This window comes from Pieris rapae, chromosome 21 (assembly GCF_905147795.1).
Source record: "Pieris rapae chromosome 21, ilPieRapa1.1, whole genome shotgun sequence".
In the NCBI taxonomy this organism is placed as follows: Eukaryota; Metazoa; Arthropoda; class Insecta; order Lepidoptera; family Pieridae; genus Pieris; species Pieris rapae.
In genome coordinates, this window is record NC_059529.1 from 6,646,304 (window position 1) to 6,773,122 (window position 126,819).

Below are 126,819 nucleotides of genomic sequence, written 5' to 3' on the forward strand. Positions count from 1 at the left end.
GGTACACTCTTTTTCGGAATCTGTTTCATGATCATTTTTAAATCTAATAGGCAAGTAGGTGGTCAGCCTCCTTTGCCTGACACACGTCGACTTTTTGGTTCTAAGACATGTCGGTTTCCTCACGATGTTTTCCTTCACCGTTCAAGCAAATGTTAAATGCGCACATAGAAAGAAATTCCATTGGTGCACAGCCGGGGATCGAACCTACGGCCTCAGGTATGAGAGTCGCACGCTGAAGCCACTAGGCCAACACTACACCATAATATAATAATTATAGTAAGCCTTTATTTATGTATCCACATTTTATTACTTAATACATAAGTATACTATAATTATTTGAAGTAAACATAATAGTAAGCTTTTATTTATCCACATTTAGTAGTGATCGTCTTAAACATAATTATGTTTGAGAGTTCACGGGAATATGTTTTTTTAATTTTAACAAAAATACTAAAAATTTCTTAACGCCATAATTTTTCTATAATTCGTATGTTTAAGTAAATCTTTAACAGATACACTTTATTAACTTTTATTAAAGTGTGTGGCATAGGAAAGACAATAATATTGATTATTGAATCATAGTTATGGCGTCCGTCAAACAATATTGTATACGATATATTTGTATGAACGACGGTTATATCAAACGCCTTCAAACATTATTTTGTATATTACTAGCGACCCGCTCCGGCTTCGCACGGGTGCAATGCTGATACTAAATACACTACAGAAAAGCTGTGAACGTTGTATATAAAAGCATAATCAGATAAAAGCATTCGCTGTTGTTGGGATGAACCACGTAGACTCTGCCAAGAGCATCCGTTTTTTTTACTCCGGGGAAACCATCAACTGCAGTATCTTGTTTTCGCCGTTGAAGAGTATGTAATTATTTACGACATCACATTAGAAACCTCAAAAATAACAGTACTTCTCCACTATTTAATGGATGTTACTATTCATGTAAACCTTCCTCTTGAATCACTCTATCTATTAAAACAAACCGCTTCAAAATCCGTTGCGTAGTTTTAAAGATTTAAGCATACAAAGGGACATAGGGACAGAGAAAGCGACGTTTTATACTATGTAGTGATAGTGAATTTTAACTTTAACCTATCAGCATCGAAATTTTCTCATATTATTTTAGCACGGTCATGAATTTATCGACGATCTAAAAAATAAAACTGCTCCAGCCTCAATAATCAAGTTTCACCGCGATTCGATTTGACTGCGTTGCTGAAGTTAGGGAAAATGTAATAAAACTGATAAAATACGAAATATCTTCTAGTAGAAATATTTTTGTCATTATGCTTTCAATATATTTGACAAATCTCGTAGCTTCTAAAGATCACATTGTTGGTTTTGGTAGTTTCTCCTGGATTCGAACTCTTGCTCTCTTTGGTGTACGCTACTAAGGCAAAGAAGATGTAGAATTCTCAATTAGCTACCAGCAATTTAGGCGGAATAGTGTAAACTTTGTTACTCATATTAAAGTTCTATCATTTTATCTAAGAGCAGTATGATTCTTTAATTATATAATTCTGCCCTAAGCTTGTGCGAAAGATGGTTGGAATATTTTTTCTTTGTTTTAGTATACATACAAACTGTAAACGAAACTTAAACAATATTATTTTTGTTGCTACATATTGCCACATGATACGATTTTATAAATTTTCCGTTTTCCAACCTCTTTTGCCTTTTGCCTCTTTTGTTAGCATCAATATAGGCATTTTTGGTCTAGGTACTCTCTATCTCTCTTTTTTGACATTTTCCATTTGTAGAACGAGTAGTATGTCCCGCCCATTTGAACTGCATATTTCTCAGGAAAAAAATTATGTTGATCTATGAATATCTTTGCTCTGTAATGGATAGAGTAGTTAGTTTAATGAATAATACATTCAATACCGCCTTATCACGTACTGAAGTATTTTTTTAAGTGATAGAAATCTCATACAACATTCACCGATAACTACGATTTTATCCTTATCACTAGTATAACTACAATTAAATAGCACATAAAACCAATTAAAGTTTCGTGTTTAACCGCCGTTAAAAATATATTAAAAACAGTGGTTAACCGTAACCGAAGCTTAATTGAAATTCATAATGAGCGAGCTTTTGATTGCTAACTAAATTGTAACTTTTATAAGACTAGTTGTGAAGGTAGCTATTTTAATACAGTAATTTTCCTATGTAAAAATACGTATTAGAATCATAATATCGTAATCGTAATATCGTATTTCTATGGAATGTAAAATATTAAAGAAATCGCGTATTATCGTCTAGATAGACCTAGCTACCACTGACCTCCGGAGACAGAGTGAAAGACCAAACAGTTGCGTATACCACTTGCTTGTGACATGATATGTAATTTTATTAGATCCGTTTTTCCTATTACAATCAAACTCAACATTTCGTCTTGTGTCTCTTATTTTGTAACCATTCGTATACCATAAGTACCGTCAAAATATTCTGGTGATGATAGCTAGAACATAGCGTTTCACAATTTCCTTGCCTAGAGATTCTTTTTTCCCTTGCTGGCCTAAGACAGTCACGGTATGCCGGTGTTTTAGGTGGTTATATAGCGCAGGAGAGAGGGAAGATTTAGACCATAAGTTTTACAACAATTATAATTAACTGTACACATTATTCTGACATCAATAAAACTATTTGCATGCCTATTTTTGTAGGGCAGATTGTGCGGTTTTTATAATAAATCCAATAAAGATTTATTATTATTAAACAATGTATAGACAAAACTAAAGTGTGTGTTAAGAGAGCGTCACCTTCATCAAGAAAATTAGTGGGTGCGGTTAATCTCGATATTCGAGAAGTATATTATTGTTTGTCCATTACTCCAATTGTCTGATCAATTCGGCTATCGTGTTACAAATTCTATAAAGAAATCATAATTGCGTCATCGACGTCTACATATAAAATAATCTACTCATTTGCAATTAAAGCAGACTACGATTTTTGGTTACTTTCTAAAGTGTTTTTTTCTTTATAATCTGCCCTAATTACTGCTACATAAATAATTGATGACGCACGTTTAGCAGTGGCCTAATAGACTAACGCAACCCTCTTAGCTGACGTCGTGTGAATCACGGGTGTGTATCGATTCCTCTTTGTGCGTACTTAAAACATGCTCGTAAAATGAACTTTTCCTTACGACGTTTCCACGAATATCCAGCATATTACGCGTTAAAGAAATTTCAAACATATGTAATCTGACGTCAATATACATACGCTGTAACACCGCTAGATTATAAAGATTAAAACCTGTTTAACTAATAACAAATTCATTACATTGACAAGACGTTTCCAGTGGTTTTTATCAGACACTATAGAAAATATTACGTATAGTGTTACATGATTCTTATCGCAAGTGAAATGGTGTAGATATAAATCCTATATAACGACAATGACTTAAACTATTAGTAGCCAGCTGTTTTAATTTCACCTTCACTATCACTTCGCCTTCGGTGAAATGTGTGGATATAAGCCCTAACTAGCTGCATAAAATTTCTCTTAATCAATTTTACTGCACCATAAGAATGTTTAGGCAGTTTAGTCAACTTTTATTTCGTTTTTAATTTAATAATGTAACATTATACAGACTTATATCTTATGTTTGTATATGATTATAATTATTATCTGTAGTTATAAGCGCTCATTTGATTTCCGTTTCTACTTGTTGATCTATGAATAATGTTATCCTACAATTACCATTCAAATCAATCTAAAGATACGTAGGCTAAAAATATCTACCAACGTCTAGATCCCTCGAGATATGAAGTTTTCTAAAGACGATAAAACATATATTTTATTACAATATAAATCATATAAAGAAACTGTCTCGCGGGAATTTTTCCGATAGCGTTGTAACATCTTAACGTTTTGTATATAAAATCGGGCATCTGCATAGTTTGTTTCAATAATCTTTATAACGAAAATAAAAAAAATGTGTTATTTGAAACTGTTTTATTTAGGAGAAGAAAACCCGGTAGTAAGTTGCACCTCAATGATGTGAGTCGCACGTTGAAGCCCTGAAATAAACGTGAATTTGTTACATTATTTACAAAAATCGAAGTTTTTAGTGTCATTTAGCGGGCATTGTAATTGTAAAAGAATTTTAGACTCTTCGCTCCTTAGCTTTCGACTAACATACAAAAATATAGATATAGACATATTATTACAAACCAAACACACACACATAAACACACAAAAAAACAATAATCAAAGAGAAAAAATTAAATAAAAGATATAATGAGAGGTGTATTTTTTTTTCCTTTTCCCATTCGGTTCATCGCAAGCATGCAATGCGTGTGTGCTGTGTCTGTAAATGGCCCTGGCTCAGCATTATGCTGAGGAGCAGAGTGTTCCACAGCGCTGGTCATTCTGCCAGAGACCACATCAGCAGTCGCAAAAAAACAATATCTAACACTTAGTAGGAAATGATAATAATAATATCAGTGAAAGTTAGCTATATCGGTAATGAAGTCGTTTTCAATATGGTGTGAAGTAAATAAAATAAAATTAAGGGTAAATGTATAACTTATATTTTTATTATTAATCACAAAAGTAACGTACCTATTATATTCAGCGAATTCCTACGATTTAAACTTATTAAGAAATATCCGATTTTACAAGTTTAATTAAAATGAACTGTAATCTATTTTCCTAACTGATTTATTGCTTTATAAGATTAATTACTCAGTTTAATACTAAGTTTGTTAAACTTAACATTTTGTTAACAAAGATTAAGAGGATCGTATCCGAGGCCGAAAAAGGCTTAAAAGCCTGTAACGGCAACTAGCATGGATGCCTGCGGGCTGCTAAAGCTGCCTTTTAATAGGCCTTCAACGCACTTGGTAGAGTTGTGAGTGTGTGTCGGTATGTCAATATTTAAGTATGCTGTCCGTTTGCCTCTGGCCTATATATAAAAAAAAACACCTAAAGCGATCTACATTTAAGGTAGTTTGTACTTTAAAAAAAAATTGGAAGCCAACCAAGATACCAAGATTTTTATTACACTGAATTTACCAGCGACAATTTTCTTCATATAGTAATTTAAAAATGCTTTTAATATAACAAAGAACTTGCATCATTAAAAGCGTTGTTCATTATTTCCTGATAAAACTGTGCTGTGTTATAATTTTGTCACGATTTCCTTACAATTAAACGTTTTGCATTATATGTATATATCCCAGTAATTGAGCTGTTGACAGCTGTCATTATAATTATGTATTACAATGCTAATAAATTTGCAACCTCAGAGTCAAATTAATTTAAAACCGTTAACACTTGCGGTTTATTCGATTTGCTAATATTACTAGATCAACAAGCTAACGACTATTTGATAGTCCATAGTGATAGTGATTCTACAGTCATTATTATTTGTAAAAGTAATTTATTATGTCGAAGCTATTACGTCACTGTCAGATGTCATTACGTCACTCAGGTCATAAATTAACAATATCAAATTCATATTATTATTTTTTGCTATTGTTATTATAAATATTTTGTTAATAATAAATATTAATTTTGCTTTTTATTATTTAGCTTTGAATGTAATTGCGTGTTCCTATTTCACCATGCCTCCTGCTGATAGAGGATGTTTGAAAATTTGAGACAAGTCTTTGTTTTTAATTTATTTTATTATTATTAATTACTTAAGATGTCATGTGGAGCATGGTGTAATGATTGCAGGTCCTTACAAACGTTGAGTAAAACAAAAAATGTATATTTGTTTTTTTGCCGTTCATAACTGTTACCTATAGGTAATAAATGATTTTTCACTTTCACTTTGACAGTCAAATTAATTTAAAACCGTTAACAGTTGTGGAATATAATCTTTATCTATAGTAAAGATAATCTATATTTATATAATATATTAAAGACTATTTGATCGTACCCTAGATCTCCGTAGTCTCACAGATACACTTGTTGGTGCTGTAAAAATAAGCGTCAGGTATATTATTCGATAAATACATTTATTTTAGCAGTTTTGGTGTAGTGGCTTCAGCGTTCGACTCTCATTCCTGAGGTCGTAGGTTCGATCCCCGGCTATGCACCAATGGACATTCTTTCTATGTGCGTATAGCCATTGGCTCGAGCAGTGAAGGAAAACATAATGAGGAAACCGACATGTCTTAGACACAAAAAGTCGAAGGCATATATATATCAGCAACTGGAAACTTATCACGTACTTGCCAATTCGATTTAAAAATAAGATTATGAAACAGTTTAGAAATCGGAGCTCTGGGTCTAAAGATGTTGCGTTGATTTTAAAATACATTTATTATTTAAACAGCAAATATAGCATAAAATCTTTTTTAACTTCATTAGATTTTGTGCAAAGCAATCAAAAGTGTATGAAATTTCGGCTTTTCAATTCTGTTACTTATTTCATTTCGAAACGGATATTTGATGTAAATAAGTTTCAGACGTTCTTCAAATGATTTTTAGGCAATCTTTTTAGGAGCCTGTTAAACGCCTGGCCTTGGGCATAATTGAAAATCCAGGTGGCAGGTAATCCAGCAATAGTAAAAATCACTCTATAAAGAAAGTATTTTTACAGTTAATGTTACGCAAAAAGTCGTCACGATAATCCATACAATTTTAGAACTGGGGGCTGGGGCCTCATCTGATGTTAAGTTATATCATATGGAAACTGCCACTGACAGACAAGCTGCCGAAAAAAGAATACAGAACAAGATCTGATTGATTTGGCTTAATATGAGGGAATTGTTCCTCATACTTTTTAAAGTACAAAGTAATAAAAAAAATAAATGTTTCATTCTACAATAATTTAAAATTTTTAATAATGTTTTTATAATTATACGTTTTGTATCATTGAGAGGTGGCGCAACCAAATAAATGTTGAATATAGTAGCTGGTTGTAAACAAGGGAGTGGGGGTAATTTTTGAGCATCATCGCAGCGCGGGACACCTACGTCAACTGATTTACCAACGCCACGTGATCGACATGACACTCTCCTTTCTCCCCTCAAATAAAAAAAACAAAATCTCTTCTGCGCATTGTTCAAGAAGTTTGCCGGCTACTATACGCGGGCGCATGTGTCAGACGTGTCTCAATCTAAACTGTACTACATTAACAAAATGCGATTTATATTTAAAAAAATGTGTGTGTACTTATGTAGACGCGTTAGATATTACACTTCTTTGGCGTAAGAAGATAAAAATCTTTTCATAAACTTTACCTTTCGCGTTTGTAAAAAAACGATGTAACATAAGAAAAAACTAAACTAACTAACTTCAGGGTGTCAGGTTTTCGTGTCGGTGTGCGCGCATCCTAAAAAAATACTCTTATATTTTTTCCCATACGCGCAATTTAATAAAAATAAATTAGTGGCCACACATTTCTGTATCTGATTCATGATCATTTATCAATCTAATCAGTGATCAGCCTCCTGTGCCTGACACACGCCGTCGACTTTTTGGGCCTTAGCCAAGATGGTTTGCTTACGATGTTTTTCTTCAGCGAATGCTAAATGCACACATAGACAGAGAGTACATTATAGCAGAGCAAGAGATTGAACTTCCGACCTCAGCGAGTCGAACGCTCTCTCAAGATAACTGGGTAAGGGGCAAATAATAAACAAATAAAGTCGATTAATAACATTTAAATAGCACTGTTGTCAGCACTTAGAATGTATTTCCTGAATATTTTATTAACCAATAAAGTTATGGTGTCAGTTTTATGGAAACAAGAATATCGTCAGTAATAAAATAATATAGGAGTCCCTTTATTTACGGCATAGTAAAGTTTCGATATAACTGATTACTTATATACAATGCCAAAAGACAAAGAGAATTTCTGTAATATGAAAGGTTTCCTGTCACTCATACTAAACAAAATAATATAATGAAACAAAATGTGTGCGTGTACTCAGTACACACGTAAGAAGTGAAATTTCTGTATAACCTTTTTTTTAATGATCCAGTACTTTTACTTTATCTAACTACTAAGATTATTACAGTCTTTCATTAATTGTAATAGAATTATTACTATCATTATTATCGTTATAATATATTTTTAAAATGTTTATTTACTTTGAATGGTAGCAAATTAAAACAAACTTAAAATAAACAATATTTTATTCATACTCATTTATTTAACTACTCTACTTTTTAAAATAAAATTTAAATATTTATATTATTTACAATTATCGTCGCAGTTATAATGCAATACAATTATACAGGTAGGTAATGTAAGAAAAATCACTAGTGGATTGTCATAAATAATCTTTCAACCATTAAATTGAGTTTTTACGGAATTTCATTAATTGTAAAAGAATTATTACTATAAATTTTTTCGTTATTAAGTATTTTGGTTATTAATGGCTTCGAATCAACCGTGGTAGGGACAAGAAAAAGATGGCACGTAACCTAAAAATGTGACGCGTAACTAATGTGACAATAATTTTTTTCCAACGCCGATTAAGAAGTTTCAATTAAAAAATCTTTAAAAAAGGTATTTCATATAGGTAGATATCGCTTGATCTTAGACACCTCACATGAAAATTATCTGAATATTAAATTTATCCATTTATCAAACTTGGTGACCCTCTTCTTTATTCAAATTATGCTAATCCGAGCTTGTCAGAGTGTTATTAATTTATTCCGGTGATGTGCAGAACTTTCTATATCGAATCCCATGACAACAGGTATCTTTAAGTGGACAAGTCCCTCTTCAGGAAGACGTACGGGAAAATGCAATATGTTCTTCTCGTAATACAGAAGTCAATTGTGAACAGATTTATGGAGGTTATTCCCTTTTAGTTCTGAAGAGCACAATCTCAGTCCGGAACGGCCGGTTCAAACTTTAGCTATATCGTTAAGGATTTAAAACTTTATTATGGAAGGGATATTTAAAAGTTTCGCCTGTTAGCAAATTTCAGCTTAGCGATATACTCGTAGTCCGACTCCCGTTCATCTTTTAGTTTCAATTTGACTTAAAGTCCTTCAAGAAAAGAGCGTACCAATTCTTGAAATCCCGGCAACGCATTTGCGAGCCTTCTGAAAATGTGAATGTCCATGGGCGGCGGTATGTTAACATCAGTGGAGTCTCCTGCCCGATTGCCTCATATTACGTTAAAAAATCTAAGAGCTTGTAACACTAAGTTCTCAGTAATCAGTTTAAATTACGATTTAAATGAAAGTGCAGTGTATATTTTGTTTAGAATGTTATAATGAAATGATGCTTAAATATAAAACAATCATATAATCTCGAAACATATTACACTAAGACTATTTCTGAAGTAAGACCTTTTTTTTTAAATACTCATAGATACTCAAAAATCATTATACAAAAATATACACTGCACTTTAGGCGGCTAACTTCACGCCCATCAGAATGTGTGAACTATAAAATTAGTGCTAGTAGTTTCAAAGTGATGTAGAATTTGTATTAAGAACTAGACGGAAGCAAGAATCCTTCGAATATGATGGCTATATATTGTATGGAATTTCAATACACACTAGCTTTAAAAATTACCTTATACAAATAATTGACAAAACCTCTATTATGTTCCTGCTACAGCTTCCATTATCTATAATGTAATTTGATTTACTATATGTAATTTAATATAATAACTAGGAATTTTAGGAATCTCATCTTGAACCTCGTAACCACAGCAACTCTAGACAGAATGTTGAAATTCTATTTGACACTAATTGTGTCTATGTTTATCATTAACCAAAACGACAAGATTAGGCAGAAAATTTGGGTATACATTGTACAAAGCGTAAAGAAGTAATTTGTCTTGCGAGAAGTCGAAGTCATGTTATTTCTACAAATGAAGTGTATGTTTTAATATTTATTTATTAACACTACATTGCATTTACATAATAAAAATTGAACATAATTAAATTAATAAGAAGATAACTGGCAGCCTTACCACTTTCGATCGATCTCTTCCAGGCAGCCACTGTGTAAATGTATTAAATTAGATAAGGTAAGCAAGAAGTGCAAAATCATAATACATATAGTTATTGGGACTAAACTAAACTTGGAAAGGGTATATACAAAATAAAAAGTGTACATAAATCACGATAATTTTTGATTAGTCTTTTTTAAAATTGTGGATGAGAAACTTGGGTATGAGATATGATTTAATGTAGTTATTTAGTATGAAAACTAATATTTACCATTAAGGTTTTCTATTTTATTAAATTAGCCACTTAAGATTTCCACATGATCTCAGCAGTAATCAAAATCGTCCCATTTTTTTTTATAGAACAGGAGGCAAACGGGCAGGAGGCTCACCTGATGTTAAGTAATACCGCCGCCCATGGACACTCTCGATGCCAGAGGGCTCGCGAGTACGTTGCTATGCCCATGACCCCGCGCCACATCCTTAATGCGTATTAAGGAACGGAACTCATCGATGGATCGTTTTTAGAAAGATAGGTAGGCCCCCAGTATAGTTTAATTTCGTTAGATTACATACAGAAAATGTAAAATGTTATAATTATAAATTAATATATCAGTGGCGCCTCAACAGACCTTTCTAGGATTGGGTCTCAGCTTTCAGTATCTGTTTCATGATCATTTGTCAAACTAATAGGCGAGTAGGTGTCGCCATTTTGGGTCTGATATAAGCCGGTATCCTAACGATTTTCCTTCAGCGTTCGAGCAAATGTTAAATGCACACTTAGAAGGAAAGTCCAAAGTTGGTGCTGAGCCGGGGATCGAACCTACGGCTTCAGGGATGAAAGTCGCACACTGCAGCCCCTAAGAGAAGAATACTCTCAAAAATATTAAATAAAAATAAATCAGTGGCGCTACAACCTCTTTTAGGTCTTGGCCTCAGATTTCTGAATCTGTTTCATGACCATTTTTAAATCTTCAGTGCCTGACACACGTCGTCGACTTTTTGTGTCTAAGATATGTCGGTTTCCTCACGATGTTTTCCTTCACAGTACAAGCAAATGGTTAATGCGCACATAGAAAGTCCATTGGTGCACAGCCGGGGATCGAACCTGCGACCTGAGGTATCAGAGTCGCACGCTGAAGCCACTAGGCCAACACTGCTAAAAAAATATTATATACATAATATTAAACAAATTATAAGAAGAAGCGTTCTTATTGTGAGGCATATAAGGGAAAATTCAACAAGTATTTCACATCAGTCAAAAAAAGCGTTCAACTTTTCCCCTCAATCAATATCAAATGATAATATTAATTATTGCAATATATTTTTACGGACATCAAATACAATTTTGTTTATTAACTTTTATATGATAAGTAGATTAGAATTAATTACATAAAAAGTTTAAAGCCAAGTGTTTATGTTAACGTTAGAACTCGTCTCTAGCTAATAACTACTTTAAAATCGTTGACGACCAATCTCTCTCCAAGCGGCTTGATCCTTTGGCGTTGCGTAGATATGTGTGTCACTTTGCATCTTCTACCGCATTTACCATGGAGAGTTTTCAGAGGAGTTGTTTGGAATAATACCTGCAGCTGAGTTTCATCATCGGACGTCGTGGCAGAATACGAAATTCCACCTGTTTTCAAGGCAGTTTTTGCCGCGCACCACCACTTTGTGGAACTAGCTGCCCACTGAATATTTCCGAACCAACTCGACTTAGGGTCCTTCAAGAAAAGAGCTTACTAATTCTTAAAAGGCCGGCAACGCACTGTCGAGCACTCTGGCATTGAGTGTGTCCATGAGCCGCCGCCCATGGACTTATCTAGACTATCACTTAACATCAGGTGAGCCTCCTGCCGCCTGTTCTATAAAAAAAGACCTCTAAACGGTAAATTACTTGTATATAAATGTGTAGTAAATACTAAATATTTTTTTTTGTGTTTTTGCCAGTTTAACGTCAAGATTGAAGGGGAGAAACCCCTTTGATCTCCTCAGGAACAGTCAGATATTTTAAACATTGAGTCAGAAAATGTTTTCATTGAAAACAAAATTTTTCATTTTATGTAAATCATGGTAACTTCGTGCCGTGAAAATTTCAAATTCTTTGCCTCATATGGAAATATATAACGACAAAACGAGAATTTTAAAGATTTTTTTCATTATATTCTACATGCGCAATATCTTTATGTACCAGAGAGACTCTTATATTATAAATTCATTGTTATTATAAAAAAGATTATCTCATCTATAGTGAAATTTATCAAAAATATAAATTTGTAGCCAAATCCAAGTTGACAAATCGAAATTTTTGTAGGTCCAATTTTCTCGAATCCCGTTTATAAGATCGGCCATTTCAGATTACTTCTATATAGTTCGACGGACAAAAATGAAATTGCTTTAGAAATTTTACCTTGAGACTGCGAACGTTGCGTTAATAACTTATGTTTTATTAATGAATAAAAATTAAGTAAGTTAATAGAAATATTTACAACTTAATTCATTTCAATAAATAAATCAATAAAATAACCGTAAACTTATAACAACACTAAGCAAATTATGAACGACAAAGGCATTATATTTCAAAAGTAATGTTCAATCCAAGTCGAAGATTCATATAACATAATCTTCGTTTATCTTCTATTCAAAGATATATTGTGATCGTGATACTGTATTTTTAAATGTCTAAAAGATAAAACTAAGTCTAAAATCACAGACATTAGCTCGATGGATAACAATTTGAGTGCTATTCTAGTATTAAAATAAATAAAAATTCGCGGGAAGATCTCTATCAGTAAACAATAATCGTTTGAATATCGAAATTCTCCCGTAAAATATGGCGCTTCAAAAGAATCCCAAACTGTTAGTCATGTAACCTATTTATCAGCACCTATTATCTATAAAAGCTATTGTGCCTGCGAAAATTATCGCAGGGTGAGAAGAAAATGATATCTTAATAATGCAGAGAGCTCTTGAGATTTTTCCGCTACGTTATATGCCACTTTCAGTGGTGTAAAGCTTCGATGGCCCACAGTCGGTTCCTAGCTACCGCAGGTGAAAGGCGGGGCGCGTATCGCGGGAACGTTACGATTTAAATTTCGAATTAGTAATGCATAGATAACAAACTATTTGGTGTATTTGAAACTTTTTGATATAATATTGTGTTGTGAATAACTTTTGTGGCACTTGTGAAAGTTTCGGGGTAAGTTTCGCTTTGGAATCAAAGTAACAAATAATATCGCTAAATTATTACTTTATAAGAAATTTCCCTCGTAATTGAATTATCGTTTTTACTATTTTATAGATAAAGTCATTAAAAAACTCCGAAACTGTCGTGGCTGAAGTAAAACAAATGATAAAGAACTATGAGTTTCCATTCTAACGAAACCTTAACTAGTTCTTCCTTATAAATACATAATATAGTATTATTTATAAATACTTTTGAAGGTTTGATTCAGATTGTAAACATAAACTTCCGTAACCTTTCTTAAATTTTAACTGAACTTAAAAGCTATGAAAGCTTTATAAACTTTAAGTAATAAATATATCAAATGTCTAATTACACAAGGCTTAAAACGATTTACCTAATAAAATGCCTTGTCTGATGTCATATAAAATCTCTAAATAGCGTCACGAATTTCTTCAATTAATTATTTTTATTTATTTATTTTGACACTAACACAACTGACTAGTACGGAATATACAGGGTTTATTTATTCATTTTATCGAAGATTAAATAAAAATGATTCAGTTCGGTGTTTCCATTGTTTATAGAACAGTGGGCTAATGGCCAGAAGAATGCTGCGTCAGCAGTCTTTTAGGAACGCTAACACTTTTTGTACAATCTTTTCTTGAATTCTCTCGTTTATTTCTACCAATATGTAACCCTTATTAGATATTATATTTATCGAATAAAAGGGATAGCGGGGAAGGAACGGAAAATCGTGGCGAGGATGAGAGAAGTGGAAGAATTTGAAAGGAAGCGTTCTGTTCGTATGAGTCGTGTACTAATGTTTAACATAATGACATGGACCTAATGTTATCCTAAATATGTTGAATATAGTCTAATTATAGTTTTATATATTTTGTGTTCTTATCGAATTTATGGAAAATGTAACGTGCATTTGCCAAAGTATATAATTATCAACCACAATACACAACATAAATAGGTCTACTCTGTTTTCCTTGAGTTTTCATAAAAATGGTCATTCTGCATAAGAATCACTTTAATTAAAAAAAAATCGTATAATTTAAAGCAATAATTAACGGCCTTTAGATGACTCTTCAATCTTGACCTTGCAAACTGCAGTCATCAACGCTGCTCTATTTAATGTGTTTAATTTTCTACCGTATTGTACATAGTCCATTGTATATTCAGTTGGAGTTAGGTAAATACACAAAAATACAGTTTTACAATATTCTTAACCTTTATAGTAATAATCATAGTTAAACATTGACAATAAATAATTAATTTTAAGAGTTTGGTCCCTGTGGCACCAACACATGTGGCATTTAACACATTTAAAATAGAAATTATTTTAAAATATTGAAAAAAACAAAGTGTTTATGTTAATTATTTTTTTTTTACATTTTAGTTTATCAATTAATATGCGTGGATATTTTTTGATTATGGGATAGAAGACAAGCAAAAAGGTCACATAGAGTGAAGTCCCATGGACACGGACGCCAGGTTTGCAAGTCCGTTGCCAGGAATTACGGTAGTGTCCCTTATGTCCACGTCCCTTCCTTGACAGCCTATGCCCAGTAATGTGGTGTTTATAAGAACTGCCATATGTTTTTGTGTTTCAATAAATTTTATATATATTAGCTACAACTGTGTGGTCGCATAATTTAATTATATTAATAAAAACATGAATCTGCTTACCACTCTAAGATCAAAAAGTTTTATACAGATTTAACGTGAAAATATCAATCTCAGCCTAGTATAGTTTTTCGTATATCTTTTAATTTTCATAATTTCACTCAGTGGTAAATACAGAACACGTTTTTCGTTGACCAGACTGTGTTTTTATTTTATTTACGAGTCAAAATCAATTTAATTCTTCTAACAGTAGAGTTATTCAGATTAATACGTACAGCTGAGTTTAATCATTGTAAGTCAAGGCAGAAAGCGAAATTCCACCCGTATGACGTCATCTGTCGTTCCACAAGTGGGCGTTTTTCAGGCAGTTTTTACCAGCTCTACCACTATGTGGAACCGGCTGAAGTATTTCCTAACTTATATCTTAACATCAGGTGAGCTTCCTGCCCGTTTGCCCCGTTTGCCGTTTGTATAAAAAAAAACTATTTAACTAAGGGCCCTTCAAAAGTACGTACCAATTCGAAAACGGCCGGCAACGCACTCGTGAGCACAGTTCCGGCGGTATGAATAAGGATCGGAAATCCTCCTGTCTGTTAGCCCTCCGTTACATATTCAAAGAAATTAAGCGTAAAGTTGTCGGGTCGCATTATGGTTTTGATCTTCGACAGCCCATGTTAGTTATTTCGACCATGTATTTGCGTAGTTCCCACGAGAATATAAGTGCGTGCTCTTGCTGATAGAGGACAAATCTTTATTTTTAATGTATTTAATTATTATTTATTACTTAAGATGTCATGTGGAACATGGTGTAATGGTTGCAGCTCCTTACAAACATTGTATTAAAAAATACTTGGCGATTAAAAAGGGTGGCGGAGACATAATTGCCAGTTCTTCTCTTCCGTCTTGATTTGAGAACTGGCAGTAAATGTAAAATTTGTTATTAATTATATTTTTTGACGTTCATCAGTGTACCTACATAGTGTTATCTATATAAATAATTGATTTTGAGTTTTGAATTTTTAAGACATTTATAAAATACATTAAAAAGCTTACATTATAGAATAAATGAATATTCAAGTAACATCTTAAAAAGGTCACAGCCATCTTTCTGCTCCTTTCCTGACACCCTAATCTTTGGAGTTATTCATCCCAGGCGGAAACGTCTTCGTGTCATTAGAAGCAATCCCTCGAGTAATACTCGTTGGATTTACAAAAAGCTACATATTTATTTATTTTCCATATTTTTTTTAGTAAATTTATACTAATAAATGAAAGATTTTAATAGAAACATTAAACTTATAGAAATCGTTTTTATAGTATTGTCTTTTATTAACATAGCTTCTACATATTTAAAGAAAACACTTTACCGGATTGAAGCTATGTATTATTAAACTTATATAACATAATTTTAAATTTTTCGATGTATCGCGTGTTTTACAGCGTGCGTGACTGAAGACAAAAGGTGTTGAATGTCAAAAAGTATCACAGCTGTAGAAAAAGTTGTATTTATTTCACCGGAGTTGATATCGACTAAAGAATGAAGGATTTTTGCAGAAATTCCTCACGGTGTCCGCCATTTTCGCGGATTGTTTGTTTTCAGATTTTAATTATAAATTTTAATAATACATAGCTTCCAGCCGGTAGTTTAGTTGTTATATAAAGTTTTTTCTTTAACTTTTTTATAACTTCCTATAAATAATGCAATTCTTGTGGATTCAGCCAGTGCGCAACTAAATGGTGCTTCTCTGAGTAAAGCACCAATTACTCGTAAATTATAATATTTAGTAATATTAGTTATTTAGTATTATTATAAAGATATTTTTAGTAATTTAGTAGCCAATAATTTAAGAATTCTGTGTTTGTTTGATTCATAATCATAAGATCTTTGCCAATAATTTATTCTTGAAAAAAAATGCGACAATATTTTTACAATTGGCCCATGTACCGTACGAACACGAATTATCTGCGTAATTCGCCAATGTATTGGGATTTTAGCTAACGACACAATTTATGAAGACGTAGATATTTTCCGCCTTACCAAAGAGGGTGTGAGGAAATATTTGAGAAAGTGAAATTTGACTCTACTTATCAGTAGTAAGACTTTCTTTTCTCCTTAAAATATTAAATTGTGGTTGATAATGTTAATTTCAGATTCCTTTATTTTTTATTAATGTCGTTAATTGACTTATGCTTCGTATATTTTGTTTGACAATCTAGTCTGTTTGACTTTGTAAATTATCTAAGTTCTTTGTCTTTTATAATATGCACATAATAATATGTAGTATGTAATATGTGAATAATATATTTTAGTTTTTAAAGTCAAGAATTCTGTTGATCGTAACCGAACACCAAATATAATTTTCTACTGTTTAATGTATGACGTTACACATGCAATAACGTAAGTTATTTAAATTAATAAAAATAAGATAAAAATAAATCAGTGGCGCTACCTTTCTAAGGTCCGACAGACATTCTTAAGGTCAGGGCCTCAGATTTCTGTGTATGTTTTAGCAGCCTTCTGTGTGTGACACATGCCGTCGACTGTTTGGGTCTAAGGCATGCCGGCTTCCTCACAATATTTTCTTTCTAACGAATGTTAATAGAGCACATGGAAAGAAAGCTCATTTGTGCACAGCCGGGGATCGAACCTACGACCAGGCATGAGGATCACGCACGAAAGCCACTAGGCCAAGACTGCTACTGAAGTGAGACTAAAAATATATAGTAAACACAAAAATTTAATATAATAATTTATTATATTATAATAAATAAATTATTAGTTATAGCAAAGTATCAAGAAGCAAATTACGTTTTAGAAAACATTTTTCAATCAGATTAATAAGTCTCACCGAAGATCTTAGCGAAAATTATTCAAACTTGTAATCGTTCTTAAAAATTCAGCTTATATTCAAAGCTATAGGGCAATATAGGCTATCCGAAAGATTAATGGACTTTTGAATGAATTTTATCTATGCAAATATTAAGAGAATATAAATGAAAAGTCGAAGTTTTTTGCCCTAATATTTCTTAAAAGTTACTATTGAAATTTATTCTGATAACTAATTTTTATATTAGTTTTATAATATTAAACAAATGAATAGCAGTATTTTGTGATTGGAGTCGTTGAAAGACTGATTTTTTTATATATAATAGGGGGAGCAAACGAGCCTGAGGCACGCCCAAAAAGACAGTTGTCGCAGCCCATAGACCCATTCTTAGTGGGTGAGTTGCCGGCCTTTAAGGGAGGAGTACGCTCGAATTTTGAATTTTTGGAGGTCGTCAAGGTCAGGGAAGATTCCCGCCGGTAGTCGATTCCACAGTTTGATAGTTCGCAAAAGAAAATGCCTCGTGAAACGAACCGTGGAAGATTTCCAGCCATCAAGCCGATGTTGGTGAAATTCAGCATTCATGCGGCTTGTATGATGCTGATTGAGCCGTGTTTGTCATTGTGCCAATGTTGACCAAGCTACCATGGTCTTTTGTTTTACACCAGAACGAGGTAGCTGGTAGGATTCTAAGGTTTCGAGAGTGATCCAGAACATTTTACGAACGTTCTAATCTGATTGATGATTGATAGTTTTAAGTGTATTTTATTTTAAGTTTGGTAAGTCGGCGATCACCGTCATCCCGACGCCGAATAACAACTAATATGTAACTTGTGTTTTGTGTAATGTAAAGATGTTTATTAAATTAATAATAGTGGAGCTGCAAATAATAGTAATACTATATATGTGGAAGACTTTGTTTGTTTCATTTGAATATAGAATTTTATTTAAGAAAGAAATCATTTCACAGGCTTAAACATAAGCCGACAAATATTTAAAAAATGGAATGGAAAATTATAGTCGACGAAAAACTATGCAAATACATAGAGTGAAAGGATTAAACGGAAGTGTGGTTTTTGAGCGTTTAGTGCTTTAAAATTGAGGGTTTTATTTGGTATATGTGTGTTTAATGTTATTACTATGTAATAAATGAAAAAATGTATGTTGTAAATCTTTTGCTAGTCGCATTACTACAACGTCACAACAAAACGCTCTTTGCTCCATTGGGTTAGAATAATCTAAATTATTGACAATTGGGTGTATGCTACGAACACAATTATAATATCCAAATGTTCTCACTGATATGTAACAATTCTTACCCCTATACATACAAAGTATTTTGTCCCTTTCTATCGAATATCGTTTACGCTATTATCAAAAAAGATGTTTTACTTAAAACGGTGTGATAAAACAGATTATTATTTAGTCAAAAAGCGGTTTAATATTTACGATATGATGAGCCTTAACAACATAAACCTGTTTACGAAGACTAAATATATTTAAATGGACGTATGAAATACGAGGAGGTAAGCCTTGCTAAACAAGGTTTCAGCGGTACTGGTAATCAGTCGCTTCTCACAATTTAATTTTAATTTTGTGCGATCGAAAGCTGTTGAGCGTCATGCTCCCACCCTGTTGTTTCAGATTACGACAAAGTAGCTTCCATGTCTGAAGATCTCCGGCTTGATTGTTAGTTGGTGTCAGATTTTTTTTCATTGATTGGTCTTTCGTATTTATTTGTGTCCTATTTTCTTCCATTTTGCCGGTCCAACGATTTTACGCAGAAGGTTTTTAATAGGGTTTTTTTATGTAAAAATCAATGGATTATTCAAATAAAATTATTCATGCGCATACAGACAGAGACAGGACTCCATTTTGGAGGATTCGTTGTTCAATATTGTGGTTTGTGTGTTACCTACTATAAGGTCTAAATGGATGTCAAACTAACAAACAATAGTTCGACGGATGTAGGGACAAAGACGTCACTCTGAGGTCAATTAGGCCTTTGTTGGTATCTAAGGAAGTTCCTAATTTGGATCTAAGTCTAGACTTTGTGTTGTGAACTCAAATACCGATGTCAGTATGAGCCGATCGACAAAGCTACTTCCTTTAATATCTCACTCCTAGATATTAAAACGATTGTTGTATGCATGAAAATCATTTAGATATTATTAAATATTTTAAACACAATAATAGCGTATCTGTTTTCTATATAAGTATATAAAAATACTACGGTAAATAATGCTTCTAGTATCATAATCTATCTAAAGGTGCTATCTTTTTTTTTATAATAAAAGGGTTTATTTAGCCATCTATACACTAATTGAGGCTACTCACTGTTTTTTTTTTCATTTTCTCTCAATAGATTTTGCATAGGTCGATAAAAAATATTTTATTAATGAATTGTAATATAAAACAGCCATCTTGTCCTTGCTTCTTAATCCTTCTGAGTAACATTATGGTTTATTATATAAGCTGATCCAAAACACAAACACCACTTTAAATAAAAAAAACATAATAGTAAAAAACGTAAGAGATTTTTCACTTCAGACACCATTTTATCTGTTCTCTGCGCCATCATGTTTTTTTTTATAATTGATATTTTTATTAAGATATCTCTAATCGAAGTATTATATTAATGAGTTATACTTAAGTAATAAAAAGTAACTAAAAACATTCGTTTATTATTCAAATAAATTTGAGTTTTAATGCGTTTGCAGCTTTTTATCGATTAATTCACTTTCAAAAGTGTTTAATCTTTGTATGTAGTAAAAATACACGCATAATAACAGAGACATGCATTATGCACTATATACAATATATATATATAATTTATAAGATTTATATGTTTATATATATTGGGTGTCCATGGGCTGCGAGGACTGCTTTTTTGGCGTCCCACTGACTCGTTTGCCCCCCTATTATATATAAAAAAGACCTTCAAATAAAAATATAGTACCTATTGAGGTAATATATCTTTAAATAATTTACAAGTACTTAAACATGTGGTTACTAAAGGTTGTCTGGGTACATTAAGGCTTTGTGGTAGAATAATCTTGAAGGAAATTGCGAATAAACAGCATTAGCGACCCTTGCGTAGATCCTCAGATGTATTTGAAAAGGATCACTCGAAAATTATCATGTACATAAGAAAAATCCTCTTTTTAATGTAGCCCTGTATAAAAATAGAGTACTGAGAGTTTTTTACGCCGGCTTTTTCTCTCGGCCTACACCCTCTGTCTTCTTTGCCGATGAGTAGGGGTCTGGTTCGAATTTAATGACGTGACATAAGTGATACCTTGATGATCTTATGTTCCAAAATAAACGTATTTTATTTTTTATTTATATTTAAGAACAACAACAAGTGTTTCCCAACCTTTTTTGTGTTATACCCCTTAGCCAACCTAGGATTGACTTAAGAAATTTAAATCATAGGATTTAGGAAGAAATCACTAGAAAATTGTTAACGAACAATAAGTCAATTTTTAAAACATAATGAAATAGTGAAAATTAAAATTCCAAACAATTTTTAATAAAAAAAAATCGCATTTTTTTATTATTTTTATTCAGTGAGATCCTTGCGCTTGATGCTTGTTGCACAGTTTTATTAGATTGCATTTTGGTTAGCTGCAGTCTTATCTCTCCACGTTGTGTTATAACCAGCTGGTTTCAATTGTCCCCTTAACAAAGAAATTTCCACTCAAAAAAACACGTCACATTACAGCCATTTCAAGTTTCCTTAAAAATCTAAAACTCCAAATATATAAAAAAAGTCTTTTTAATCTATACCCGGACAGATAAGGAGATTTCTAGTACGTATGTGTAATGATATTTTTTTCTAAGTAATGAAGTTTTGCAAATAATAGGTTATATATTGTTGACATTTAGATATTATTTAATATCTTAAAAACAATACCAACACGTATCTGTTTTACGCCAACAAATAAATAACTGCAGTACTGTATAATGCATTTATACTTTAATAAATAAAATAAATCAGTATTGTGTATGTGTATTGATTATCTATCTGCTTCATGATCATTTTTCGATCAAGTAGGCAAGAAGCTGATCAACCTGTACCTGATACTTTCGGTTTAATGTAAGCCGGTTTCCTCACGATGTCTACAGTTTGAGCGAATCTTAAATGCACATAGAGAGTCCATTGGTGCACAGCCGAGGACAGAACCTACGACCTAAGACTTGAGAGTCCAACGCTGAAGGGCCAACACTGCTTTAAAGTGACATGTAAATCACATAAGGAAAAGTAAGAGAACGTTCCATGATTCAAAAGCCGTTACAAATTATATGAATCATAGTCTTATATACTTTATGTTAAATACGAAGCACTTAATATCACCCAAAAGCTGTAGATTTAACACGAAATGGTAGCGTCAATTTAACGGACGTTTTAAAATAAGAATCTTTAAAGGCCAGTTAATTAAAACCCTCATAAAGGAACGCAAGTCCATGACAATATTGGACCGAGTCAGCGCAACTGAAATTTAATTCACTTGAAGATATTATACCAACCTTTCGTTTGTAATTTTGACGTGGACAGGATAAACGATTTGTTTTATACAAAACAAACTTTATAATGAGCGTATAAAATCACTGGATCTTTGGCAATTAGACAGTTTAAGAAGCAAATATCCGCAAATACGCGCATCAGCATTGATAATAATTTAATATACACAATATAATATAATAAGTGTAATCTTCATAAATTATTTAAGCGTTATGAGAATAATATTTATGAAAAAAAAAAATATTATAAACAGTATTTTAGATAAACAATATGTTTGAAGGAAGGAAGAAAACCGACACTGAAGTTAGCTACAGTCAATATTTATATTTTGTGTGATATTTAAATAAACTTTATTTAAATAGATAATACGCTATAATAAAACATTCACTGTATTAATAAATACCTTTTTTCTACTGTTAGTGTACTTTTTCTACAAACGTGGTATAAATTTTTTGAAATGTTTTGAAACGCGTGTACATAAGTTTTTTAATCGATCCATTCCTTCAGGAGTGACAGTGATAGACATCTCCCCCTTGTGTTTGCGTTGGGGCTTAAGACATTTTCTTTAAAGATTATATATTATATGCCTAGTAAAATTCAGATTAAGGCCTCTGTAGAACGTCAAAGACAGAACAGGGAGCTTCGCTTTATTTTTAATAAACATGTTTTAATTAAGAGTGTTTCGTGTACATGTTACAGTTTTGTTTTTAAATATAGTAATATAATTTACTTAACATAACTTACTTACTCAGATAATTAATTTAAAAATATAAAGATAATATTAGAATCACAAGTATTGCAAAACAATAAATATTGTACCTTTCCTCAGACAGTGTTATATTTTTCTATGATCAAACTGAATGGGGTGTCTAAGTCGATAGCAAAACGATGCGACCTATTTCTAGTTCTATAACAAAATATAACTTTTAGAGTATAGAGGGTTACCATAAAATGAATCATAAAGATTACAAATCGTCTAAGAATAAAAGTTTGATTGTATTCTCGCTATACAATGAAACCGCAATCTTCCTAAAGAGGTATTTGAATTGCTTTTTACTCCGAGATAGAATAATTTTACTATTCAGCCCGATTAGTATTGAGCTTGTATTAGCAGTGTAGATATATATACCCTACATTTATTATTCAAGTAGAACCTACATTTTACTGATTAAATCGTTCTTGATACAGTTTTACAAGTCCTAAGTTTTACAAATGACAAACTATTGATCCTACAAATAGAAAGTCATAAGTATTTTGTTAATAGCATCTGTATTCGTACCGATTAACCTTTATTGTATAGAAAATAATGTAATGGTGAAGTTTTTAGAGTTGAATTTTTGCGTTTATTCGTTACAAAGGGATATAATATCATAATTCATTGAGCTTAAAAGCTTCTACTTTTGTACGAAGATTTTACTTCCTGTTTTAATATAATTTTAAAGCATATTTTGGTAAATAAATTATATTTCGGCCGGCAACGCACTCGCGAGCCCTCTGGCATTGGATGTCCGGCGGCGGTATCACTTAACATCAGGTGAGCATGTTGCTCATTTGCCCACTGTTCTATAAAAAAAAGTGCAGACATTAAATGTGCCTAAGAGTAGATTACCTCCATAAACGGACAATGGATAGGTTTTCAGAGTGATCAAATATTGTTCATGGGACTTGCCCGTTAAAGCAACTGTTGAAGAATCGTTCTTGGCAGATATCTTGCGTAATATTTTCTATCAATAAGTAGGTAACTTCTTTGTCCAACATATTTGGATCTCTGGATTCTAACTTTAGTCGTCCCAAAGATTCTTTTGTTCGTAGGTCTATCTCTCTCTGAAGCTCATTTAAATCAATATCGGCTATAACAAAGTTATTAATTCCATCACTTTACACGTACCATACGTAATTATTATAATTTCAACAGGAACTGGATCATGTCAAAGAAAAAAGTCATTGAAGATTAAAAAGTTACAAAGGCTTCTCTTTTAGTTATTTTGAAGTCGGTTACAAATAACTTAAAGTTACTGTAATTAAATGTAGCTAAAAACCAAATGATTTTGAGTTTACGTACATTTTGTAAGAAAGAAAGTTCGTACCCATTAAATTGAGTTACATCGCTAAACTTGTTGAATTATTTCTCTATTATAGATAAGTATATTTATTTTTAGGTACTTCAAAACTGCCTACAAGAGACAATACTAATTGCGGAAATATTGAATTTATATCACGATAAATTTGCAACGCATTTATACCAAACATTTGGAAAACTAAACTATTTGAAATCAAAAGCTTGAAAAGGCATCGAACAATACCGCTTGGTACAAAGCATTATTGGTTTTTCATTTATATATGTTGTAGAATGCAAAAGCCAAACCTATTATGTAGTCCTTTAACAGATTTTTGTTTAATGAGATTTAATATTAAGACTGTTTTATTATTTTGTTTATCACTTATATTCCTTTTTGTTAACATGTACCTTGTACCACGGAAGAGATCAGATATTTTCTTATGAATAAGGTTTATAATTATTATTTAGAGAATTTCATCCCTTTTTGGACACTCGCACGGATATTTGAAATCTGAAACCTATACCTAGGTCGCGTTTCAAGGATAACGTAAGCACTATAGGGGGAAATGGGGGGGACTTTAATTTTCTTAATTAGTAATTACGGCAGCAGCACTAGTCTTTATATAATAATAATTGATTTGCAAGAATATGGTTGACAAGTTATGGTGATAAAATCTAAAGTTCGCATATTCTTCCACACATAAAGGCGTGCAAATTTGTCTAAAAAGGAGTTTTACATAGAAGTTACATACATAATGAGTCATATAATTAGTCCAACGACATTGCCTAACCTGTGGACTACACGTAAAATTATTAAAAAATGTATTTAACGTGAAGTTATTTTAAACTGAATTACAATTTACACGTAAAAGGCTTTTCTGTGAAGGACGTGTGCTGGCGCGGCATTATTCATGTCAAGTGGCCGCGAATGTTATCTAAAAGTATGTTAGACCATTGTACAATTTAACTGAAAACGTTGGTTTGTTAGAGTAATCTTAATATATATAAATTACGTGTTTTAATTATCAAAAAGGTTAGTCGACATCACAGGAGAACGAAGAGCTGGCAGCTACCTCGCACAAAGAATTAGTCTAGCTATTCAAAGGGGGAACGCTGCCAGTATCTTCGGAACCTTGCCCTAAGGGTCTACTTTTAATAATTACATTTTAAAGTTAGTTATTAGGTATATTTTTATGTATTATGTTGTTTGTATTGAAAGTTATTTATTTAATTATTTAATTATTAAGTGCTTATTAATTACGTGTCACGTTGTTTGTCCGCTATGGACTCCTAAACTACCAAACTGTTATCAATCAAATTTGAACACCGTGTGCAGTTTGATCTAACTTAAGAAATAGTATAGTTACATCTCAATTTAAACTCGCAATATTATTTTATTGCAAATATTTGTTTATTATTTGATACAATTCTAAAATTATTTGAAAATATTTTTTTGTATACAACACACCAATGAAAACTTTATATATATAGTAGGCACTGATTATTTTTATATATTTATATATATTATTATTATTATTTTATATATTGAGGTATATAATACAAATAATTTCCGTTACTAATTATTTATTTATAATTTTGTATTCAAGTTCTTCTGGCAATGAACTCACATTTGATTGCCAGGTGTACGATTTGGTAACTTTCCAAAATATAACAAAACAAGCATCGTTCAAGTTAACTCTTAACCTAATTTAATTTTTTTTAATTAGTGCTAAAGTTAAGGTTGTTTGGCAAATTAAGTAAATATAAATATATATTATTTCTTTATTTCCTTTCGCTTTTATCAGATTTTTTACTTAGCCTTTTTTTAATTTTTATCTTTTTAGTGCCTACATTCCAATATAAGGATCATTTGTTGCTTTGAAGTTGCGTTCACAATGACAGGTTTTTAGGTATTTGGTTTTCCGTGCAATTTTTCTCCTCATAAAAAAAATCTCTAGGTTCTATAGTCAAGTTTAATCATTTTTAAAATAATGTAAATGAAAAAACGCTTAATAGTTCATTGTTAAAAATACATATTCTCTTTCCTAAAAGTATTCATCGGCTATTTAATACATTGGTAGAAATAAGCTTTATACAAAGATAATAAACTAAACTTAAAATGATAATCGTGATAGAAATTCCTTCGATAATTTCGTGAAATTTTGAATATATTCAATCATAAGTAAAAAAAAAACAGTGACGCATAACTTTTTGGGCTACGGATTCTGCATATTATAAAAACACATGAATAATCATGAAACATCATGATTATTCATGTTTTTTTACAGGCACATATGTATGTAAACCGCTGTATGTGTCTGTCATACTCATTAAACCATTGCAGCATAGCCGGAGATCGAACCTCAGTCCTCAGGGCAGTCGCATGCTAAATCCTCCAAGGCAAAGCTGATCATTTTTCGACTTATATTTGTTTTATTTATACAAGATTCAACTCTTGTAAGTTATAACTCTGCCCTTCAACTGTCAGCTTTCTTGACGTTTGCTACGAGGTCACGCTACAAGCATGCTACGAGGAAATGCTACGCGATAATACATCATCACGCTACGCGGTTTACGGCATCAGACCTTTAACTTATTTCTCCCGCAAATTCAGATGTTTTCTAGAAATCAGTCTATAAGAACTACACCGAAATTTATTTACTCATAATCATTCATACAGTACTTAACCAATACTATATGTTGAAAGTAAAAAAACCAGATATAATATTAAATACACAATATCGCTTCAAAACCGAGCAGGTAAGCTCTCAATTCTCAACTGTGTTTACCCATGTTCTCTATATATAGTAATAATATCTCTATATATAATTATGTAATAATAAGTTAGTACAAAAAAAACTATTTCAGCATACTATTTACTGTAAGTATAATTATTAGAGGCTTTATATATACTGTTGCTGTTATATTTACTTATGGCATAACCTAAATTCCTGGCAAAAAAAATATTCAAAAAATTGCACGAAAATAATTGCTACTTAAATACTTGTACAAAGTTGTGGAAAATCTCCACATTTCTGTAATCAAGTTAGAGCTATCTGAGAGGATTCTACACAATCTGAGCTGCGATGAAATTTGAAACCACTTACATAAATAGTTCGAATACCACGTATTATAATGTGATTTAGTTATTCAAGAACATATTAAGGAATAGTTTAACGTTTATTATCTACGATTTTGGTATATAAAACACATTTTAATACCTTTACTTTTCTACCATTTTAATTTTTACCAAAATAATATACCAAAAAAACGACAAGTAATATACTTCACTACTTGCTTGTGTGGACTGTGAACACATTAGCCACTTCATCTTCCCTCAGACAATCATAAAAGCTGTTGAGGCTGTAGGCTAATAAACGACTTTAATATAGAGTCATTGCAACAACTGATTTTGTTCTCTTTGAAGTAGAGTCTCTTGGGCCGTGGTATTCACGTGCACAGGCGCCAATTAAATATTTAAATTAGCATCTGGTAGATAGATAGTGTTTTCCCAGCATAACGAGTAAGTATCGCGATACAGCGAGAAAGTGCCAGCATTAAAAGGTACACTGCCACAGAGATTAAATTATTTTTAATTGTTTTTATTTTAGTTGTATCTGTGTAGATTATATTTCAAACTAAAAGTTTAAAAAACTTATAATAAATGATTTAAGATTGTTGGCCCTGTAAGTCATGGCCGTCATTCACAGTTTCGACTGTTATTATGGTATCAATTTTTAATTATTATTGTATTTTACGAATATTATAGTTTGTAAAAATATTCACTATGGACTTTAAATACCACTAATTAACAAAGATCAAACGTTTTAGTAAGATATAACTATAGTAATATGTTATAATTTATAGATTATATTATTATTATTCAATAATAATATAATATAACTCTTTCATTAATATATCACAAATGTAAATCTAACTAACTACAAGGTTTTATTGGCCTAGATTTAAAACGTGTTTAACTTCGGTATTTGCTATTCCTTAAAGAGAAAATGACCTTCGGAGCATCATTTTGCAGAATGACTTTCATTAATATTTAATTTGGCGTGTGGGCGGAGATGGTTAACTTACTAGTAAGTTTTATACACATATATATGTCTGGAGAGATCGATCTTTAAGGGTATAGCATAGAGACTTATATAAGAGCCGTCTGTGGGTATGTGGTGGTGGCCTTTGGGATAGACTTGACTTGTATATAAATATAATATAAACAGGAACTATAAATTGTTTTTTATTATTGTTATTTATTACTTAAGATGTCCTGTGGAACAAGGTGTACTGGTTGCATCTTCTTACAAACGTTATTTAAAACAAATAAAAAAAACCTGGCGATTAAAAAGAACGATGTAAGTAAGTTTGTTCTTTCTTCCTTCCTCTTCTGCCAGTTCTTCTCTTCTACGCCCTTGATTAGAGAACTAGCAGTGAATATAAAATGAGAAGCATGACGTTGACTTTGAGATGCACTTAGCACAATGTGTTAAGTGCACCGCATAAATGATTTTTGACTTTTTATTAAAATATTCGTGCTAATAATAATGGTGAAGTGTTTTTTTGTTTTGTTTAATATTTGTATGATCTCTTTGTGTATGTCATGTAATTGCCTATAAGTGCCATAAAATACCACATTAATGGTATTTTGTGGTTCTTTTACCAATGTGCCTAGCGTTGGAGAGCTTCTATCAATAAATACAAAAACAGATTATTACATTCTACCTTTTAACGCAAAAGTTATCTACCATCCAAAAAGGAAATTCAAGTGACAAACAAATTAAGTTTTAAATCAAATATTTTTAAACTTAATGATTGTTAAAATATAATATAATAACTAGCAACGACCCATGGTTTCACTCGCGCAGATACCGATCTCGTGGTAAGGTTATTAAGTGGGACTATGGATATATTTTTTATCATAAAGGTTTTATTTTATTATAATTATTACTTTCAAACTATTACATACACAATAATGTAATAAATATACAGGTTTTACTTGGCAACGAATATACATCAAATAAATTTTCAAATTCGAAATTCCATTTACGTACAATGTCCGAGATTATTAAATTTCAAAATATTCTACAGATATTAAATTCCTGATTTCAAATAGGTAATGTAATAATTTTTTATCAGTCCAGGAATTTTTGGCTTGATTATTATGAATTGTTAATAACAAAAACGAAAATTCAAAATGGAAAACATTCTTATATAATATTAGAAAAGTTATTTTTAAAAGAGCCTTACAACTTCCTTATACACAACATTTGATGTAAGTAGTTTTGTTTTGTAACAAAATAATTTCATCGTTTGGAGTTCCGACTCAGGATAGGCTATCATACAATTACCCATGCGTAAAACTTTTTTTGTAGATTGATACATTCTATTCTATCTATTCTACAACTTAAAATGTTGTACAGTATGTACAATATTTTTAGTTCTATCATCAATAGTGTCCACAGCGCAAGCGATGACAGATTATTTATGGATATTTTTTTTTACATCTTAGGTTATTATTGCAATTTTGTTAGAAATTCCGTTTTTTTAATACAGTACCCATAGGTTATGTTAGTCAATGAAGATGCAGCGTTCTAATTTGTAAAGTTTAGTATTTTAGTAATTTTGGGTGAAAACATTACATACATATAAAAACCTGAATGTTTCCTCCTTATAATATTAATATAGTTTAAATCGATATTATATCCAACATTTCTCATTAGAGCGAGTATTGTAACATCTGGCCCCAACTGGGAATAGTCAAATTGCAATGTCTAATTAGCATAGTCTTGCCAGTTTACTGCATAATACACAAACTCATTTGGCTTACTTCCACTCTTAAAGTAGTAAAAAATATTTAAATTTTAATCTAAACTTAAATATTTATATCTGCATCTTCTACCGCATTTACCATGGATGGTGTTCAGAGGAGTTGTCCGGAATAATACCTGCAGCTGAGTTTCATCATCGGACGTCAGTATTTTTTTTTCTTTGACATTAATACAATCTATCTGTAGTAGTCTGCCTCGTGTCTAACGCGTCCCGCCCGCGCTTACGTTACGTTAACGTTACCGATCTCGCCAGGTAGATGTGACACGCAGTATGCGTTCTGTCCTGCTCTAATGCATATTGGGCGCAGCTTTATTACGTCATAGTGTGTTAGGTTATTTTCGTTACGGAATTTCTTAATTCGGTCGCCGCGCTCAATGCCTGCGATTAAATCTTTGCAATAGCTTAAAAGAAACAGACGAATCGTCGTTTTAAGGTTTTATTAAACTATCCATAAAATAGATCTAGAATTTAGCCGTATTCACACAAAAATGCCATCTGAGTGAACCTGCCTTATCGTATTAGTGGCGGTCGAATGGCTTGGTCTCCGAAATCTTATTCCGTTTTATCATTTGCTCTCAATTGGGGACGGTTGCCAACACGGTGATTTTTTGTAACCCAGATGTTTAATGAAACGTTTAAATGTTTAGAATGTATTGTTAAGCTTTAAGCTTGGTTGGATTTGGTAATAACAAGCGGCAACACATAATATTTATGAGGATAACTTAAGCGAGTGGAGAGATAATGCCTCTCTCTATCGCACTTAAAGAAAAGTGTTTTCTAGAAAGACGGGCTCTTTACATACGGAGCCGAAACCAACAACGTTTTCTCGTTTCAACAACACATATTGAATGGAGAACAATGGAGTTTGTTGCCAGTTCTTCTCTTCCGTTCTACGCCATTTATTTGAGAACTGGCAGTTAATCTAAAATTAGAAGCATTTAATGTATATTTCTTTTTTAACGTTCATAAGTGTACATTATGTTACCTACATGAATAAATAATTTCTGAAAAACCGCGCAGGCGCCCATCTACTAGGGGACTGACGACATCGTCAAGGAAGCCGGCTCCCAGTGGATGTAGAAAAGCCAGTGCAGAGTGTACTGGAGGAAGATATCTCCTACGTCAGAAATGCTTATATATTTTCTTTAAATGTGTAAAAGTTATCTTAATAAAAGTCTAAAATACTATGTAAAACAATCACTTTATATTATAAGTACCTTATAAAAGTAAATATTTAACAAAACAAAACACCAGCTCTTGCCACTTGTGATGTTGGTGTCAACTGTGATGAATCACAGTCAAGTGACATATTTAGTCATGCAGTGTTATAACCGACTCCTAAAAGAAGAATGCTTGTACAAATGTTGTTCATGCCTCAATTTCCTTCCATTTAATTTCTATATCACTTTACATTATTTTTTATTTAAATACAGTTTGAATCTTACTTTTTTCTGTCCAATACTTGATAATATATATTGAGTAAATAGATTTCCGTAAGTAATTCTATAAACTTATAACTTATTGACGCAACACTAATGTAGCATAAGATTATCCGGCTTAGTGATTTCGTATGTACATACGCCATAACATAAATTATTTTATATTAATAATTCTGTTGTAGGAGCAGTCTTGGCCTAGTAGCTTCAGCGTGCGACTCTCATACCTGAGGTCATAGGTTCGATCCCCGGCTGTGCTCCAATGGACTTTCTTCCTGTGTGCGCATTCATTTACTCGAACATCGTGAAGAAACCGACATGTCTTAGACGAAAAAAGGTCGACGACTTGTGTCAGGCACTGGAGGCTGATCATCTACTTGCCTATTAGTTTTAAAAACGATCATGAAACAGATTCAGAAATCTGAGGCCAAGACCTAAAGAAGTTGTAGTGCCCCTGATTATTATTATAATTCTGTTGTAGGTATGTAATGTATTTTTTATTATAATCCGTATTTTTAGAGTTGCGTATTTTGCTCACAATTATTTACTTAGTTTTATAAGCATGGTGATTAACTATATCGTCAGAATAACGCCCTGAAAGCCAGACGCATTGTCATCAGTTTTCTAAGCATATTTCATATCACTAATAGCATATAATTATTTAGTTAGTGATAAGAAATAAGGTACTTTAATTTATAATTTTACCGCTGAATTCAGTTACTTAAATGAAATTTAATTCTTTGACGTTGTCTGTATATCTATAAATTGAATTGAATTCTAGGTTTTTTTTTTTTTAATTTTTCATACATCTTTTTTATGGTTATCTGACCATTTTTAAGGACGACAATGGTCGCTTTGATTGCCTGCTTTCGAATTCAGACCTAGGTAACATTAATATATATAAATCATTTGCGGTTCGATGGCCTAACTAAAACTACGAGAATGGCTGGACCGATTTCGCAAATGTTGATCTTTTCAAGATTGTGGAAGTTCAGGGAAAGTTCAAATGGGAAACATAAATAATAAGTAAATAAATACCCTAATAATGTGGAACGAGCTGCCCACTGAAGTGACCAGGCAAAAAGGTTTGTAATGTGTCAAAAAATGATAGCTGTCAGAATTCTACGGAAATCGAAATTGAGGTTGTCAATTGTCTTAGATTTATGCCTTCACAAATTATTATATAGTTTCATAGCTTTCATAGTTTAAAAAAATGTATTAAGTTATGACACAAATATATTATGTAGGTGATACGATGTTTTTTTTTATAGAACAGGGGGTAAACGGGCAGGAGGCTCACCTGATGTTAAGTGATACCGCCGCCCATGGACACTCTCAATGCCAGAGGACTCGCGAGTGCGTTGCCGGCCTTTTAATAATTGGTACGCACTTTTCTTGAAGAAAAGAGCGTACCAATTATTATTAATATTATATTATCTTTTATTTGTTCTAGGAATAAATAAAAGATAATATAAACTCTTTACTAAAAGTCTGTTAAGGTGACAAATTAACTGTACTTATATAAAATGAGTCCTTTTCTCCTTGAACACGTTTCTTTACAGGTGAAATACGAAAACAAATGTATCAGACACTCTTTATTCAACGTGACAGTGAGAAATACAGCTTTTAGCTGATGAAGTATTCTAAACAGGTTAAAGTTCGAATAAGGGTCGAACCCAATAATATTGTTTTTGGTTTGTGCGAGTCGGTGATTCATTACAAGATTGACATAACACGACATCTCGTGATCTTTTCGTTCACAGATAACGATTTGATACGATTTTGTGATTGTGAATGTGATTAAAATATTAATATATGTTTCCAACAAAAATATACATTATCTTACATCACAATATTCTTATTCTACATAGTAATAATAATAAAATAAAAAAAGTGATAAGTAGAAAATTAAAATATCAATAAATATAATTATATTTTTTTACACAACTAAAATATTTAAAGTACGACTCGCCAAAATCATATATATTTAGAGCCTTGTTTGAAATCTCTGGCGTATTTATATTTAGTTATAAAACGCAAACATAGACGAAAAATCCACATATTTGTAAAATGTACATCGTAAAATCTATATTCGCTAGAAAATTTGTTCAGTAAGAAAAACTTCGAAACTCAAATGGACATTGGTAATTAAAAACAAACTTTGCGGAGTCCTTTGGAACTGATTTTCACAGTAATTTATTTATTAAGTATATACTGTTACCATTTTAATTAAATCAAATGCCAACATTTAATATATCAATGTAACTTTTCGTCAACAATTGGCTTTTATTTATAATGTGCAATATATTTTATTGTATTATTTATTTTAGTCCTACAGTGAATGTACATATACCTAATTATTATGCAAAAAAAAGTATTTAAGGCTTTTCAAAGTTCATAGAAGTTGTTCAGACTAATACCTGCAACTGAGTTTCTTTATTAAAACAAAATAAAAATTACCACCCGTATCACCTTGACGTTAGTCGATCCACAGCTGCCCACTGAAGTATATCCCAACAAATTCGACTTAGGGTCTTTCAAAAAACGAGCGTACCAATTATTAAAAAGCAGGCAACGCACTTGCGAGCCTTCGGGCAATGTGAGTATCCATGAGTAGCACTAAGCATCTGGTGAGCCATTTGCTAGCTATTCAAGTTCAAACACCACCTAAGATAAAGCGACCATTAACTTTTTTTCTCTGCTTGGGATTGATATTGTGTGGAAATTGAATTCGTGTATGCGGTGATAGTAATTATTTATACTACGTATTTGGGTGTTGTTCTCACGAGTATGTAAGTGCGTGCTCCTATATCACCATGCCTCCTGCTGAAATAGGAAAAATCTTTGTTTTTATTTTTTTTTTGTTATTCTTTATACTCAAGATGCCTTACGGTGTAAAAAAAAATTGGCGATTAAAAAGAGTGGCGGAGAGTTTATTGCCAGTTCTTCACTTCCCTTCGTCGTTCTATGCCCTTGATTTGAGAACTGGCAGTAAATGTAAAATTAGAATCATTTAATGTTTTTTTTTGACGTTCATAAGTGTACATTATGTTACCTTTATCAATAAATGATTTTTGATTTGATTTGATAATATACCTATTGTCATTACTAAATAAGGTAGTTAACAATAGTATCTATATAAAAGACGATAATAGACTAGGAGGGTGCTGTGGTCTTTTTGCAATTATCCTTTGAATCGACAAATTGTTGGGTACCGGAAAGATCTTTAACTAAAGTCGTCCATTTCGCACTAATTGAGACTCCTTGGAAATGCCAAATAATTGACGAAATTTTTCAACGAAATCAATTATACTAAAAGCTCGCAAACCCTTTTTTAAGTCAGAATTATTTATTTATACCCCAATTTGTGCCTATATAATTTTTTTTTAAAGAACAGGAGGCAAACGGGCGGGAGGCTCACCTGATATTAAGCGATACCGCCACCCATGGACACTCTCAATGCCAGAGGGCTCGCAGGTGCGTTGCCGGCCTATTACTAATTGGTAAGCTCTTTTCTTGAAGGACCCTAAGTCGGCCGTGGGAGTCTTCCTCCGTGTGTTTTTGTTAATAGGATCAATTCTGGTCAAGCTTTTTTTTCTTAACGAGCTTATTTCGTGGGCACATAGAATAAATTCTATTGGGGCACATTTTCGAGCTTTTAACACACAACTGTCTCCGCAATTACGTGTAAATTAAAAACTCAATTGTCTGACATTCAACTGATTATGACTATGAATTGTGATCTAAATGTTCAATTGTATGAATAAAGCTATATACGAATTGTGTTGGAATCTGGCCTGACAAATCTAGATAACAATTCGTGTGTTATATTTCAGCTGGCTATCGACGATATTTTTTTTGTCTTGCCAGTTAAATATTTAAAAAAATGAGACCACTTTCATGAACATGTGCTATATTTTGAAAATGTATCTTTGTCCGTTTGTTTTAATCGTGTACATTCAAAGTAAAGAGTTCTTCCAAATTCAAAAAGTGGGTATTCCAAATTTAAATAAAAAAAGAGTGTGTGTACTTATGTATACACGTTAGAAGTTTTACTTCTTTGGCGTATGGAAAAATAACTAAAATGCAGTAATGATTAACGAGAAATAATAAAATTAATCTTTAAGAATATAATCTCTTGATATAATATCTTTAATAATCTTTTTAAGAATTTGTACGCTCTTTCTTTTCTTGAAGGACCGTAAGTCGAATTGTAATTGTTTTTGTATATGTACCAGTTGTCTCTTGTCATCTTTTTTATTCCGAGAACATAATAAAAGAGAAGTTAAATACCTGTTTCAGTAAATCTCTTTTAGCTCAAAATATTCACTTTATAATGGCGATAAACGAGTGTTTTAGTGCGGTCAATAAAACTGAGTTTATTTTGTCTAAGGAATAAATCACATCAAACTAACATTTGGGCCAACACATAAAATCTGAGCCTAATTATACCTTACGTGTTAAAATTATAGCTTATATTTTTTTATTTATTCATGTAACATAATGTACAATTATGAACGTCAAAAAAAGGAATATACTGTAATAATATTTACTGACAGTTCTCAAATCAAGGGGGTAGAACGGAAGAGAAGAACTGGCAATAAACTCTCTGCCACTATTTATATATAACCTCGTCAATATCAAACCTTAAACAAAAAGACTCTTGGAAATGGCGGACTGCGTGTTAAGGCTGAGAAAGGTGAGACTCGTTACTTAATAGTTTGCAAGTTACAGAGAGAAAATCTTGTCGTTTAAAAGCCAAAAGGCTGATTGCAGATGGTTAAACAAAAAAAAACAGTGGCGCTTATAAGCTATTGGGTCTGGGCTGCAGATTTGTGTATCTTGTGCGTACAGTATTAATATAAAAGTATCGATGATTTAATATAGATTATAGAATTTATCAACGCTCATATTAACACATTGAATGTATCGGCGCAAATTTATATATTGTTACGAAAAATATTAATAATGTTTGGGATTCATATTTTATGATAGTCTGTAGTAATTTTATATTCTTTATTATTTATGTTACAGCAATGGCGTGTTAGTGTCAGCTGCCACTGTCATTATCATTTAATGACATCGAAGTCAAATCTCTTTAAAACCGTTAATATGACTAGTTCATTTAACTTGTCAATGTTGCTAGATCTTATAATTAATCACTATTCAATGATCGATAATAATTCTGACTCCATAGTCATAATTATTATTATGGAAAGTTATTTATCATAATTTTAAATATTGGAGACTAGATAACAATAAATATTAAAGTAATCTTTGACACTCGTTCTTATGACTCTGTTTGACTCTGTTGTCTATTCGGGTTCGGTCGTGGAACGAGTACCCGAAATGTTACGAAGCTTGTTTATTACAAATTCTGGTTGTTATAAATATAGGAACTGATTGGTGCGGCCCTCAGTTCGATTGAGCGGTCGAACCAAGCAGAAGCCTTTAAAGTGTAGACTCTAATGTCGAAATTAAATGGCAGATGCCAACAAACTAATCTATGACACCAGTATTACTGACGTCATTATCTTCAATAATTTAATGACAGCTTTAATTAATCTGGATTCGTTATTTACAGGCGCTTCGCGCCGACAGCAGCGGTGGGATCACACATCTCCAAGAGACTTCGGGAGAGCTGATCCATACGTAAGTGACGTGTAGAGTTTCGGTACTCGATTGACGTGCCGAAATGGCGCAACTACACTTCGGACCAAGCGAGCCGTTACGCAGAGTATGCTACAATGGCACGGACGTTTTTTAAGAGGATTCGACCATATGCTACCGACGCCGACGCCGAGGTAATGGTTGCGGTGATCACAGGTATTTACCCTGAGTTTTTTCGATCTGAGTAACTGAGAATTACCTCCGATTCACTAAATAAATTCTTATCAGTTCTTATAATATTTCGTAGGCGTAAAATCGAAAGTAGAGTAAATATAATGATATAACAAAGATCCCGTGTTATGGTATCTTCAAAATATCAATTCGTTCGTTTCACTTTCTTAAACCGGGTCGTTTGTCGTTGTCGTGTTACCGGGACTGCAAAGTGAGAAATTCGTCTAAGCATAACGTTATTTCGTCATAATTCAGTAACAACAATACCGGTTTTCATGGCACAGTTTATTAAATGAGATTTCTGCCGTTGTGTGGGTCATCTAGAGTAAAATTGCTACTACCGTCAAAATGACGAATGTAACTCGCTAAATTAAACTATTAAGTATTGTTCATTTATTAAACTTACTACAACAAAATATGTAATTAATTGTTCAAAGAAAGGTATAAGACTTTTTAAAACTATTAAAATTGTCAATTAATTCGAGAAAGTCATAATAAGATATGAATTTTATGAATCGAGAAAAAGAACGGGACGGACCAACTTTGCGTTGATTTTTGCGTGTTGAATTCAAGTGCGGTTAGAGATATTAGCAGACCAAATTTAGAGATTAGGCAGAGCCCGATATTACAGATGCTTAGATATAGCATCTGGCTTTCACGGAATTCCCTAATCAGATGACACTATTAAAAAAAACAGCTTTTGTGTTTAATATTTACGTATGTCTTTCGGTAAATTTATGTATTTTTACTTTTCGTCATCGCTGAAAGTGAAAAGAGAATTTTATATCGGTCATTATAAACATTCTCTAATATTTTGCACATATGGCAAAGTAAAATCCAAATCAAAGTTGTAAATATAAACTTGAACATTCAAATATTTGGAGACGTTAACTGCTCACAAAAAAAAAAATTATTAAATTTGATTTGAGTGGTTTAGTTACTAATTCTTTTTGGGAAAAGTTATTCTCTTCTTTAATATAAAATCCCAGATGCTCTTGTATCTCTGTCTTTTAATAAATTTGGGAAATGTATTAAATAGGAGCTGTGTAAAAAGGCTTACTATAAAGTTAGCGATTGTCTAGTTGATGAAAGGGCCTAGGACTAGTGCTGGGCAAGCTACTTCTAATTAATTTGCTATGAGCGTTGTAGTATTGTTTGATGACTTATTTTATTTTAAAAGAGTACCAAGAATTTTTTACGTCGGCTTTTTCTCTCGGCCTACACCCTGTCTTCTTTGCCAATGAGTAGGGATGCCTACGGGATCGAATTTGGTGACGTGGAAAATGTGATACCTTGACGATCTTATGTTCCAAAATAAACGTGTTTTATTTTAATTTTATTCATAGTTGTCATGACAAATATCAACTTTGTATGAATACTCAATCCAAAACGCTTTCTCTTCAGCTCAGTTACATTCTACACATCAAAATGCAGTGATTTTTGTCTACCGTACGTTGCGTATTCGTTCTACCCACTTTTCGTTCTTATTCTATTTTGCTGGGTTTGGCCCATTACTAAAAACTTAAGTGTGCATTTTATATCAACCATCATAAGCGAAACATTCCATACGTTACAGATATGAGTAATTAAGATTTGAATTTAAGTTGTAAATGTAACTGTAAAAGTAATTGTAAAATTAAACCTTCTAATATTTTTGACGAACATCAGGTGCATGAATGTAATTTGATGTGAATAACTAATGTGATAATAGTGTGATGACAAAAAAAAATATATCAAGTATTTTGTGATACCATTTTACTGTGGGTTTTAATTTTTAATATATCTTTTTTTTAAAGAGAACGGGTATCGGTATATTCTGTCATTAGACTGCTTTTGAGAAGAACTGCTTTATAATTCTTAGTCTAGATGTCAGCAGGCCGAGGCGGTTTACATGTTGTGGTTGGTTGAGTAACCAATTGGAGCAATTCTTTGAACGCCATGAGTTTATACTTCAGTCGAATTGACCGTATCGGCGGAAGATTTGTCGGAGAGTTTTATGTGAGGAGGCCTCGACCTCTTCTACTGACGTTTTTGGATCTAGGTAATTGCATTGAATTACTGAATAACTAATCTAATTAAAGGTAATAATTATTTTATGTATATGCATTGACATGTTTATGAAAAAATAAAAATGTGTTTTACCTATCCAATATCCTTCCTAAAACGCTGGCTGGCCACCATGCGTATCCTTGATCCTGGTCTTGTTGGCTGAACCCAGGATGGGTGATGCCTTGTGTGGGCTAGATCTCTAAATGAGTGATGCCTTGTGTGTGGGCTAGATCTCTAAATGAGTGATGCCTTGTGTGTGGGCTAGATCTCGTAATGAGTGATGCCTTGTGTGTGGGCTAGATCTCGTAATGAGTGATGCCTTGTGTGTGGGCTAGATCTCGTAATGAGTGATGCCTTGTGTGTGGGCTAGATCTCGTAATGAGTGATGCCTTGTGTGTGGGCTAGATCTCGTAATGAGTGATGCCTTTTGTTTTCCTATCCAATAACCTTCCTAAAACGCTGGCTGGCCACCATGCGTATCCTTGATCCTGGTCTTGTTGGCTGAACCCAGGATGGGTGATGCGTTACGTGTTGGCTAGATCTCGTCATGAGTGATGCCTTGTTTAAAGTTGTTGCAATGTAAAGCAGCGCAAGGGACGCGCTGGAGTCAGTATGGCCGTATCGGCGCAAATTTATATATTGTTACGAAAAATATTAATAATGTTTGGGATTCATATTTTATGATAGTCTGTAGTAATTTTATATTCTTTATTATTTATGTTACAGCAATGGCGTGTTAGTGTCAGCTGCCACTGTCATTATCATTTAATGACATCGAAGTCAAATCTCTTTAAAACCGTTAATATGACTAGTTCATTTAACTTGTCAATGTTGCTAGATCTTATAATTAATCACTATTCAATGATCGATAATAATTCTGACTCCATAGTCATAATTATTATTATGGAAAGTTATTTATCATAATTTTAAATATTGGAGACTAGATAACAATAAATATTAAAGTAATCTTTGACACTCGTTCTTATGACTCTGTTTGACTCTGTTGTCTATTCGGGTTCGGTCGTGGAACGAGTACCCGAAATGTTACGAAGCTTGTTTATTACAAATTCTGGTTGTTATAAATATAGGAACTGATTGGTGCGGCCCTCAGTTCGATTGAGCGGTCGAACCAAGCAGAAGCCTTTAAAGTGTAGACTCTAATGTCGAAATTAAATGGCAGATGCCAACAAACTAATCTATGACACCAGTATTACTGACGTCATTATCTTCAATAATTTAATGACAGCTTTAATTAATCTGGATTCGTTATTTACAGGCGCTTCGCGCCGACAAATGCTTAAACATTAGTTAGTAATAAAATCAAAACTTTTCATGGCGAAGTTAATTTGAATGTTTGAAAATATCAATCAATGTATATTATAAAATATAAAAAAATGCATTTATATATGTATCATTTTCCACGTCATTAAATTTGAACCTGTAGGCATCCCTAAAAAATATTATTCGGATTAGAGTGGTCAGCATGCAGCACATGGGGTGCCGATTACTCGGATCTGAGAACTAAGGACTGCAATGGTTCTGAAGAGCTTTGTTTCAATAATAATAAAAATAGTATAAGTAACTATCTGATTCGTGATCATATTTGTCTTAATAGGCAAGTAAACATGCATTCGATTTTTGCGTTCGTCTAACGGGCATTATATTTCTGCCATATACAGGCAAATCTATAATACAGCCGGGATTCGAACGCTCGACCTAAACGTGTGACGAGCGCTTAAGCCATTACATAAGTAGCTCATTGTAAAAAAAAACTATGACTTTCATATTATATAGTATTTACTTGAATTACAACTCCTTCCTAAAACTATTTTCTAATAAACTTATCGAACCCGACCATAAACAACTCGTGAAACAAATTTTCAGATATTAAATTTGTCCGTAAATCAAAGAGTCAAAAGTATTAACTGTCAGCAAGATATTTCAAATTAATTGCCGAAAGATTCGATAGAAATTCCCAATTAGCAGAATACTTTTCGCGACGTCATCAATCAATTGATTGATCGAGTTCTCGAACCCTGATTTTTCGACCACAATTCGTAGGATACGAAAGGTAACTTTTTGTATCAAAATACTTATTTCATGTTAAAAATACGATAGCTATTATATGGCGAAGGAGGGTAAATCTAGGCATAATACATTAATTTTATGAATGATTGAATGAATTTCTTCAAACTTAGTATTGTCGATGATTAATCAAACGATGATTAAGGTACTTTCCCTCCATGTCCCATAACGTTGTCACACCCTATATATAAAACAACATGTGAAACTTTTAAAAGACATTTTTTTAAGACACATAGACAATACTTATATTTTGGAATCGATATGAAAATGTATTTGCAATAACGTATTTAATTTCATTGTAAGCGCTGGTCCACAGCATAATGCTGAGTCAGGGCTAATTGCAACCACACACACATTACACACTTAAAATGTACCTAATTATTTTTTTTTTCTTTCCAGAATTTTTTAATTTTTTTTTCTAAAGACGTTCTAAATAAATTGTTTGAAGAGATGTTATCTAGTAGTATCTAGTATCCTTATATGATTCATCTACTGTATCTCTCGTCTAACCAGAGTAGACAAATTAGTAGACGATTAAAATATTAATGTTATAATGTCTACGCTAAACACAATGTATTGTGATTGTACGAAGGTTAACCTTACAATCACAATAAATTGCATATTTAATTTCAAAATACCAGGGTACACTGTAAGTGCCAACAGACATTCTAGACTACATGAAGTGAAAAACTTCACTTAAACAAGTCTAGTGGTACAAAACCGCAATATGACCTCGCCTTCGCTATCAATATTGGAAGTTATAGTATACGGTCGCGAATTTCAATATTGATAATGCAAATCTTAGAAAAGAGATTTTCCGTAGCATATCTGAAACCTATCTCTAGTCTACTCTCTCATTTAATCCGCTAACCTAACCACACTAATTTCCCAACAAATTGGTTGAGTATACCAGGAGACCAGCTTATCTAGAAGCTTTTCGTATTAGCAACCAGCTACGAGGGATAACAGGCATTTACGCCACCACACACGCCGTTTTAGATCCTAACTGCATACGTTTAGGGTGCATTTTAATTATTATGCTAAAAAGGAATAGGAGATAAAAAAGTCTGGTACAAAAATGTAATTACAAATTTGTTTCTAGTCTAATTGTGTTAATGATATTGATAAAGATTTATGTTTCAATCACTATTACCTAAAGAAATAATTTAAGATATTTTTTATTTACCTTTGGTTTATATAAACTAGGCAGACTCGGCCAAGCGTTCCTGTGGCTAAGGTTTTTGTTATATTACATAGTAAACTATTGAAGGGAAACGGTAGGAAAACTTATGTGAAACGTTGGTACTTTTAACATAGCGCCGAATCTGAATGTCATCTGCTAGGATTGTACCAAATGATAAACAAATATTTGCAATAAAATAATATTACGGGTATAAATTGAGGTGTAAGCTATCCTATCTTTTAAGTTACATCAAACTGCACACGGTGTGCAAATTTGATTAATATTGGTTCGGTAGTTTAGTTTAGCGGACAAACAATGTGACACGTAATTTTTATATATTAAGATGAATATTTTGTTTGTTCATATGAACACAAGTTACGATAGTTCTTGTAAAATAGAAATATATTTAGAAAAAATCAAATGAAATTAATTAAACAATATTACAAATCAAAATATTTATTCATGTAACTAAACAAAACAATCAAATATACAGTATTAACAATTTCCTTCTATTTTTTTTTTATTTATGAAACTGATCGATAAGGAAACTCTCTGCACACAAACCTGTTTAACAAGCATGATTTCCTCCTGGGCATAAAACCCTGCATTAGCATTGAGAATGTCCATGGGCGGTAGTATGACTTAACATCAGATGAGACTCCTAAAGTTTGACAATCAACAAACGTTTTACATATAAAAAATATTACTATTCTAATAACGCTATTACAAAAGGGATATTGATGGTTCATAAAAAATAAACATATTTCAGGTGGGCTACCCTTTCAACTAAAGGTTTTAAAAAACTTCTTCGAGCAACATTCGGTCATACTGATTCCAATGAGTTTGGTTACAATCGCTGTGACTTGAAAATTTATATATATAAGCCTGAAATTATAATAATTAATATTGGAAATTACAGAGTAACCCACCCTGTAATTTCCAATATCAATACCGACAGATATCCGTATCTCAATAATGAATTCCGCGCGATTCCAATTTTCCGACATCAGTGCTATCGAACTTCGTCATAGGAATCGGAATCACTGTCGCTATTGGAAGTTACAGGGTAAGCACTAAGCTTTAGTAAGACATCTCCAAATTGCATTTATAGGTTAATTGGCAATTAGTAGTAATATTAATGCTGTTTCATCCGCATCTATTCTCTAATGGGTATAATCACGGGTATAAATCTACTTCCGGTACAAATGGTTTCAATTCTCCTCGAGTGCCTTCTGAATATTCTGGATTTTTCATCCTGACTCCACATCAGTCTTCGGGTAGTCACTCAAGAGCTTCACAACGAATAAATTGAGATAAGACTCCGGACATTTTTATCCGTCTATTTGCGTATTTATAATTGTCGTAATGGTCAGGTTAGAATGCTTATTATCTTTTTCAGTTTTGGGAAGTTGATTATGGAATAAGAGAGGCTATTTATTTATTAAAGACCACAACAAATATAAACTAAAAATATAAAACATAGTCGTGTTAGTTACACTACTTATAACTCAAAATCAACAATGGATGTTAGTTATCTCTTTTTTGATGGATACTTCTCCGCTCTGAATAGCAGAATAAGTAATAAAATATCGGATAAGTTGTCGAATAACAATAAATACATTAATTAATTTTACCAATGCCACCAAGTGCCATCTGTTCACAAACTACGCATCATTTTACATCGAAATTCCGATCTTCAGGTGAATAAGGAGATGCATAATCATTGCTTTTGATCGAAGACATGTGTTAAATGCTGTATAGCAGAAAGTGCTTTAACATGCAGTATTGCAATATTGGCGATAGACAGAAGAGGGCTAATGTGTAAAATTGGCATTTTGGGAAGAGGCAAGCAATAAAACATTTCTGTACTGCAAAAAAAAGTTGTATTAATGTTGTTACCTTAATGAAATCCTAAATTAAGTTAAATTAAAGGTAACATAATATTATTAGACTGTTAGGCGGAATTAAGTTAGCCGACTCTAGTACAATATACAGTATATGTTACAAAAATTCAAATACAATAAAAACTTCTAGTTTTTGATTTTATTAGTATTTTTTTGATAAACTAACTAGCAAAGCAGTGTTTAGGTACTAAACAGGTACTTAACAATGCTTTTTTTAGTGCAAATTTGATTGATATCGTTTCTTTACTTTAGGAGTCCATAGCGGACAAACAACGTGACATTTAAATTTATATATATTATTAAGATATAAAATTATTAGGTACTTGTAGAATTTCAGTAGAGGTGGTAAAATAAAAGCCGACACGCAGCTTATATGATAGAGCAGTATATGTTCAACACGATTATTGTGTTGAAAAACAAAAATAATAATAATTCAACGAATAATAATTCATTTTTATATTAAAGATTTGGCCTGCATCCCTAGTTGTGGTATAAATCACCATTTGCATATGTTAATTTGTATGCACGTGTTGAAATTTAATTATGAAACATTACAATGCTGACTAAATGTTATTATGGGCCCCAGAGATCTATTTCATAATATGTCAATTAAATAGGCAAGCAGGCAGTAGATCTCTGCCTGACACTAGCCGTCGACTATTTGGGTCTAAACCGATTTCCTCACAATGTTTTCTTTCAACGAGCCAATGTTAAATGCGCACATAGAAAGACCTTTGGTGCACAGCCGGGAATCGAACCTAAGACCACAGTGTCAGAGACGCACGGTGAACATGCATATTCAGGTCCATAGTAACTTAAATTTTTGTTTTATAGGACAGATTTAGTTTGCAAAAGGTTTTGTAAACTTCACTTTTGACATTTCAAAGCGATATTCGTAACCACTTGTATTCAACTCTCATACAACCTATTTTTAGATATCACGAAGGTCTTTCACACTGGAAATATGATATAACATCAATTTTATTGGCGTTTCAAGAATTGTACTCGTTCTTATAATATTCGTATACTTTTTGTTCAATTATTATACTAAAACTTTTAATTCGATTCAAGATTTGTCAATTTCAGTGTTGTAACGTTATGAAAAGTAATAAATAGTGACGTTTCGAAATTATTCGATACGGAAATGGAATATTTTCGGATCGATTCCTCTGGTTTATATAATATACTAGTATATCTAAACAACTACTACTTTAATAGAAACTATTAGATTTTTATTTTTTATAGAACAGGCAGTTTTTTAGGTAGTTTTTTATAGCAAACGGGCAGGAGGCTCACCTCATGTTAAGAGATACCGCCGCCCATGGACACTCTCAATGCCAGAGGGCTCGCGAGTGCGTTGCCGGCCTTTTAAGAATTGGTACGCTCTTTTCTATATTCTTTATTTTATTAAGGAATTATTAAGGAACTTTTTCAGTAATAAAAAACAAAAATATTAACTTTTTATACAATAAAATAGCGATTACTAATTAATAAATAATTATTGTGAATAATTATGTATTTATTTAAATAAAAATCAATAATTTAGTCTTTAATTGGAACACCAATATTAAATAAACACGAATCGCGATTGCTTATCAATTTTTGTGTACATCACTACACAATTATGTGTGGTATCATTATATTACAAAATGACAGTAGCTTATGTCAAATATGGAATCGAAATAAAAGTAGTGATATAGTCACTTTGTCTTAAATGTCACGTATTCTGACGTTGATTAATACGCCTCTACACACCTGACTAGATAATAAATGTTTTATTTGTCACTTTCGCGAATCGTATAATTAACTATTTCTCGTTAATTATATCTCGTAATAAAATTAATTACCAGATCGTAAGTCTCGTAACTGGGTTAGTTCTATTGTATTATACGTAATTAAAAATGAAATACGTCAAATTGACAATTGACTTCCAGTTTTTTTAATACATAGTATGACAGGCTCACCTGGTGTTAAGTGGTACCGCCGCCCATGGACAGTCAATACCAGACGGTTCGCAACTGCGTTGCCGGCATTTTAAAAATTGGTATGCTCCTTTCTTGAGCGATTAGTCCAATTGATTCGGTTACTTCAAATATTTTATGTCATAAGTATAAGTAAACTTAAATCTATATACTATATTATTATTAGATTATGAAATATGATTCTATATTATTAGAATCATATTTCATAATCTCGATTTCTGAAAATATTTTTATTTCAATTGAGTAATTACTTCTTTAGTCGTAGTTTTCAATATTTACTTGCTACATTTAAAAAAATTTTGAATTCCGATATTACTAGATATAAAACAGTGAAACTTAAAAAATCGTCTCTAAAATCTTCGTAGCACAAATGGTGCATTGTACAAATGGCAGATGTTTTTCAATATCGCTAAAAACGTTAAGGTGAAAATTAAATAACTGACAATATAAATACCCCTAATTACCAGTGAAATATCCAAACTTTTTATTCGACGAAAACATAATTACGCGCTTAAAATAGAAGAAAATCACGGGTGCGTGACTGTCCGTCTCGCGGGAGTCGCAATTAATGTTCAGTAAATTTGTTTACTTGCTCGTTCGATGTTCACAAATTGTTCGTTTAAAATTCGACACGAATTTGTGTTTAACATGGATTGAATTACTGACACAAATCTTCACAAGACATATTCGACTTGGATATGTTTTACTAAAATTGAAATAGAAGTTAAGGCTTTCGAATATTTCTATTCTATTTCTCTCTGCAGTCGTTCATATCTGAGCGTCGTGGTAGGAAACATCTGCAGTGCACAATCCATTTCCATTGGTTTCTAGCGCCCCTCTTATAACAGTGTAAATTTTTCAGGACGACGAGTTTTCCACTTGATCAGTCTTTCTCTTTGGTATTTGTGATCTGATATTTATATTGTTAGTCTTTTATCTTCTGTGTTTCCAACCAAAATCAATTTCTCCAAGTTCTCATCGCCTCTGCGAATAGTATGGCCAAAAGATATAGTTCAGATGACAGAGAGGTGAGTCAGGATCGATGTATTAGTGCTCTTCTATCCTTATTATCAAAATGTTACTAAGATTCCAAAAACAATATATATTTTCTTCTATTTTGTATTGAATCAGAAGAAACTCTGATTCAACCATAAAAAAATAATTGTCGGCGATTTTACAATAAAGTTTTTAATTGTCTATCGCGTGCTGGATTTACTCACACAAATAAATGCTTCAATTCTGCACTTCTTCTTTTTCTACTTACCAATAACCTAGTTAAATGACTCGGAAAGTTTGCCAGATGTTAAGTGATACCACCGGCCATAGACACTCACATTTTCTAGAAGCCACGTAAGAGTGTTGCTGGTCAATTTAAGAATTGGTACGCCTTCTCGAAGATTCCTAAGTCGAGTTGTAAATATACGTTGTAATAGGTAATACTTCTATATAGTGGTGGTACGCGGCACAAACTGCCATTAGAAACGCTCAGCTGTGGAACGACGGACGTCGAGATGATACGGATGGTACTTTGAATTCTGCCTAGACGTAAATGTAACTGGCAGGTTACAGAAAAAAAAGAATTCATGACTTTTGTTTTTATGTGATATTTTTTGATTGCTAGTTGTAGTTGACTCATGTATGATTTTATCTCAAGAACTTCCGGTAGCCGTGATAAGGCGAAATCAAGTACTCTTGTGATGCAACTGAAACTGAACTTCAAATAACATTAATTCTCACGTAGTATGTAAATCTTAGTCTTGGCGCACATGTTAACCCGTAGCTAGATTTGAGTAATAAATCAAGTTGGAAATAATTTATTCTCTATATAGATTTTAGATTTGAAACGCTGTGTGAATAATTCAGATTGGCAACATTGTTTTGTAAATGGAGTTTTGTTATATATGTTCCATGTCACGCATCAGAGCAGTGTTAGTTTCAGCGTTAGACTCTCATCCCTGAAGTCGTAGGTTCGGTACCCATTATGCACCAATGGACTCTCATTCTATGAGCGCATTTCGCTAAAACGGTGAAGGAAAACATCGTGAGGAAACCAGCTTGCCTTAAACCCAGAAAGACGACGGCGTGTATCAGGTACAGGCTGATTACCTACTCGCCTATTAGATTGACCATGAAACAAATATATAAACCTGAGACCCAGACCTAAAAAGGTGGTAGTGCCACTTATTTTACTTGTATTTACGAACTGTTGTTTCAGCCCTTCGTTGACATCCCAGTGTTGCAGCAAAGTAAATAAATCAGAGAGTGAATTGAATATCTAGACAGTTAATTAAATATCGATATTCAATCAAGTCGCTAGCATTATGATTTAAATAAAGAAACATCGAGGATGTTTAACTATTTGTCTTACCGAAAGCCAGCTATTGATTAATAATGTAAAACAAGATGGCGGTCACGACAAGAGCTGATTACTTTTAGAGTGTTTTTTTTTGGCTAAGTGATTTTTTGTTACAAATTGTGGTCTTTGATGAAATTGTAAACATGTTTTCGACTCCGCCATGATAATTGCATTCGTTATTTTTATTTCGGTGCAATCGTGAAGAACTGAGAGCTTGGAAATTTCATGTTTTGTTTTATTGTTAATGGTTAGGATAGTTTAGCAACGGTGCGACGGAATTTTAGCTACTTGATTGAATATCGATCTTTAATTAACAGTCTATAGATTCAATTAACTCTTTTATTTACTGTGAGACTAGCACTGCACGATTCAGGACGTCGTTTCTTGTAAAAATAGCAAAGTAGTGGAAGTCTTTGCACCATTCCATTTTCCCTAGACAGTTTATTATGTTAGGTTTATTCAAGCGGCATCACCTGGCGTGGAATGCGCTGGACGTGCGAACTGAATCGCTTGGTATTCGTGACATAAATACATATATGATTTCTAGATTTTACTGAGGTTAATAAAACTATTTTCGAACGCACAACTATACCAATTTAGGCTAAAAATAATCAGTGAACCGCTGCGTAATATTCTGGTTAGATAGTTGACACGCCAATTAATTTTCATACAAAATGAAGATTGTCTTGAAATTATAAATAGGATCTATAGGATCATATTCAATCCGTACTCGTATTAATGTCTATTTAGTTTATATAAACAAAAGTGATCAGTTTGTAGACAATGCTATCTTTCATAATTAAACAAAAACTCAAATCGTTGTAAATGTGATCCAAATATAATATTTAAGTCAAATGTCAGTTTTGTGAAGTTATACGACCAAAGAGTTCCCATTTTTATTACAATCACCACTATAGTCTGTGCTCCATAGATAAATCATATTCCATTTTTGGCGCCATTTGGTTATACATATCGATTTATTTAGGTCATTTCATGAAATTAGATAATCTATTTATTTACATTTATTATTTAATGTTAATTTAACTATTCGATTAATGTTTTACTATGTGACAAACTCTCTTGATGATCCATAAAAAAATGTTTGATATGCCTAATTAGAAGAAAGTAACCATTTACCTTTGTATTTACCATATTACAGACAATGATTTCTTGCTGATATTAAATAACGTGTTAGGAAAAAATATGGTAGTCATAATAAAATATATAAATATTTTTCTCGTAATGTTTTATCTGCAGATTATTTCTTGCCTCATTACATTATGGCGCCTTTACGAGGCAGCCATCAACACACACGTTAAATCGTCAAAGCGTAAAAATGTAATCATTCTCAAGTAATGTTGGATATAACGCGTTATGGCACTTTCATTAACATTCCCAAAATATACAGAAGATTTACATAGTATACGAAAAAGTCACATCACTGTGTATATTATTAAACATAAAAAGATCTTACTGCAAGAGTTTTTAACTTTTGGTATAATGTATTATTTTATACATAAATAATTATTTGCGGGAAACATTATAATTAATATTAAATTAATAACATAATTGTATAAATTAATAATATGATTACAATAATTTATATTGAAAGTGATGAATTGATATACTTACTACTACTAAAATCGGTCTTGGCTTCAGATTTCTGAATCTGTTTCATGATCATTTATAAAATCTAATAGGCAAGTAGGTGATCAGCCTCCAGTGGCTGACAAACGTCGTCGACTTTTTGGGTCTAAGACATGTCAGTTTCCTCACGATGTTTTCCTTCACCGTTCGAGCAAATGTTAAATGCGCACATCGAAAGAAAGTAGTGTTGCCCAAATGCAAGACCAAGACGAGACTTAGACCAGTCTTGGTATTGGTCTTGCGTCAATACACCTGGTCTTGATCTTGGTATTGGTATTGCGCTCTCAGTCTTGGTCTTGGTCTTGATCTTGCAGCAAGAGTCTCGCAAGTCTCGCAAGACTTGTAAATACCTATTAGTCTATTGCTATTTATTCGTCACTCATGTCAAATTGTAAACATTCACTCCATTCTAGCTAGGTAAATGGGCGAGAATAATAAATAAGATAGACTCGAAGCGAAACTCAATTAGAAATGACTGAAATTGAAATAAAAACTCATATTTATAAGCACACAAGCCGAAGACCGACAAAGAAAAATGCGGCATTCTTTGATAGATAGAATAAATCTTTGAAAGATTAAAAAGCAGAAGTATCAGAATCAAAATCAAATAGGTTTTGTGCCTACGCAAAAATAAAGTGTGTTCCTTTTTTATTGGAACTATACGTTGCCTGCTGTTTTTATGGAGGTTACTAGCTACTAGAGTAGATACGATAGAAGTTGATAAACCGACACTGCAAATCTCGATTTTTGGAAATGTGTGATTTTAAAACCAAATGCGTAAAGCAATATGACGTCGCTCATATTTGGAGTTTTTCCACGTTTCAAATTTGTTTAAATCACCCACTATCGAGACAGCGTGTCAAATGCTGTGATACACTTGTTGCAAACCGCGGCGTCTTTGTTCGTAAATTATCAAATATGTAGGTATATAATACACAGACCGACCAACAGTTTATTCTCAGAACGTCACATTTTCCCAATCAACCTTGAACCTTATTTCTCTAGTAATAAAGTTGAAAATTTGATAACGCCCAAATCTCAGTTTGTCCTAACTGCAAGACGCAAGAGTATTGCAGGCTTAAGTATTGTCTTGCTCAAGTCTTGCAGGCTTCAGTCTTGGTATTGGTCTTGCTACGATAAGGTGGTCTTGGTATTGGTATTGGTCTTGCAAAAATGCAAGAACAAGACCAAGACTGCAAGACCATGACCGATTTTGGGCAACACTAAAAGAAAGTCCATAGGTGTACAGCCGGGGCTTGAACCTACGACCTCAGTTATGAGAGTCGCACGCTGAAGCCACTAGGCCAACACTGCTCTGATATACTACTACTACTACTACTACCATTATTATTATAAAAAGTCTCTAGCGTAATTATACACATATAAGTAGAAGTGTGGACACAATTTCCGCTCTAAGACGCTCATTTGGTCCATTGTGCGTAAGTCCTAACTAATTAAGCCAGCCTAGCTCCTTTCACAAGCTCAGAAGTTTCCTTGAAACTTCACAGGCTTCATGGGGCGACCTCTTTGCTCCGAATACCGTTCGTTGAGAAGCCACAGCCACGCATTATTCATAAAAACTAAAGCACTCTTTATCGATTAAGCTCTTTCTGTCAAATTGTATTGACGCTGTGATGGAAAGAGACAGTTGAATTAAACGAAAATTCATTTTGTTACATTAGTAATTTTTGAGAAATGTAATATGTATTAAATTTATTAGTATAAATTAAAATCAGTAAAACAAATCTGTTTTTAAAACTAGTCTTATTTATTGCTATGCAAACTACAGAGCGTATATATGAGCCCTCCAGTATTATTTTAATGATAAAATTCTTATGAGTTATTTGACAGATGTTAACTTTTACGGAAAAAACATAATATCAGTTTCTTAAAGACGATTTCTGTTTAGGCTTCGTAAGCATGACCCAGTAGAAAACTAATCCTAACTTAAACTCAAAATTTCTTTATTCATATAGGTAAACAAGTAGGTACACTTATGAACGTCAAAAAAAAAATTGTAAATTTGCATTTACTACCAGTTCGCAAGACAAGGGCGTAGATCGGACAAGAAGAACCAGCAAGAAACTTTCCGCCACCTTTTTTACCGATAAGTTTTTTTATTAAATTGTTTGAATGGAGCAAATCAATCCCAAGGAACATTTAAATCTAGCATCATTCTTAAATTTGAATTAAAAATGTATTACTATATAGTATATAGCCAGTATCTTCGGAACCTTGCCTAAAAGGACTCCTTTTAATAATATTTTTTACTAATTAAATTTTAAGGTTAGTTGTTAGGTATATTTTTATGTAATATGTTATTTGCTTTGAATAAATATTTATAATTACTGTATTACGTATAATTTTCATGTAAAAAAACAAAACTTTGCGTTTGCTTTAAAACCTTTAACATTTTTAGGGCTTTGCTTTCAAGACAGGTAGGACCTTTTGTAATGAACGACTAATGACTACCAAGAAGTGGAAGACAAAGGAATTGGTTCTTCTATTCCCAAGGCATTATGAACGACGAACATATTTTTACTAGTCTTAATAATAATAACAATAAAGCCCATTTAATTTCCAATCGACAAAAAGATGATAAACAGCTAATATTTTTTAACATTGTATACGTTATTTTATTTATCTTGTTATATATCCTATATCTTAGCTTAATTTAGTACAGTCCATCGGAACCTCTTCCCGGGTACACCTCGAAATTCGCTTCCTGTTACCGCTTCTATTTCTTCTATCCACCTTTTTTTGGGGCGCCCTCTTCTTTTTCCCCTTGGTTTTTCATACAGTTGCCTTAAAAGTCCACATTTTATCTGTGTATCTTGCTCTTGGCCCACCCAATGCCACTTATGTTTTAGGGCGTATTGTAAGGCATCACTTTGGTTTTTCGTCTTATTTTTTCGCTTTTAATTTTTTGTCTAATTATTAAGTCTTCATTATAAAACTTGCACTTGTGCTACTTTTGTACTCAGCTTCAAACATCTGTATGCTTTTTCTGGGCGAGTGGATCAGCTTTTGCTTTCTTTGTCTGACAGATGCCATAGATTTCTGAATCAAAAGTCTAAGGGTCTGTTTCACAATTTATGGATAAAGTACCAAATAGCTATTGCACCACATAAATTATTCGGAAGATAAAGGTTCCGAATTAGAAACTTCCCGTTTCATGACGAATTGCGCTATCTGACAGTCGTGAAACGCAACAATAATGTTTATCCTACCAATAAGTAATAAATAGCTTATTTGGAACCTATCCGGACATTGTGAAACAGACTCAAGTCAAAAATCATTTATTCATATAGGTAACACACTTATAAACGTCAAAAAAGAAATATATATTAAATGCTTCTAATTTTACGTTACATCGAACAAAGATTTGTCTCAGATTGTCAAAGATTCTCTATCAGCAGAAGGAATGGTGAAATAGGAGCACGCACTTACATTCTCGTGGGAACAACACGCAAATACATAGTCGAAATAACTAACACATCAATGGCGATATTTTTCTTCACCGTACGGGTTAGATCGATGCAGCCGTCATTCAAACAACCACCTCTGTATTGAGAATCGCATAGTTCTCTTGCATTATACCACAGATCACTTATATAAGAGACTTGGGTCCATTAGGCCACGTCGACACTTTGAAGTTAATAAACCGGACAAATGGGACAAAATCTACCTCTGACAGTTTCCTTCGTAAATAACGAAAAGTGACAATTTAAACATCTTAAGAGTGCTTTGGTGAGAACACGACAAACTCCTATTTGTTATTTCGACCTTAGAACTTCCTTGCGGTTTTGTCAAGTATGACAGGTACTCATTAAAAAAATTTGTAGTAATAATAATAATTACTACACAATTTTATTAACACTGTAATTTTAGTTAAATTGTGTGTGTGTAAATTTTTATGAAAGCACGATAAAAGTGAAACTTTTTTTCACATTACACACATTTAACAAAAAAACATCCATTTAGGGTATAAAAATCGCTTTACCAATACTAATTTTATACTTGGAAAATGGGAATGATAATGGGAAAAGAAGTGTAACTTTAATAATTAACAATATTTAAAACAAAATAGCGTGGAGGGGTGGCACAAATGAATAATAGTCTATACACTACACGGTCAGCTACTGCGAACTATAGGCGCCGCCATATTGGCCTTTGCTGCTATGACGAGCGCCTTTCACTTTATCCCTATTTCGCGGCGGACCGTCACGCGACATGCACGCAGACGAAAAAGTTTCAGACGATGTAATAAAAGTTTCACTTTAAAAATATATCAGTCTGACGCCGTTTTAAGTAATTCTTTAGTACTCATATACTTTGCATTGCAGGGATAACATTTATAACATTTAGTAGAAAGGAATAGGAAAGTCTAAGTGCAGATTTTTTTTTAATAAATATATATGTAAGATATTACTGGCTTTATTAAATCTTTTCTATATACACTTTATCACTATAGTGATATTGTGAATTAGATTTAATAACATCAATCATCATAAAAAAGTGTTTATTAATTTTAAGTACATTTGCTAGGTGTAGATTTGGAAACCCTATTAAAAAAAATAGTCAGGGTTCCCAGTTCTTCCATAAACAAACTTAGGGGCTCAGATGTTGTTCTTTGGTAACCCACTGAATAAAGACGAGTTGGCACCTGTAGTATCATCATAATACAAAACTGAAATACAGAGCTCGAAATAAATCTAAATACACATAACTTTTGCAATATGTTTTCGAGAATATTTACTCTAACTTCACAAACACTCAAATATGTTGACAATAGCATTTCGATTTCTAAATATGAATACTCTGACAGAAATATTGTACGAAAATCTTCGATAAAATTCCTGATTATGTCGTCTTTGATATTACATTCTAAATCCAAGACTGTTCTTAAAGCTTGACTTATGACATCAATCGCATTAGCCTTTCACAGAGGGTTGATACTGTGGCTGATTTCATGATCCATTTACTAAAGGGAGTATTATTTCCAAGACATTTTTCATTCTTAATGAATCAATTTGAGTTTTTATACCTAGCCAAAAGTAGCATTTAATTTTATGATTTTTGTGTTGAAAAACATAAAGATACTATGCAGTTATAGTTATTTAAAGTGTTTACATACAAATCAAAACAAATAAGAAAATACATAAAAATATATCTAACAAGCTGCCCCGGCGAACTTTGTTCCGCCTTAATGGCAATAAATAAGCAGTTTGTTTTTTTTATTGGAAAAAATACAAAAAAATTAAATACCTACATTAATCATTCATTATTATTTCTGTATTTTAGTACATAGGTTGTTCTTCACTTAAGTACCTTGTGATACACGACATTTTTTGTTTTATTATCAGGCGCAAAAACAAACAACGCTGATGGTCTTCCGACCCGTGAACATGCCACGTATGACCATGGGAAAAACATGAATGTTCTAGATTTAAACCACAAACTTTTAAGGATTGGCCTTGTGATTTGTTGATGGTCATGGCAAATGCAAGACGTATCGGAAATTGAAGTCTTTTAAATTCAAACGGCATATCGGTTGGGATCATCGGGATCCTCGGAATAAGAACTTCCTCACCTTTGAGATTTCCTATCATTATCGTAGCGTAAATTACATTGTTCTTCAATTTTCTAACCACCAAACGCATACCGTTGCAAAACAGTGCAACGGTTGGTTTATGTTTCGAAGCATGATTACTACGGAGCCAACCTTTAGGCGTAAATTGTGCGGTGGTAAGCCAGGCACGTCCAAAGAGTTTAAAAATTCAATTGGATAGTTGGTGGCTTCATCTTCATTTGTGACGCAGTCAATAGATTTGAATGAAGCATTGTTCCAATGATCTTATTTTGAATTATGTAGTTCAGGTCATCTACATCTTTATTCTTAGCCGCTAAAATTGCTCGCTCACTCAACCATTCATTATTTTTGTAGTTAGAAATAATGTTTGGAAACACATTGTTAATAAGTTCGTCTTTTGATTCCATTCATCGACAGGTACTTGACCATTACCGATAGTCAGCAATTGCTCCGAGAAATCTTCAGCAGATGTATCATTAAGCAATGTAACTCTCATGTTTGTTGTCAGCTGCAGTTTCTTCACATAGCGCCATAGGTTTGACGATTTGAGGCAAGTGTTTATTTCGTCGACAGCCGTAGATCTTGGAATTACTGCCAGTATTTGGCGGAAATCGCCAGACAGTAAAATCATTGCTCCTCCAAAACATCTTGAGTCATTGCGTAAATCTTTTAATGTTCGGTTAAGTGCTTCTAATGCACGTTTATGCGCCATTGTGCATTCGTCCCAGATGATGATTTTCGATGCCGCTAAAACTTTTGCCATTGCTGAGTGTTTTGCAATATTACACGTTGGTTCTTCAATAGTTTGAAGATTTAACGGTAATTTTAATTCTGAATGAGCCGTACGGCATCCTTCTAACAATGTGACTGCTATTTCAGAAGAAGCAACTGCAACCGCTATGTTGGATCTTGCCCGAACAGTTGCTAAAACTAATGACATGAGGAATGTCTTGCCATTTTCATCATCGTTTGCCTTCATTAAAGTATCATAAACTTGCTTTTGTTGGTAATTCAACAGGGTTACATTCGTTTGAACTACTAAATCTAATTCCTGGTGATCATATTCACGTTCCCGCTCCAATACTCGATTAAATGCGTCTTTCGACAACAACAACAAATAGGAACATTCATCATTCTTTGGATGAACTGTATACATACGACCATATCGAGTTTTATAGTTCTCTTCACTGTTTATACGAATGGACAATGGCACTATCATTACATTTAATTATTTATTTAATAGAAATATTTTGAATATTGATTTCTTACAAATATCAAATTGTCATATATACGTCATTACATAGCTGTCATTATACGTCAATTACATAGCTATCATTTGCGTTTTATTATTCTTTTTTGTTATACCACGTTTTATAGTGACTGACGTTTCATGTCAAGTCCCACGGGAACGCTGCCGAACGGGATAAAAAGTATCCTATGTCCGTCTCCTGGCTCTAAGCTACCTCCATACCAATTTTCACCGAAATCTGTTCTTCCTTTCTTGAGTTATAAGTGGTGTAACTAACACGACTTTCTTTTATATATATAGATAACTAACCTTAAAATTTAATTATTAAAGTATATTATTAAAAAGAGTCCCTTTAGGCAAGGTTCCGAAGATACTGGCAGCGTTCCCCCTTTGACTAGCTAGACTAATTCTTTGTGCGAGGTAGCTGCCAGCTCTTCGTTCTCCTGTGATGTCGACAAAGTGTTTTATAATTTTTTCTAGCCTACATAGTAATGTATGCTAGAAAAAATTTAAAAACACTTAACTTGTAAAAATACTTAAAATTAATAAAAATAAAATTAATACAAATTTAACAACTTTGGTCCCTGTGGACCTTTAACGTTAGCAGCATTTCGTTGTGTTCCAATACTTATTCGTTGAGTCAACAAACCACCAGCTCTGATCACAGATACTATCTACCAGGCGCCAACCTTAATCTTTATTTAGCGCCTGTGCAACGCGGCCCAAGAGGAATAAACGGAAAAAATCAAAGTTGGAGGAAAGACTCATTTCAAATTAAATTAAGCAGCTTTATTGGTACATAAAATCTGCCTGGTCATTCAGCTCAATACATTATATAAACATTATAACCATCACCGTGCAAAGTATCCTGGTATGGAATTCCTTACCAATTTATATCAGACGAGCTGTCTTTAATTTTTTTTTAAATCTCCTCTTGATAATTTTTCATCTGCCTATATATTAATTTACCTCTACTTTTACATGTCTGTTTATACATTCTATTATTTATATGTTTTCTTAAGATTTTATTTTATTGAAATAATAGTCGCATGTTATTTTTAGTATCTTTTTGTTATATAATTATGCACTGCTTGTACTATAACCCTCTGCGGGTGTTTCTATATTTATTGTTCCATATTAGGGTTGCCTGAAAGAAATCGCGTGTTAACAATAAGGCCGCCCGCTTCTTATAAGTTATGTAACCTAGTTACTTTTTTTTATTTTATTGTTATAAATATATAAATAGAAGATATCTTAGCCTATTTATTTTTTAACAACTTACAATTATATAACTAAATAAAATGAATTAAAATCTGTGAAATATAAATAACGAATATAAAACTAAAGAACTTAACCCTGTCCATCCTTAGACCTCTTCAAAAGTCAAGGCCTCCTTCAGACCACTCCAACTTTCTCTATTCTTAAATCAAATTTTTATCTCACACTAATTAAAAACAGGGTTAAAGATTTAGACTAAATGCGTAAAAGGTTTAATATTAAATTAAAACATATTTGTAATTCACACGTGGTAGAAGTGAAACCTTCAAAAACAAAATTTTTCAATTAAATAAAAATTCACTATCTAAATGTATTAAACTTTTCTATAAAAAAGTATATGTTAATGATAAAATTTGTTAATTCTTTAAGATAAACGAAACGAACTCCTATCTCATTTCCTATCAAATTTAATAACTCAACGGTGGACATTGATATGTTCGCTTGGAGTGTGGAGAAAGCAAGGAGAGCTCTGGTACAAAATTATTTTAACCAGGATGACTGAAATGTATTGACTTAATTTTCATTTTAATTGTCAACAAATTAAATTCTGTTTTTCTGTTTATTGTTATTGTTTTGTTTAACACTAAAAATTTTTGAAATGTTTATGTACCTTCTTGTTATATATATATTTATATAAAATGAACTATTTGTGAAGATTTATAATTGGCCCATGTTGTTATGTATATATTCATCTATTTTTGTATTATGCTGTGAATCTTCTTATGAATAAATAAATAAATAAATAAATAAAGAAATCTCAGTTTCTCCAACGTTAAATATTAAGAATTTATGTTTCTGTCTCTTTTTACTGTCGCTTTTTCCGTAGCATCCGGTTTGAAATCACAACGATTCTAAAGATGTTTCACTTTAAAGATGTTTATTATTTTAAACGCTCTAATCAAGCATTATCAGAAAGAGTACGTAACATGATGATTTTATTCTGTATCCCTTGCTTTGCCACACAATTTTACAAATGCCTAATTTGAAAGTTAAATAGCGAGACACAAAATACTGAAAATGAAAAAATGCTTTGGAACCAGTCTACGCCTGGCGTTCCACAACACAACTCTTTTTAAGATACTCCTCTGACACGCACCATTTCTTTGGAACCAGGAGCCAGTGTTCAGTGGCGTAGCAAACACATTTTTTGGTAACCCCTGATGGGGTAACTCCACCAACATCCGCACCGGGTGGCCACCCAAGGTCTACGCCACAGCCAGTAGCCCTTAGTCTCTATGAGATTAAGGGGCCATAAGAAACGGGCGTACCTTTCCCTGAAACGTCGGCGATGCAGGTTGCAGGTGTCAACGGGTGATTAGCATTAAATAGAACATAAAAAACCAAATTACGGAGTATATTTTTTAGTTTTTGATTCCCTTTAACCTCGGAATAATACACAGAAATCTCTTTAGGGCTCACACAATAGATAATTTCATTGATAAAGCGACCCGTAGTTTCCAATAGCATTGCAAAGGATCCATTTTTTTAAGGTGACATTAATTTGGCTTCCAAAACGTCGGAATTACATAAGTGCCAAATAAAACTTTTTCCGACTTTTCTCTCCATAAAAGCCTTCTTTAGAGTTCAAGGAATAAATGGGAGAATTTACTCGAATGGGTCAAGCCGTCTTCGAGTTTCGCTCTTAGCAACATATTTTGCGAGTCCTTTTTATTTGAACAACTTAACTTAACAAATTACTGAGTATTTTATGTTATATGGCGGTTTTCGCTTAAAATAATAAGTTCTTTTGAAAGCGCAATTTTGCTTAATAGCTTTATTTTCACGGGCGATGTAAATGAGCTTGTAGAAAATTAATTGATATATCGTTTGCATTTAAGGTATCTAAGAATCAGGTTCATAGTCCCGATCTTTTGACAAAATTTAAATTTTGTATTCGTCTCTGATGAAAGTTTTCCCGCGACTACCGCAAGGGCGTCTCCCGAGAGACTCGGAACTCGGCTTGAGCCGCGGCAGTGTGCTTAATCGCCTGTAGGGCAGGATGCAGGCTCTCTTGTTAAAAGTTTAAATTCTCCTTGCACTTGTATGATAAAATTCTGTTTCTTCTTTCTTCTTCCTTTAGTGCCCCTCCATTACTGGAGGTTGGCTGTCAATCTCTTGAAGCGTGTCGTGTCCTGTGGTAGAGATTGGACGGTGTCGCAAACTCTTCCGGGTTTACCCTAACTTTGCGCAACCATGACTTCTTCATTCTAACAACACGCCGTTTACCCTGGATTTTACCCATTATAATTAATTGAAGGAAGTGGTAGCAGTCATGGCGCAAGTACGCAACTTTACGTTGTTTAAGGCTCTGTTAAATCTATGTATTTCTTAATTATTTCCATGCATGTCTTGTGTGCCCGTTTTAAAAGGGTAAGTTTTCGCTCGAAACACGATTAGTAGACAGTCCATGTAGACTCCTAATGTAACCATCAGTCACTGAGCATGTCGCTTGGGTACTAGAGTTTGATTAATTTCCTTTCCACGTATCAACTTTAAAGACACGCTTAAAGTCCTCTGACACTACTAAGAATAAATATTTTTTATGTAAGTAGACAGTTTCCCCCAATTATTATACAAATTTATTTTAAATATGCAACCTAAATAAAGCTTTTTGCTTAATAGATTGTGGTCTCGACAGCGTATTAAGAGTATAAGCTAAGCGGATTACCTGTAGAAAAGTATTCCAGCTTACCTTGGCTTACAAAGTGAACTTAACAAATTCGTTGTTCTAGAATAAACAGAAAACTTGAATACATTTTTCTTTTATATACAATATGTATGTAGTGGTCAAGGAAAGGGTCATTAGGAAAGAAAGAGAGGTCGGCCTCTTGCACGGTGAGCTGATGAGCTTAAGGAAGTCAAGAAGCCAATTGGAGGAAGCTTATACTCCATAAGTTGTCCGTGAAAAATTAATTATATATTAAGTATGTTTTGTGTGTTAATATTATGTAAAAATATTCCAAGGAATTAATGATACTTAATTGTTATTATTACAAGTACACTTATTGTTACTGGTCTCTTTTGTCAATAAAGAAGTTGACGACTTTAAAGGACATTTCATAGTAAGTAAATCCGGGATTAATTTACTTATTTCATTGACAGCGAATAATTTACAAGTTTGCGATATAGGGATTTAATTTGTATATTTACACCTTTGTTTTCAATATCGAAGTTTCTAAATTGATCAAGTAATTATAAGATTAGAAAGAATTTTCCAATACTGTCCAGTACTTTTATAGTAGTTGCTATATGCTATATTGCTAGCAATTTGCATACATTGTTATTGTTTTCAAAATAATTTTTGAAAATGTAAATGAAAAAATTACGTATAGGGCAGTTCCTTACCAGTACTTGTATTATTCAAGTTTCAAATCTTGGAACAGTTAATTTGAGGTTAAAAGCTCGTGAGTGTTTCGTGCTAAGACTCATTGACTTAGATTGTATGCAGTCTAGGTTAAACAGAACGATATTGTTCACAAAGCGGGCTGATGTCGCTCTATGGACAAGTCAATAGTTTAGTAAATTGATTTGTAAAGGAGGCTCATATTTTGACTGTCATTTTGACTGTCATTTTGATTGGCATTTTTATTTTATAAATTGACTCTGCACAAATACATCGTTTTACATTACGATCTAAATAAATAAATAAATCAGTGACGCTACAACCTCTTTAGGTTCAGGCCTTAGATTTCTGAATCTGTTTCATGATCATTTTGAAATCTAATAGGTGATCAGCTTCCAGTGCCTGACCAACGCCGTCGACTTTTTGGGTATAAGACATGTCTGTTTCCTCAAGATGTTTTCCTTCACCGTTCGAGCAAATGTTAAATGCGCACATAGAAAGAAACTCCATTGGTGCACAGCCGGGGATCGAACCTACGACCTCAGCTAAAGCCACTAGGCCAACACTGCTGTGTCACATGACGATCTAAAGACTTTTTTACTGATAAGAATACGACTAAAATTGTGTATCATAGCTACTTTCATAGCGTTATGTCGTACGGTTTTGTACTGTGCTGCTGCAGAAGTTCAATCCATATTTGTGCTGCAGAAGCGGGCTGTTCGGGGAATTTGTTGTGTTTCCCCAAAGGAATCGTAATAAATATACTAGCAGACTCGGCCAAGCGTTGCTGTGGCTAAGGTTTTTGTTATATTACATAGTAAACTATTCAAGGAAACGGTAGGATAACCTATGTGAAAGGTAGATAGCTTATGTTAAACGTTGGTACTTTTAACACAGCGCCATCTGTTAGAATTGTATCAAATAATAAATAAATAATAATTGCGACTAATATTAAAGATCTAAGCTATCCTATCTGTTAAATTGTACCAGACTGCGAGCCCTCTAGCACCGAGAGTGTCTATGGACGGCGGTATCAATTAACATCAGGTGAGCCTCCTGCCCGTTTGCCCCCTGTTCTATAAAAAAAAATTCTTAAAAGAAACTCGACACATATCGGCACCGTCTGTATACTATTTGAAAATACCAAAAGAAGGTTGGCAAAATTGAATTTTTCCAATTAATAACTTCATAATTGGTTTCATTATCGAGGGTTAAAGGTTGCAGGCAATGCCATTAGGAAATTATTCACATTATATTATTTAATTAGTTTAGACCTTACTTAAGTTATTCTAGGTAATGTCTCAGTGGAGAGAAAATTCTAAGAAATGAATATTTGTTAACTCATTTATTTATTTATTTATTTATTTATTAATTACAGACATGGCTAAACTCACAATAAAATAGACTATAATATATACAATACAAAATTAATTAAAATAACATAAAACACAGTTTATTCTAACCCCTAATACTCTCCAAGTATACCCTCAAATCAGAGTACCCTGCCGCCATACGCTCACCAAATAGGTCACTCTCCGGTGAAGAGTCGAGAAACCCATTTAGCATCGAGAGTAGTCGAGGAATGGGAGCTTGTTGACGCTGGACAGTGCGAGCCAAACGCACAGCAAAGAGGTTATGCCTCCGGCAGCGGTAATAATTGTCCGGAACGTACAGTCTGATGATTTCCCCCATCAAGTATGCGCTTTCCGTTTCGTTTTTAATAACGTTTAGACCAAACCTTACCACAGCCAAATCCCTACGAAGCTCTAACGAATTGTACCCCAATACCCCCATCAGGAACTTAGTAGGGTAGAGGTAAGGAAAAAAATTGTACCTTCGTTTGTACAGGTTTCTAAGGAACTTCTTTTGCACCCTTTCAACCATATCCCCATAATACTTTTCATAAGGGGACCATATGACGCAACTGGTTTCAAGAATTGGCCTTACCAAAGATGAATATAGTACCCTAGTGGCAGTGTCCGATAGACCAACTGAATTTCTCAGGACAAACCCCAACCTTCTAAATGCAGCATCCGTTATCATCCGAATATGCTCCGCAAATGAAAGGTCAGGAACAAACAAAACACCCAAATCGCGGACTCTGTCTACGCGCCTAATAACTTCAGATCCTATGCTATAGTCGCAGAGTATTTTATTCAGAGAGGCACTAAAGGTTATCACTTCACATTTGTCATAGTTGAGATGGAGGTTATTTAATTCACTCCAATGTAGCAGTTCATCCAAATCACGTTGCATACATAGACAGTCATTGTCAGTCTTAATCTTTTTAAAAATCTTAACGTCGTCGGCAAATAATAGCACTTTGGAATATTTAATACAGCTCGGAAGGTCGTTAATCATTATCAAAAATAGCAGCGGTCCCAGGTTCGAACCCTGGCTGATACCAGAACTTGTTGGATAAGGTTGTGAGATATATTGTCCATATTTAACGTATTGGCTACGATTTGATAGGTAACTAGAAAAAAACTTAAGCAGAACAGCGCCACACCCAATTGCGGCCAACAACTCATCTTCCGTCTACGGTTTACCGGTTTCCACCGGTAACCGGTTTACACAGATGACAGCCATACATAACATGGAATAATTTGCTGTGTTACCCAATAAACACTGTTTGCTTTTTGGAAATAAAAAACTAGACTTTACAATTTGTTAAATTTTTCTCTAACTTAAAATCTTCCTATATAAGTTTCTGCTGTTTTCAAATGTTGAGCTTAGGAACGCGATTTTGAGAAGTTGCGATTCATTTTGATTTTTCATATTGTCATGTTTTCGTTTTATACGCGCCTGAATTTCATTGATTTTGGTTATGAGATCATCATCATTACCGTTGGTGCATCATCTCTGATATTAAGAAACTCCAACAGAAGAACAGCACCGCTCTTAGCAATAAACAAAAGAACACACGTCAAGACAGAATTAAGTTCTTCGCGGCTAATTTTGTATAAAAATAAATTGAAATTTCAATGTAATGCGTTCAGGTTTAACCAGTGTAATTCCAACGTGATTAAAGCTAGATGCGATTATTTTGAAAAAATATTGATGTTATGTTTCCTGTGCGTTTAAAATTTTATTGGATATCGCTATGTGGTTACCAGTTTCTGTTTATATTTTTTTTTACAGGCGGCAAACGGGCAGAAGGCTCACCTGATGTTAAGTGATACCGCCGCCCATGGACACTCTCAATGTCAAAGGACTTGCGAGTGCGTTGCCGGCCTTTTAAGAATTTGTACGCTATTTTTGCTGACTTGATTATAATAACGCGTGAAATGTATCTTTTTCTCATTTATTTTCATTGCCAACGCTCGCACTCTCATACATTGGTACATAAGAATTTTTAAAACAAAAAAAAATCAGAAGAAAAACACAAATACGTTCATAAATTACAAAAAAACTCCAAAATTCGTTCGTTTTCGAGCTTAGGAACAGTTTTTTGCAATTTAGTTTTATTTATATGTATTTTTCTTTGTAGATATGTTTGTATGAACCGGAAATTCGTTCAATAATAATAAAAATAAAATATGGTACAATATGTTAATGGTTATACAATCGCAAATCGTTCGCATATTCTGCCACACACAGTGGCGCGAAAAATCTTCATTTTACATTATTAGAATTAATTCTTATATTATCTGTATCGTATATATCATACTTTATTAAAATCGTATAAATTACAATATCTGACGCAAATAATCATTTATTGAATATTTAATCTTGTTATGAGATTATTATTATAAGTTAATACACAGTAGTGATTTATATTAAGAGACACACCCACCTAAATACTAGGTTAACTCGCTATTAAATATTTTTAGTGTTAGTAGAAATAAAAGCTAAATATGAGTAAAATTTAAATTTGTCTTGACGTTTTAACTAGAACACGTTGAACGGAGTTTCACGAAGACCTAACTTGAAAATGCAACGAGTTCACAATTAATAACAACTTTATGAACTGAAATATAGAATATGAATAGACTGTGAAATTATCATACCTATATACGTACAATATTTATTACATTATAAATATATTTAAATCAAACAAATGATTTTTATTGAATTACAAAAAATGAAACTTCTTAAAAGGCCCGCAACGCACTTGCGAGCCCTATGGCATCGAGAGTGTATGGCGGCGGTATCACTTAACACCAGGTGAGCCTCCTGCCCGTTTGCCCCCTGTTCTATAAAAAAAAAAGATTACACGAAATTAATCATACGATCTATATGTATAATATAAAAAGGGGCTCGTTTCAAACTACTTTATATTTTTTATATTCGTATGGAGGATGAATCTTCAATAGTAAGAAATGGAACTTATTTTTGAAATTTGTTTTTAATCGGACTAAATAACATGCTTTATGCATCACCAAAACTTGGCATAATAATAAAACTTACAGTCCACTTTATAATAAAAAAACATCTTAAATATAGAACAAAAAGTATATATTAACTAATCAACAGCATATGTATCCAACGGAGTTATCTTTCTAAAAATACATGTGCAAAGCGCAAGTGTAATATTTAATTCACTGTAATATTTCCTTTTCTAATCCCAAAGGCATGGTATTATAGTGCATGCAGGAAAGCCGCATTTATCTAAATCTAACTGTAATATGCTGGAGCCGGAAACTCGTAAACTATTCACAGAGAGTGCAATGCCATAAAATGCTAGGCGTTCGAGTTCTTTAATCCAATGCATATATTTTTAAATATCGAATATTAGGGCTGTATTTATGCTTGCCCATATTTGTACTGACGAATTACTTAATATTTTATTTTAAATTAATGTAAATAAAAAAAAATTGTCGACACTACTCGCATAAGCTAGCATCTACGTTACAATTTTCATTTAAATAAGTGTATTATCAAGTAACTTACTTGGTTTTACCAATAATAAATTAAAAGACTGTAAATAAATTAGTAAATATTAAAATTCTTAAGACAGAATATAATACTACAAAATAAATTCTCGTAATCAGCTGATACAAACCCCTTACTTAATTAACTAAAGAACCCTGTCTAATTCTATATAATGATATTTACGTTGATAGAGAATTTACCCAGATATTACAGTTAAATTGCATATAGTTTTTATTAGGGGGTAACATTAGTCGATTCGTATTTCAGCTGCTGTGTCCTATAAAATATTCAAATTCGAATTAAGAACATCTGCTCATTTGTTTTTTTGTTCACAGATAATGCAAAATGGATGACTACAATGACAGCCTCATTTTTAACGACACAGAGAGCTATAAGCCGTACTCGCAGCGACCAGAGACCTACATAGTACCTATACTATTCGCGTTCATCTTCATAATCGGCGTTGTGGGCAATGGGACACTTGTTGCCGTGTTTGTACGGCACAAGGCTATGCGAAATGTTCCTAACACGTAAGTTAATTTACATTCATGCCCGGAACTTCTATTATAGTTTCATCTCGTTCATGCAAATTAGAGTGATAAAGGCAATACATTTGTTGAAGTTATACTTCTTTTGACACGATGGAAAAAAATGATGAGAGTGAATTTTTTGCGATGCGCTCACCAACATCTAAATTCGACAGCATAAAGTTAGGTCTATATTCTAGTATTCGTAACAGTACAATACACAGTGTGAATAAATAAATCTTATTTTAGTGTTTTTAAATCAATTTCATATGTGACGGTGATAGTATTTACTAATAATTGATTTATTTAAATTAAATATTTTTGATTAATTTGAATATTTATCGTTAATCACTACTGTATTTTAGCTATTTTTTTCCATACGCCAAAGAAGTTTTAAGTAACAAACTAGCTCCATTTTAACATCACCTGATGTTGACTACCAAAGGGTTCACAAGTACATAGCCAGTCTTTTGAGAATTGGTATGCTCTTGAAGACCAGAACCAATTTGACGTAGAACCCTACGTCAATCAGGTATGGAAACACTCAGGTAGCTGGTGTTGCATTGTAGTGGTGCGTAGTACATAACAGTAAGTTTAGGTACGCGACCTTTGATAAGTAATTGTTTGAAGTTGTGGATATTAGAGGCTAAGCTCTCAGTGAGATCGTGTGAACTCTGATTGTGTACTTATGTATGTGCACACGAAAAAATATCAATCAATTGTCAATCACATTACAGAACTAATAATATAATAACCCTTTATTCTTCCACATCCTATTTACATAAATTAAATAAATTAGATATGAATACAATTTTAACTAAGATGTGGCCGCTGTCCGGGAGGCCTCCTCCAACTTTTTCCACTCTAATTTATTTTGTGCCTTCGTCATCCAATTTCTTCCAGCTACCCTCTCAATCCCGTCAGCCATCGCTCTATTGGTCTTCCTTTGTTTCTTGTTCCTTTTGGTTATATAATATCAGTTTATTACTATATATATACAGGGCGTCCCACGGCGATGCCACACGGAGGGAATGTACCTTAAATATTAATGATAGGATATTTTACTGAAAGAAGACATCGTTTAATTTTTAATAATAAGTAGAACTGCATTCACAGATTTTTTTAAAATTTCCAACCTCAACCGGGAATCGAACCCGCCAAATGTGACAGTAAAATTACATGTATTTTATAATAGCGTTTGAAAGGGCTACTCATAAGCATTATTTTTTCCTTAATAACCTAGCATATTAAATGAAACTCAAAACATAAAATTTTACATTTTATTAAAAACAAATAATTTATCAAATGCTCAAAATGTGATCCGTTCTGTTGTATACAAATTCTCACTCTTTTAATAATTTCTCTCCCTGTCGATTTACTTATTTTGGCATGGTGGATGTTTGAAATAATACGTCTAAGTTCATTTTGTAACTCCTGCATACTGTTGTTGTTGTTGTTGTGTATTTTCCTTCCTGGATCGGCACTTTTGGACAAATTAGATGGCCACCGAGATCCCCAGATCTAACCCCACTTGATTTTTTTATGGGGTTATGTAAAATATTTAGTTTACAGGAACCGGTACAACAGTGTGCAGGTGCAAAATGAACTTAGACGTATTATTTCAAACATCCACCATGCAAAAATAAGTAAATCGACAGGGAGAGAAATTATTAAAAGAGTGAGAATTTGTATACAACAGAACGGATCACATTTTGAGTATTTGATAATTTTTTTTTTTAATAAAATGTAAAATTTTATGTTTTTAGTTTCATTTAATATGCTAGGTTACTAAGGAAAAAATAATGCTTATGAGTAGCCCATTCAAACGCTATTATAAAATACATGTAATTTTACTGTCACATTTGGCGGGTTCGATTCCCGGTTGAGGTAGGAAATTTTTTTTAAATCTGTGAATGCAGTTCTACTTATTATTAAAAATTAAACGATGTCTTCTTTCAGTAAAATATCCTATCATTAATATTTAAGGTACTTTCCCTCCGTGTGGCATCGCCGTGGGACGCCCTGTATAGAACAGTTTATATATAGAACCTTCAATCAAAACACTCATTTTTGTTATTTCCTAAAACTATTCCACAAATTCATTTCCTTAATAACATACAATTGTGTACCATTAATAAAATATTTGAATATTACATTGGCTGCGTGTCGATAATAATAAAATCTAACATTATACATTTGCATACGTTACACCGAAGGCTGATCACCTACATGGCTGTTTTTAAAAACAAATAACAATATCATAAATCTGAGGCCCAGGCGTCGAAGCAACACTTTTTTTTTTGGGATTTTGATATATATTAAACATATATTATTACATATATTTAGTACAGAGGGAAAACGGTCAGGAGATTCACTTGATGTTAAGTCACTTACATTGTCAGTAGGCTCGCACGTGCGTGGCCTTTAAGGAATTGGTAAGCTCTTATTTTGTAGGGTCCTAAGTACACAGTGCCTTAAAAAGCGGTCAGTTGTGCGGGTTGCCTGGAAGAAATCGCTTGTAAGCGATAAGGCCGCCCTTTGTCTTTTGTAACTGTCTTATTTTATTTTTGTTATGTGTGTTTTTGTATAAGGCGATAGAGAATAAATAAATAAATATAAGTAAACTTCCTTCAGTACTACAACTTCTCTTACAGGCAACCATTGTAAGAAAAAAAAATAGATATGGTATCATGACATATATACATGACATATATACAAAGATACATGAGAAACTAATGGAACAAATCAAAGCAAGTAAAAGATATTATGTTAACAATGATGTGGACAATATTTAAAAAAGGCCTCACAACATAATTTATCTCCTTTACAATTAAAACTTATATATGCGTACATGTAGGTCAATATATAAATAAAAATAAAATACGTTTATTTTGGAACATTAGATCATCAAGATATCACTTATTCCACGTTATTAAATTTGAACCTGTAGGCATCCCACATCGGCCGAGAGAAAAAGCCGGCGTAAAAATCTCTCGGTACTCTTTTAAAACATAAAATCATCAAACAATACTTATATTAAAACAAATATAGCAAATTAATTAGAAGTAGACTGCACAGCACTAGTACCAGGCCTTTTTATCAACTAGATAATCGCTAACTTTATAGTAAGCCTGTTAACACAGCTTTTCTTTAATACATTTCTTAAATTTATTATAAGATAAAAGAGCCTCTGTGATTTTATAAAAGAAGAGTATCCCTTTTCCCAAAAAAGAATTACTAACTTTTGATAGTCTAGTACGAGGGAAAAGTATGTATATTAATTTCCTTGAATTTATCTCTCGGAGATTCCCTACATTTTAAATTAAAGTTTGCACGAATAGCCCTCTTCTGCAGGATGTAAATAGATTCGACATCAGCAGCATGCAACATGCTTAGTTGATTTTTATTAGTTTTCATTTCCCTCGTGATTCAATAAGACCCAATTAACAAGGTAATTTATATTAGCTTCACAAAATTACCTAAAAGTTTTTTCCTGTAATAACTTCTCTCAAGTTCAGGAAATTAAAGTAATTTATAAAATCGTCAATCTTTAATATTATGAAAATATTGTTTTTCTAAATATTTTTATCTACAATCTTTTTCACAAATGAAATCAAAACAATACAGTGGCGTTACAATTCAATATGAAATTGAGCCTGTTCTTTCAATAAGTATAAATATACACTTATACATATACACTATAGTGTATATACACATATACACTTTTCTATGTGAATACTTTATTGGTATTTAATGGGATCTCGGTTAAGTAAAATACGCTAAAATCAAGAACGATGACCGCGACTCGTACTTTTCATTGCGATCGTAGCGAAGATTTGTCGTGTTTTTTGAATGACTTATTCACTATGAGTGGACATTTCTGCACTATCCTCTGTTTAGAAAACAGTATTTATATATAATATATAAAATTCTCGTGTCACGGTGTTTGTAACTAAACTCCTCTTCGCCTCGACCGATTTTCTTGAAATTTTGTGTGCATATCGGTTAGGTCTGCGAATCGGACAACATCTAATCTCTTTCACTCTATCTTTACATCCCGCTAAATGATAAGGGAAGCTCTACCCTTACATTTTTTATACTTTTTATGATAGAGCATACAAAAGTACAACTCTTAACTTTCACCCCTCACGACCAACCCCTATCTTTTATTTGAATTAAGTAATTAAAACCTTATGACTTGAACTCCAAGGTTTATATTTAAATTCACAGAAAAACCTAAAAAAATTATTGCGGAAAACTAAACAGTCTCTAGGATAGCAAAATAATCCAAATTTTTACGTTCTAATAAAGAAGGCTTACACACGTAATCTTTAAAGAGAAAGGAAGTTCGCGGGAGCAGTTAGTAAGATTAAATATTTGTAATTCTCTAAGGAATAAACTCATATAGACATAATTCAATGTTAGAAACACTCAAGAAGTAAATCAAGAGGCTTGCCCAACAATATAAATCACTTGGTAAACAAAATACGCCGAACAATTTTATTATTGGTACCATTCGTTTTGTTAACATACAAAGAGATGTAAACAAACGATTTATTTCAACTATGTATGATAAATTTTGTTTGGTTTATATGAAATGATATCAAATCGTTTCGTGCTAAGATGGGGGTACAATTAGATTAATTATCAAAATCCTCACAACTATACAACTATCAACTATACATGCAAATGTCATATTAATTTTATAATGTAATATAATACAAACATTATCATAATGTCATAACAATAGGTAAGTTAAGCTATTTAGAATTTAATTTATACAAATCAATTGGAGATATAGAAATTACCATATCATGAAAGGGAGTAAAGCGAGAAAGGTAGGTTAGCAACGCATTATGTACTCATATTACTATTATGTCGTTTTTAAACGATAGTGCCTCTTTGTCGCTCGTTCCATTTCAAGCTTTAAATAGAACGCCTCAGAGCGAGGTAACGCCGCATGCGTTGGTTGATAGTTGGTGCACATTGGTGCACCGTCAGCGATCGAACATACAACCTCAGATGAGAGTCGCACGTTGAAGCCACTAGGCCAACAGTGATTTTAATAGAAAAAAATATATGTTTGATAAAACGTCACCTCAAACATTTCAGGTACATTCTGTCGCTGGCACTGGCTGATCTACTGGTGATCATCACCTGCGTGCCCTTCACTTCTATCGTCTACACCCTGGAATCCTGGCCCTGGGGTGACACTGTATGTCGCCTTTCTGAAGCTGCTAAAGATGTCAGTATTGGAGTGTCAGTGTTCACCCTGACTGCGTTGTCAGCTGATCGGTATTTTGCCATCGTGGACCCGTTGAGGAAGCTTCATGCTACTGGTAAGTTTAGTGATGTATTTATATGTATATTATTTACTAGATGATCCGGTGAACTTAACCTACATAATATATTTGTCTCAAAGTAGTTCTTAATGTCTTGGATTCTTGGAAGCTTTTCCGAAAGTTTCGTGAAGTAAATGAATAAGTAATATGAAAAGTGAACTCAGGCAGAGGAAAAATTTGACAGTTTAAACAGTTTTACAAATTAAAACTCATACCGACCCCGGAGCCTCTGTAACACGGTTTTGTAGAAACTTCTCGAGAAGTTCTCTTCTTCTCAAAAAAACAAAAAAAGGGATAATTTATAAAAACATTTTTTTTGCTTATATTTTAACGTCCCTTAAATATAAATTTAGACAACCAATTGTTTTTCTACGCTAACACCTGATGACGTAATTGTCAAAAAACTAATTATGTCTGATAAAAACTGTATATTATGTATTTTGAATACTTTATTGACAGTATGCAACAGGCCGAAAAAAAATAATTTTTAAATTTTATTTATTTATTTTCTTCATTTATTTTATATTAATTAATACTTCGTTACATTACACTATAAAAATTGAACATAGTTAAATGAAAAGGACAGCAACTGGCGGCTTTATCGCTTTCGAGCGGTCTAGGAAAAATGTATTAAATTACATAAGGTAGGCAAGAAGTGAAAAAATACATATTGCATATAGTTATTAAGAAAAAAACTAAACACGAACAAAAAAAACTAAATAAACTAAACTGATACTGGATCCGTGAAAAACTTATTAAGTTTAAACACTTTATTTTACTTTATACGAAGAAAATAAAAATAACTTTGTTAACGGCTACAAATTATGTGGCATAATTAAAATAATTTGATGTGTCGAGTTTCGGTTATCATTATCAAAATACTGAATCAATTTGAGAGATAAGCATTTATAATTAAATACATATAGAAACGCCTGTGCCAAACGCTGTCTTGCAAGTAAAAAAATGCGTATAATGAATTCGTTTGAGTGCTAAAAATTGTGGTGTAAATTTATATCGAATTTCGGTCCCATACATTTATCAGTACTAAACCGCCGTCGGCTTTGAGTGATAAATTGCATATTGTTTCCATCTCTTGACTCCTCTGTGGCAATTTTTACATTTAATCTATAACACCTATTTTTTAAAAGTTCATTCACCTCTTCAACCGTTCTTCTTACTTTGAGACAAGGTGAAGCAAAACGTTTTTTGTACCTTTAATTTCAAACGCGAAATAATTAATGAATCAATTCAATGCGTTCATCTTAAATTAAATTAATTGAAATATACATGAAATGATCCTAATTTTACATTTACTGCCAGTTCTCAAATCAAGGGCGTAGAACGGAAGAGAAGAACTGGCAATAAACTCTCCGCCACTCCTTTTAATCGCCAAGTTTTTTTTACAGAATGTTTGTAAGGAGCTGCAACCACCACACCATGTTCCACATGACATCTTGAGTAATAAAGAATAATAAAATAAATTAAAAACAAAGATTTGTCCTCCATCAGCAGGAGGCATGGTGAAATAGGAGCACGCACTTACATACTCGTGAGAACAACACGCAAATACGTAGTATAAACAACTACGAATAAAACTAACCGTTAAACTAAAAGCTAAACAATAAAATCACTTACATCATAAACAGTCCATCCGTTTTAGAGATGCTTTGCCACAGATAGAGTCGTACTATTTATACATCGGATAACGTGATTAATACTGTTTATACGCTGATAATAAAGCTTTCAAAAGTCCTGATTTCTACGAAAATCTATAAAATTCACTTTAAGTGATTAAGAGGAAAAACATGTAGGCTATATCTGACTTCCGCTTAATTTTTCATAGGATTTACATTCTAAATTCTTTGGTATATTTAAGTAATTATATTAAAGAAAAATCTTAAGTTTAGTATAAAACAGGATTAGGATCACTATTTTTAGATTTTACTTTAGTTGAGTTATTGTTACATGTTATTTTATGTACTTTTATGATAATTATTTATGCACTTCTTATATTTTAGGTGTTTCTTTTTTTCCATACTAGTCTGGAAAAAATCGCTCGTTAGCGATAAGGCCGCCCGTTACCTCATTATTATGTAACCTGTTTCGTTTATATGTTGTAGTATATGGCAAGTGTAAATGAATATATAACGAAAATTTGAAGTATTTCTCACTAGTATTGATTAAGCTCTAACCGAGAGAAATACATGAAGTAATTAGTTTATTTGTATAGTGATATCTTTTGTTAATTACATCATCCACATAAACAAAGACGCCTTAAAGGCACTTTTGGAAACATTATATTCTTATAAATCTAATATTATAATATTCATTATAATGATAATAAAATCCTTTTGTTTGAGATACTTAGACATACTTAATGTCGGATTTATATTTTATAAACCCATTGAATTGTATAAATTGCTAAATAGGCAGATGTTGAAACTAAATGTATACTAAACAAATGAGTGTCATAAGTTTCTAGATTGTGTATAAATTGCTCTATTTAACAAAGTACAACAGTTAATTTTAACGGTAATGTACATGAGTTAACTAGTGTTTACATGGGCAGCGTTTATCGTCATTTGGTCAACCATAATTTTGACTAGTAGTGATATAGTTATATTGTATACATACTAATAGCGTTGGAAACATAAATATGAAATTGCATACATTTAGGTTAAGCACCTGTTTAGAACTAAAAGCTACGTTATGTACAACAACATCAGAAGGAATATTCAAGTGCAATTCAAATTTCATTCAAAATGATTAATTAATTTAGGTAACACAGTGTACACTTATAACCATAAATAAAGAAATAAATATTAATTGGTTCTAACTTTACATTTACTGCGAGTTCTCAAATCAAGGGCATGGAACGGACGTAAAGAACTGGCACTAAACTCTCCGCCATCCTTTTGATTCGCCAAGTACTTTTGCGTTACAAAAAATATAATGTGTTTTTAGTGTAAAAAAAAAATAATTGTTTTAAAATAGGTTTTATAATTACCCACAACACATGGACAACCTAGAGTTATATTAATTGTCTTATTTGTCGCGACCAAATTCCTGTAATATCATGTTTATGTGATTTCCAGTTAATAGGAAACATTTTTGGGCCTAAGACATAAAGGAACCAAGTATTCCTCACGGTATTCCTAGACTTAGTGAAACTTCGTACATAGAACACCGTCCAAATAAATAGAAACCTCTAAAACCTTTCAGGAAGAACCTACCTAGAAGGTAAAGAAACCCTAAAATCAGACTTACCTTTAAATCTTAAGAAAAAAATAATGAACTCACCAGAAGAACCAACAAATAAAAGAGAAAGAGGTAGACCAAAGGAAAAATGGATCGATGAAATAAAAGAAAAGGTGCTAAAAACTGGATTAACAAAAGCAAAATTATGAGGCCTTTATCAGAATAGTTTGATTATTTTTATTTATTAACTATATAAAAATCATATACATTGATATTACTATTTAAACAAAATTTAATTTAATAAAATAGTAATTAAATTTAAAAAAAAATTAAGTAAAATTTCAATTTTTTAATGCATTCATATTATATACTTACTTGTTTAAAAGTAAGTTAAGCCTCTTTATTTATCATAAAAATAAAGAGGCTTTTTCCTAAACTAGAGTTAATTTGCATGTATATAAAACCGTCGAAATACATAGAAACCTATAAGAAAGTGTTAAACTGGTAATTTAATATCCACTAAGCAGTTCAGCTGCCGGCCCCGAGGATCATGTTTTTCCATAAAATAGAGTGAAAATTACGTGATTCGGGAGATTCCTTCCCCAATTTACAACTTATTGAACTTTACGAACCCGTCTCAATGGCGTAATGAATTTTGTTAACCGTGGGGAGATAAAAGTTCTTCATTCTTATTGACGATAAGATTTGAGTCACTTTTAACCAACGATTTACATTTAAAAGTGTGGTTTTATTTCTCGGGTTAAATTCCAGGTGGACTACTTTTTAGTAAGTAGGAAGGCATACCTGTATTTAAATAAAAATAAAACACTATTTGATGGTCTAAGATCCTTCTGCAGGATCATCGGTTATTTGCTAAAAAATCTTTTTTTTGTATATTTATAATTAGGAGAATAATTTAATAGTAACACTAAGAACAGTGTTTCTTGGTCAGTCCATCATGAATATGTACTACACTACTATTCTCAAACTTAGCGACAACAGCGCGGTTGCAGCGCTGATGTCGCGCCGCGCGGCACTCTGCGACTAATTTAATGGCCCTTCTGCTCCATAGTTTCCTATTACATAAATAAAAGTACATGTATGTCGAAAAGAACTCGTATTTTAAAAGCACTGTCTCTTTAAGTATAAGGTCATACTGATATTGAAGTAATTAATACAATTTGTATTTGCAAATTTAATTGAGGTACATTTTTATTTATACATTCAACCAGTTGACGGATTTTCGCGCGCCCCTTAGAATTGCTCGTATAAGAATATTTTGCAAGAGCGCTATAAGATGGAACAGATCCTTCACAGAATATTATTATGTATGAAACCTCTTTGCATAGACACTGGTGTTGGCGTAGATAATAAGAAAGATATTTTTAGAGATCAGTACTGCATTCTAGATGAAATTCAAATATCAAAAGATTTATGCATTTTGCTTTTGAATCTGATTCCGTAAACCTCTTTTTTTTAATATTTTCTAGATAGTTCCCCGACTATGTAGTAAGTAGTTAGAGGTATTAAATAGCACACGTTAATGGTATTGGTAACTCGGATGATAAGACACTACTACCTATTTCTTTTAACTACTTTTTGTATGACATATACAGCAAATCCCAAAAAGATGCCTCTTAATTTAATCTAATAATAATAAAAAAGTCTTTAGTCAATTTAAGTACAATTTCATTTTTAAAGTGTAAAATTTGGAAACCCTTTTAAATAAAAAATACCTGTGTCAGGGTGCCCAGCTCTTCCATAAACTAACTTAATTACTTAAAATAATGACATTATTGAACCTACTTTTTTAACCGTTTCCTATTTGTTTTTCTTTTTTGAACCGTTATCATCATACCTGAGTGCATGAGTAAGTGTGTGGGTGTAAATGTGTGAGTGAGTGAGTGAGTGAATGAGTAAAGTGTATTTACATCGTGGGTCTCAAAGGCAGCTCTAACACTGCATAAGTCGTGTTCAAGAGCTAATCCTTTATTAGGGTTTTTAGGTTGTAGGCGGTGAGCGGGTAGATATTAATTATTAGCCTATTTAATTTATAAAATAGGCTACTTAATCTTGAACATTAGTTCCTTTAAATTCGTCTCCGTTACTTTTATGCCAATAGCTTGCTCTGTGTTAAACCTTTGCGATTTAGAAGGCCTCTTTATAATAGTTTAATTTAAAATCTCTCTCAAGTTAAATTCTTACAGATAAAGTCGTAAAGGCCTCAAAATATAGAAATTGTCACTGACATCCTTACAGACAGATGTCAATTATATTTTGAGTCAGAACAATTTGAAAAAAACATTTACAAAAATCCATGGTTATCCGCCATCTTATCCGTCCACATTCCCTAGGCTTTGTTGACGCTGTATTGTAGTTTATGAGTAAAAAATATTTAAAACATTGTTAAACAAGCCTAAAAAATACCTTATCGGTAAGGAAAAAATGTATTTTTTTTTATATTATAACAAAAGTACTGGTGTTTCTCTTCTGTCAGAAGGAAAGATATCACGTATGCAAGATTATAAATACGGAAAAATGTATTTAATTCACGCCAAAACAGCAGACGATTTTAATGAAACGTATGAAAAGTCAGATGAAAAATATATTCGGTATTTTTTTAGCCGAAGTATTCTTAAACTCATGATGACCTAGAAGTTGAATAAGGTTGATTAGGTTTATGTTTCCCTAGTACTAGTCGTGAAAGTTGTGCGATTTTTGATAATCTTTATAATAAAACAATTTATAAAAATAATTATGGAAGATCAAGCAAAATATACAGGCGATTCGCATTAATCATCTTTGTTTACTAATCCGAAATTGTTCCGCGGAAAATCAGAACACTTTTATTAAGATTGATTTGCTTGACTTTAATTTAATTAAATTGGTGATATTAGTTGTTTATACTACGTATTTGCGTCCTGTTCTCACGAGTATGTAAGTGCGTGCTCCTATTTCATCATGCCTCCGGGTATTAGAGGACAAATCTTTGTTTTTAATTTATTTTATTATTATTTATTACTCAAGATGTCATATGGAACATGGTGTAATGGTTGCAGCTCCTAACAAATGTTTAAAAAAAAACTTGGCGATTACAAAGAATGGCGGAGAGTTTATTGCCAGTTCTTCTCTTCCATTCTACGCCCTTGATTTGAGAACTGGCATTAAATGTAAAATTAGAATCATTTAATGTATATTTCTTTTTTTTGACGTTCATAACTGTACATTATGTTACCTATATGAACAAATTATTTTGATTTGATTTGATTTAATTCAATAATACAAGTAATCGAAAATAATTTAATTTCTCAAATACAATAAATTACTGGTTTCAAAACATATTTTTTTTTTTAGATACATCCATCTCAAAAATAAGTTTATGTTTGCAATTAAACTTCTTCTAAACCATAAATGTTCAAGTGTTTCGAGAATAGTTCAGTTTATTTACAATAATTTACGTTTTTGATTTTTTAGCTTGAAATTTTTGTATTCAATTAAGTAATTAATATAAATAATTTTATAACTTTTATACAATTGATTACCAATATATACGTTCACTAATAAATTCATCTTTAATAACGTTCTATAAAATGAGAATATCTCGTGATGTTTATATAGTCTGGATGTTTGCCAAATCTCGGTAGATAACTGAATGGAGCCCCGACTGTTTGGGCATCATTTGTTTCAGTAATGATCACTTTGGACTGCAGCGTAGGCGAAATTGCATTCAACGTTTACGCTGCCTTGCGTCTGTCATTTGAATTTCGGACATCCATAGAATTTTTTTATTTATTTATGTTTAAATATATATAATAATATTATAAAGAGAAAAGGTTTGATTTTTTGTTTGTTTGTATGAATTGAATAGGCTCCGAAACTACTTGGCAGATTTGAAAAATTCTTTCACTGTTGGAAAGCTACATCATTCCTGAGTGACATAGGCTATATTTCATTTTCAAAAAAAATAGGCATCCTTACTAAAATTACGATAACATTAACATTTGTTTATTATTTGATACAATTCTAACAGATGGCGCTGAGTTAAAGGTAGTTTAGTTTAGGTCCGTGTCGTGGTACCAACGTTTCACATAAGTTCTCCTACGGTTTCCCTTGATTCATTTACTACTATGTAATATAACAAAAACCTTAGCCACAGCAACGCTTGACCGAGTCTGCTAGTGTTTAAATATTTCTTTGACTTTCCCTTGAAACTTTTTCAAAAGACTATCGAAGAAAGACACTATTGATGTCTCTATTATATACAGGGCGTCCCACGGCGATGCCACACGGAGGGAAAGTACCTTAAATGTTAATGATAGGATATTTTACTGAAAGAAGACATCGTTTAATTTTTAATAATAAGTAGAACTGCATTCACGGATTTTTTGAAAATCGCCTACCTCAACCGGGAATCGAACCCGCCAAATGTGACAGTAAAATTTCATGTATTTTATAATAGCGTTTGTAAGGGCTACTCATAAGCATTATTTTTTCCTTAATAACCTAGCATATTAAATGAAACTAAAAACATAAAATTTTACATTTTATTTAAAAAATAATAATTTACCAAATGCTCAAAATGTGATCCGTTGTTGTTGTCTGTTGTATACAAATTCTCACTCTTTTAATAATTTCTCTCCCTGTCGATTTACTTATTTTTGCATGGTGGATGTTTAAAATAATACATCTAAGTTCATTTTGTAACTCCTACACACTGTTGTACCGGTTCCTGTAAACTAAATCTTTTACATAACCCCATAAAAAAAATCAAGTGATGTTAGATCTGGGGATCTCGATGGCCATCTAATTTGTCCAAAAGTGCCGATCCAGGAAGGAAAATGTTCATTAAGCAACTCGGCTGTTCTCCTACTGTAATGAGCCGGAGCCCCATCTTGCTGGAATATGAGATTTCGTCGATCTGCATCAGGAAGATTATTAATCTCATTTCTTAAAATCTCAAGAGAAATTATTAAAAGAGTGAGAATTTGTATACAACAGACAACAACAACGGATCACATTTTGAGCATTTGATATTTTTTTTTTAATAAAATGTAAAATTTTATGTTTTTAGTTTCAATTAATATGCTAGGTTATTAAGGAAAAAATAATGCTTATTAGTAGCCCTTTCAAACGCTATTATAAAATACATGTAAATTTACTGTCACATTTGGCGGGTTCGATTCCCGGTTGAGGTAGGCGATTTTTAAAAAAATCCGTGAATGCAGTTCTACTTATTATGAAAAATTAAACGATATCTTCTTTCAGTAAAATATCCTATCATTAATATTTAAGGTACTTTCCCTCCGTGTGGCATCGCCGTGGGACACCCTGTATAATAAAATATCATCGATAATTATGCCGATTTTCACACGTTTTAGTTACACACACAAATACACATCACACCCTACACGCATTATCTGTCTCGTGTCTGGAAACCATCTAATTAGCGAGTGTGTGTTATAGTTAAGTAAGCCGTATGGTTTTTGTAAATAAATAAATAATAAAAAATATTTATTGATGAGGCAAATAAAGGAAAGATTGTGTGACTTCAGCGGAATGAACGAGGCTGATGAACACCACAGGCTCATCAGGTCTTTTCTCCCCGCAGTTGCATCAAACTATTTAATTCAACTACATTAATAATTTTATCGGGCATTCAGTATTAGAGCCTGTGAGAGATTGTTATATAAATTGGCTGAAGATTGAAGAATTTAAGGGTTATTTAAGGGAGGTTATTTATTCACGCGGGCGAAATCGTGTATATATTAAAATAGTTTTTTTATATTACCATATATATTATCTTTCATTATAAGAAAGTTTTATACAACTGTACACGATAACAATAAATCACTTAAAACAATTTGATTTTCAACGGTTAAGCTGGAGTATATTTGTTCTGGTAATAGCCATTGAAAATTAACAGCCACGAACATAATTTGTTTTAAATTGGCTCGTAATTTCAGTTGTTAAAACAAATTTAAATGTACATTTAAATAAATATTCTACATTATAACAGCTGTAGTTTAGGATTATTTATAACCACCTTTCCATCTCTTTCGCAATTTTCTGGTGGTATGTGCTTTAAATTTATACATTGATATTTTTTATACCATACCACATATGAATTGAATAAAGATGCATTATGAATTAATTAAACCATAATGCATTTTAAGTATATTTTTACATACTTGAGATAAAAATATACTTATCTCTGGCATCGAGAGTGTCCATGGGCGGTGGTATCACTTAACATCAGGTGAGCCTCCTGCGTTGCCCCCTGTTCTATAAAAAAAATATATCTCATGCGACAAAAGTTATTAGCAAAATATTAATTTCATAGACAATACTGACTTGGTCATAATCTTAATAAGTGTCTTAATAAACCACACTGTATTTGAGAAGTAATCAAATTCACTTACGATATTTGATAAATAAAATCTTTTATCAAAATTGTGTGAAAACGGCATTTGTTACAGACAACTAGATCGTTACGGACGGATGAACCATAGTTTAACGGACCGTTATACATGGAATAAAATGCTTATTTCTGATCTACTACGTGGCCATTTATTAGTATTCAATTTTATTAAATATAAAACTGCAGAAAACAATACATTTCATAATTTAGTTAAAAATACATCTTAAAATCGTGAGTTCAATTATCGGCACCATCATAAAAGTCATAACAGAGTTTTGTTTATAATAAAATTGGGGTTTTATATCAAACAAATGCAAAGGGAATTGAATACCGTCAATTAAAAAGTGTTTTAGTTTTAATACGTATCTTACCATTTCGTAGAGTATATGTGAAACGAAAACCAGCGAAGCGTAACACGAACTATTAAATAATTTAAAATCATACATATGTGTTAACAAAAAACATTTGTTTAACTTCATAATTTGACACAGTTATTACTTAATCATATCGACTTTTTTCTTTTTCGAAAATTAAAACTTATATATGGAATTGGAAAACAAATTAAATTATTAAACTTATTCTGAATTATACAGACCTACTGAGTACCAACAAATAGTATATTTCATTACAAGTGCGGAAAGCCTGTCATTGCAACGAGTTCCGACGAATGTCTACCCGAGCCGAGGCGCAGCCGAAGGTGAGGGTTGACAGTCGGGACGAGTTGCAATGACGGTACCGCACGTGTACTGAACGACTATTTTTAATACAGTTGCGAAAAAATTAAGCAATTTAATTAAACTATTTGCTTTTTTTCTATTCTCTCTACGGAATAAATTCGTTGCACGTAGATATGTAGCGACTTATATGTTTCCGGTAAATTGTTCTCCGAAGCATTTTAGGCAATTATACTGCGTTCGGGTGGTATTCATTCAAATAAAATATCGTCGAAATTACTCATTTTGTGCAACAAATAACTCAACTCGAAAGAACATTTTTGGAAAATGGCGCCAACCGCGAGAAAATGAGCAAAGCTTGTTTTTTCTTTTTTTCACCCATTCCGGGTAGGCAAAGGGAACTTGGCCCATACAGCCAATTCTTCAGTAGACTATTTTTATTGAAAGAAAACCAAATCTAACTCATTGAGTCCAATCATTAAATCTGATATTTAAACAAATAGTAGCTTCTTTTTAAAATATTTGCATGAATCATAAAAACTTCTGTGATTTTTTTTAGTAAAAACTTCATGGTTAGTTTTTTCTTTTTAATATATTTTTTATTGATATGAAATATAATAAACCTAACCTAACTTATTGAATCCAATTATTAGTAAACTTTTTGAAAATACGTATTTGCATATATTATAAAATTCTTTTTAATTGGTATGAAATGAAAAGAAACCTAATCGAACTTATTGAATCCAATTATTATAATATTTAGAAATCATATATCATAAAAACTTCTATGAATCTTTTTAATAAAACCTTCGTGGTTGGTTTTTTCTTTTTAATACACATTGTTTTGACAGTTGGCAAAGAAAACGCACGAGTGCGGGAATGGCAAAGAAAAAGCACGAGTGTGTAATAGCCCACTTTCCGAACGCTATACGTCCCTGCAATATGCCACTTTTTGAGCAACTGTATTAAAATAGTATATTTCATTACAAGTGCGGAAAGCCTGTCATTGCAACGAGTTCCGACGAATGTCTACCCGAGCCGAGGCGCAGCCGAAGGTGAGGGTTGACAGTCGGGACAAGTTGCAATGACGGTACCGCACGTGTACTGAACGACTATTTTTAATACAGTTGCGAAAAAATAAAGCAATTTAATTAAACTATTTGCTTTTTTTCTATTCTCTCTACGGAATAAATTCGTTGCACGTAGATATGTAGCGACTTATATGTTTCCGGTAAATTGTTCTCCGAAGCATTTTATGCAATTATACTGCGTTCGGGTGGTATTCATTCAAATAAAATATCGTCGAAATTACTCATTTTGTGCAACAAATAACTCAACTCGAAAGAACATTTTTGGAAAATGGCGCCAACCGCAAAGAATATGAGCAAAGCTTGTTTTTTCTTTTCTTCACCCATTCTGGGTAGGCAAAGGGAACTTGGCCCATACAGCCAATTCTTCAGTAGACTATTTTTATTGAAAGAAAAACAAATCTAACTCATTGAATCCAATCATTAAATCTGATATTGAAACAAATAGTAGCTTCTTTTTAAAATATTTGCATGAATCATAAAAACTTCTGTGATTTTTTTTGTAAAAACTTCATGGTTAGTTTTTTCTTATTAATATTTTTTTATTGATATGAAATATAATAAACCTAACCTAACTTATTGAATCCAATTATTAGTAAACTTTTTAAAAATACGTATTTGCATATATATTATAAAATTCTTTTTAATATTTTTTTAATTGATATGAAATGAAAAGAAACCTAACCGAACTTATTGAATCCAATTATTATAATATTTAGAAATCATATATCATAAAAACTTCTATGAATCTTTTTAATAAAACCTTCGTGGTTGGTTTTTTCTTTTTAATACACATTGTTTTGACAGTTGGCAAAGAAAACGCACGAGTGTGTAATAGCCCACTTTCCGAACGCTATACCTCCCTGCAATATGCCACTTTTTGAGCAACTGTATTAAAAAATAATTTGTTTCATGTTCGAAAATAGAATGCTGTCTTTTTCCGTATTCCAATTCCAAATTCCATTTAAGGGAAAAACTAATGTGGCGGAATACGTAACAACACAGTGGAAAATTGAAACACCTCAGGAGTTCAAGTTTTAAAAGCATCCTATTAAACTTTATTCGTAAATTTGGGTTTAATTTCGTTTCCCCTACCAGCTGTTAATGCTTAAAATTTAACATTTGAAGAGAAATAATCACGTCAATTTGCTACTAATTTAAAGAGAAATATAATACTGAGTTTTTTATGTTTAGTATTGTTTCAGGTTGAAATAAAAGTCAGGCTTGTCTTAAAGGTACCGCTACCAATCTCTAGGAAATAGTTTGTAGAGAGAGTACTTATTATTTACACTAATAATATATTTACTTAAAGCAGTGTTGGCCTAGTGGCTTCAGCGTGCGACTCTCATCCCTGAGGTCGTAGGTTCGATCCCCGGCTATGGATCAATAGACTTTCTTTCTATGTACGTATTTAACATTTGCTCGAACGGTGAAGGAAAACATCGTGAGTAAACCGACATGTCTTAGACCCAAAATGTCGACGACGTGTGTCAGGCACAGGAGGCTGTTCACCTGTTTGCCCATTAGATTTAAAAAAAAATCATCATGAAACAGATTCAGAAATCTGAGGCCAAGACCTGAAGGGCTTGTAGCGCCACTGATTTATCTTTAAATGAAATGTGTCATTTTGATACTTGCATTGGCTCTAAAACTACAGAACTGATTTAAAAATTTCACCTAAGAGTTTTATATTATAAAATTCGATAGTTACGAACCCGAGGTTAGAAAAAGACTATTAAAATCACGTACGCTGTAAAATCTATTAATAGAGCAAAATGATAATACAGTTTTATAAAAGACGTAAAAAAATCTTTTTGCATATTTTTATTATTATATTTTAGTTTATTACCACTATTGTTGTGTTTCACGACTGTCAGATAGCGCTATTCGTCATGAAACGGGAAGTATCTTATTTGGAACTTTTATCTTTCGAATAATTTATGTGTTGCATAGCTATTTGGAACTTTATTCATACATTGTGAAACAGGTCCTAAGTATTAGAAAGTTAAGAAAAAAAAATTAATATAACAATGGAAAATAGCCTCAATACTGGCAACATTTATATACATAATCTCTAGACAGCGAAGAACGATGAAAGTGTCAGCTCTGGGGTCACCGGTACTGTCAGTATCAGAATACCTATAACTCTTGGCTTCTTTTAATACACAGAGCCCTGATCTTGGCAGGCAAAGAATGATAGTATAGGATAATTTATATCTTGAGGAATTTAAACCGAGGTCAATGACACCTGTAGAACCTACGAATATTTGTTTAACGTATGTAGCGATGACGTAAAGATGCTTTGTCTATGAACGAAAATTGATTTTGAATATTACGCAACAGAATGTGCAAAGATATAAGAATTCTTAGCACGAAATATAATAACAGTTATTTAATAAGATGTGTTGAACTATTTCTAAAAATACTAAAAGCAGATGTAGTATTCGTAAACACAGTAAGTACGCTGTTTTATCGATTTTAATAAAACTGTCGATAAACAGTGAAACGTCAACAGTTTCATCTATCTATTGAGAGCTATTTTATAGTTAGCTAATAATAGTACAGTTAAAGAAGATACCCGACGGCGCTTAGAAGCATTTGAGATGTGGTGCTATCGTCTCATGCTTCGTATAAGCTGGATCCAGGTCTCTAACGGGGAGGTTCTGAAACGAGTTGGAATAAAGAAAAAACTTGCAGAACATTAAGCAACGGAAAGTTGCGTACCTGGGCCACGTGTTGCGCCATGACCTCCGACTAATTATAATGGATAAAATCCAGGGCAAACGGCGTATTGGTCGAAGGAAGAAGGCTTTGAAAGTTTAGGGAGTGGATGGGTATTGCAAATGCGGAAGAGTTGCTACATCTGGTGCAGGACGAGACGCGTTTCAGGAAACTGACGGCTAACCTCCAGTAATGGAGAGGCACTTGAAGAAGAAGAATATAGTAAAATAATTCTATCATATTAGATGTCTGTATCCTTGATTTTTGTTCTCAAGTCCTGTAGGTAGGTATTTTGAGCCTGACACATTTAGCACCATAAGGTCTAAGTCTAAGTCAATTAATTTGCATGACATCAGGATCAAGAGTCGCGCACTTAGCCACATATTAATATTTACAAAAAAACACTCGCCTTACATTATCAAACCAATCCGATAATGTCGAAAATAAAATATACATAATTAACAGTAGCAATACTAATTATTGCTACTGTGTTAATACTTAGTATTAAATCAAATCAAATCAAAAATATCTTTATTCATATAGGTAAACTTGTACACTTATGAACGTCAAGAAAAACAAATTAAATTAATCGTAAATTTACATTTACAACCAATTCCCAAGTCAAGGGAGTACAGCGGGTAAGAAGAACTGGTATTGCTACTGTGATCTCACTCAAATCAAAATACGTATGTCTATGTACGCACGTAACGTTTACAAAATTCGTGAAAGAGTAAGAAGACTACGCCATCCGTTAGCAAAACTACCAGAAGGCCTTCTGAGAATACTCTCATTTCACTCTGCGAACATATAAAAGATGGCGATAGTCGGCGGCTACGTTTAGTAGGCGCAACGTCTTTATTATTTTTCTTGTATTTAAACGTTAGGCTTCTTTTTATATTATATTCTCTTTATATATTAATGGGGATATGTGCAACAGACTGGTTCTGGCTCTTGGTGTCGCAAAGAACCTTTTACCACCTCTACGTAGAAAGAAATAGCAGACTAGTGAAGACTCAGTTGCCACTCTTAATTTGGTCCGTTGTTAACTTCTGGAGCCAGCCTAGCTCCAAATATCCTAATTCAGCATACATATACATTCTGTGCGTGTGTATGTTCTTCCTATATGTCTGGAGCGATTTTTCTGAATCTTTTCGTTCGATTGTATTCTAGTCGATTTTAGGTGTCAGTCTCTATATAACATTATATGTTTATTTTATATCTGAAATAAAAAGAGGTGGGAAAATATTGGGAAATAGTAGCAAAGATGAAATACAAATATAGTTATTTGGAGACCTTTACACCGTCGGGGGTCGTTTAATATTAAATATAATAACATAGACTTAAGTCAATCCTTATAGGCTTCTGGATTATAGGCTTTTATTTATTTATATACATAGGGATATGCGCAAACTATATTTATCTAGCTATCATGTGTCATCAAGTAGAGTGCTGCCTTTATATACGTAAAATGATTTCAGAGGAACTCGTAACGAGGGAGCGGGATATGAACATTACTTTAAAAGTCTTTTGTGTTTAAACATATACAAAACGAGTATTTCCATTGCAATGAAAATGCCTTTCACCAAGAATATTTTAAAAAATATATAAATGTTACATTAGACCACTATTAGAGTATGCCTACAGCATTAGGGATCCTTATTTAATAACGGATATTAGTATGCTTGAAAGGATTCAAAGAAAAGCAAAGGAACTTTCTCCCGAACCGGGTAGTGGCCACCAGTGGAATGTGAAATAATGTCGATTCCACACTGTGGAATCGACTCCTGGTTGGGGTCTTCCCTGGGAATTATGACCACTAATTCAAAAGAGTATACTTCTGTTTCAAAGGCCGGCAACGCAAACAGGTTTCCATGGGCTGCGACTGCTCTTTTAGAGTGTCTCGTAGGTTTTTTTCCTATTAATTAAAAATTGTTTGTGTTATTAAAAATTATGACTTGTATTTGCAACGCTACCTCTCAGTCTATTTACTAATAAAATCCCAAAAAACTTAGGCTAAGCCTAATTTGGTTGTATTGTGTGATGAAAATGTGTGAGAAATATGTGTGAAAATGTGATGAAATTACGTGTGAAATAAATTGAATCACAAATATTTAAATGTATTGAATACTTTAGTTTGTTTGTTGCCTTTTGTAAATCTTTTTGTAGTAAAATGCATGATGTATTCCATCTTTGGCTATATTTTCAAAGTATTTGTTTGTAATTATATATAATTTATGTTTGCTGTAGGATTACGATATAAATAATTATTGCTTTTCTTATTATTGCAAATCTCCGCTTTTATTTCGATGAGATCCGTATTAAGAATTTTATTACCCCCAAACCCTTTACCTTTATAACAAATGAAAACCGCCAAAAGAAAACAGTGAAAACAAAACAATGTCAAGAACAATAAATTTTCGGGAAAATTTTCTCCCGAGTTAGAGGTCGAGTCTCGGCAATAATTCTTTTAAATCAATTGACAATTCTGAAGGCATTTCATTCTCGTTTATATAGAACATGTTTTCAGACATTTATTTATTAACACTTTGTTGCATTACATAAAAGGAAAAAAAATATTAAACATAATTTGAGTGAAAAGCAACTGGCGGCCTTATCGCTTTAGAGTGATTTCTTCCAGACAACCACTGTGAGTAAAGTGAGTAAAGGAAAAAAAACCACTGTGCGTAAATTACATAAGGTAGGCATGAAGTGCAAAAATACATATTACAAATACAAATACAAATAAAAAATAAACTAAACTGATATAGGATATATAAAAAAAAATCATGATAATCCAATTCACAATCGGTCTGACTTATAAGTGAGAATACACTTTAAATAGCTGGCACAATTTCTTATTGCATATAGTATTGTCTTTTATTAACTTTACACATTTAAAGAAAAACGCTTTTTTAACATATTGAAGTTATTATTGTAAACTTATAATTATTAAAACATAATTTTAAATTTAACCGACATTTCGCGTGCTTTATACAGCACGTGTTTTTCTTTAAATTCTTATTGCATATTCAAAATCTGTCAATTTAAATCAATATATCTGTAATATTTAGGTAAAAATAGCATGATACATGCACATTTTATCTATGTAAGTAAAGTGTGTACTATAAATACTACTAATAAATTATTAAAAATAATTTAAAATATTCACGTACTAATCTTTTCCACACAACCTAAATCGAACAATGTCTTTGATTAAACAATATATACAAATTTAATTAAGGGATAGTGAAGAACATCGAAATTCCTCGAAATTTTAAGCGAAATCTGTTTACGACATCATAGCATCCAAGTTTTTAATTTTTTTCTTCTTTTTCACTTTGCATGCGGGAGATTATTTTTAAACGTATTAAAACTTAATTCCGTCCGGGATGTATGGTATTTATATATACATTTAGTGTAGTGTTGGCCTCATGGCTTGAGCGTGCGACTCTCATCCAAGAGGTCGTTGGTTCGAGGTTTAGTCTAATGCGGTGGAGGCATGCTTAATCCCTGAAAGTAGACAGTGTGTGCCAGACAGGCGGACCTCCTATTTGACTATTAGAAATAAATATGGTCACTATACTGATATATAAATTATACCAAGACTGAAAGTTGTATTGAGTTCTTTATCATTTCATATGTGAATATAATGCGAGTAATTTTTTTTTTATTTATATAGAACAGGGGGCAAACGGGCAGGAGGCTCACCTGATGTTAAGTGATACCGCCGCCCATGGACACTCTCAATGCCAGAGGGCTCGCGAGTACGTTGCCGGCCTTTTAATAGAGATACATTTTATTCTTATTTATAATTGTCGCAGTTGACTATTGACCTACACAGCAAAGAGTAGCAGTATGGAAGTGTTGATGGAATTCTGTGCATTCGGAGGCTCTATATTTCATACATTATTCAATATTTTGTCGAAGAGAGTTTTTATCTTCCCGTAACCCTTTAATTTTCAACTATCGTGTATTTTTTGGGAGGGGAAATGGACTGTGGGAAAATGCGCATTCAGCGACAGGACTGCGTAAAATATCCGATAACTTTCCCGATCTTTCTTACAAATCTGCAACATGAGCCCTTCGAATATAGAAAAAGCATTGAACTGTTTGGTGGTTAGATGACATCATCGATTTTTTTTGAAAGGTGTCAATGTCAACCGTCAAGAGTAACATTCAACAAGAGGATTTAGTGTGACTGTCAGAAACGAATTTTGACATACAGGGAGCATTTTGTGTTTCGCGCTTCTGAATACGCTTACTTCGTATTGAAGTTCACTAATTTATTGATATGATGAATTTATGAATTATTTTTTGATAAAAATCTTGCCAACGCAACTGTTACATTGTTAAAAAAAATCACAAAATATTTATTTAATGTGACAAGCACTTATAGGCAAATATGACATACACGAAGAGATCTAATATTAAACAAAACAAATATTTGACAAAACAAAAAAATACTAGTTAAAAAAAATAAACTTAAGAAACTAATAAACAAAAATCGATTTCAATGTGTGAGGTGAGCAACTATAGATATCCAGACCTAGCTCAAGCCCAAGAAGCACTAGTTACACAGACTATGTGACATTGACGTGACATAGTTTCCTAACATTGTTCTAAACGGCGCCATAATTACAAATAGTTTAATTCACCCATAGTTTTGCTTATCTTTGCAAAAGTTATTATGAAACGGTTTAGATAGGCTATGTTTTTTTAAATTATCAGTCTATTACCGAATATTTTGTTGTGTTGCGTGTAGTTAATAAGTGTCACTCAATGGTATACTATCATTTGGCTTGTTTGCCATAGTTAATTGAATATCGAACGAACTCTGTGAATCACTAATGAGTTTTATACATCATATTCACATTCTTGGATGCCTATTGTTCATAGATTGTAAATCGTTTGTTTTTGTTTTTATAATTTTTATAACGCCTTTTTTTAACGGGTACCATGCTTGCACGGCAATGTTTTGTCCTTTCTCTTGTACCTCCTGGTTCTGGTCCAGGTTTGGACAACGGCCTACGCAACCTGACTTAACCATTGTACATGCTAGTTGTTAACGTTTTTCTAATATCATTATAATTTAAGTTGTGTTAAGGACCAAGATTCAACTCCTTATAAATATTTTGTTAAACAAAAAGCTATGCGAATTAAAATAGTGACAAGAAGTTAATTACTATTCTACTTAATTTATTTATTTCTTCTAATCCGCAGAATAACACTTTTATTTCATTTTATTTGTAGTAAATATTTATAAAAGCGTGTGTAATTTAACTACTCTTCAGTCACTAAGGTGACTATTTTTAAATTAAGGCCAGTTATATAAAATTCGAACCATCGTTCTTCATAAATTGTTACAAACACATTCACTTCCTGTTTCAACAATTTTAAGTATACATTGTTATATTCTGTGGTTTAATTCAATAAAACTTTATCGCTAGTGAACTACGCGATCGTGAAAGCTTTTAATAGCTTTCAAGTGTTGTATGTGCTCATCAACAACACTCGTCGATATCAATCATGACCTTAAAATACTGTAGTCACTTTATTATTTATTTAATACATACAAGACATTTATTCTGTGGCACCAAAACAACAAAACAATGTTAAAAATATTAATTTAAAAATGAATTTTGGATTTCTACAGTGTTGAATTAATTCAAAATATTATAAATAATTGAGTGTTTTTCTAACTATAATTCATTTCAGTTAAACAGTTTGTTTTTTTGCTTTTTTAAAAGCAAATAGGTTAGTCAGAAGAACTGGCAGCTACATCGGACAAAGAATCAGTCTAGCTATTCAAAGGGGGAAGGCTGCCAGTATCTTTTAATTTAGGGATTCCTTTTAATACTACACGTTTATATCCTGTAATTAAATTTAATATGTTTTGTTTGTAAAATACACTGTACGTGTAGCATTATATATGATTTGTGTTTTAACGTCTTTCGGTATATTTCTCCTCGGCAAACTTCTTTACCTGCTGAAGGTCAAGGGCTTATGAAAAGGCCTAACCGATACTTTGACTTGCTGCTTCCACATCATTTTATCCTCATCTTTCCTCATTAGAGTTGTTGAGACCCATATTTGGTTACCTGATCAGACCAACGGGTAAGCGATCGACCCCGATTTGCCTTCACACCTTCTCTTTTTCGAGACTGTTTGGATCTCTCCTGGCAATAAGACTAAGTAGCTGAGCAGTAGTAGTCCACAGTTTTGTGGTGATTTGTTTCTGGTTGAGAATGGACTTATTGGTTCTTTTTGCAGTGGTATTCGCAACATTCTTCTTCAGTACCACACCTCGAATCCCTCTATCTTTATAATATACGATACTTAATACCAGTGATATCAGTAACTGTATTCATTTAATATTTTGTTAAGCTAACGGTAGTATAAAACAAGTAAAATCTTACATCCTAAAAATTTTTTACCTTTAAAATCAAATACAGGAATAAAAATAATTCACAAATAGTTATTTTAAAATATTGAATACTGCGACAATACAGTTAAAATATTACAAATAATAGAACGTAGTTCACGTAGCTAATGTAGACGATAAAACCCTCAACAATACTCTGTAGTCTCTCTACTCTGTAGCTCTCAAAGCTTATTTTGAATAATGAAAATGAATTCATATTCCTTAGACGCAAATAAATTAATGCATCTAGATTCGAATGACGCAGCCCAAGCCCGTAATAAATCTCATAATGGCTTTGAATGAAATGCACTTTAGTGTTTGTGTGAGAGATATAACATATGTGCATCATTTGGAATTTCTTCTTGACTTTATCTCTACGCCACAGCTGACAGCATACACTCAGTACATGCACACACCCACACTCACACATGCCTTATAAGACAAGTTTGATTAGTTTTACTAAAATTACTTTCCTCAAAAATGTTTCAAAACATATACTAAGGAATAATTGTTATCTATTTACCCACAACATAGGATCTCCCTAGTGTGGGAACTAGCGATAGATTGATTTTGTTTCAATCTATTTTTCATGAAAATGATAAGAAGATGATAATTAAATAAAATATCGACTCTTATATAAGTACAAGCAAGTATATAATATTAAAATAAGTTAATATTTTTTTATAGAACTGGGGGCAAACGGGCAGGAGGCTCACCTGATGTTAAGTGTTACCGGCGCCCACGGACACTCTCAATTCCAGAGGGCTCGCGAGTGAGTTGCCGGCCTTTTAAGAATTGGTACGCTCTCTTCTTGAAGGTCCCTACGTCGAATTTATACAGTTAGAGTTTTATGTATACTCTAACCGTGTAAATTTAAAACTCAAACCACTTCTGAGAATTTTTAATTCACTAAGATATAATCATCTCTAAATTCAAGTATTACTCTGCTATAAGTAACAATATTTAATAACACCCTTAAAATGAGGTTTGAAGCTAATAACGTTCGGACGTCGAGACAAAATTCCACCCGTATCATATCGACGTCCGTTCTAGTTATTCGCGTTATTTTAAGGCAGATTTACCGCACAACACCTCTATATGAAACCAGCTACTAATAAAGGAGCGTAAAAATCAAAAGACGGCAACGCACTGGCGAGCCCTCTGGCATTGAGAGTGTCCATAGGTGGTATCACTTAACATCAGGTGAGCCTTTTGCCTGTTTGCCCTATAAAAAAAATGGTTAGAAAATATCTATTACTTTTTTATATAAAATAAAACGAGCACACGGGACGCTCAAAAAGGGTAGTCATCATTTAGTGGGTACGTTGCCGGCCTTTGAGGGAATACTCTTAGTTTAAGTAGATGGAGGTCTCTTTCAGGGAAGTTTCTCACCGGGAGTCGATTCCACAGTTAGCTAGTTCGCAACACAAAATGCCAGCCATCAAGATGATGTTGATGAAACTTGGAATTGATACCACCCTTACAGTGTTGAAGCGAGAAATGAGGGATCATCCCACACAATTCTTTAAAACACTAACCATAGTATACTTTGTAGCAAAAATACTCCTGCAGGTATTTATAGAAAGCATTCTTAATTTTCTATAAATCGTTCTCCATTTTATTATTATAAAATAATCTTAACACAGTCTATAAAATATAGAAAATAACTAGGCACAAAAAGGTTCTAACCCAGACCCATTATTGCGGTCGAAAAACTCCTAGTTTCATTTATCATACTCGATCCCTGTATTATACCAATACAATACCTGCTGAATAAATGAGCAAAGATAAAGCTTTTACAAAGTGATATAACTGAGTCTTAGGTCATCAATCTCAGCTCAGATAATTAAATATCTGTAGGCCTTTCGTCTATCTATACTTATATTATAAACAGGAAAGATTTGTACGTATGTTTGTAACGAATTGGTTTAAAAAGTTCTGAACGGATTTTAAAAATTCTTTCAACATTTGAATGCTACATTATTACTGATTAATTACAAAACAAAATTAGGATCCCTAGTAAAACTACTATAATGTTACGCAAGGTGTAAAAAAATGTCTATAAAATAGCTTTCATGTGCTGGGAAAACTATTTTTAATGATAGAAAAAACTGTTCTACAATGTTAGAGAACATATTAATATCTATAATAAATGTTGAATTTTTTAAATTTATTAATATTTGCTAATTTAAATTGTACTAAGTTTTCAATAAATAAGTTAAAGTATATTTTTTAGATTTTCTAGGTTTAATGTCTAGTTTGGTTTAACATGCTGTTTCCGTAGAAAAAAATCAATGATGGGTCACAAATGAAGCAGTTGTTATTTATTTAATAAATACCACATCATTTATAAGGCTATATCTTCAGTATAAATGCTATAAGCTATCTATTCTAATATGAAAATTATGGTAAACAAAAATATTACAAAAAATAAAAAACGACGAGTTGCCGGGTGAAAACGTGATTATTAAATCGTAGATTTTTGATATTTTGGAATGGTTAGGGAATAATTTTGGACAAATTGCTTTAATTATCAGTATAAAAGTACTTTCATTTATGTAGTAAAACACAATATTTATTTATATATGCGATAGTATACAAACATGACAATTTATATTACCTTAACTAGCTGTCTACTCTCCATCTTATGAATTTTCGATCAGGTCCTGCCGCTGCCTTTTTTGCCTATTGTAAAGTGTACAACGCCGCTAAAGAAGTGTTCATTTCAAAAAATCAATAAAAATTTTGTTATTTAATATTTCGCAGTTTTATTTTTTTAAAGGTTTAATGACGTAACATTCCAAATAAAGCTTTTTTGCAAGTTGAAGGCAGGGCCTATAAATCAGTTGAAATTACGATCGCTTGTATTTCGACCGGGCTATTTGCCTCTAACCTGTTTTATGACTCCCTTGTATTTCAAACCAAATGGTTATTGCCTAGTTTTGTACAAATAAAGGCGTAAACAGTAATTACTTGGTTTTCCTTTTCTTTTAATACCTTCATAAATTAAACTAGAATAATATAAATAAAATACTTCTAAATTATTAATTTTGACTGGTACAAATAAAAAAAATGAATTAAATTAAACAAGGTACTCAAAACATATTGACAAACCAATTCTAAATATAAATAATTGAATTATTTACATTTATTTACTTAAAAACATATTATCCAAATTTGACTGATGATGACTTACCTCTAAAATTCAACTCAACTGACTCAACACACACAAACACACGCAATAACTAAAACTTAAAATGACCTAAATTAGAATATGAAATTATATGAGCCGTAAAAAGTCAAAATATACTGGCCGACAACGCACGGAATCTATCAATCCTTTTCTAAGACGCCTTATTCTATTAGTTGAGTAGCTGGTTAAATAGTGCTGGTGTGTGGAAGGGGCTTCCGAAGCTCTCAGTTGACAAACGAGGTGATACGGGTGGAATTTCATATTCTGCCTTCACACCTTAAATAGGTCGTCGGTCAGTTATATAAGTCCTAATTAGTGCCGACATTAACGCTATGCGCTGATTACATATGAATATGTAGTAACATCTTAAACTTAATGTATAATTATAACTCCTAATGAGTAATTATAACCACAGATGGTCAACCCTTGTTAATGAATTAATTTATATTCTTACTGCCCCTGCGAACTTTGTTTCGCCTTAATATTGAAATTATACTTATTATACGCAAAATGTTGCATCGTAATGGAGAAAGAATATTTGAAATCTTTAGTAGTTTTTAGAGTTATATTTCTTTTGACGCGTTAGAATTTTTTACGATGCGCGCGCACACCGTTACAAAAAACCGACACCCTGAAGTAAGCTAACTACATTGCTGCTGCTGTACATTACCTACATGAATAAATGATTTTTGTTTGTTTGTTTTATAATAAAAGTACAATTTATTTTTGCCATAATCGATTCAAGAACAATTTATATTAATTTTAATTCAAATTCAAAAATCATTTATTCATGTTGGTAAGATAATGTACACTTATGAAAGTCAAAAAAGAAATATATATTAAATGCTTCTAATTTTACATTCACTGCCAGTTCTCTTTTCAAGGGTGTAGAACGGAAGAGACGAACTGGCAATAAACTCTTTTTAATCGCCAAGTTTTTTCTTTTCCAAATTGAAACACAAATAATGATATCTAAACTCGTTAAAACCCAGTAAAGTTATTTTAAAAGACTAACTACAAATATTAAACGAGAGCGCAAAATTAATATTCAATCCGCGGCCCAAAATTAATTTCGCCCAAATTCATTATCAATCTATTTCAGTGATAAGATTAATTGGTCCGACTATGGGGTATGGGAATTAAATTCAATATACCACTAATTGTCGAATCAACTGAATAATTTGGTGTATGATAAATTTTATCATCTAAGAGTTTATAGCTATAAAAAAATGATAAATATTTTTAGATATACCACAAATAAAATAGATAGTTCGGACTTATGATTACCATGTTAAGCTTTTAAGATACATCTTTGTTATATTTATGATAATTTATTGAAAAAACATTTTATTCTTCCGGTTCCTTCAAGAGCTTTTCTATCTTAATCTTGAATTAATACATCGTTTGGAGCAGATGCAATGCAAATGTAAAGACGATTACGAGAATGGGAAAAACATTGACTCTATAAGACCCTAGAAAAGTAACAAAAGCTTAAATAATACAATTCGTAATTGTTTTTAAATTCATTTTAGGATAGATATGAAAATACAAACACAATTTTATACGTTCGTTACTGTAGTTTAGTTATGACAATTATGACATGTGAATACAAGCGAATCAAATTAATCTAATATAAAAAATTCACATCACGGTGTTTGTAATTAAACGGCTTGGCCGATTTTGGTGAAATTTTGTGTGCATATTGGTTAGATCTGCGAATCGGACATCTATTTTGCATCCCTCAATATTTTAAAAGTCCACAATTATTTTTATTTTGTCTGATTTTTCTCTGATTAAAATTATGTTTAATCCTAAATTCATCAAATTTTTCGTAAAAAGTAAAATTGAATTCGTTAGGCTATTTCTAGTAAATATGTAAGCAATATGTTAATGTCTTATGTCTGTTAGCATGGCAAATGCAATTCCTAACAATCGTAACCTTTTATTCTGAATATGTTATGATTTTAACACAAGCGATGTTTAGCATTTTTTACTGTCGGTTTAGTTGTAAATGAAATTGGTCTCTGAGTATGGACTGATTTTAACTCAATTATTTTGTATGGGAATACATTTTTTTGTTATCTACCTTGTACTCTTACAAAAATTTATCTACTTCGCGAATTTTCATTTAAAAAAATTGCTATTTTTTTACGTTGTACGTTGAAAACCTGCGTTCGCCTTGGTGGGTTTTTACCACTGCTTCAATAGTAATCTAATTTCAGTATAGTAGATAAAAAGTAATAATGATTTATCATAATTTTATTATTTTGCCACAAACGAGGCCGGTCTCCAATTAATATATAAGGATAATCTCCTATGACAAGCTAGAATATAATGTTAAAATACCTTCATACCTGTTATTACCGTCAACCAAATAAATAATCACAAACATGTGTGTTAATCTTTGACATATTGGCCCATCGTGTTACTTTCGAACTTCCCTTAAGTAGTTCAGAGGGTCCATCTTGATCACGCACTTAGCTAAGCCTACGTAAGACCTCCTTTAAGCTCTTAGCTTAGGCCTATAGGTGACTTAGTGTTTTTGTTGATCGCTATAATCGTTCAAGTACAATAATAATAGTAATAAAGCCTTTTTGGATACTTAAATCGTTAATAAAAACCTAAACATAACAATCAAATATACAGTATTTATAATATTCTTAACTTACATAATAATAATATTAGTCAAAATAAAAAGGAAATTAAAACAAATATAAAAAAATGTGAGCCGTCACGGGACGCCTGGCAGATGTGAAACATCGACATTATTTTGTAAAAGTAGTATGCAGAAAAGAACAAACTGTGATAGGAACTAAATATGTCATAATGATAAAATAAAATATTACGATTTTTTTCCAGATAACGATGACTATTTGTTGAATAAACATTATTTTCATTAAATATTTTTAATGTGAAATTTACTACTGCATTTAGACTGTATATCATATAGCGTGGCGACGCGTCGCCACGGCATGCGTCGCCACGCCAGAAACCGGTTTTACGTGCGGCTATAGATGTTTCACATCAAAAGTATTTCCTGTGGCAGTGTGACTGAAATGCTGGCAGCATTTTCCGCTGTATTGCGATGCTGTTTAGCGAAAGCACCTGCTCTGTGGTCACCGGTACTATCTACCAGGTGCCAACTTAAATCTTTAATCTCTACTCCAACTCCTCTCTCTACTTAGCGCTCGTAATTAAATATCTTTCTTTATTGAATTTTTAATAACAGTGCGACAAAGGAAGGACATAACTAACATTGATTTCATGCGTCCTACAAAGTTCTTACAAGCCGTTTTAGCCCATATATCCCTCAATTCCATTTCAAATGTTAGGATTTACTTATAGCTAAATATTAGTAGTAGAGTTCCTGTGAATATCGGCCCTCTTGGGCGAGGATCGCCTCCTACCCTTTCCAGATGTCTCTATCTTTGCCAATAGTTTGCCAGTATTTTCCTGCTATTTCGATGAAGTCATCATCCCATCTTCTTTTTGGGCCACTCTCCCTTCTATTATGTACATCATAAGAGTAAATGTTAAATTAAACATAACCCATTGATGTCGTTGCGCCTTTGTACAACCTATTTTCGAATCAAAAAATATTTTTATTTCAGAATATAAAATTAAACCAATAAAGACATATCTAGTGCAAGTTATCAAAAATCCAGTAGTTTAATCAGGTTAGCTCACTGACTCAATCACCTTCGATTAAATAAGTAAGTACAGTCGCTAAAACAATACAATACATTATTTAAAGAAAATCAAGATAAGAATCATAAAGTGAAATCGTCGTGTTCATGTTTTCCATTTTATAAATAGAAGCGAAGAAAGAATATAATTAAATGAATCATGATTTTCGAAAAACAAATGCACGAGTAAACAGCTGTAATATTTTTGAATTTGGAATTTCTTACTAAACATTTGGTCAAGTTGTCAGTATGGCAAAACGCCAATTAATATGTAAGGACTTAAATGTATTTATTTATATCTTGTCCTATTTGTCGTGTAGTGTCATACTGTCATACATACAAAAGTAGGACATTAAACTTTTAAATCATTTTCCACATTAACAAAGCTTTCTTCATACTGTGCGATAAGATTTAATTTGGGAATCAAGTAAATACGTCCATCTCGTATAATAAATAGTTTATCCTAATAATTACAGTACATTTCTCTTATGTTACACTGACACCATAATGTGATAAGTAGCTATTTATTTATGTATAACGATACTATCCTAACAACCGATAGTTGTATAACTTAATTACCGTAACAGGAAATTTATCGTCGCTTTTGCTAATTTGCTTGATTGTTTCGGAGACAGTGTAAAGCACTCACAATGCCTTTGTTAAGAGGATGTGCTGCCACAAATTCGTTCTGCCCAGTTCCTATGGGACAGAATGAATTTGTGGCAGCAAACAACCTTCATTTCTACCGTCACAAATTTAAGCAGACTTCAAATAGAATAAAGACTTCAAAAATCACGCCATGGCATTTAAAACTGGGATCTTTATGACCCTTATACAGATAAACATTGGTTTAGTACATTACATTTTCTTGATAAAAAATATAAGATTTATTATATAAAACATATAAGAAATACATTTAATAAATTGTAGTGAATTTTTTGTCATCTTAACTGTAACTGTAATGTACTTATATGTAATATAATATGTTATATTGAAAAATTTATTAGTTATCATTAAATTAGGATTCAAATGGTTAATATAAACTTAAATTTAAAAAATTATAATCGTGCCATCTACATAACCCATGGATCTTTATCATATATCTTATTTTAAGACAAGATCCTGGAACTATTCAAGACAGAAAGCAAAATTTCGAATTCTCTTGAAATAAAATATTTTAAATCTTTAAACGTTATCAAAATCACATTACTAAAAGCACTTTTGTCGGGGACTGTTCTTGCTCCATTTCAGTCTTATTCATTGATCGTTTGAGTGGTATTGAAGCGAAAATAGACTGATAACATTTTATGGACGTTATTGAATCCTAGACACAATATTTTCACCTATTCGCCTTTTTACGGCGTCCCAAAGGAATGTTTTTTGTAAAGGTCATCGAAAATTACTGACAGAAACTAGCTTTGTTTACAAACCTTCAAGGTTCTATTTTGATAAAAATAAATCAAGTGAATACTAGATTTCGTCAGTGTTATATTTGATAATACTTAACAATTCGACTTAGGATCCTTCAAGAAATGAGTGTACCATTTCTTATAACCTTGATGGCTGGAATTCATCAACAGTCCGTTTCACAAGGCATTTTCTTTTGCGAACTAGCGAACTTTGGAATCGACTACGAGAGATACGATCTCCAACTATTCAAAATTCGAGCGTACTTTATTATTTATACCTTTAAAGATGGGTGTCTATGGGCTGTGATGACTACCCATTTTGGGCGTCCCGCAGGCTCGTTTGCCCCCTATTATATAAAAAAAGGCTCACTCGCTAGCCGTCTCGCATTGACTAACCGTCATAGTACCACTTAACATCCGGTAAGCCTCCTGCCCGATTGCTTCCTGTTCTATATACCTGTTATTTTTATATATGTTCCCCTTGATCAAGGGGATATCCATAGAAAGGGTCTTACTACAGGATAAGTTTCAGGATAATAACTATAAAGTCTCATATGAATTTTGCGCTGACGCATCGTGATTCTTCATCAACAGAAGAAGCTTTACTTACCTATATCAATATATGAATCGGTTTTAATCAAAATATATTTATTATTTAATTTAGATTTTAATATGACAAAGACCCGTCTAAGAAGATAAGTCTCTCAAGTAGATAAGTCTGTAGCACTGTATTATTATTTTCAGGTGGAAGCAAGCGTGCTACAAGATTGACAGTGGCAACCGCTATAGGAATATGGCTGCTTGCAGGCGCCATTGCTACACCGGCCTATATAGGCTCGTATCTCAGAGAATTCGTTGTTAATCCAACTAAGAAGGTAGGTCTTAGTATTTTCTGATATCCTTTAAGTTTCAAAACCCACCCAAAAGTAAATCCACTATTGTAACAAGTAGGTAATCACGTTGAATCCGCGACATATTTATAAAATTTTGTTTTACATAAACGAACACTGTTACGATTATTTAATTTTCCATCCGAACATTAGTTTCTCTGGAATAAAGTCAGTTAGTCAGAGTAAAAAATAACAACTAACCGTAAAGAATTGACGTAACTGGACTATCAAAACAAACGTTTAAACTGACTGTTGTTTCAATCCATATTGGTTTTAACCCGAATGGGAAGTTTGAACTATGCTTTTGTGTTGACAATAAACTATACTTACGAGTTCTATAATATCTAGTAGTTTTGGACAGACTGGGAGGTTATATGAAACCTCTTGAGGCGCATGAGGGTAATTTTTTTACGGATGAGAAGTCACGAAGATGCAGCGTTTTTGTAGAAGAAAAGGTAGAGAGTGATTGAGAGAGACTAAGAAAAATACATGCTATTGGTTGATGTGTTCGCTTAGTAGTCACATCTTGAGCAGTAAACGCAGATTTTATTTATTTATATTATCATTAGCATGTATACAGTATGCAAACAATGTGAATATAGATATACAAATACATGGACATAATTATATATATATTATATATAAGGTAAAAGCCTCAATAGATGATCATGTTCATCTATTGAGGCTTTTACCTTAGTAATAAATAATTTACAAATAAGTTTCACATCTGACATGTATACTTTGTACGCACACCCTTTTATATGTATGTGTAGATTCGATTAATATTAGGCCGATAGTTTTCATTCTTGTCGTCTGTATTTGACCTATCAGACCAACTGAACTGAACGATCAAACGCAGTGACAAAAATTACTTTGAAACATTGACAATTTACAACCATCCATTTTCCAGTTGACACCTTGTATGTTGATTTTTTTTTTAATTTCTGTTCTAACTCTTTAGTTTGAAAGCAATTTAAAGGAATTTGTACTTTGGTATAGCCCTTCAGGCATAAAGCTTCAACACTCAAGGTGATGATGGTGTTTTGTAGTTAGGTTATTTATTGAATATTTAAAAAAAAATCTTTGAATCGTAGATTCCTTTTTACTGTTAATCTTGATTTAACGTAAAATGTATTCTTTCGCTGTGAAACGCACGCTAAAATATTTTTTTTATTATAATATAATAAATAACATGTTAATAATAATTAATTAAAACTAAAACGCCAAAATAAAAGTTCACTATGCTGTACATAGGTACAAACGATTTTAAAAAGTTTATTGTCTCTGGCACATTTCTCCATGTATTGCGATACTTATTTGTTAACCAGAGAAAGACCTAATCGCACAAAAGCCAACATGGTATGATTTAATTAAAATAGATAATCAAATAAAAATAAAATATTTGTAACCTATTCTAATATCACAACACCCTAAATCAGAACAAAACTTCAAATAAAAAAAAATGTGTAAATTTTTGAGGCTTAACTATTTTCAGATCGTCTTAGAATAATCAACAAAGCATAAGTAGATTGAGAAATTATATTCTATTATTATTATTATTTTCATATCATACTGTGCAGTAGAGCAGCCATTATAGCAAGCCGTAGTTGACGAAGTCTGGAGTCCAATTTGATTTGAATTGCTTAAGTTTTATTGTAGTCAAGATCTGAATACACAAGTTAGGATTAGCATTGCTTGAAATCTTTTGGTTACGTTAGTTATTCTTGACATAATTAAGGATATTAATCGATTAATTAGTTGCGTAGGATTTTGTTATTGATTTTTATTTCATTCCAAAGCTAAACATTTAAACCGTCGAATCTATCCGGCTATTATAGTAAATATAGATTAATAGGCCCCCAAAAATTATATAAAATTTAGGTCTTATATTATAACGTAAGTACAATTATAAATTAGAATAGTTTAAGGGTGTCCGGCAGATGGTGGGAACCATACTAACTGTCTGGCAATGAGCAATGGGTTTTGATATTATTATGAATCAAATATAAAAAAGAATCAGTTTTATTTTATGATAAATTTGAGATGGAATTTTCTACACCTTTGTTACCTGTTACCTGCCAAAGCCACCGCTGCCACAAATTCATGTGTGGGGATCATTCTTACCTGTACTACGGACACACACAGAAAAATTTTCAGCTTTTATTAAAGTCCGAAGGTCTGGCACACACGGGCTCTTGGACCAATATATATTAGTACTTCATTTAAGAATAAGTTAAAGCAGCTATAAATGTCCTAGGCCTTGTATTTTTCTTCTTTATTATAGCTACTAGTATGTTTGTCGTTTTCCAGATTTATAAATTTTGTGTATTTTTTCAACTGTATTTTATAATTCAATATAAATTTCAATTTGTATCTTATTTTTTATTAGTGATACTTTTTGTGGATCAATCTAATTTACTTAATATCTTTATTGTTAAGTTGTATCTGTTTCGTTTCCTTAATAAATAAATAAATAGTGTCCCGTACAACCGTATTCGGCCATACCTATCCCATTTCCCAACGTGTTTGTATGCATCATTAATGTAGCCCTCTTAATGTCCGTAGCACTAAAGAAGCAATGGTCGGGAACAAAAACTTATTATTGTGATTGGAATCGTTGCCAGTATCGCTACTAGAAGTTACAGGGCATCGGAGTCATACTATCTACTATCCGGCAAAAACCTTTAATTTTGTAATATTAGCATCATGTATATATTTTTATGTAGGATAATTGGTGTGGGAATTATTTTGGAGTTCTTTCGAATTAGTAGTAGCTGTTAAGATAGAAAAATGTAGTGGAATAAATAAATAAAAAACAAAAAATTACTAACTTAAAAAAATGTATTGATGATTTTACTGAACTTGTAAAGCTTCTATTAAGATTTTCTTCTCTCTAAGATAATCCGCTTACGAAATATTAAATTAAATACGTAATATGATTAATCCCATCTGATATTAAAATTTTCTTGAATTGTTAGGCCTCAAATTGTGTGATGAGAACTTGGAGAAGCTGATCGTGGACTCAGAAGGCAAAAGATCAGGTGGCCGTACACCAACCAGATGAATACAAGTGAAAGACTATTCGTCATCAAAGCTGAACACTGTCATTAGAGTGGCGCTGGACAGAAACCGGTGGAAACAGATAGCTCTAGATGCTTCGTTGCTGACGACGTTCAGACATGAGCTGCCGATTAAAGAGATTTTATTGAAAAGTTGTATGTACTTTCCAAAAGATAAGAACTAATTCACAGCCAACAATATTAAAAATATATGGCGCTACCTATTTAGAGTTGGCCTTGGATTTCTTTATTAGCTTCATGATTGTCAATCTAATTGGCAAGTAGGTGATGTCCTGTCTACTGTTTGGGTCGAAGGCAAGGTGGTTCCCTCACGATGTTTTCCTTCGCCGTCGAGCGAGAGTGCGGACAAATACGTAGATGGATTCCATTTGTGCAGAGCCGGGGATCGAAACTATGACCTCATGGATAAGAGATTTGAACTAGGCCCACTAGGCCAACACTGCTCGTTCTATGTAATTGAAATATTTGTGCAATATGCAAAGACGGGGCAGAAATTAGTATTAAACAAAAGGGCGTCGTTGAACATGATGCCAATTAGTGTTAGAAAAGAAAGCTACAGCATGATTTATGGCTGTTATAAATGCGAATTATTTTTTGCTCTGTGAACCAAGGACCTAAACCATTAATACTTCGGCAGGTTCGGCTCAGAATTATTATGTTTCCATTATTAAAGTCTTTGAGCAAGATTTTGTATAAACAACTAAAAAAATACACTTCTAAATACTGAAACACGAATAAATACTCGCATTCAACTCAGAAAGCACTGTTGATGTGGTGTCTTTATTTATTTATTTGCTGCACCAACAAAGTATACAGTATACTCTTCCCCAAGGTCATAGACTTCACTCTCTGCAAAAATGGACAAACTATACATATGCGCATTTAACACGATCGTCAGGAAACCCTAAAAGTGCGCGCCGTGAGTCAGGCACAGAAGACTGTTCACCAATCAAATCACGAAACTGATAGCTATCTAAGAGACCTTAAAAGGTTATGTATAGTAGGTTTGTTTAAAATCAATTCAAAACACCTATGAAAACACTCACAAAACATCTTTTGATAAAATTAATTTGTAATAATGTAATTAGCTCAAAAATTATACACCTACGCTCGCCAAATCATCTGATCTGAAATGTCAATCAACTGTCAATCAAAAAAATCTGGTCTGGATGCTCCCTTTAGGAGCAACATTCTTTCTCTTCACATTTTAGAAAGTATATTTAGTTTCTTCAAAGAAATTCGGCACTTATTTATTGAGTTCCTAAAAAGTAATAAAGTAGGGATTGATCGCACGACAAATGTAAATCGTTTGGAAACAAAACGAAATTTAGATCTAAACGGGATGACTGTAAAAGACTTGTTTTTAACTCCGTAACACAACTTCTTGCAGGTATTAAAACTTGTCAGTTAAACAAAACATATAAATAATAAAAGTTTATTTGCCTCTTCACAATAAAGCGTTTTACAGGTTTATTCCAATTGACGATCGTTTTGACACCCATTTCGTAATCTACTACACTACAGCATTATTATTATTTTATTTATTAAAAAACACTCCTATATATATAATGTATTATATAATACTATATACACAAAAAGGTTCAAACATTTACAAAAATGAAATGTAGGTATGTACTTAAGTTTTCTTGAAACGTGAACAATCTCTATGGAGTAACATAGCAAAATGTTCCATGTGTTTATATGTAGCTACCAAAAAGGTTATCAAACTTAATGTCATTCAGGCGAAACGAAGTTCGCTGACGCATATATTTTAAAATAAATATCTTAACATTAAATTACAGTTTCTAGTATGCTACCCATACCCCGTGGAGTGGGGAGAAAGTTATGCTCGCACCATGGTGCTGATGAAGTTCCTGGTCTACTACTCTCTTCCTCTGGCTGTCATCGCGTTGTTCTACGTGCTGATGGCCCGGCACCTCGTGTTGAGTACACAGAATGTACCAGGGGAGATGCAGGGCACACAGAGGCAGGTGAGATATAGTCAAGATCAAACAAAATTGTGTGTGTGTCAGCTCCGACGCACGACTGGAGTTTACTCCTTAAGTACGATTGTCTAAACATACGCAAAAAGAGTTTATCCAACTGAAAATAAGATTAATACCATATGAAAGGGTTAATTAACAAATTAATGAAAATAATATACATACATAAATATAATAATATTTATTCATTTTATATACATTTATTATAACTAATCGGCGAAATATTTTACATTAAACTTTTCACAATAGTCAATTTCAGATGTGCACAAATATTTCATTAGTAATGTTGATAAATTATGTAATTATTATTATGTGACAATTATCATTTATTTTTTAAAATAATCCAACCAAATTAGAAAGTTGCGCACCAAAAAAGTAACGCGGTCATTCTTCAGTAGATTTTATCTGTCATATTTTTCTCATACCGGGCGCCTTATATATGAAAATCGATTCTTAAGGAGTAAACTCCAAAAATTTCTCTTCACGTAAAATTTTATTGTAACTCAACTCTTAGTTTATATAGATTATAATATAAATGATTACACAATAATAAATGAAATGCAGAAAACTACAATGGTCTCACTAAACAGATGTTATAGTAAATAATAAATGATGCCGACTATACAAATCTATAACAATTCAAATGTATGATTTTTTTTTTCATTTCGCCTATCGCGCAGTCTATAGTGTTTCGATCAAACCGCCTAGATTTCGTAGAATTTTTCCTTTAAATAAGTTATTTTTTTTAATTAAGTTGTCTATTAAGTTGATTTATGTATTTCGTAAGACAAATAGGTTGTGACAACATTCATATATCTAGTCCCCATACTTAGGAATACGATAGAAATTTCAATCTTGATTTACTCATACATAAAGATCAATGAAAGAAAAGACGACTTTATTTATCAGTTAAATAAGACTGCTTTATTTAAGAATATAAATTAAAGAAATATTTTCTGAATAACTTAACTAAAGTTTAGAATAATACATAACTTCAATCCGTTAAAGTGTTTTTCTTTCAATGCGTAATAGTTATGTTAATAAAAGACAATACTAAATATGCGTCATGCGTAAGTCATAGCGTAGGTATACGTGGCTTTTATTACCCCTTAATGTTTATTTGACTGCCAGGGTCGGACTAATCGGGCATTACACGTATTGGAGAAATACGAAGGATCAACGGGTGACCGAAAATAAGTCGGGAATCACAATATTGGAAACATACACGTGTATTACTTTTCCTTGACGATTTTCGCGTTGACAAAAAGGAGAACAAGACTTGTATGGCGACCGGAGCCTCCTGACCGATCGCCATATAAGTCTGCTTTAATAAAATTATTAAACTATATTTGGTACCTATTTACTTTAGCTTAAGAACGATTCATGATCCACGGGACTAAGCTAAGTGAACACAGTTTTTTATGGAAAGAAATTTGCGAGTTCTTGCCGTTTATGCTTTTTGGAAAATCCTTTCCGGAGGTCTAATCAATCATAAAATGATTGACTATTGATACTTTGTTCAGGTTCCACATATTTTTAATTTTATATTTTAATTTTAAGATCTTTACACAGTTCAAACTCGATTTCACAAATCGGAAGAGGACAAGTATTAGTTTCATGAAGTATTTCGTTGAATAGAGGTTTAATTATTTTGAGGTTAGGTTGGTCAACAATTCGTTATAAATAGGTGATAAAATGGAATCACATATTTTAGCGATTAAGAATCATACATTGGTGGGAACTTTAAATGAAGGTTTCCGGTTGGCAATTCAATATTACAGGTACTTATACTTTTTCTTAAAAGTTGAAAATTCGTTATAAAGTGTTCGTATTTTAAAAGGATATTTTACATAGACTATAATGGACAATTCAAGGGGATTACGAAGAATTTGTTAATCTGTTATATTCAGTTTTTTATTACATTTCGTTTATTATGATTATTTTTTATTACCCGCTTTAAAAATTATTTTAGACGTTTAATTATATTCCTTATGCCACAAGCAACGGAAGTACTAAATGTTTTCTTATTTAGCTTTTCGTACAAAAAGGGTTTTAATAAGATAAATTAATCATACAAACATAGCCTTTGTATTTGTAAGATAGCGTCATAGTGAAATTGATAATATTTATCTGTACGCATTATTACTCAATGATAAGATACATATATAATATAATTCCATAAGAGTTCGGCAAACACGCTACATTTATTTCTGTTTCATACAGACTTTGTTCCAATTTTTATAACCAAAGACAAATACTTGCTCGTTTATGCGCATGGAATCAAACGAAAAGAAATTCAGCTATATATGTTACTATGTTATATATAGGTATTATGAGCCTCAAATGTGTTGCTGAAGTATTTCAAGAAACATTTATCCTATTTCATTTATAATCCAATATTCAAACAAAAAAATCTAATGAAATTTAAATGACAGATCAAAAATCTTTTCCACAGACTAACAAATTAAATAAGACGTCAGTTAACACCCTAGACAATTAATCATATACAGAGAAGTAATATAATTATTACTATATATAGGTATGCATACACAATATACTTAGGCATATAATATAATGAATCATTTAAAGGACATACATACTTTAAGTATTTACATAATTTATTTTAAGGCGATTGAGGTCTTGTATCGAGTCTAGTTAAAGTGCTACGGTTACATGATTTTAGACAAAACATCGTAAACCTAATTAGGCACTAATTAAAGATTTAGCTTTAAAGACATTTATTCTCATAATAGACATTAGTCACTTACATGAGAACACTTATATGCTAACGTTAGAATTTGAAAAAAAAAAGAAACTTGGTAGAACTTTCATTTCCGTAGATTGGGATCACTCAATAGATGGTCTTTTAATCTTAATTTAAATATTGCTAGGCTGCCTGCACTTTTTACATTTTTACTACTCCTACTCCCCCAACGCTCAATGTTTTTTTGCCGTAATTGGTTCTATACTTAGGTAAAATTAAATTATGAGGGCGTCGTGAACTGCGCTTTTGTATTTGATTTTTTTAGTGAATGTAATGTTAGTGTGTATGTAGTCATTTAAAATTTTATAGATTAATAAGCTGGTATTGTATTGAAATAATTGTTTTATATTCATCAGTTTTGTTTCTGTGTAGATTTTTTGTGTGGAAGTTAAGTATGGGTAATGAAAAAGCAATTTTATTAACTTTATTTTGAGCAATTTGAAGATTTGATATGTTAGTTTTAGTCGCAGCTCCCCAAATTTCAATCAGGTAAAGAAGGTGTGATTTAGCCAAAGAATTATAAATAAGAAGACGGACTTTACGAGGAAGGCTCCGAACTATATGTCTAAGGGAACCTCTTAGAGAAGATCATTTAGTTATTAAATGATTTATGTGCGTAAGATAGTATACCGGTAGATAGGCGGTAGGTAGTACCGGTGACCCCAGACCTGGTGCTTTCCTCGCTCAACGAATAAGTATAGCAATACAGCAAGGAAATGCTGCTAGCAGCGGTACACTGCCACAGGGATCAAACTTTTGAAGTTATACTTCTTTTGGCGCGATGGTGAAAAATGATGAGAGTGAATTTTTACGATGCGCGCGCACACCAACACGTAAATTCGACATCGTAAAGTTAGGTCTAGGTGGCATGGAGATCGATAACTATGTTCAAGTTGTATATTTTAGTATTTTTATATTTAGAACACGTGTTTCGTAACAGTACAATTAAACAGTTTTTAAATCAATTTCAAATACGTATATACTTACTAATAATTTATTTATTTTTAATAAAATATTTTTGTTTAAATTTATTATTTATCGTTAATCACTACTGTATCTTAGTTATTTTTTTCCATGTGCCAAAGAAGTATAACTTCTAACGCGTGTACATACACACACTCTTTTTTTTAATTTGTTTAAATTTTATTTTTGTTATTACTGTGTAGGTCAAAAATATTGTAAATACTGTTTAGCTTGACTTGCTCAAAATGTGACAAGTATTATTGTGTTATCTCTGCCTCGTAAGGCAAATTGACATCTTCCTACATTAACAACATTATGCTAACGTGGTTTATGTGAGCACGTGTGTTACATTTTAAATTTTATATTCGGTTTCGTTATTTGTTTTCAAAACTTAAATGTTTTGAGATTTTCCTTATTATATAATATAATACTTCTTACCCGCTCTACGCCCTTGACTTGCGAACTGGTTGTAAACGTAAATTTAATTTGTTTTTTTTTTTGACGTTCATAAGTGTACATGTTTACCTATATGAATAAAGATATTTTGAGTTTGAGTTTGAATATAATTATAATGAGATATACTGCAGTGAAAATATGTTAAGTGACTTTCTAAAGGTTTCCGAATTAAAAGGCTATATTATGTAAATGTTTTGAGTTTTTCCTTATATTTTGTTATTAATTCAGTTTCCGAATTTTAAATGGAATCGGCTTCAAAATTCCTTCACATTTACTTCTAATCATATAATCATCCCTGATTAACACAGGCAACATGCAACTTGCAATGATTGCAGCTCCTTACAAACATCGTATAACACAAAAAGAATGGCGGAGAGTTTTCTGCCACTTCTTCTCGTCCGTTCTACGACCTTTATTTCAGACATGGAAGTAAATGTTAAATCACATTTCACAATATTCCGTTCCACATCTGAGCGTTTTTCAAGGCAGTTTTTGCCGTGCACCACCACTTTGTGGAACCAGCTGCCGACTGAAGTATTTCCGAACCAATTCGACTTAGGGTCCTCAAGAAAAGAGCGTACCAATTCTTAAAAATCCGGGGACGCACTCGCGAGTCCTCTGGCATTGAGAGTGTCCATGTGCGGCTGTATCACTTAACATCAGACGAGCCTCCTGTTCTATAAAAAAAACAGAAGCGTTTAATATTTATTATGTTTTTCTTTATTGAAGCGTACATTGTGTTACCTAAATGAATTAATGATTTTAAATTTGAAATAATATTTTTGAAAAACTTAGGGCCCCGTATGAAAACTTATATAATGAACTCGTACACAGCGGGAAGTATTGATATTAGAGCAATGTAATGTACAACAGTTTTATAGATGACATAAATATCTACAACGTCTATTATAAGTATCCAGCGGTGCGGAAGCCAAGACTGAACGCTTGTTAGATATACAATAGAAATTGCCTTGTATCATCTTTGAACGTAGATTTATTTACGTCTTAATTGTGACATAAATAAACAAAAAATAAATGAGTGGCGCTACAACCTTCTTAGGTCTGGACCTCAGATTTTTGTATCTGTTTCATGCTCATTTGTCAATTTGGTGATCAGCCTCCTGTGCCTGACACACACTGTCGACATTTTCAGTCTAAGGCAAGCCGGTTTCCTCACGATGTTTTCCCTCACCGTGAAAGCGGATGTTAATTGCGCACATAGAAAGAAAGTCCATTGGTGCACAGCTGGGGATCGAACATACGACCTCAGATATGAGAGTCGCACGCTGAAGCCACTAGGCCAACACTGCTCTGCACTGCAAAAATTGTAAACAACAAACAGATAAAGTTTTTATAAAGACTTAACTTATTCTAGACCTTTCGTCACAACATTATATTGTTTAAGAGATCTTTCTCAGATTTTCTAGAAGTTTGCTGGTTAGAAGTCCTAAGAAACTTCGAATTGAATTATTTATACTTTTGTAATATCTTAGTGAAACATTCGGAATCTAAACATTATACAAAACATATTTTGTAGCTAACCTCCTTCGTAACAGCCTTGCTTATTAGATTTAAAAAAAATGATCATGAAACAGATACATAAATCTAAAATTTTACTTTGTCAGCTACAATTAATCTGATCTGTGATTTGTTTAACTGATTTAAATTTCGTCAATCTGATTAAAATTTCGTAAATCTGTGTTGTCTATTAAAATACCTTTTGTAATTTGATAAACTTTATATTTTATCTACAATTATAATAATATAATATAGCCTTTTAATCCCGAAAACTCTTCGCAAGTCACTTTATATATTTTCACTCCCGTATATCTCCGAGTGCGGTGTTCCTCTTGGCAAAGGCCTCCTCTAACCCTTTCCACTGTTCTCTATCTTTTGCGACACTTCTTTTTCACTCTTTTGCGTACAAATTCTTAAAAGGCCGGTAACGCCCTCTAGCATCGAGAGTGTCCATGGGCGGCGGTATCGCTTAACATCAGGTGAGCCTCCAGCCCGTTTTCCCCGTTCTATAAACGAAAACTTCTCCAGTCTTATCTGGTTATATATAATGTTATCTACAATTACTGATTTTAAAGTTTAATAAAATATTTTTTTTTCTTCTCAGATGCGAGCTAGAAGAAAAGTAGCTTTGACGGTGTTGGCTTTCGTAGTGGTTTTCGCGGCGTGTTTTCTTCCGACTCATGTTTTTATGATGTGGTTCTATTACTGGTGAGTCAGTCCATCTTCCATATAGCATACGAAATATATTATTGGTTTGTGCTTTTTGTTTTGGTTTTGTGATGGTTATAGAAAATAAGCTCGAATGCTCTTGTTTTCGAGACACTGGGTTTATATACATGCCCATGTACCGAGTGTCTCAAATCAACGTAGACTAATGAAATAAATATTTTTAATAATTTTACTAACATAGTTATAAGTTTTACTATACTAACAACATATGGACTTATTAATTGGTCTGAAATAAATGTTTTTTTTTAACAACTAATTAACAACAACCCTCATCTAGAAGCACGGGTTTTCATCTTTTTTGTTGACATCCCCAAGTGCCGATGTCGTTTTTTTGTAAAAATAGCAAAAGAACTAAAACCTCCTTGCCTACTTCCATCTTCCCTAGACAATATCATATATGTTCATTTATGCGACGGATAGGCATCTCTTAAACAGATCCAATAGGAGACATCTCGCATCACATCTAGTGTGATTTTGGCCAAACTTCTGTGCTGTTCTGTACAAAACAGGTTTCTACTGCTGCATTTGTACCTTTCACATTTTTTTATAAAACAGCAGGCTCATCTGATGTTAAGTGATGTATAGCCGCCGCCCATGGACACTCTTAATACCAAAGGGCTCGTCGAATCTTAGTCAATTTGGTTGGTTCGGGGATACTTCAGTGGACAGTTGGGTGTAAAACAATTATCGTATATGAGTTCTATTTAAAAAAGTTTTTTTTTTGTTTTTGAGTATTATATTCATGAATGTCGACTCTACGGTTCGCGGAAATATTGTGACCAATTACTAAACACATTTCGAAATTTATTTTAAATTAATAAATAAATAAAATTAAAAAACGCGTACCAATTATCTAGAACGGAATATTCCTTTAAATTCATTGTCTAAATAGAAACAATGTTGATGTGTTTCGAGGTTTTAATTATTGTTATGTAAATAGAAAAGGCTCTTTATTAAATTTATAATATCCTGAGCGATCGTTTTTTGTTTAAATAAACAGTATATTATTTATCTTACTGTGAGTATTCATTACAATTATATATAGGGTGAAACATATTCTAAGGACGGATGATGAAATTGACAATTCGTATTTCGTTCCTATTATATTTTTATTTAAAGTCAACCATATTTAGTTTCATCATCGAATATCCATTTTTTTGCAGAGTACTTCCACTCCACTTCAGTGGAACCATTGATGTATTTTCGAACCACTTGACTTAGGGACTTTTCTATTTTTTTATAGAACAGGGGGCAAACGGGCAGGAGGCTCACCTGATGTTAAGTGATACCGCCACCCATGGACACTTAATGCCAGAGGGCTCGCGAGTGCTTTGCCGGCCTTTTAAGAATTGGTACGCTCTTTTCTTTTCCTATGTCGAATTGGTTCGGAAATACTTCAGTGGACTTCAAGAAAAGAGCGTTTAAATGGCTGGCAACAACAAGCAACTTGCAAGTCCACTGGCGTTTCCATGGGCAACGGTATCACAACACCAGATGAGTCATGTGCCCGTTTGCCCTTCTATAAATTTAAAATAGTCCAAAAATCCTTCTAGCGGTAATTTTTATTAATTTAAATTAACATCAAGTAGGCAGGTCCCATTTGCCCCGTTATATAAAACAACAATGATATGTTGGTTAGAGAAACACTTCTCTTCTCTTCTTCTCTTCCGGGCTGATCTTTTCTGGCTGAACAGATACTACTTATAAGCCTTACGAACGCTTAAATTAAATTTAAATCTTACCATAAACATTAAAAAAAATATTGGACAATTGTTATAACAATTCAATTATAATAACATAATTGATGACTTGCGATAGATTTTATTATTGAATTTTTGTTCTAGTCCAACAGCCCAAGAAGACTTCAACGCCTGGTGGTCAGCCCTACGCATAGTTGGGTTCTGCTTCTCTTTCCTCAACAGTTGTGTCAACCCTATAGCCTTGTACTGTACTAGCGGTATATTTCGGAAACATTTTAACAGGTAAAGTCTTTTTAGTGTTTACAGGTAAACAATTAAATGTATGTATATAGGCTCAAAACACATCAAAAAAAAACCCAAACCAATAACCTAACTGAATCCATTTTTGACCATCTGAAATAGGCGTCTTAATCCAAATATTGATAAAAGTGTACCAATAGACGGATTGTAATAGCCATCTGTCGATACAAGCTGTCCTTGGTAGGTTGGATCTGTGTATGTGGATAGACGTAGATAGTATGAAAATTACAGTTCAACTGTGCCAATATCCTAATATAAGATTTTAACTTACACCTGATTTTTTGTCATTTATTTATATTGTATTATTTTCTCTTTTATAATTATAATGTTTTTCAATATTGTGCACACTTTTACATTTGAATTTTCATTAGGTAATATATTTTTTAATACAGTTGCTCAAAAAGTGGCATATTGCAGGGAGGTATAGCGTTCGGAAAGTGGGCTATTACACACTCGTGCTTTTTCTTTGCCATTCCCGCACTCGTGCGTTTTCTTTGCCAACTGTCAAAACAATGTGTATTAAAAAGAAAAAACCAACCACGAAGGTTTTATTAAAAAACATTCATAGAAGTTTTAATGATATATGATTTCTAAATATGATAATAATTGGATTCAATAAGTTCGGTTAGGTTTCTTTTCATTTCATATCAATGAAAAAAATATTAAAAAGAATTTTATAATATATGCAAATACGTATTTTTAAAAAGTTTACTAATAATTGGATTCAATAAGTTAGGTTAGGTTTATTATATTTCATATCAATAAAAAATATATTAAAAAGAAAAAACTAACCATGAAGTTTTTACTAAAAAAAAATCACAGAAGATTTTATGATTCATGCAAATATTTTAAAAAGAAGCTACTATTTGTTTAAATATCAGATTTAATGATTGGACTCAATGAGTTAGATTTGGTTTTCTTTCAATAAAAATAGTCTACTGAAGAATTGGCTGTATGGGCCAAGTTCCCTTTGCCTACCCAGAATGGCGCCATTTTCCAAAAATTTTCCTTCGAGTTGAGTTATTTGTTGCACAAAATGAGTAATTTTGACGATATTTTATTTGAATGAATACCACCCGAACGCAGTATAATTGCATAAAATGCTTCGGAGAACAATTTACCGGAAACATATCTAAGTGCAATGAATTTATTCCGTAGATAGAAGAGAAAAAAAGTAAATAGTTTAATTAAATTGCTTAATTTTTTCGCAACTGTATTAAAAATAGTAGTTCAGTACACGTGCGGTACCGTCATTGCAACTTGTCCCGACTGTCAACCCTCACCTTCGGCTGCGCCTCGGCTCGGGTAGACATTTGTCGGAACTCTTTGCAATGACAGGCTTTCCGCACTTGTAATGAAATATACTATTACAACTATCTTCCAACTTACAATAACTTTGTGGGTCACGCGCTCGATGTAGTTTAAGTTTTTATTTAGGTTCTTCTGGGTGCTTGTTTTATTTTTATTTTTTCTTGCCAATTTAAAACTTTAAGTTTCTAATGTGTGTTCGATTTGTGGTGTGCATTTTAAATATAAATAAATCTTCTTTAAACATAACTTCAACGCAATAAATTGGTATTTAATATCTCCAATCTTTTGTGATGCTCCAACGGCTATAAATTTCATATGGACATTAAACTGTTGGTTTTGACACGGTATTATTGGATTTACGGTTGGCATCCGACGTGACTCCTACTTATTTCTCATTATTGCTTTGAAATATTTCATTCGGACATAACAAATTCTCTAGCTTCTCTCAAGCGCTTTATCTAATTTAAAATAAACATTTTTAAGTATCGAGCTAGTAACGAACAATGAAATATAAATATAAAAAAATAAATATTTATTATGAAACATAAGATATGACTTATTCCTTACTCATCAAAGAAGACAGAGGGTGTAGGCCGAGAGAAAAAGCCGGCGTAAACAGTACACCTTTAAAAAAGCAAAACATCAAACAACACTTTTTTAAAACAAACATTGCAAATTAATTAGAAGTAGGCTGTATGGCACTTGTCCCAGGCCTTTCAACTAGATAATCGTTAACTTTATAGTAATTCTTTTTACACAGCCTTTCTTTAATACATTTCTTATATTTAATAAAGAGCAGAGATAAAAGAGCCTATGGGATGTTATTAACATAGAGTTTCCCTATTCCCAAAAAATTATTACTATATCCTAAATATTATATACCAGCGTATGATATCGTTAAGTGCAGCATGTCTCGAGAAGCACCCAGCAAATTTATAAATATATCATTATTTCCAGATACCTCTTCTGCCGCACACCACCAGCTCATGGTACTCGAGGGTCTCTATCATTGTCTACGTCTCGCAGATTACACTCAAGTCGGAAGACCAATATTAGCATGGTTCCAAGAACGTAAGTAATCTATGGTATATTACCATGATAACTGTGGTACATGGCAGAGATTAGCACAGTGCAAAATGGCGGGATTTGGAGGACCTGCCAAAAAAGAGCACACAGATTTAAAAAATTGCCAAAAATTCTGATGGCTTTTAATCTTGTAAATGGTACTTTATAATGTAAGTTCGATTTTTCTTAATGTATTCTTAGTTATCCTACCTGTTTAGTACGTACCAATATGGAACATTAAATTAAAAACCGAAAATCTTTGATTAATTCCTATGAAGTATTCATGAAAACAGGCACTGTTCTATGTCTATATGTAATATTCCGGTGTCTTCTTAATTTTATTCTTTCGGAAATAAACTATAAAACTGCATATTGCCGTTCCACAATTCACAACCACCACTTTGTGGAACTAGCCCACTGAAGTATTTCCGGACCAATTCGACTTAAGGTCCTTCAAGAAAAGAGCGTACCAATTCTTTAAAGGCCGGCAACGCACTCGCGAGCCCTCCGGCATTGAGAGTGTCCATGGGCGGCGGTATCACTTAACATCAGGTGAGCCTCCTGCTCGTTGGCCCCTGTTCTATAAAAAAAAATCTAATACAGAGCGTGCCCAATCCAATCCAAACCATCCAATTAAATCTGTATATGTATTATGTATTGATATATGTACTAACAAAGGTTCTGGAAAACAATTTCCATCAGTCAGCTAAATTTTTATGAATTAATTCTAAAAATTTAAGTTAATTCTCGACTTTGTATTTTACTTTCAAAATGGCGCAGCTTATTTAGCTACGAACAAATTGGCCGTATTGTATTCAAAAGATGTTCCTTATTGTTTCGGAAGCGGATTATTTCGGAAGTTATTCGAGCGTTGATTTATTTATGGATAACGCCTTCATTATAACAAATAATTTAATTGTACGCGGTACTTTTCATTAAAATTTTGCAATTTGTTTAATTGATACAAACAATGCTTTTGTTCTGAATACGCTCGGGTAAGTTAACAAAAACGTGTTAACATAATAATCATTATTCATTCAAAAGTGAAATGTATGTACAATGAATTTCTTGGCTTTGTTTTGTTTATTTCATACAAATTGAATTTTATTCGTGTAGCCAAATTTATACAAAAATAGTTTGACGTCATTTTGACGTCATTAGTATCCTTCTGAGAGTAATATTACAGAAGGAGACAGCAGAATAAGAGAGGGAGCGCTCTAGGACTAGGTAAATAGGAGAAGATATCTCCTTTGTCTCCGAGATGTTTATTTGATTATATCATGTCGGATAATCATGTGGCGGAGAGTTTATTGCCAGTTCTTCCCTTACGTTCTACGCCCTTGAATTGAGAACTGGCAGTAAATGTAGAAGAAGCATTTAATGTATATTTCTTTTTTTTGACGTTCATAAGTGTACATTAAGTTACCTTAATGAATAAATTTATTTTATTTATTTATTTTCATCATCAATATCATATGAAATTTGTTAGACAACCCATATGCAATATATTTATTGAAATATTAAATTAAATATAAAATACATTTCATTAAATCAACATCTCGGTGAAGGTTGTTATATATAAAAACCTATGTTAATACTGCACGGTGCACCAGAGATTTCGAAACAGACTGAAATGCCGCATGCTTGATTAGATGTCGTGAATACTTTCTTTTAAAGGAACACAGAACATTCTAGACAAATTACATAGCTTGTCAACAGGTTGATGTTAAAAATAACCTTCACTAATCTGTGGAATAACAGACTATAATGCAACGACCGTAAAATAAGATCGAATGCCGCACAAAAGCTTAGATTTCAAAGCATTCTCGAATGCAGGGCGATTACAATTCGTCACGTACACTCGTTAACATCTGTTCACGTCACACATTGTGCGATTTCTTTCAAGGACTCGATTAAATATGGCGCCAGCAAATTTAATTAAAATCTTTATCTGTAGTAATTGAACTTGATTTTCATTCAACAGATTCGACCAACCAATTTGAACAAATTTGACTTAGGGTCCCTTAAGAAACGTGCGCACCCATTATTAAAAGGCCGGCAGCGCGCTTGCGAGCCATGGCAGTGCAAGTTGCCATGGGCGGTATCACTTAACATTAAGATAGCCTTCTGCCAATTGTGAAATAAAAAAAACAAATCTATGGATTATTTTTTATACAAACACAAAACAGTGTAGATAGTTACATTGTATAAATAAAGTAGTCTGTGAATGTTATAACAAAAAGGATTTACTCACGACTATCTTATATATTAGTTCAGATTTAATTTTAACTTTATATTTTTATCTCTGCAATTGTTAACATTTAGTGAATTTTTAATGAATACAATATTGCAAGTACCCAAATGTTTAGTTTTGATCTAGCTTTGCATTCATGAATAAATAATGGTATATTAAAACAGCGATAGCATTTCATAAAATTGCATCTGTGTTGCCAGTAACAGTTATCACTCCCTTCTGGAAAGCAATGTACAAATGTACTTTTCTTAATTTTCAGGCAGTAAATAAAAATAATATATTACATCTAGATTTGATTTATATTTTTTTAAGATTAGATAACAAAACCTATTTTGTAAGGTTTAATAATATCTCTTTATTGCAATTTTAAGCTATGTACATGTCGCAGCTAACCAGCTTAATAATAATAACTAGCGACCCGCCCCGGCTTCGCACGGGTGCAATGCTGATACTAAATACACTACAGATAATCTGTGAACGTTGTATATAAAAATGTGGGTTATCCATAAGAGATAGACATAATATACCATCACGGACTTTTCTGTGGACCTTTTCAATGTGTACAATACTTAGTACATTATTTTGATAAAACTCGTAGGGTTCAGCCTGCGTTTGCAATGTAAGCGGAAAAAATGTAATTATTTACTACATCACATTAGAAACCTCAAAAATAACAGTACTTCTCCACTATTTAATAGATGTTATTATACATAGAAACCTTCCTCTCTATCTATTAAAACAAACCGCATCAAAATCCGTTGCGTAGTTTCAAAGATTTAAGCATACAAAGGGACATAGGGACAGAGAAAGCGACTTTGTTTTATACTATGTAGTGATACAGCCTTTTATTCAGATCAGCTTTTTAGGTACACATATAAACATAGATTACATTAAATGAAGTATTAGAAGGTTAAGAAAACAAACTATTCTAATATTTATATTTTGCAGATCCGTTTGCCAGTCGGCAAAGGCCTCCTCCAATCTTTTCCATTCATACACCTACTCGTCCACGTCTTCCACTACCTAGCCTACCTAGGGTACCATCGTGTGACAATTTTACTCCATCCAACCAGCTTAGTAGTCCGTTCAATCAACAGTCTAGCTTCTTTACTAATCTACTGCTAATATGCTACTTGATAAGTTAACTATTATGATTTAAATGATTGTAGTGAAGACATCCTACCCAAAAAGGCCATTTATCCATGCATTCCTAACCAATGTTCACGTGTATTGTGATGTGTATAGACAGATATATAGATGATTCCATACAGATAATGTATCAAACACGAAGCTTCATTATAAGTTTTTAATTTTTCATTACGTCATAACTTCAGACGATACGTAGAACGTTGTAGACATCGCGTAACTTCCACTAATTTCACAAGATTTAAACGTGTTCAACTTTCGCAAGCTATGTGCAAGTTACCAAATTGTGGAATTGGTGGTTTAAATGGAAATTCTGTCGCATAACCCCTTGTGCTAAAATCGCAGAATTTTTTATTTATGTATATTATGTTTTTGTAAGTTTTTGGTAAGTCGTCAATTTCGTGTACTTGAGATTTAGCTAAGTTAGCACTCAGAGAGATTCGCAGTTTTCTCTATAAATGCCGGCTATGACTTAACTCGTAAGTTAATATAAGCACTGGAAATATTACTGTATCAAATCAAATCATTCATTCCAAGTAGACCACCTCATTTGGTACTTTTACGTTTAAACGTAAAATAAATATAAAGATGATTCCAATAGCCCCTTCTAAATGGTCTGATTCATGATATCTGTAAAGTATCAAATATTTATTTTATTTGTTGCATTCCATTTCATATTTGGTAAATATACAAATAACATAAATTAATAACAGGTAATTAATTATTTTGGTATCATGTTTATCAATTAATTTTTGCACACGACGTTTAATGAAAATGTTTCGGCGGGTAAAATAATTGGTATTTTAAGAGATTTATTTTCATAATTACTTACGTATAGATAAATATTCAATGGGCAATGTTTTAATGTACTTTTCAAAGATTCATTTACACGTAAAATTTTAATAAAGGCTCATTACTTGAAAGCTAAAATGGCAAATACAGTAACACACAATGAACAATCAATCAGTCATCGACAAATCTTCAAAACTATTTCTTACGGCAGACGAAAGCACGGCGACGCGACCCGCTTCACAAAACATTTTCTTTTGCGAACTAGCGAATTGTGGAATCAACGATAGTCTTTGGCCGGTCTAAGGCCGGCGACGCACCGACCAAAATGGGTCTTCCGTAGGCTCATTTGCCCTATTCTATAAAACAAATCCCTTTTTTTATAAAACAGGGGGCAAACTGGCAGGAGTTAGGAGAAGAACCTGATGTTAAGTGATTTCGCCGCCCATGGACACTCAATGCCAGAGGGCTCGGGAGTGCGTTGCCGGCCTTTTAAGAATTGTTACACCTACGTTCTTGAAGGACCCTAAATCAAATTGGTTCGGAAATACTTCAGTGTCTTCTTGTCATTTATCGAATAAATAACATATTACGAAATGTATGTCAAGCTTATTATTTTACAGGACTAGTATCGGACGAGAGAGCAGCATTCGTCTTCTTAACAACGGCTCTTCGAAACCCTGAGACAGGCGTCGTTCGCGTTGCGTAGCGAACAATAACCAGGACTTTCATACTAAGATGTAGGCTTAAATTGGTATTCCGCACAAAAACTCTATAAATGATTCATAAAGCACGCAAATCTGTGTTGTGTATCACGAATCAGTAACAGTTACCCAGTAATTTACAATATTATCGTACCACGTGATTCTAAACGTCATCAGCGCTACAGATAATGTGATTCGGGATTTCATGGATGACGTCATATGGAATCGGCTCTCTCTAAATGGCTTAACCATTAGTATTACAGTAACGCTGTTTATATACACTGTATGATAATTGTCTGAAACTAAAAATTACTTGGACGTTTAAACGTACTTGCCTAACAATGGAATAAATATCAAGAAAGCTGTGTTTGATATTTTTATATTAATTATAAAACCGTTACTACACATGTATATATAGATTAGTTCTAAGAACAGATGACAAATGATATTAATTGAATGTTTGTCTAAAAGTTCGTAATCTTTTTATTTCCTCTTTAAAACGAACTAAACGTTTAAAATAAAAGACCTGGCTAGAAAATAAATCCTGGCAAATTGATCTATTTATTTCATTTACTCACATTGCAATTCTTTCTTATTATACCAGTCAGGTCTGTATCCTAAACCGCCTCTCCAACTTATATTTTAGCTACGAAATTCTAGTCTCTAATTCAATGTCAACCAAGACCGCCATTTTCCTACACACAATTGTCACTGACAATTGAAAAGTTGAGCAATTGTACAATGGACTGTGGTCAAAGGGATAAAGCAAACAAAGTTTGACAAACGGGATGGGATTTAGTCAGTTAATTACAATATGTAATTAATAAAATAGTATGGAATATGGATGTGTTCTTATCGAGGAAACGTTTTTAACTCTTGTTTGATTGGCATTCTGTTATATGAATTAATTAAATTAAATAATAGGGATAAATAGCATAGTCTTTGCATGTAAAGTCTTGTATGTAGTATCGATTTACTGTAATTACATTTAAGTACATGAAGGTTATGAGACGGTAATTGCGTGTTGTGAATAATGATGCTTAAAAATGAAATGAGAATTGTTTGAGATAAAATTTTAAGCGTGGGATACAAACTGTAATATATAAAACCTTGGTGAGGTTAGTGGCTTTTAAGCAACTATAGACTGAAGGAATTTGTAAATGTGTCCTTTTATAAATCAAGTAGTATAATAGTTGCTTAAAAGTACCACAGACTATGTAAGCTGATTATTTTAATAATCTGTGTGTGATATTTAAAAAATTATATTTATTATTTTAATTTTAACACGTCACTCAATCACACATTTTTATATATTTATAAAAACAAACAGAAATATAACGGAAGTCATGAAATAACCGCAGTAAAATTGTAATAAAAGTCAAGAGGATAATAAAATACGGAAATAGCATTTGAATCTTGAACAATAAAATTTAAAACATACGGTATTCAGAAACGTCAAATAATACTTCTAATTAATAAATGATTTGTGACATTGTAAATTGGCATTGACGTAAAGGGAGAACAAAATATTCAATAGTTTAGGTTTAACGTTTTATTAGAATGTAACTAATTACAAAAAAGTTGTAAATAATTGTCAAAAGTTTATCTATTTTTATATTTAATACATTTATGGTAAGTGTTAAGTGATTAATATTTCATTTTAATAATCAAATTATTTATTATTTTAATAATCAAATAAATAAGTTAACTGTAAAGTAATGTATGTAAAATATTTAACCTGTGAATGAAATATGTTTTGAAACAATATCATAGTCACAAATTTCGTCATAATTTTTAAAATTAATAAATAAGCCTAATTGCATTCTCTATTTACCTCTTTCCATGTCATCTTAGACGTTATTTGGCCGAAATAAACGAAATATTATTAGAAAAACTTAAATTTGACTGAAACTACGCCCTCTAAAGATGGGATTCGATTTCTTTCAGTTGATTTAATCCATTTTCCCACACACTTATCGTCAGCTATCATATGTCTCTGAGGCAACTGACAATTGACAACTAAGTCCTCTTTTGGAATAATAAGGTTAAGTGTTTTATTCAGATTTCAGTGGCATTACACCATTTTAACACAGCTTCATGTTGCAGCATGTATTTGTTGTAGCATGTTTTCTATTTTCATAGCGTAAATACAATTTGAAGGAAAGAAAACTAAAGTAGATAGTTAAATGAGTGATCTTTTATATTTTATTAATAAAACCAAAATGTATATAATTATTAAGATAATATTAACTTCTATAGTATTTAAACATTAGGTATTACTAATATGTAAATATATTTAAAGTATTCTTTTATTTCAGATGATATTTTTGAGTAAAAGATTCTACTTAATAGAATTTTAAATAGTTTATATTAGGTATATTAGTCATAGGTCTTATATGGAACATAATTAAATTCACGAATGTATATAAGTCACAAAATTGTTTAATTAAAAATAAATGTATCACATGAAATAAGTTTTTCATTTACACTTCTATTTTATTTGTTTATGTGATTAATAAATAAATATCCTTACACTTTGGCGAATATACCTAACTGTTTTTTTTAATTATTATTTTAGAGAAGATTTTAAAAAGCTTTTCAGGTTGTAATTAATGACAATAAAGCAATGTATTATTGCTATGTTTAATTCTGCTAAGTTTGCCTTTAAAAATTTATATTAAACATAATTTTTAGAACCCACCAAAACGCGGAAACAAAATGGCGACGCACTAGTCAAGTACCATCCTCAACACAACGCGTAAGCAGAAAGATTTTACGAGTTAATTTGCATTTTACGATTTCTATTAAATAACACAGATGCAATATTTCGATTAAAAAAGTAAACTCCAATATATTATTAGGATTAGACAAAGACTTCTTTGCAGATTTCTTACAAGCGTACTGTTTTATCGTTTCGACTACACGTACTAACTGTGTCACGGGACTCATGTATATAAATAAAAATATATTTAAGTATGGTTTATCTAAAAATAAATTATTAGTAACCAGTTATTAAGTGAAATACGAAAAAACCGTTATAGAATTCTATAACACTTTTTAAAACTAGATTTTACACATTACTGACAATAACACTTTATTTAACATACTGTCAATTACAGTTGGATAATTGTACGTTCTGAAACATCGACAAATTATTAATTTTTAATAATTTTAACAATGATAACAAAAAGGTTTACAAATATCTGTTTCTTTCGTTAGAATACACAAGAGAGCTTCTAGAAAAATTACAATAAATGCTAAGTATAAAATAACGAAGCTAGCCAAGTTTCATTTTAATTGGCAATATTCTTGATTCCTAAGGGAAAGATACTTATTATTTCAATGAATGCCTATAGTTTATAACAGTCAGCAAATAATCACAAAAAAATATCTATTTTGTATTCATAGCGTAGTAATTTGAGATTTTCTTAAGCATATACGAATATTATATGTTCCGTTTTTTAAAGGGTTTTATATTATGTACTGATTTATGTTTAAAAATTAATTAGTATTATTTATTAAATTTATTTAAATAAAAAACATATATTTGTTTGATGATCATTTGTCAATCTAATAGACCAGCCGGAGATTAGCATGCTGTGCCTGACACACACCGTCTACTTTTTTGGGCCAGCCGGTTTCCTAGCGATGTTTTCCTTCATCGTTCGAGCGAATGCTAGATGCGCA

General features: G+C 32.4%; 1 protein-coding gene across 1 annotated transcript; it reads left to right on the plus strand.

Moving 5' to 3' along the window:
• The first annotated feature begins 12,932 nt into the window (after positions 1-12,932).
• LOC110995244 (neuropeptide CCHamide-1 receptor) lies at positions 12,933-115,849 on the plus strand. The gene is made up of 7 exons (XM_022262312.2): positions 12,933-13,095; positions 67,119-67,313; positions 72,423-72,649; positions 102,205-102,335; positions 107,233-107,421; positions 113,739-113,842; positions 115,708-115,849. Exons 2-7 carry the CDS (start codon positions 67,129-67,131, stop codon positions 115,847-115,849), a joined length of 978 nt encoding a protein of 325 aa, XP_022118004.1. The 5' UTR covers positions 12,933-13,095; positions 67,119-67,128.
• Positions 115,850-126,819: the final 10,970 nt, after the last annotated feature.

Bases quoted from the DNA above. Each gene is read 5' to 3' on its own strand.
- LOC110995244 (XM_022262312.2), top strand. From the start codon at position 67,129: ATGGATGACTACAATGACAGCCTCATTTTTAACGACACAGAGAGCTAT. The intron at 67,314-72,422 runs GTAAGTTAATTT...CAAACATTTCAG, and splicing joins ATGCGAAATGTTCCTAACAC to GTACATTCTGTCGCTGGCAC. The intron at 113,843-115,707 runs GTGAGTCAGTCC...TTTTTGTTCTAG, and splicing joins ATGATGTGGTTCTATTACTG to TCCAACAGCCCAAGAAGACT.